The sequence below is a fragment of the Pelobates fuscus genome, chromosome 8, assembly GCF_036172605.1.
Source record: "Pelobates fuscus isolate aPelFus1 chromosome 8, aPelFus1.pri, whole genome shotgun sequence".
NCBI classification, from domain to species: Eukaryota; Metazoa; Chordata; class Amphibia; order Anura; family Pelobatidae; genus Pelobates; species Pelobates fuscus.
Genome location: NC_086324.1, coordinates 79561345 through 79705523, shown reverse-complemented (window position 1 = coordinate 79705523; position 144179 = coordinate 79561345). Strand labels below are relative to the sequence as shown.

General features: G+C 42.5%; 2 protein-coding genes across 5 annotated transcripts; both read right to left on the bottom strand.

Moving 5' to 3' along the window:
- Nucleotides 1–18153: 18153 nt before the first annotated feature.
- Nucleotides 18154–19555, bottom strand: LOC134571631 (gamma-crystallin 1-like). 2 transcript variants are annotated; one of them, XM_063430104.1, is made up of 3 exons: nt 19509–19555; nt 18783–19025; nt 18154–18488 (listed from the first exon to the last, which is right to left on the bottom strand). In XM_063430104.1, exons 1-3 carry the CDS (start codon nt 19515–19517, stop codon nt 18216–18218), a joined length of 525 nt encoding a protein of 174 aa, XP_063286174.1. In that variant the 5' UTR covers nt 19518–19555; the 3' UTR covers nt 18154–18215. The 2 variants fall into 2 exon arrangements, with proteins under 2 accessions (XP_063286174.1, XP_063286173.1); XM_063430103.1 differs by lacking the exon at nt 19509–19555 and having other exon boundaries at nt 18783–19040.
- Nucleotides 19556–51176: 31621 nt separating this feature from the next.
- LOC134571635 (gamma-crystallin-3-like) lies at nt 51177–103142 on the bottom strand. Of its 3 annotated transcripts, none has more exons than XM_063430107.1 (3): nt 103043–103099; nt 51753–51995; nt 51177–51458 (listed from the first exon to the last, which is right to left on the bottom strand). In XM_063430107.1, the coding sequence occupies exons 1-3, from the start codon at nt 103049–103051 to the stop codon at nt 51186–51188; spliced, it is 525 nt and encodes a 174-aa protein (XP_063286177.1). In that variant the 5' UTR covers nt 103052–103099; the 3' UTR covers nt 51177–51185. The 3 variants fall into 3 exon arrangements, with proteins under 3 accessions (XP_063286177.1, XP_063286178.1, XP_063286179.1); XM_063430108.1 differs by lacking the exon at nt 103043–103099 and adding an exon at nt 52592–52617; XM_063430109.1 differs by lacking the exons at nt 51177–51458; nt 51753–51995 and adding exons at nt 100241–100513; nt 100783–101025 and having other exon boundaries at nt 103043–103142.
- Nucleotides 103143–144179: the final 41037 nt, after the last annotated feature.

Sequence of the window (144179 nt, the reverse complement as noted above, 5' to 3'; positions counted from 1 at the left end):
CACACAGGTTACTGGCTATGGGGGATAAGTTATAACAAACACAAGTTACTGGCTATGGGGGGATAATGTATAATAAACACAGGTTACTGGCTATGGGGGATAATGTATAATAAAACAGGTTACTGGCTATGGGGGATAATGTATAATAAACACAGGTTACTGGCTATGTAGGATAATGTATAATAAACACAAACCCCCCCAAAAAAAAAAAAAAAAAAAAAAAATGAATGCAGCTTCAGAATTAATCTAAATTGTATGCTGTCTGGGAAGTGGGGGGTCTGGGAGGGACGGTCTGCTGCTGATTGGCTGGAATGTGTCTGCTGACTGTGAGGTACAGGATCAATGTTTACTCAATTATGATGAATACGGGGCAACCGAACATCACATATGTTTGCCGTCCGTGGCGAACGCGATCAAGCTATGTTTGCCAGGAACTATTCGCCAGCGAACCGTTCGGGACACCACTATATCTCACATATATATTATTATTCTTATTATAGCCAAATTTAGCACCCTAACTCCTCCCACAATTTTTACACTACATAGACAGTAATATACTGAAACGTGCGGATTGTTGCCGATTGGTGTGCTATTACTTTGTGGAACGTTTCGCCGAATGGTTCACGAAATATCGTCGTTTTTGAGGCGAAATTGGTCCCATAAGAATGAATGGCAAAATTTTCAAAACTAGAGTGGGAGCTAACAAAAGCTGAAAAATCAGGACATGATTTCTAAACTGCCACCACTCCCTCATTTTCAAGCCCACCTACACAAATCATATATCAAAACTTCAGCTATCCCTGCTGCCATAGTCCTGATAGTTTTCACAATATGACCATTTGTTTGCAACTCACCTTGTCCATTGACATTCAATTGCTGTTATATATGTATTAATAAAGTGAGTACTTCGTTATACAGGAATTATTGACTGATTTGTACAAAACATCACAGTGGCATCAGGGATAGCTGAATGTTTTGATATAAATTGGTACATTTATATCCCTACATGGCAAGACCACTTACTATTATCTCACATATATATTATTATTCTTATTGAGCAATTTGGAGCAGTTTGTTTTTAGCCGCTCTTCTCTGCCCTGTTTGAAATCTATCAGTTCCTGTTGGCAGTTGGTGGAATGTTCGAGGGATTTGAAAGATTTGAAAGCTCTTCTCACAGCATTGTATTGCATTTCAAATTCGGGTCATTTAGGGGTAAGAGGTGCCCTCGAAGGCACAATAGGGACAGTTATCTTGCTAATCCCTTTCCCTTTGTTATTGTTATTTATATTGACAAGTCTATAAAGTTCACCCCTTTAAAAACTATAGCTCCCCTGCCACCTTTGATTTCCTTTCTGGCACAATCAAGATCCCTTTCAGTAAAACTATCATTTTTTCAGGAATCTTACGCCCACCTGGCTCCCTAGTGCATTCCTTTTTAGGCATAGCCCAATTCCTTTGTGAAACTGTAGCTCAAAACCAAAAGAATGAACTGTTGGGTTTTGGAGATTTTAATAATGATTGGCTGAATCCTAAAAATAATAACATTCCTCCCCAACTTGTCAGGATCGGGTCAGGGATCCAACACGCAGAGTACAAAGAGTAGCTGATACGTATACCGGTCCTTAGAATGGCCGGACTTAACGTATAACTACGATAGAATGGTCAGAGACAAGCCGAGGTCGAGGGAACGAGAAGACAGGTAAGCGAGAGACAAGCCGGGTCAAGGATAACAGAAAGACAGGAGAGTAAATACCAAAGCCGGGTCGGAACCAAAAGACAAGAGAATAACAAAGCACTGTGTGACTAGGCGGACTAGAACCACGACAGGGCAATGAATGAATGAGAGAGCCACTGTTAAGTATCCTGGCTAGGGAGAGAAGACACGCCTCCGGCGAGTCCTGATTCGTCTCCTGAGATTTGAGTGACAGGACGTTCCGGGTTGGCGTCATGACGTCTACCTCCGGTCCTCCTGTTATAAAAGGAAGTGACTCCCTCGCGGCCGGCGTTAGCAAGACCGAGTGAACCGCGAGGGGCCGAGGAGACATGCCGTCCGGACGGATAAACTTCTAAGTCTCTACCTCTCTCAGAGGTAGAGACCTCAGGTACCCTGACAGTACCCCCCCTCTCAGATACGCCCACCGGGCGGAAGGAGCCGGGGCGAGATGGAAAGCGGGAGTGAAATGCCCTGCGAAGGCGAGGAGCATGAACATCCTCTTGTGGTACCCAACTCCTCTCCTCAGGACCATATCCCTTCCAGTCAACTAAATATTGTACTCTCCCCCGGGAGACACGAGAATCAATAATGGAGTTAACCTCATACTCCTCCTGACCCTCCACCTGAACAGGGCGCGGAGGGGCGATTGTGGAGGAGAATCTGTTACAGATTAGAGGTTTCAGCAATGACACGTGAAAGGAGTTCGGGATGCGTAAAGTAGCAGGGAGAGCTAGACGATACGCCACTGGGTTAATTCGAGTCAAGATCCTGTAGGGACCAATATAACGAGGAGCGAATTTCATGGAAGGAACTTTAAGACGAATATTCCTAGTACTCAACCAAACTCTATCGCCTGGAACAAAATTCGGAGCCGCCCTTCTACGTTTGTCAGCATGTTTCTTAACCAGTACAGAATTGTGTAGAAGAATCTGTCGAGTCTGATCCCACAACTTCCTCAAATTGGCCACATGGACATCAACCGACGGCACTCCTTGGGAAGGAGAAACCGAGGGAAGAATAGATGGATGAAAGCCATAGTTCATGAAGAAGGGGCTTGAATGCGTAGAGTCACAAACGAGATTGTTGTGCGCAAACTCCGCCCAAGGAATCAAACCGACCCAATCGTCCTGGTGTTCGGAAACAAAACAACGTAAGTATTGCTCATTCTTCTGGTTGGTTCGTTCGGCAGCTCCGTTAGACTGAGGATGATAGGCGGACGAAAAATTCAATTTGATGCCTAATTGAGAACAGAACGACCTCCAAAAACGTGAAACAAATTGGGAGCCTCTATCAGAAGTGATCTCCGAGGGAATCCCATGCAAGCGAAAAATCTCTTTAGCAAAGATTTCCGCCAATTCAGGAGAAGTCGGGAGTTTAGGCAAAGGTACGAAATGTGCCATCTTGGTAAATCTATCGACTACGGTGAGGATAACGGTGTGCTTTTTAGAAACAGGCAAATCCACAATAAAGTCCATTGCCACACAGGACCAAGGTTTGTCAGGAATTTCCAGAGGTTGTAGAAGGCCACACGGAAGTGAATGCGGTAGTTTAGTTTTAGTACAGACCACACAAACTCCGATAAAATCCTTAATATCCCTCCGTAACGAAGGCCACCAGAAATCCTTGGAGATCAAAGAATATGTCTTGCGAACACCCGGATGGCCAGCCACCTTACTCTCGTGAAGACACTGTAAGAGCTCCAATTGGAGTTCAGGAGGAACGAAAAGTCTGGAAGCCGGAGTCAGTCTAGGTGCCAGATGCTGCAAGCTCCTTATCTGATCAAGAAGCGGAGAATGGACTTTGAGAGTAGTGTTAGCGATAATGTTACACCTGGGTACTATAGAGGACAAAACCGGCTCAGATACGGCAGCAGGTTCATATTGGCGAGATAAGGCGTCGGCTTTAGAATTCTTGGAACCTGGCCTATATGTGAGTACGTAGTTGAAGTGAGTGAGGAATATGGACCAACGAGCCTGTCTAGATGATAGATGTTTAGCCTCTCCAATATAGGATAAGTTTTTATGATCTGTCAAAATAGTAACAGGATGCAAAGTACCCTCCAATAAATGTCTCCACTCCTTCAAGGCCATTATAACCGCTAGTAGTTCCCTGTCACCAATGCCATATCTGCTCTCAGTACCTGACAATTTTTTGGAAAAGTATCCACAAGGATGTAAAGGCTTATCTACACCCAACCTTTGGGACAGAACAGCACCTATACCAGTCTCAGAAGCGTCAACTTCGAGTAGGAAAGGTAGTGTAGTATCAGGGTGAACTAAAATTGGTGCGGAAGCAAACAGCTCCTTGAGTGTCCTAAAAGCCAGAAGTGCTTCAGTAGACCAATTCTTAGTATCAGCCCCTTGTTTGGTCATATTGGTGATGGGAGCGATGATAGAGGAGTAACCCTTAATGAAACGTCTGTAGTAATTGGAGAAACCAATAAATCTCTGGATAGCCTTGAGTCCCTTAGGTAAAGGCCAATCTAATATGGATTGGAGCTTCTCAGGATCCATTTCAAACCCCTCCCCCGAAATTACATAACCAAGAAAGGTAGTTTGGGATTGGTCAAAGCTGCATTTCTCTAGTTTGCAGTATAAGCCATGCTGAAGAAGTTTATGTAAAACCCTTCTGACTTGTCCGTGGTGAGTTTCAATATCCCTGGAATGTATAAGTATATCATCAAGGTATACAATCACACAGTCATCCTGAAACTCCCTAAGAACCTCATTAATAAGGTCCTGAAATACCGCCGGGGCATTGCAGAGACCAAAAGGCATTACAGTATACTCATAGTGCCCATAACGAGTATTGAATGCAGTTTTCCACTCGTCACCGTCGTGGATTCTCACCAAATTATAAGCACCTCTAAGGTCTAACTTAGTGAAAATTTTAGAACTTTTTAATCGATCAAAAAGCTCGGTGATCAAGGGGATCGGATATACATTTCTGATGGTTATCTTGTTAAGACCTCGGTAGTCAATGCAGGGTCTTAAAGAACCATCCTTTTTTTTAACAAAAAAAAATCCAGCCCCAGCAGGCGAGGAGGATCTTCTAATGAACCCCTTGTCTAGGTTTTCACGAATGTACTCCTCTAGAACTAAGTTTTCATTCGTAGACAAAGGGTATACATGACCCCTGGGGGGCATGGTACCAGAAAGTAAATTAATCTTGCAATCAAAAGGCCTATGTGGTGGCAAGGTATCAGCCTTTCCTTTGTCAAATACTGCCTTTAAATCTTGATACAAAAACGGTATCTGTACTTTGGTAGAGTCGGTAACGTTATTAAGTGAGTTGACACTACAAAGAGGTGACACTTTCTTTAAACAATTCTCTTGACAATCCTGACCCCACAAAACTATTTCCCCTGATCTCCAATCTATAACGGGGTTGTGTCTTTTAAGCCAGGAGTATCCCAGGACTATGGGAACAGAAGGAGATGAAATGAGTAGTAGGGATATTTCCTCCTTGTGTAGAATACCAGTAGTTAAGTAAAGAGGTGTGGTCTCCCGGAAAATCACAGGCTCAACTAAAGGTCTACCATCAATGGCTTCAACAGCTAAGGGTGTCTTCCTTAACTGGGAAGGGATAGTGTGTTTGTTGAGAAACTTTTGGTCGATAAAACTCTCAGCAGCGCCGGAGTCTATCAATGCCATAGTCTCTAAAGTTCCCTTCTCCCAAGTTAAAGAGACCGGTAATAGGAGTCTATGTTCTTTGTAGTTATGAGTAGAGGACAAAATCGAAACACCCAAGGTCTGTCCTCTAGAGAAACTTAGGTGCGAGCGTTTCCCGGACGACTGGGACAGCTCAAACGTACATGACCTCTGGACCCACAATACATACACAGTCCCTCCCTTCTCCTGTACTGTCTCTCCTCCTCTGAGAGACGAGTAAGGCCTAGCTGCATAGATTCTGAAACCTGTGGATTTTTGGTTTCAGAACTTTGAAATGATGGTGCTAGTCTAAAGGGAGATTTACTGGTTCTATCTCGAGTATTCTGTCTCTCCCTTAGACGTTCGTCAATACGAGAGATAAAGGAAATTAAGTCCTCCAGATTCTCGGGAAGCTCTCTTGTCGCTACCTCATCAAGTATTACATCAGATAAACCATTTAAGAATACGTCTATATAGGCCTGTTCATTCCATTTTACCTCTGCCGCCAAAGACCTGAACTCTAGTGCGTAATCCACAAGTGTTTGGTTGTCTTGTCTAAGGCGCAACAGTAATCTGGCTGCATTGACCCTCCTACCAGGAGGATCAAAAGTTCTTTTAAAAGCAGCTACAAAGGAATTATAGTTATAGACTAATGGATTATCATTCTCCCACAACGGATTAGCCCATCTCAGAGCTTTCTCAATGAGTAAGGTAATAATAAATCCCACTTTTGCCATATCCGTAGGGTATTAACGGGGCTGTAGCTCGAAATGAATACTGATCTGGTTCAAAAAGCCACGACACCTCTCAGGAGAACCAGCATAACGTACAGGTGGGGTAACTCGGGAAGAAGCACCTACAGTAGCTACCTCTAGCCCTGAACCCACAGAAGAAGCAGACATATTACGCATCTCCTCAGGTGGATTAATAGGACGAGACAGTAGCGCCTGTAGTGCTAGAGCCATCTGATCCATCCTATGATCCATGGCGTCAAACCTAGGATCAGGAGAACCAAGCTGACAATTTGTACCTGCAGGATCCATGGCCCTGTCGTAATGTCAGGATCGGGTCAGGGATCCAACACGCAGAGTACAAAGAGTAGCTGATACATATACCGGTCCTTAGAATGGCCGGACTTAACGTATAACTACGATAGAATGGTCAGAGACAAGCCGAGGTAGAGGGAACGAGAAGACAGGTAAGCGAGAGACAAGCCGGGTCAAGGATAACAGAAAGACAGGAGAGTAAATACCAAAGCCGGGTCGGAACCAAAAGACAAGAGAATAACAAAGCACTGTGTGACTAGGCGGACTAGAACCACGACAGGGCAATGAATGAATGAGAGAGCCACTGTTAAGTATCCTGGCTAGGGAGAGAAGACACGCCTCCGGCGAGTCCTGATTCGTCTCCTGAGATTTGAGTGACAGGACGTTCCGGGTTGGCGTCATGACGTCTACCTCCGGTCCTCCTGTTATAAAAGGAAGTGACTCCCTCGCGGCCGGCGTTAGCAAGACCGAGTGAACCGCGAGGGGCCGAGGAGACATGCCGTCCGGACGGATAAACTTCTAAGTCTCTACCTCTCTCAGAGGTAGAGACCTCAGGTACCCTGACACAACTGACATTAATATGATAAGCCATAACCAACCAGACATAACCATACTGCTACATCGGATTCTCTCAAGTTGTCCTGACAGAATCCAGTAGGTGGGCGTTCTGACTAACAGTTTCAGTGACCACTATTCAGTGTACTGCATACGTAAAATAAAGGCCACTAAATCCTCTCCCAAGATTATAATCACTAGGGATTTCAAGAAATGTAAATTCAATGCAATTGAATTTTTTCAGTCCAAACCTTGCGTGTTTTGAATTTCCATGTCCCTCTGCGAACTGGGTGACAAGCTAAGTACAGTCGAATCCAATCCTGTTTGCCGGAGGGTGACTTTTCTCAACTCAATGGGGAACAGCCCCTGAGTGTTTGCCTCTACAGCACTCAGCAGGTTATTCTTTTCTTTCTATCTTTTCATCTTCTTTTCTTTTTTCCTTTTTCTTCACAGGAGGTACGAAGGGTGAGGGGAGGTGGGAAACACATAGCTATACGGGTAAATTACCACATCACACCGAACACACATTATGCGTATAGTGTCACATAATGTTAAAGGGTTGAACACCCCTTCAAAACGCCATGCTCTCTACAAAGAAATAAGACAGCTACAGGGAGACATTATATGCTTGCAGGAGACACACTTCCGCAAAACTGACCCATGCCGCTTCGGCATAAAGCAATTCCCATATCAATTCCACGCTACCTCTGACACAAAATCAACGCTTATCAGCAACCAAGTATCTTTATCCTTAATCAAAAAAGTAGCAGACGCCAAGGGACGCTTCTTAATAATTGTAGCCATGATTAATGGCGTTAAATACACAATAGCCAATATATACGCCCCAAATGACCACCACAGAGACTTCTTAGCTCAAATCCTGGCCAAAATCGATAAAATACAACAGGGTTTCCTTATCTTAGGGGGAGACTTCAACTGCGTCCACGACCCGATACTGGACTCCACCTCTGACAAAACACCCACAAGACTCAAAGCGCTGTCAAAGTTAGCCAAACAATTGACCACGCTTTTTCACTCCTATAACCTCTACGATGTGTGGAGGACCAAAAACCCTTCAGGCAGGGCATATACATACTACTCATCAGTACACAATTGCTACACGAGAATAGACAGATACTCTGTCAAAGGCACACAAATAACACAGGTCTCAGAATGCGAGACAGGAAACATCGAATGGTCGGACCACGCTCCGGTCATCCTAACACTCGCAGATAAATTTGCCTTCAAGAATAAACCCCGGTGGGGACTCAACGAATCGCTCCTCCAAAATCCCCATTTCGCCGAAAACACACAGACAGAACTAGACCGATACTTCACTGACAATGCAACACCCACAATGTTCACAGAAACACTGTGGCAAGCCCACAAAATGGTAATGCAAGGCTTGTTTATAAAGCAAGCTGCCCACATTAAAAGAACCTCCCAGTCCAAACTCCAAGAATGGAGCGCAAAACCCAGACAATTAAACAAACAAAACCAAACAAAACCCTCCAAACACCTTAGGAAACAAATAATGTGGACCCAATCCAGTATCCAAGAGATACACCTGCACCGCACCAGCTTCATGCTGAAAAAACTAAAACTATCCCACTATACCCAAGGCAATAGAGCCGGAAAACTACTAGCCTCCACACTAAGAACTGCAAACTAAATCCCGGATCCCATATATACACTCAGACACAAATGAAAAAAATACTCTCCCCAGGGGATATTAGTAACGAGTTTGCCTCTTTTTACACACAACTCTACAACATACAAAACAATCAGGACCAACATCACGCCACTATTGGGGAATCCATTACCTACCTAGACCACATTGACACTACCACGCTGTCAGCGAATCAAAGGGAATCACTGACCAAACCAATAACCACAGAATAAATCGAGAATGTCATAAAGAATCTCCCAGCCCACAAAACACCGGGTCCAGATGGACTGTCTAACATTTACTATAAAAAATTCCGTAAAAACCTAAACCCCACTTAATCAGATTATTCAACAATGCGATTCTCCAATCTAAACTACCCCAGGACATTCTTGCGGCGACGGTAATCACATTACCATAACCGGGAAAAAAAACCAAACACTGCAAAAACTTCAGGCCCATATCCCTGCTTAACTATGATGCCAAAATATTCTCCAAAATAATAGCCAATAGAATGTCAGACACCCTCACGACACTAATCCACTCAGACCAATCTTTATTCGTACAGGGTGCTGGACATCATTTACTCCATGCATAAACAAGGAACAAAAGGGATACTGGTATCCCTTGATGCCGAAAAGGCATTTGATCGGCTTAGCTGGAATTTCTTCGAGGCAGTGTTGATAAAATACAGATTCCCAGACGAATTCCTGTCCGCGGTTCGGGCGCTATACAATGTACCCATGGCAAGGGTGCTCCATGGAGGCTTCCTCTCTGACTCCTTCACCATCACCAATGGGACGCGACAGGGATGCCCGCTGTCACCCCTGCTGAACGTCCTGGCCCTTGAACCACTGGCGACTCGAATCAGGGCCCATCCTGACATACAGGGAGTACACATAGGACAAACATAGCACACACTCAGCCTATTCGCAGACGACGTCCTCCTCACCATCACACAACCTGACATCTCCCTCAAGGCACTCACTAAGGTTCGGACAGAATATAGTAAGTTCTCATACTACAAATTAAACACGACCAAAATACAGGCCATGTCAATTAACCTAGACCATAAGACGACACAAAACCTCAAGACACACTACAACTTCGACTGGAGAAATGACCACATACTATACCTGGGCATAAAACTAACAAAAAGCCCACTAGACCTAGTCAAAGCCAACTACCTCAGAGTGGCCTCTGACATCCGCACAAGCATGGACAAATGGAAAGGCAAATTCCTGTCCTGGCTGCGCCGAATAGCAGCCTTTAAAATGATGTTGCTCCCAAAGTTGCAGTTCCTGTTCCATTCCCTAGCAGTGGAAGTCCCAAAGACATACTTCACCCAACTGCAAAGGCACATCGACAGGTTTATAAATGACCGCCGTAAATCCCACATCCCAAAGGCCACAGCCACTAGGAAACTAGGAGATGGGGGACTGGGCAGACCAGATATCCTAGCGTACTACACGGCCACAATACTCAGCCACACCATTACTCAGCCACACCACACTCCCACTGGTCTCTGGCAGAGGGGTTCTCTTGCTTATTTTGGACACCTAAGCCCCTAGGACCACAAATGCGCAACATGCTGCCCACCACAGCCCTGATGTTAAGGACATGGGATAACAAAAAAGATACGTTTTCCTCCTGGAGCCCGATATCGCTAGCTACACCAATTAAATGCTTCAAATATTACATTCCCACCTTTGACAGCAGGGGATGGGAAAGCAGGGAATACATTTTCTTCATCATGCTTGGAGCGGAGAGGGTTTGATCCCTTTCCCCCAACTCAACCCACCACTGAGCACACCCCAAATAGGCTGCCTGTCATATCTACAACTGCAACCCCTACTGAAAACCACCAACCAAACAAGATCTCTCCACCCGCCCATGATACACACCATGACCAACATAGAGAAAATGTGCACAGGACTAATACCTAAGAAAAAGGTAATAGCAACTTGTTACGAAGTAGTTTTGAGGGACAGCAGACTCCCAATGCCTAAATATACCATAGACTGGGAGAAAGACCTAAGGCATGAGATACCCGACGCTGCCTGGTCTGGGGCCTTCAAAATACACAAAAAATACACGAGATGCAACTCTCACGTAGAATTAATAAGGAAAATAGCCACCAGATGGTACCTAACACCAGCGAGGCTAGCACATATGTTTCCAAACACCTCTGACAAATGTTGGAGATGCACCACTGACAAAGGAACAATGCTACTTATCTGGTGGGAATGCCCGTTGATCAAACCCTTCTAGGTGGGAATAGCCATGCTAATTGGGGAAGTAATACACAAACCAATACAGGAATCGTTGGAATTCTTCCTACTGTACATGTGCCCCGATCACCTCTCAAAACAACAAGGAACCCTGACATTCCACATATTGATAGCAGCAAACTTGCTGTTAGCTAGGAGGTGGAAATCCAACACTATCCCTCCCATAGATTAAGTGATCCAACAGGTATCTCTTATGGTCTGTACGAAAAGATGGCTCAAGAGAGTTCTGATAGACATAACAATAGCCTAGATGCATGGGGCAAATGGAATGATTGGCTGGAAGGGAGGGCGAGTCAAAACACTGCGGCTCCGGACACAACAACCTGATGATACAAGGGGTATGTAACCACACTAGGTACCTTTCACCAACACCACCGACCCTCCCCCCGCCCTTACCAAGAAGGTCCACGGAGACACCACAAGTGTCTTCAAACACCCTCCTCTCGCTGCTCTTTCTCTTGTTTCCTCTCTCTCTCTCTCCTCTCTATAGGAGTCCTCTTATCCAGCCTCGAGCTGGAATTCTCTTGAAAAAAAAAACAATGACCACACAGACAGGCATACCACGGGGGGCTAAAGACACCCATATGAGGCGCTACCGTGGCTTTCAGAAACCATGCACACAAGGAGCGACATATGGGCTATGGGGCCAGCAATCAACATAGTATTATCTTGACAATATAAGGGTTGAGCTGACTAGCGGCACACAGAAGGTAATGAATATGTACATTCGACTGCGTAGCCAAAATGTAACGTGATGTTAATGCAACAATTATATGCAACCACTGTAACAAAGTATAATGCCGCTTTATTGTTCGAATGCACTGTCAACCGTGTCCTATAAATGTTTGGATCTCCGGAATAAAAAGAAATACAGAATTAAAAAAATTGAACACAATTGGGCAGTGCCTGGCATGCAGGAATACCAAATGCAAAAAACGGTCCTAAAATCCTATGAAATAGAACAAGTGGTAGTAGTTATTAATCTGACTCAGGATATGTTTTAAACATAGTAATATTGAGTTTAAAATAGACTCTATTTAAAACATGTTGTTTATAAAAGGTGATATTCATAAAAGAGATTATTTCATAAAATTGCTTAATTCAAAATCATTATTAAGCCCTTGCGGGGTCATAGTAAAAATTAAAAATTAAAAATTAATCTAATTTCTTCCATTCCTATCTTTTTAATGTAATCTCCTCCTCTCCAATCCTTTTTGACAAGTTTAATGGCGCTAGAAAACATTCCTTCAGGATTTTGATTATGTGCTATTTTAAAATGATTAGAGACACTGTGTGTCTCCAATTCATTCTTTATATATGCTCTGCTATCCTTTTGTTTAGGCATCGGATTGCTCTGCCTATATACAGGCAGATTACACGAACATTTTAAAATATAGATTACTCCTTTAGAGTAGCATGTTAGGTGGTCTTTAATTTGGAATTTTTGGTTTATGATAGGCTCCATATCTATTATGTTCCGTTTTTTGCTTTTGGTATTCCTGCATGCCAGGCACTGCCCACATCCGTAAAAACCTTTACTTATGCTTAAAAAATTATTAATCAGCGTTATTTCTTTATTACTACGTTGTGCTAAAGTGCTTTTGAGATTTTTAGCTCCTCTATAAATTATTTTGTTTTTTCTGGTAAAATGCCTTAAAGGATTGGGTCATCTTGTAGAATATGCCAGTATTTGTTTTTGATTTTTTTTTCTTTTTTATTATTTCCATTAAAACTGCAAATGAGAGGAATGCTGTTATTGCTCCATTTTTGATCTTTCCTTTTATCTTTATATACTAGAACTTTTTTTCTTGGTATTTTAAGGACCTCTTCTAAAGCTGAAGTTTGGTTTCTTCATATCCTTTTTGTAGGAATTGAGTTTTGATCCTACCTGCCTGTGCTATATAACTCTGGTCATTTGAGCAATTTCGTCTTAATCTTAAAAATTGACCTTTAGGGGCGTTTGATAGCCAAGGTGTGTGATGACAGCTTTCCTTCCTAATATATCCGTTTGCATCCACTTCTTTAAAATGATTCTTAGTAATATGTGCATCTACTATGTTAATATTGAAGTCTAAAAAATTAATTCCTTCAGTGCTGATCTATGCGGATAAAACAATGTCCCATTCATTATTATTCAGGTATGCAATAAAAGAGTCCAAATCTGTACCAGTGCCTGTCTAGATAAAAAATATATCATCTATAAAGCGGCGATAGCACACCAAATTCACCCCCCAAGGGTGTCTCTGGTATATGAATTGTTCTTCCCAATACGCATTGAATAAGTTGGTGTAGCTCAATGGCGTCGCTAGGAGGGGGCCAGAGGGTGCCATGGCCCCCCTACATCATGCTTGTGCCTCCCATATGCTGGCAACTTGCTGGCCATGTGTTTAAATTATATTCTCTCAGGCTGTAACCATGTGTTACAGCCCGAGGGAGGGAATGCAGGACAGAGGAGCTCAGCTGGAATGGTGCTGGGTGCTGTTAGTGGCTGGAGGGAGCATTGAAAGGCTCCCCAGGAAAAGGCCTCGCCCCCAAATGAAGCCACGCCTCCCGTACATAAGCCCCACCCCCACAGTTAAGATGCCTGCCGGACCGCCCAGCAACAGCCTCCAGTGACAGGTAGGCTTAATATGATTGTGTGTGTGTGTGTGTGTGTGTGTGGACTCAGCAGTCTGCGTGTGTGTGTGTGTGGACTCAGCAGTCTGTGTGTTTGTGTGTGTGTGTGTGTGTGTGTGTGTGGACCCAGCAGTCTGTGTGTTTGTGTGTGTGTGTATGGACTCAGCAGTCTGTGTGTGTGTGTGTGTGTGTGTGTGTATGGACTCAGCAGTCTGTGTGTGTGTGTGTGTGTGTGTGTGTGTGTATGGCCTCAGCAGCCTGTGTATGTGTGTATGGACTAAGCAGTCTGTATGTGTGCATGGACTCAGCAGTATGTGGGTGTGTGTGGGTGTGTGTGTGTGGACTCAGCAGTATGTGGGTGTGTGTGGGTGTGTGTGTGTGGACTCAGCAGTCTGTGTGTGTGCGTGTGTGTGTATGGACTCAGCAGTCTATGTGTGTGTGTGTGGACTCAGCAGTCAGTGTGTGTGTGTATGGACTCAGCAGTCTGTGTGTGTGCATGGACTCAGCAGTCTGTGTGTGTGCATGGACTCAGCAGTCTGTGCGTGTGTATGGACTCAGCAGTCTGTGTGTGTACATGGACTCAGCAATCTGTGTGTGTGTGTATGGACTTAGAAGTCTGTGGGTGTGTGTGTGTATGGACTCAGCAGTCAGTGTGTGTGTATGGACTCAGCAGTCAGTGTGTGTGTATAGACTCAGCAGTCTGTGTGTGTGTGTGTGTGTGTGTGTGGACTTAGAAGTCTGTGGGTGTGTGTGTGTGTATGGACTCAGCAGTCAGTGTGTGTGTATGGACTCAGCAGTCAGTGTGTGTGTATAGACTCAGCAGTCTGTGTGTGTGTGTATGGACTCAGCAGTCTGTGTGTGTGTGTGTGTCTGAGTGTGTATGGACTCAGCAGTCTGTGTATGGACTCAGCAGTCTGTGTGTGTGTATGGACTCAGCAGTCTTTGTGTGTGTGTCTGAGTGTGTATGGACTCAGCAGTCTGTGTGTGTGTATGGACTCAGCAGTCTTTGTGTGTATGGACTCAGCAGCCTGTGTGTCTGTGTTTGTGTGTATGGACTCAGCAGTCTGTGTGTTTGTGTGTATATGGACTCAGCAGTCTGTTTGTGTGTGTGTGTGTGTGTGTGTATGGACTCAGCAGTCTCTGTGTCTGTGTGTGTGTGTGTGTGGGTGTGTGTGGACTCGGCAGTCTTTGTGTGTGTGTGTGTGTGTGTGTGTATGGACTCAGCAGTATGTGTGTGTATGGACTCAACAGTCTATGTGTCTGTGTGTGTATGGACTCAACAGTCTATGTGTCTGTGTGTGTGTATGGATTCAGCAGTCAGTGTGTGTGTATGGACTCAGCAGTCTGTGTGTGGGTATGTATAAACTCAGCAGTCTGTGTGTGTGTATGACCTCTACATGTAATTTTAGAGGTTACAATACTGTTTAATTAGTATTATCTTGGAAAAGTCGGTGGCTACTAAATGTTGCCTTGTTTTGTCATTTTTTTATGTTTTATTTCTTACATTCAAAGCATGTACTTTTGCATAAACATAAATCTTCTATGACAAATCTTACTCTGCAGCTTGAAGTTTCAACAGTCTAACTTAGCCTAATTAAGGAGATTAGAAATGAAGGTAGCTCACAAAAACAATCTCGACATTGAACATGGTCCATTAAATATGAACATGTACATAAATGGATCTTTCAGATATGTGAAGCCTTAGAATCAGTGAATATTCTGTGTTGTTAAATGCTTATTCAAATTCAGCAGTTTCTGTAGAGGCTTAACATGTGAAGTGTAAAAGGTTGTAGTTGGATGTCCAGGTCTTTCATCATATTTCTTCCATTATTCTAACTCACAAAGAATCCCTATTACCTTTGACCTATACATATAGGACATATACATAAATATCTAAATATATATTTGTATAAGAATGTACTATATTCTGCAAAGAAAGCATTAAAAAAAATGTCATAATAGAAAACAACACCATTGATATTATTTGATACATGACAGAGTTGTTGAAATAATGTTTTCCTTCTTCTTTGAAGAAATACCATTACTTTTTTGGGTCAAACCACCTTCAGTAAAAAAGCTATAAGTATTTTTTTTTTCCAATTGGATACATTTATTAACACATATAAAATTAAAAACAAAGTAAACGGGCAATATATTAAAATTTAATGAGTGTCCAAAAAAGCTTCTCAAAGACGCTTTTCGCCCTTCCCCTGGGCTTCCTCAATCGGAGTTGTCCGTTCATACTTAATTACCTCTTTTAAATCTCTAGTCATTCCCTTATTGGTTCCGATGTCCATTCCCCAACCAATTACGGATGAGGGTTTCATGGTCATTGTTTCCTCAGCTGTATTAACTCACCATCTCTTTTTCTGTGAGTGACATGCAGATAACTCTGTTGCATCGTTTCCTTTTTTCAATCAGCCATTTCCTTTACTGGTCTCTTGTTCCCAGTGCTTTTGAGGAGTAATTCTACTTCCTTTAAACTAACAAAAAACTAAAACACAACCTAATATAATTTTCCACACTGTCCCTACCTGCACTGATTTGCCAATTTAAAATAACGCGCTAACTAGTAAAAGATCAGTATTATAATTTATTATTATTATTTTTTTTTTTATTCTTTATTTTTGATATGCAGGTAGTTACAACAGTGCCTGTATCGCCACAACGGCATCAGCAGGCTCAATTTTCATGCACATAATATAACAGTGTTGTGGCATGTTGGATTTGCATAGAATTTTTAAAATAATAAGGAATAAAGAGTCAAGATATCAACATTTGGTTATTAATTATTCCGCTTAAGTAGAGCGTTGCATCACAATGCTTAAAAGTTAAGCTTACATTACGCTGGGACAGTAGGCGTCCCTGATTACTAATTAATGATGGGTAATATAGAATGTCAACGTTGAGCTCCTTTAAGTAATAAGTGTGATATGATAGCTTAGACTATGCAGTTAGATACAGTAAGAGTGTAACACATTTCTATGGACAGCAGGAGGGAGATTGTCTGGTAAGACAAGTTTTTATCTAAAGCCCCGCTTGCAACTGCAGTATACAATAAAAGAAAGTAAAATGTTAGATGCACATGGCTGCGCAATCAGGACACGCTTGGAAGAAAATTTGCTGAATATGTGCTCTAGTTAGCTTCACATTTTTATGTAATAGGCAGGATAATATAGAAAAAACAATGCACATTTTTATAATATAGCATGAGGCATACGCGTGAATATGAAAACAGTGCCAGTGTTTGATTGTCTTTCATGACTTAAGCTTGTGGACTATAGCACTGTGGTAGATGAGTATATTTCCCTGGAGGCCCCCAAGGTAAATCAGGCTTTGAGTCTCGTTATGGCAATTTGAGGGTTAAAGCATGGTAGCGCAGTGGGTTAAATTGGGGTGGGTCTGGGCTCAGGGTGTGGGCACTGGGGGTGTATTGCTGGGGTACCATGGTACCTATACTCAGCCTCGAGGTCATCCAATGCCATGCGGGGGCTCTGCACTTCCCAGCCCTGAGAGTCTCATGGTGGAGCCTTGCTGCTTTCCCAAGTGACGGTCTGCATTCAGGGGTCGCTGTGGAAGCCCGGCTATGGAGGAGCGGCAGCTTCTTCTGTGTGGCTTCAGAGGCCGGCTTGCCTTGTGAGGCAGGCGCCGTGCTGCAACCCTGTCGGTTTGTGACAGGCTGGTTGTGGCTGTATGTGCTGTCTTTCGCATGCTGGGAAGCTTGGTTGTTTTCTGGTGCGTGGCCCGTGTGTGCTGGGAGCCAGGTTTTGTGGTCCTCCATTTTCTGTCCCTCTGTATCTTGGATACAGTGGGTTTGTCACTGGAGCGGTGAGGCAGTGTATGAGGCGATTGATTTGGCTTGGTAGGTAGTGGTGCTTGTTGCTGCCTTCTCTCCAGCTTCTTCCAGAAAGCTGTGAATAGGCTGTCTAGTCTGGCTTCGAGGTCCCAGTGTGGGTGAGAGCACGTGGCGTCCGCCATGTTTTGATTCTCCGTTGCTGGGTAGTGCTCGTTCAGTACCTGCTCGTTTGTCCCATGCAGCAGGGTTGCCTCCCTGGAGTGGACCGGTATCACCCCCGCCGGTCCCTGGGTAGGGGGGGTGGTAGTATGTCGCTGTGTCCGCATCGCCTGTGTCAGGACGAGGAGAGCGTCCGTCTCCCCCCATCTCCGCCATCTGCAGGCCGCGGCCAGCTATCTCAGGTTCCCGGTGCTGGAATCGCTTAAGTCTGGTATCGAAGGGTACACCAGCTCTCCCCTATCGCGGGTAGAGCAGTTTGGTGCTTGGGAAGTCGTGTGATAGCGATTTGCGGTAGGGAAAGTCCTGAGAACAGCGGGAGCTCTCCGAACATGCGGCTGTTCAGTTAGCAGGTCAGGCTCCGCCCCCAAAGCTATAAGTATTTTTATTGTCACACCTTCAACTTCCTGAGGAACTATATCTAAAAATAATATAATTCCCCTTATTACTTACTCATTATTTGTTTTCATAAGAACCACTGTTATCTAAATAATTAATTTACTGAACTGTGGTTTAAAATAAGTGTTTGCATTTTGCATGTAAAGTAAAAGGTATAAAACCCACAACAAAAATAGAAAATTAAGAAAATATAGACCTTAAAGATAATTTTTGAAGCTTTTATTATATTCTTAATGACATGCTGATTTAGTAATAAATACAACTTATTAGAAATGGTGAAGTCTCCTGAATGAGCCAATTCTTGGGCTAATGGCACCCCAGTCAGTATATCTTCTGTACTCTCCAGGTCTCAGGTAATACTGGCGTCCTTTGTAATTTGGTTCCTCATAGAACATCCAGTAGCCATCAATCACCTGGCAGGAGTGGATGTCATGGTAACGGAATCTCTCATTGACATTAGTACAATCTTCAGTGAACTCCATCATCTGACCTCGGAAATCCTCCCTCTCATAGACCTTTACTCTGAATGATCCATGGTGCTTTAGAAAGAAAAAAATATTTATAAACAAGATTAAAATAATTGTATAATTGCGTGTAAAAATCAAAATCTATACAAGATTATATATTTTTTTTTTAATCAGTGGTTACCCACCTGTTACCTGACAATGGAATTGTGAACTGAAGATATATCCCATAAAATAATTAATAATAGTCAAAAAGGTCATATCTGCAAAGGTAAACCTTTAATAATTGATAATTGGAAAATACTAATGTATTTTTGGACTGCATCATATTTATGTCAGATTCTTAACTGTTTTGGTAAATATCTTTACCTGTGGGCTAATACGACAAGATCTGATGGAGTCATTGAAACCCATCCATTGCTGGAAATTAGGATATTCTCCCCTGCTAAGGTAATACTGGTGTCCTCTAAAGTTGGGGTGCTCATACAGAATCCAGTTTCCACTTTCCACTCGGATGGAATTACAGCGATGAAAATATGAGGACATATCTGGACACTCAGAGTTGCACTCATAAGAGCGGCCCTGGAAGTTACGATCCTCGTAGAATACAATCTGTGAAAGAACCATGCATTTGAACATTTTAGATTTTTTAGTTTATTTTTGGAGTTAAACATATAAGTTTAAGGCAGAATTGGAATATATGTTTTTGGTACATTTTGTGAACTTGCATTCACTTTCACATAATTATAGCAGTTTATTACGGTTAATAGTGGTATTCACTAGAAAGTACTTTCAAAAACTGAAAAAATCTTAATCTTGAGTCTGAAAAAAAGTAAACATGTGATGCATGTGTTCTGCTGAATTCTTATTCGATGTGGCGGCAAATGTTCAAAACTGGTTTACGGAATATTATGTTGGCATGTTTCTGGACTAGATAAACTCACTACGGTATATTGTTCAGCAGATAGAGTTTGCTGGCATTCAGTGTAAGCATTTAAAATTGTAATTTATTTGGGTTAATTTTAAAAAAAAATCTGCTTATTGTTTCCAATATTTCTTGTGTTGCAAATATTTAAAATATTCAGATCATCTTACCTTTCCCATTTTCAGTGATGGATGATCTGCTCATGCAAGTTGTGCTGTCACACAGAATGAAGAGTCTTTATATACTGTTTACCTTGCTGATGCTTAAAAACATTGAAACCAGTGCTGAGCTGGTTTCTTTTCACCAATAATTAGAATGTATAGCTATTGTATACTATATTCTTTAGAATAGCTATTGTATTGTATCCTGTATGCTTTTTTTGTTTACCTGCTGGCACAAGCAATTCCTGGTTCTAAGAGATATCTAGAGAAAATGTGACAGGCCTTTTTAAAATAGATTATTTGGATTCCTACCGATGAAAAAAACTATATTAAAGCATATTTTACAAAAAGAAAAGAAAAAAAAGGTTTGAGATTATTGCCAATTGTTCTGCAACTTGTTTAAGTTCTGTTTTTTAAGATATTATTATTATTAATAATATTATTATTATTACTATTATTATTATTATGGTGCTAAATTATATATATTATATTAATTATATTTATAATAGATACATGTAAGATGTAATTTGAAACTAAAGTACGTTCATGTTAAATGCATCAGTTATAATCACAGCCATTTATTCATCCCATTACACCTCCTGAACTCAAGCTAGAATTGTATTTTTGTGTATTTTCAACGTTATCACAATCCAAAATATTTGAACTATTAAAAATAAAGTTACAACTTAGCTTATCTATTTTTGGTATTCACTAGTGATGTACCGAACTGTCCGCCGGCGGACAGTTCCCGGCGAAATTAGCTTGTTCGCGTTCGCCGCGGCGGGCGGACACATGCGCAGTTCGATCCGCCCCCTATTCGTCATCATTGGGCAACTTTGACCCTGTGCCTCTCGGTCAGCAGACACATTACAGCCAATCAGCAGCACTCCCTCCCTTCCACACCCTCCAACCTCCCTCCCAGCATCCATTTTCGATTCATTCGGAAGATGCATGCTTAGTGAGAGGAGGGAAAGTTTAGCTGCTGCTGATTACATAGGGAAATTGATAGCTAGGCTAGGGTATTCAGTGTCCACTACAATCCTGAAGGACTCATCTGATCTCTGCTGTAAGGACAGCACCCCAAAAAGCCCTTTTTAGGGCTAGAACATCAGGCTGCTTTTTTTTTTTTTTTGCTGTGTAATGTAATTGCAGGTGCCTGCCTGCCAGCCTGTGTGTCAGGGTCACAGCATATACTGTGCCCACTTGTTAAGCTTTACATTTAAAATAAATAATTTTTTTTCACTGTAATAGAAGAGCAGTTGCCTGCCTGCCAGCTTCTGTGTGAGGTTGGATGCCTTGCCCATTTGCACAGTCAGTGCCACCACTCATATCTGTTTTAACAAGCTTTAGATTTAAAATAAATAATTTTTTTTCACTGTAATAGAAGAGCAGTTAGTTGTCTGCAAGCATCTGGGTGTCAGGCCTACTTCAGCGTGTGCCCTGCACAACCCTGCCAGCGTGCTTTGACAGTTGCCAATCATATCTGGTGTCTCTTTAGCGTGCTTTTACAAAGAAAAAAGTTTTCCAGTGTAAGCTAATAGCAGCCAGTCAGTGTCCTTCAAGCGGCTCTGTCAGGCCTTCCTTCAGCGTGTGCCCTGCACAACCCTGCCAGCGTGCTTTGACAGTTGCCAATCATATCTGGTGTCTCTTTAGCGTGCTTTTACAAAGAAAAAAGGTTTCCAGTGTAAGCTAATAGCAGCCAGTCAGTGTCCTTCAAGCGGCTCTGTCAGGCCTTCCTTCAGCGTGTGCCCTGCACAACCCTGCCAGCGTGCTTTGACAGTTGCCAATCATATCTGGTGTCTCTTTAGCATGCTTTTACAAAGAAAAAAGGTTTCCAGTGTAAGCTAATAGCAGCCAGTCAGTGTCCTTCAAGCGGCTCTGTCAGGCCTTCCTTCAGCGTGTGCCCTGCACAACCCTGCCAGCGTGCTTTGACAGTTGCCAATCATATCTGGTGTCTCTTTAGCGTGCTTTTACAAAGAAAAAAGGTTTCCAGTGTAAGCTAATAGCAGCCAGTCAGTGTCCTTCAAGCGGCTCTGTCAGGCCTTCCATCAGCGTGTGCCCTGCACAACCCTGCCAGCGTACTTTGACAGTTGCCACTCATATCTGGTGTCTCTATAGCGTGCTTTTAAAACCAAAACTTTGTTTCCACTGTAATAGAAGAGCAGTTGCCTGCCTGCCAGCTTCTGTGTGAGTTTCACAGTGGATACTCTGCCCTCTTGCCCAGTGCCACCACTCATATCTGTTTTTACAATAGCTTAAGCTTTAGATTTAAAATAAATAATTTTTTTTCACTGTAATAGAAGAGCAGTTAGTTGTCTGCAAGCATCTGGGTGTCAGGCCTACTTCAGCGTGTGCCCTGCACAACCCTGCCAGCGTGCTTTGACAGTTGCCAATCATATCTGGTGTCTCTTTAGCGTGCTTTTACAAAGAAAAAAGGTTTCCAGTGTAAGCTAATAGCAGCCAGTCAGTGTCCTTCAAGCGGCTCTGTCAGGCCTTCCTTCAGCGTGTGCCCTGCACAACCCTGCCAGCGTGCTTTGACAGTTGCCAATCATATCTGGTGTCTCTTTAGCATGCTTTTACAAAGAAAAAAGGTTTCCAGTGTAAGCTAATAGCAGCCAGTCAGTGTCCTTCAAGCGGCTCTGTCAGGCCTTCCTTCAGCGTGTGCCCTGCACAACCCTGCCAGCGTGCTTTGACAGTTGCCAATCATATCTGGTGTCTCTTTAGCGTGCTTTTACAAAGAAAAAAGGTTTCCAGTGTAAGCTAATAGCAGCCAGTCAGTGTCCTTCAAGCGGCTCTGTCAGGCCTTCCATCAGCGTGTGCCCTGCACAACCCTGCCAGCGTACTTTGACAGTTGCCACTCATATCTGGTGTCTCTATAGCGTGCTTTTAAAACCAAAACTTCGTTTCCACTGTAATAGAAGAGCAGTTGCCTGCCTGCCAGCTTCTGTGTGAGTTTCACAGTGGATACTCTGCCCTCTTGCCCAGTGCCACCACTCATATCTGTTTTTACAATAGCTTAAGCTTTAGATATAAAATAAATAATTTTTTTCACTGTAATAGAAGAGCAGTTAGTTGTCTGCAAGCGTCTGGGTGTCAGGCCTACTTCAGCGTGTGCTCTGCAGACCTGTGCCAGTGTGCTTTGACAGTTGCCACTCATATCATGTGTCTCTATAGCGTGCTTTTACAACCAAAATTTGTTTTTCACTGTTATAGATTGAATAGCAGTTACTTGTCTTCAAGCGGGAGTCTCAGGCCTACTTCAGCGTGTGCTCTGCAGCACTGTTCCAGTGCACATTGCCAATCATATCTGGTGTCTCTATAGCGTGCTTTTAAAAACAAGATTTGTTTTTCACTGTTATAGATTGAATAGCAGTTACTTGTCTTCAAGCGGGTGTCTCAGGCCTACTTCAGCGTGTGCTCTGCAGACCTGTGCCAGTGTGCTTTGACAGTTGCCACTCATATCTTGTGTCTCTATAGCGTGCTTTTACAACCAAAATTTGTTTTTCACTGTTATAGATTGAATAGCAGTTACTTGTCTTCAAGCGGGTGTCTCAGGCCTACAGTGTGTGCTCTGCAGAACTCTTACAGTTCACATTGCCAATCATATCTGGTCTCACAGTAGCTTGCACGCATAGTACCACTAATCCCCCAAAAAATGACAGGCAGAGGCAGGCCACCCCGCAGGGGCCGTCGTGGTCGTGGTGCTGTGATTCCCTTTTGCCCTAGAATAATGCCCAGTTTTCAGAAGCCACGTACCCTGAACTTGAAAAGTTCTGAGGACATAGTTGACTGGCTAACACAGGACACCCAATCTTGTACAGCCTCCGCTCGGAACCTTGACGCACCATCCTCCTCCAGCTTAGCTTCAGGCACCTCTCAAGATAGCACTCACCCGCCTGCCGCCACCACCAAAACTAGCACCACAGCCGCTTTACTTGGTATGTCAGAGGAGTTATTCACACACCCGTTTGAAGAAATGAGTGATGCGCAACCATTATTGCTAGAAGATGTAGATAACAGGGATATGTCTCAGGCAGGCAGCATTAAACACATGGAGGTACGGTGTGATGATGATGTTGTACCCGCTGCTGCTTCCTTTTCTGAGTTGTCAGATACAAGCGAAGCGGTTGATGATGACGATGCGTCCATGGATGTCACGTGGGTGCCCGCTAGAAGAGAAGAAGAACAGGGCGAAAGTTCAGATGGGGAGACAGAGAGGAGGAGGAGGAGACCAGTTGGAAGCAGGGGGGGTCGTTGCAAGGAGCTAGTGGCACAGTCAGACAGCATGCATCGGCACCCGGGGTCAGCCCGACAGCACGCCAATCAACGCATGCTGTGTCCACCACCAGAATGCCGTCATTGCAGAGCTCAGCAGTGTGGCATTTTTTTTGTGTGTCTGCCTCGGACAACAGCGATGCCATTTGCAACCTGTGCCAAAGTAAACTGAGTCGTGGGAGGTCCAACACCCACCTAGGTACAACTGCTTTGCGTAGGCACATGATCTCACATCACAAACGCCTATGGGATCAACACATGAGTACAAGCAGCACGCCTACTCTAAGCCGCCATCCTCCTCCTGGTCCAGCATCTTCAGCCACGTCAACCACTGCTGTCCTTCTTGCCCCCTCTCAACCATCCGCCACTCCATCTCCCGCCTTGAGCAGTTCCCGCTCATCTGCCCACAGTCATGTGTCTGTCAAGGACATGTTTGAGCGTAAGAAGCCAATGTCACCAAGTCACCCCCTTGCCCAGCGTCTGACAGCTGGCTTGTCCGAACTATTAGCCCGCCAGCTTTTACCATACAATCTGGTTGAGTCTGAGGCGTTCAAAACATTTGTAGCTATTGGGACACCGCAGTGGAAGGTACCCGGCCGGAATTTATTTTCACAAAAGACAATCCCCAACTTGTACTCGATTGTGCAAAAGGAAGTCATGGCATGTCTGGCACACAGTGTTGGGGCAAGGGTCCATCTGACCACTGATACCTGGTCTGCAAAGCATGGTCAGGGCAGGTATATCACCTACACTGCGCATTGGGTAAACCTGCTGACGGCTGACAAGCAAGGAATGCGTGGCATTGCAGAGGAGTTGGTGACACCGCCACGAATTGCAGGCAGTCCTGCTGCCACCTCCTCTACTGTTCCTACTCCATCCTCTTCCATAACCTCCTCAGCTGAGTCCTCTTGTGCCGCTGCTTCTTGCTCCACATCAACGGCACCCCCCCCAGCTCCCCAGGTACTATTACACATCCCGGATACGGCAGTGTCACGCCGTCTTGGGTTTGACTTGCTTGAAAGCAGAGAGTCACACCGGACAAGCACTCCTGTCCGCCCTGAACGCACAGGTGGAAAAGTGGCTGACTCCGCAGCAACTGGATATCGGCAAAGTGGTGTGTGACAACGGAAAAAATTTGATAGCGGCATTGAAGTTGGGCAAGTTGACACATGTGCCGTGCATGGCACATGTGTGTAATCTGATCGTACAACGCTTTGTGCATAAGTACACAGGCTTACAGGACGTCCTGAAGCAGGCCAGGAAGGTGTGTGGCCATTTCAGGCATTCCTACACGGCCATGGCTCACTTTGCCGATATCCAGCGGCGAAACAATATGCCAGTGAGGCGCTTGATTTGCGACAGCCCTACACGTTGGAATTCAACACTCCTAATGTTCGACCGCCTGCTCCAACAAGAAAAAGCTGTTAATGAATATTTGTATGACCGGGGTGCTAGGACAGCCTCTGGGGAGCTGGGAATTTTTTTGCCACGTTACTGGACGCTCATGCGCAATGCCTTTAGGCTCATGCGTCCTTTTGAGGAGGTGACAAACCTAGTCAGTCGCACCGAAGGCACCATCAGCGACATCATACCATTTGTTTTCTTCATGGAGCGTGCCCTGCGAAGAGTGCTGGATCAGGCTGTAGATGAGCGTGAAGAGGAAGAGGAAGAGTTGTGGTCACCATCACCACCAGAAACAGCCTTATCAGCATCGCTTGCTGGACCTGCGGCAACGCTGGAAGAGGATTGTGAGGAAGAGGAGTCAGAGGAGGATTGTAGCTTTGAGGAGGAGGAGGAGGAGCAAGACCAAACACAACAGGCATCCCAGGGTGCTCGTTGTCACCTATCTGGTACCCGTGGTGTTGTACGTGGCTGGGGGGAAGAACATACCTTCAATGACATCAGTGAGGAGGAGGAACGGGAAATGAATAGCTCGGCATCCAACCTTGTGCAAATGGGGTCTTTCATGCTGTCCTGCCTGTTGAGGGACCCTCGTATAAAAAGGCTGAAGGAGAACGACCTGTACTGGGTGTCCACGCTACTAGACCCCCGGTATAAGCAGAAAGTGGCGGAAATGTTACCCAATTACAACAAGTCGGAAAGGATGCAGCATTTGCAAAATAAATTAAAAAGTATGCTTTACACAGCGTATAAGGGTGATGTCACAGCACAACGGGAATCTAACAGGGGGAGAGGTTGAAGTCATCCTCCTCCTCCTCCTCCCACGACCACGCCGGCAAGGACAGGACGCTTTAAAGACGTGTTGTTGATGGAGGACATGCGGACCTTTTTAAGTCCTATGCATCGCCACAGCCCTTCGGGATCCACCCTCAGAGAGCGACTCGACCGACAGGTAGCAGACTACCTCGCCTTAACTGCAGATATCGACACTCTGAGGAGCGATGAACCACTTGACTACTGGGTGTGCAGGCTTGACCTGTGGCCTGAGCTATCCCAATTTGCGATAGAACTTCTGGCCTGCCCAGCTTCAAGTGTCCTGTCAGAAAGGACCTTCAGTGCAGCAGGAGGTATTGTCACTGAGAAGAGAAGTCGCCTAGGTCAAAAAAGTCTAGATTACCTCACCTTTATTAAGATGAATGAGGGATGGATCCCGAAGTGACTGACACTGGGCGATACATTCGATTAAAAAAGGCCTGATGAGATGAGCTGCCTTGGGCTAAAAATTGTCCACACGCTGCTGTATTTTAGCTCTGAATGACGTTTGACTTGCGTGACTTATCCGCCACCAACTAGGGTTCAAGCCGCCATGTTTTAGGGCACTTTCTGCCTGTGAAACAAACATCAATTTTTCTGGACGCTGCTACAGCAGCGGCTGCAACAATTCCACATTTTTCAGGCATGTGTACATGCCTAATTTTTAGGCCCACTGGTGCAAGTGGACTGATTACAATTACAGGGCCTCTAAAGAGTCCTGTATTGTTATTTGTCTTCACTACCTTCCCGCGTCGGGAGTGGGTCATTTGCGCCCCTGCTGCCTTCCTTGCATGTGGTAGCTGTTTGTCAGGGATTTGTCAATCCATATCTGCCAAGTGACCCTATGTAGGGGGAACAGTCTCTATTCTGCTCTGTGTCAGTGTGTATCAGGGATCATTAGGACAGGTGTCAATCCATATCTGCCAAGTGACCCTATGTAGGAGGAACAGTCTATATTCTGCTCTGTGTCAGTGTGTATCAGGGATCATTAGGACAGGTGTCAATCCATATCTGCCAAGTGACCCAATGTAGGAGGAACAGTCCCTATTCTGCTCTGTGTCAGTGTGTATCAGGGATCATTAGGACAGGTGTCAATCCATATCTGCCAAGTGACCCTATGTAGGAGGAACAGTCCCTATTCTGCTCTGTGTCAGTGTGTATCAGGGATCATTAGGATAGGTGTCAATCCATATCTGCCAAGTGACCCTATGTAGGGGGAACAATCTCTATTCTGCTCTGTGTCAGTGTGTATCAGGGATCATTAGGACAGGTGTCAATCCATATCTGCCAAGTGACCCTATGTAGGAGGAACAGTCTCTATTCTGCTCTGTGTCAGTGTGTATCAGGGATCATTAGGATAGGTGTCAATCCATATCTGCCAAGTGACCCTATGTAGGAGGAACAGTCCCTATTCTGCTCTGTGTCAGTGTGTATCAGGGATCATTAGGACAGGTGTCAATCCATATCTGCCAAGTGACCCTATGTAGGAGGAACAGTCCCTATTCTGCTCTGTGTCAGTGTGTATCAGGGATCATTAGGATAGGTGTCAATCCATATCTGCCAAGTGACCCTATGTAGGGGGAACAGTCTCTATTCTGCTCTGTGTCAGTGTGTATCAGGGATCATTAGGATAGGTGTCAATCCATATCTGCCAAGTGACCCTATGTAGGAGGAACAGTCTCTATTCTGCTCTGTGTCAGTGTGTATCAGGGATCATTAGGATAGGTGTCAATCCATATCTGCCAAGTGACCCTATGTAGGAGGAATAGTCCCTATTCTGCTCTGTGTCAGGCGAACCGGCGAACCGCGCGAACCGCCATTGACTTCAATGGGCAGGCAAATTTTAAAAACAACAGGGACTCTTTCTGGCCACAATACTAGTATTCACATTATCTCATAATCGTGGAGTTAACAAGAAAGTAAATAGAGCTCTTTGTGGCTACATCGCATATTGAATGTTATTATTCTTAATAATCTTTATTTTGTTTCCACAGTAATAAAATTACATCTACACTTTTGCATGCATAGACATTTACAAACAAAACACAATAACATGCCAAAACAGTTGAATGGAGACAAGACTGAGTTCTTTAAGAGAAGCGTGTACCTATCCTATTACAAATTATAGATTAGATTATTATAAAAATAACTCTCTTTTAACTATTAGAGCTGAAAAACATAAATGTTTTTTGAAGACAACGTTCTCTTATTCTTTTGTTTTTAGCTGATGAGTTATTAATCCAATTGGTGCATTTTTCATCTTAAATTGGAAAATAATTGTATCTTTCCATTGTGAATACATAATTTCTTGGGATTGTTTCCAACCTCTAGCTATTAAAACAACACTGGTGGTTCCCATACAAACCAAAAATCATTATGCTCTCACAATCATGGTTAACAACTAAAATACCAGACTCTGACATTGCAATACATGGGTATACATATTTTAGAAATGACAGAGCAAAGAGTTCACCCCTTTAAAAAACTATAGCTCCCCTGCCACATTTGATTTCCTTTCTGGCACAATCAAGATCCCTTTCAGTAAAACTATCATTGTTGCAGGAATTTTACGCCCACCTAGCTCCCTAGTGCATTCCTTTTTAGGCATAGCCCAATTCCTTTGTGAAACTGTAGCTCAAAACCCAAAAAAATTAACTGTTAGCTTTTGGAGATTTTAATAATGATTGGCTGAATCCTAAAAATAATAAATCATGTTGCAGCTAACACAATTAATTTCCTCCCCAACTCACGTTAATAATGTAAGCCATAACCATATCTTGCTAGATCGGATTTTCTCCTGTTGTCCTGGCAAAATCCAGTAGGTGGTCATTCTCACTAACAGTTTCAGTGACCACTGTTCAATGTACTGCATACGCAAACTAAAGGCCACTAAATCCTCTCCCAAGATTATAATCACCAGGGATTTCAAGAAATGTAATCTTGAATCCTTTCTAAACAATCTCAAGAACCTACCATGCTACAGATTATGTCTAATTCCAGATCTAGACACTGCAATTACATTTTTTCAGTCCAAACCCTTGCGTGTTTATAATTTGCATGCCCCTCTGCGTAGAGTGCGAATACGGGACACAACTGCACTGGGTTATGAAATATTTTTAATGAACTTTAAATATCTGATGTGTTGTAGGATTTTATCTTTATGTTATGAATATTATAATTATTGTAGACACAAGAACTGAGAGACTACATTCATCTGTATATCAATGGTCACCACATATGGTTCTTGTTGAGATAATAATTGGTGGAGGCCTGTTGATATTAACCTTTAACCCCTTAAGGACCAAACTTCTGGAATAAAAGGGAATCATGACATGTCACACATGTCATGTGTCCTTAAGGGGTTAAGCCAGCATTGCAAACCAGACTCCCATGTGTATTATACTTCCATTGCAAGCCAGACTTCCATGTTTATTTGACTACCATGTGTGTAAAGACTTCTCTTTTTGAAGGTGTGCCGGTTACTCCTATAGAGTGAGGGTATTTACCGTCTGGACATCCTTCTTCCCATAGAGGGAGAGCGCTGCAAGGTCCCAACACGATATCCTAGCGAAATTGTATGGGGGCCAATCATATTATAAGCTAAATGTCACAAAGACGCAAGCAATGGGAGTGGGAGTGCCAGGCCACACAATAGCCCAACTAAGAGCCACATTCCCCCTGGATTGGAGGGATGACTACCTCACCTTCCTGGGCCTGCGGATAACTAAGACCATAGCAGGTCTCCATGAACACAATTACGGAAGACTAATGAGAGGCATAGAGAGCTAGTAAAGCAAGATAATTCCGAAAGCTCTTAAAAGAGCTAGTGATTAAAGCTGTTATAGCTGCTACCTACAACACAAGACAAGGCTGCAAGTTGAGGGTAAGAAGATCTGGTTTTAATGGGTAAAGGCATCAAATTTATACAGGTTTTCCAGGCCAGAGGAACACCCCCTGGACCTGATGGGGCACAGAAACACAAGAAACACAAACCAATCACAATGATGTAAAGGTTTCACAAATCCTCCCCTTACCCCTGGAGATAATTGAGTAGATAGTATAACAAAAAAAATACAGATTTTTATTACTGGTCAAAATTACCCCAAAACATAAAATATTAAAAAAAATGGTTGTATCGCCATGTAGCCCTGATCTGGGTGAACAACATATCCAAAAATAACCCAGATCAGAGCAGGGGTTCGGAAGTTCAGTGGAAGGTGTTTTCGGACCGACTGCACACGAGGCTCCTGCCCAAAATAGTTTCTGAGTGAATGGTCGGTCTCATTCGTTTAACCTCATTCTGGCAAAAAGTAATACGAAACACTGGGAATAAACTACAGCATCGTGGGCGGCATCGTTCGCCTTATATTTCTAATACCTCTGTCTTATTTTCGGATGGTTTTCACCCGACCTGGAGTGACATGGAGTGTTCGTGCCGCTGAGTGGCCGAAATGAGTTCCACGCACTCGACGACAAAACACCGCTGGGCTGTGCGACGAAACAAGATGGCCGCCGCCTCGTGTTCATTCATACAAACGGCGGCCACCCATATCAGTGTACAGTGTATGGCATTACTTTCGACAGATTGTTCCGTAGTTTGGGGGGGTCAACAAGGCTCATGGGTCTCAATGAGCTCCACACGACTATACAGGGTGGTCGGGCCTTTCGCCAGAATGTTTGGTAGACAAAAGGAAATGTGAACCAAAGGGAAAATAGGGGTTCGACATAATTAGACGAAATACACAAGAAGACAAAGCCGAGGGCTTCTGTGACAGAAGGAATTGTTTCTATGTTTCTATGAATTAATTTAATCACGTAAATAGAAAGACCTTTGTTTAAATTATATGTTACCCCCAAGTATAACCATTTTTATAGCGTATGGCTTTAATCATAGATTGGACGGAATGGTTAAGCCACAACCTTTTTCTATGATAACCACATATTTTAATGTATCAGGTAACCTTGTGTGAATGCCTCCTAAGTCACAGAATTTTGGACATATAAACATTTTGCAGATCGAATACCTCACCAATACTTTTTTTTTTTCAACTTGACAATTTTTATTTTCTTGATCAACCATGGGGTACAGAAGGCAAAGAAGAAGGGTTGGGGGTTGCATTTATAACATCATAGCTTTGATTAGTACATTGCATTATGGTACGTGTCTATTTGCCAGTATGTTCTACATCTGGAGAGGGCATATTACGAACACCATCTTTCGTTCAGTTATGACCTTGTTCACTCCTACTCCCTCTATCGTCTGCTTAAGACTCCGTTATGGGAGTCTTCTTTCTCCTGAATGAGTTAGTAATAAGTTCGGGTGGTATATGGGGTAGGGTTACATAATGAAAAGAAAGGAGGGAGGTGGGGGGGGGGTATTTAACAAGTTTCACACTAAACCACAGAGAGTGCTTCCTAACAGGCCTCCCCTGTTGTTCGGCCTTGCTCGTTCCTGTTATATTTCTTATTTCGTGTTAGAACTTTTGTAGCCATGTCTGAGTGGTTTGTGATTGGTCTAGGCGTCTTCCAGTGGAAGTGCTGGGTGTCAAACGACACAACTATGTACATTGTGGGTGTCCACTTCTCTGTCCCTCTCCCATAGGGGCTAATGTCGTGAGCTTTCGAACTTGGTCCAGTTACGCCTCTCTCACCCTGTGTTGGTCTGGTAGCCTACTTGTGTGACTTACAGTGATTCGCTACTTCTCGGTTCCCCTCCTCTGCCTTTAGGAATATTTCCCACCCTTGTTTGGCTAACATTTTATGATCTTGTAGCTTATGCCCTGTGTGCATTCTTGTCTCATATTCTATATTCGTAGTGACTTGCCTGATCATTGTCTCTATACCTGGGGTGTCGGTCTGTTTCCACGCCTTTGCAATGTGTAGGTTCGCTGCTATCAATATGTGGAACATTAAGAATGCTTGGGTTTTTGTGAATTGCTCTAGGGTCATGAAAAGGAGTCCGCACTCGGGTTCAAGCTTCACTCTTTGGTGTATAGTATTTGAGATTATGTTGCCTACTCCCACCCCAGTAGGCTGTGATGTGGGGGCATGTCCACCATATGTGGTACATCATGCCATTCCCCTTCCCACACCTCCAACAGCTCATAGATGTTTGAGGGTAGATAGTTGCTAGCCTAGCTGGTACCATGTACCATCTGTACTGTATTTTGCGCATCAGCTCCAAGTGGGAAGCACATCTGGATCTGCCCTTGTGTGCTATAAATGCTTTCTGCCAAAGTTATGTTTGCAATGTCTTACCTATATCTACTTGCCATGCCTCCTGGAACCTCTCCGGTTCCTTGTCAAGTGGGTCAATCAGTAACCTGTATAAGCTTGAGATCATTTTTTTCGGTATTGTTCTGGCTACGCATATTCGTTCTATGTTCCTTGCTTTCCTGGGTGTAACTTCCCCTGTGTTATTCTCTAGGAGTGATTTGAGCTGTAGATACAAGAATATTGAGTGAGGTGGCAGACTGTACCGGCTCTGGAGGTCCGGAAATTGCATTAGGGTGTCGTTGTAGTATACGTGTTTGATCAGTGTGCATCCTCTTCTTTCCCATGGCCTGTAGTCGAATGTGGGGTTGGAATGTGTATGCTCTGTATTGGGGTCGCCAGGGACCATGATTTAGTGTAGCCCAGTTGGGGTTTGGCTGCGTCCCACGTTCTCAACAATAGAGACGTGGTGTCAGGCATTCCTATTATTTTATGTCTACCCATTGCGGTCTGTCCTCCCCCTTATGAGCTAGCACCACTGTGGTCAAAAGGGTCGCTTTGTAGTATGTGCCCACGTCAGGTAGTCCTAGTCCACCTTCTGTCACCGGTCTGCTCAGTATTTTTTTTGCTACTCGTATTTTGCGATTCGCCCAGATGAATCTGTTCAGGGTGTGTTGGAGTTTTTGTAGGAATATTCTGGGTATATGGATCTGTAATGTGCATAATAGGTATTGGAGTTTGGGCATCACTATCATTTTGACAGCTGCTATCCTTCCCACCCAGGACAGGTATTTGTCCTCCCATGTTTGTAAAGTGACAGCTATGTCTCTCATTAGTCTTCCGTAATTGTGTTCATGGAGACCTGCTATGGTCTTAGTTATCCGCAGACCCAGGAAGGTGAGGTAGTCATCCCTCCAATCCAGGGGGGATGTGGCTCTGAGTTGGGCTATTGTGTGGCCTGGCACTCCCACTCCCATTGCTTGCGTCTTTGTGACATTTAGCTTATAATATGATTGGCCCCCATACAATTTCGCTAGGATATCGTGTTGGGACCTTGCAGAGCTCTCCATCTATGGGGAGAAGGATGTCCAGACGGTAAATACCCTCACTCTATAGGGGTAACCGTCACACCTTCAAAAAGAGAGCCTGGCACTCCCACTCCCATTGCTTGCGTCTTTGTGACATTTAGCTTATAATACGATTGGCCACATACAATTTCAGTCAAGAGGTTCGGCAGCGACACTTGGGGTTGTGCAAGTGTGAGCTGAATGTCGTTCACAAAAAGATTTGCTTTATATTCTTTTCCACCCACTCGCACGCCATGAATGGAAGTGTTCTCTCTAATTTTAATCGCTAGGGGCTCCAGTGCCAGCACATATAATAAGGGAGAGAGGGGGCATCCCTGTCTCATCCCATTGGTGAGTTTAAAGGGATCCCAGAGATCAACACCTGTGCTGTTGGTGTGCTGTATAAGGCCTTTATCACTGCCACTATCGTGTCTGGGATTCCGAACCTCCCCAGAACCGCCTGGAGGAATCCCCAGTGCAGACGGTCGAAGGCCTTTTCTGCATCTAGGGAGACCAATACCCATGTGCCCCATAGTGTGTTCTACAACATCTTTACAATAAATATAACATTTGATAACCAAAAACATACTCTAAAGAAAGTTTTTAACTATTACTATGTGTGCCACAAGTATGGCTAGGCACTGCTTGTATGTGCTGTGGGGGTTGAGGTTTTTGCCTCACGTCCTGGGGGAGCTCTCTCCCTTGAGTGCTTCCTAAGTATTGTCTGATTATTTTAATCCCTATTTTTTTTCTGTCTCTCTCTTCATAGACTACTGGCTTCTCTTGTGGGCTTTGGTGCCCTTAAGCTAATTAAGCCCTGGTTCAGGGTTTCGTTTTTTTTTTTGTGTGTACTCGTTCTCATGGGCCTAGGTTGTTTTCCTGTTGTGTCCCTTTTTCACCGGGAAACTCCCGATTTTCCCCTCCTGCCCCTCCCGCTGGAGCCCAATATCTTGAGTTGTTCATTTAAGTGACTTTATGCGGGTTTTGTATGGTGATGTGGTATTTGGGGTGGTAGGTCCCACCATTGGTTAAGGCCACCTGGGGAAGGGGTCTCTCTTATGGTTCACTTATTATCATCTAGGTCCCTGTTTCCCTTATTATCCCTCGGTACAATTTTACACACTCCCTCCCGTTATCATAACGGTACATTACCCAACCAGTGTTTCAAAGTCCATATTTTTAGATCTGCTGCTTTAGGGCTTTTTGTCTTGGTAGCTTGTGTTTGATAGCTTCTCTTTTATCTTTTTTTCATTTTTCTCCATTCCGGGGTGATTCTGGCCATCTCGTTGTTTGCGTTCTGGTTGGGTGGTGGTACAATGTCCCAGGCTTTCAAAATCTGTTCCCCTTCTTCTGGCGTGGCAATCACTGTTGTCTTTCCTCCCCTCGTTACCAATATTTTTGTAGGGTATCCCCAGCGGTTTTTAACCCCTTCAGGATGGAGTCAATAGTACACATTCTGATCAAAACAAAATGTAAACAAAAACTGGAATTTGCGCTATATGTCTGTTCAACCGTAATTCACCTTTTTCATATTAAGTGCACCCACACTTATTATAGATCATTTTGTTCAGGAGAAACAGGGCTTTAATTTCAAACTATTCATATATGAAACATAATTTATTATGAATAAAATAAAAAACTGTGAGAAATTTAAAAATGTAAAAAAAAATTGTAGTTCCACATCACATTTTAGCTATAAATGTCATAATACTGTTAGCACCTTAGCAGGGGGCACCGGATCCCTGTGCCGGGTTTGAGTGACCGGCAGGAGGGAGGCGCAGAGCGCTCCTTCCTGCCGGTCTCTCAATGTAGCGTGGCCGGGCAGCGTGGAACGCGGGACAGGAACCTCTGTTTCCTGTACCCGGCCACCGGCGGAATGACAGGAAGTGCTCACTCAGTGTTCTACATAGGCCTACATAGGCAGGAAGGAAGAGGAGGGTAAGGACCATTAGGGGAGGGGGGAGCAAGAACCATTAGGGGAGGGGAGGGGGGAAGCAAGGACCATTAGGGGAGAGAGGGAGAAAGGACCATTAGGGGAGGGGGGAGCAAGGACCACTAGGGGAGGGGGGAGCAAAGACCATTAGGGGAGGGGGGAGCAAGGACAATTAGGGGAGGGGAGGGGGGAGTAAGGACCATTAGGGGAGGGGAGGGGGGGAGTAAGGACCATTAGGGGAGGGGTAAGAACCATTAGGGGAGGGGGGGAGAGCAAGGACCATTAGGGGAAGGGAGGGGGGGAGTAAGGACCATTAGGGGAGGGGGGAGCAAGTACCATTAGGGGAGGGGGGGTAAGGACCATTAGGGAAGGGGAGGTGAGGTAAGGACCACTAGGGGAGGGGGGTAGTAAGGACCACTAGGGGAGGGGGGAGTAAGGACCACTAGGGGAGGGGTGAGAGGGTAAGGACAACTAGGGGAGGGGAGGGGGTAAGGACCACTAGGGGAGGGGGGGAGTAAGGACTACTGGGGGAGGTGGGGGGAGTAAGGACCACTAAGGGGTTTGGGAGAGGGAGGACCACTAAGGGGGGGAAGGACCACCAAAGGGGGTAAGGAGGGAGGACCACTAAGGAGAGGGGAGGAGGGTAAGGACCACTAAGGGGGGGGAAGAGGGTTATGACCACTGGGGGGGGGGTTACCACTAAGGGGATGGGGGGGAGGAGGGGAAGGTTTACTAAGGGGTTTGCGAGAGGGAAGACCACTAAAGGGTTTGGGAGAGGGAGGACCACTAAGGAGAGGGATGGAGGACCACTAAGGGGGAGAGGGGGGAGTGAGAAGACCACCAAGGGGGGACTGCAGAGAGACAGGGGGCCAAGGTAGAGCACTAAGGGACAGAAGGGGAGAACACGGAGGGACAGGAGGGGAGGGGACATCAATAATTGACAGGAGGGGAGAGCACTATGAAAATGTTTTACAAAAATAAAGAGCTGCTCCCCTCTCAGTCCCTATCCTACCCCTCAAACCCTCTCTTTTACACTACACACACACACACAGAAACATACAATGCATTCCTACTCACACACAGACACACCCGAAATACACAATGCATCCCTTACGTTCACACAAACACTTATTCTCTTACACACAGAAACAAAATGCATCTCTTACACAATCAATGCACCCCTTACATACACACACTGCATTCAATTACATACACAGAAACACACCTTGCACCCCTTACACACACACATTCACACACAGAAACATACAATGCATTCATTACACGCAAACACACACTGCATCCCCTATAAACACACTACATCCCTTACACAAATTGGTATCCCTACACTACATTCTATAAGAACACACACACATTTCATCCCCTACAATAACACATAAAACATCCCCTACACACATACACTCCACTTCCTGTGAGAGAACTCATGGGTGGGCCATGTAGGTATTTATGGGTGGGCATTGTAGGCATACTCACGGTCAAGCCCTGGGGGCCCAGACCTTGAGCTGTGTAAGGGGCCCTAAAAATGGAGCTGCTTCCTGTTTGGTAATTGTTGTGAGCACTGTTAAAAACAGTCTCCAGAGAGCCACTTCTACACCAGACCTGTGGAGCCAGACTGAGCCCATCATCAGCCTCTTGTCCTCATCTGGTGGTAAGTAGGCAATCCAATATATTATTAGTGGCACTAATCTCACATTAAATGGATACTATAGTCACCAGAAGCACTACAGCATAATGTAGTGGTTCTGGTGTCTATAGCCTGTGCCTGTAGGCTTTTTAATGTAAACACACTGTCTTTTCAGATAAAAGACACTTTGTGAAGACTGGCGTTGGCCATATGGCAGAGCATATGGGGGGGGGGGGGGCAGCAATTTTTTTTTTGCCTAGGGCGGCAAAAATCCTTGCACCAGCCCTGGACCTACTGTCCTCCCCCCCAGGCCCCCACCCCTTGCGGCGGGTGGGGGCCATAAAGATAATGAGGGGGGACCTACTGTCCTCCCCCCCAAGTCCCCACCCTTGTGCGGCGGGTGGGGGCCATAATGATAATGGGGGGACCTACTGTCCTCCCCCCTGCCCCCACCCCTGGGCAGCATGTGGGGGCCATAAAGATAATGAGGGGGGGACCTACTGTCCTCCCCTTCTCCGGCCCCCACCCCTGGGAGGTGAGTGGGGGCCATAAAGATAATGAGGGGGGACCTACTGTCCTCCCCCTCTCCGACCTCCACCCCTGGGCGGCGGGTGGGGGCCATAAAGATAATGAGGGGGGGACCTACTGTCCTCCCCCTCTCCGGCCCCCACCCCTGTGCGGCGGGTGGGGGCCCTAAAAAAAACAATAAGGGGGGACCTACTGTCCCTCCCCCCCGGACTGACCCCTGAGTGGTGGGTGGGGGACCTAAAAAAAACAATAAAGGTGGGACCTTCTGTCCCTCCCCGGCCCCCACCCCTGAGCGGTGGGTGGGGGCCCTAAAAAAAACAATAAGGGGGACCTACTGTCCCCCCCCTGACCCCCAACCCCGGAGCGGTGGGTGGGGGCCGTAAATACTAATAAGGGGGGAGACCTAATGTCCTCCCCCCTGGCCCCCACCCCTGAGCGGCGGGTGGGGGCCCTAAATACAAATGGGGGGACCCTAGTCACCCCCTCCCCCCCAAAAAAAATGATTCCCCCTACCTACCCCCCTCACCCTAAAAATAATGAGGGGGGACCTTTAACTAAGAACCTGTCAAAAAACAAACAAAAAAAAAATTACCATTCGATGTTTTCTTTCTTCTAAAATCTTGTTTTTTCAGCCCCAAAAAGGCCAAAGAAAAAAAACATAATAACCGACGCAATTAAAAAAAAAAAAAAATTAAAAAAATAATCCATCTTCACCCATGGAGGGCTCCGCGCAGACTGAGCTCTGCAGGGCGGGGGAGGCTTATAAAGCCTTGCCACGCCCTGCAATTAGGCTAAGAACACTCTGATTGGCCGGTTTAAGCCAATCAGAGTGCTCTTTGTCATTTTACACAGCGTGGGAAAATTCCAAAGAACTTTCCCACGCTGTGTAAAATGACACAGAGCACTGTGGTGGGGGGCGGGGGGGGGGGCATTAGGTCCCCCCATTGTGATTTATGGCCCCCACCCACCGCACAGGGGGCCTGATTTGCCATGGGAGGGCTGCCTGGGCTGTCAGGCAGTCCTCCCGAAGAGGATCGCGGCGGAGGTAAGTAAATTTTACCTCCTGGGGGATTAAGCCGTTACGGCGTTCTATGCCGCCGAACGGCTTTAACGCCCATTTAAATGGGGACGGCATAGAACGGCATAGAAGGCGTTAAGAGGTTAAAGAAGAAAAGGGGACATAAGTTGCAGTGTACGGGGACTGAATGTGACAAAAGGCCTTTTAAAATATTATTTATATGCTCCAAAACCCGGATATTAAGATTCCTCTTAGTACGACAAACATATTGTGCGGCATCCAATCTCCGTCTTGATACAAAAAGACTCTCCAGTTATTGAACTCCAAAAGGTCTTTGTTCTAACCATATTGACCGTTGAACAGGCTTTGCAACTGTTTCAACCCCTAAATCCTTTAGATTTTTCCATCTCCCTGTTAGTATTACATTTTAGAGCATAACTGGGGGCAATTACATGTTTTAACCCCTTCAGGACGGAGTCAATAGTGCACGTTCTGATCAAAACAAAACGTAAACAAAAACTAGAATTTGCGCTACATGTCTGTTCAACCGTAGTTCCCCTGTTTCAAATTATATGCACCCACACTTATTATATATCATTTTGTTCAGGAGAAACAGGGCTTTAATTTACCATTAACTATTCATATATGGAACATAATTCATTATGAATAAAATGTAAAAAAAATGTGAGAAAATAAGATTTTTTTTAAAATTTGTATTTCCGGCTGACATTTTAGCTGTGAATGTCATAATACTGTATCCCCCATTAACAGGTTTTATGGTATTTTGGAAAGTTACAGGGTAAAATATAGAACGTTCCATTTTCAAATAGAAATTTGCCAGATTGGTAATGTTACCTTTGAGACGGTGTGGTAGCCCAGCAATGAGAATTACCCGCATAATGGCATACCATTTTAAAAAGTAGACAACCAAAGGTATTGAAAGTGGGGTATGTTTAGTCTTTTTAGTAGCCACTTAGTCACAAACACTGGCCAAAGTTAGCGTTCATATTTGTTTTTTTGTTAAAAAAGCAAAAAACGAATATTTGGCCAGTGTTTGTGATACCCCACTTGCAATACCTTGGGTTGTCTACTTTTGCAAATGGTATGCCATCATGGGGGTAATTCTCATTCCTGGGCTACCATACGCTCTCAAAGGCAACATAACCAATCTGGCAAATTTCAATGTAAAAAAAATGAAATGCAAGCCTTATATGTGACTCTCTAACTTTCCAAAACACCATGAAACCTGTACATGGGGGGTACTTTTATTCTCGGGAGACTTCACTAAACACAAATATTAGTGTTTTAAAACAGTAAAACATATTACAACAATAATATATTCCATAAAAGTGCCGTTCGTTTGTAAAAAATGCAAAAAACTTCACTTTTACTTAAAATATCATCGTTGTAATACAATTTACCAATTTGAAACACTAATATTTGAGTTCAGCGAAGTCTCCCGAGTAAAACAGTACCCCCCATGTACAGGTTTTATGTTGTCTTGGAGAGTTACAGGGTCAAATATAGTGCTTGCGAATTAAATTCTCTGCACTTTCTCCCTGTGTTGTCAGGCATGTCAATCAAATTTTAATTAATCAAATCACCTAATTATGTTAAAAGATAACTTAAATATACACGTAGAATTTTAATACATATGCATTTATAGGTATTTAAATTCTACGTGTATACTAATGTAATATTTTATGTAATTATATGTATTTATCTATATATATATATATATATATATATATATATATATATATTTGCGGTTATTTGCATTTCATATATAGATAGATATATATTGTAGCAAAGAACAGCCGCTCTCCGGTCTTGTAAAAGTCCAAAATTTATTCAATAAAGTTTAAAAAAAGAGACCAACGTTTCAGTCCCCGCTCGGGACTTTCCTCAGGGTAACAAAACCATACTAAATATACATGCAAAGTACTGACAATATATAGGTAGAATATAATTAGAAAAAACTCACCCAGGTGCGGTGTATTTGTATCAGCCGTGTATCAGGGCACTTCCGGGTATGCGCGCGCACACCCGCGTAAACTCCGCCCACCTTACGTGCACGTGATACGTGCGGTGACGTGTGTGTTGTGTATATGGTTGCTAAGCAACATTACGTGCCTGGATTCTCCAGCCTGGATGAAAATATGGTGAATGAGAATAAACAATGTGACTTGTAAAGACTATTCGAGTGTGCATAAAAAGGATGTGTCTGTTCTGCTGTATTGCAGAACCGAATTACAAATATTATGGATAGCTGCAGAAGCATAAATTTGCCCATTTTATAAGTGTCACCCGTGCAAATGACACCCAATGCAGAGTGATGTACATTGAGACCGGCACAGCGGTACATATATATATAGAATACATAAAAAATATGTGTAATTGTACAACGTGATTCATATCTCTCTATACACTAAAGGCAAATACCCGAGCATCACATTAACCAAAATACATAACTAGATACAAACTAATGCACTGTATAAAATAGTACAAGCTATAGGAATTTTAAATAAATGAATAATAAGGGATGTTTTCGTTTAACCCTCTCTGTGCCATTGTCCCCAACTGATAAATCCAAAACGATTCCTTTTGGAGCAGCATCCGACCTCTATTACCACCCCTTTTGGGACAAGGTATGTGGTCTATACTCACAAATTTGAGGGAGGCTAATGGATGTCCTTTCTCCAAAAAATGTTTGGCCACCGGTTTGTCAGATTGGCCATCTCGATAGGCCAGCCTGATACTAGACCGGTGGCCACGTGTGCGCTCACAGATGGGGGTTTCCGTCTTACCCACATAATATAGTCCACAGGGGCACATGAGCTTGTAAATGACAAAGGGTGTCTTACAGGTAATGGTATACCTAATGTCATATGTTTTATTAGTGTGTGGGTGGCAAAACTTCTTAGATGGGATCATGTGCCCGCAGGTAACACACCCAAGACACCGTATGCAACCAAGTATGTTGGCCTTGCAAGTCTTGGTGTAACTGTCCACAGGATCTGTATGTACCAAAATGTCGCGTAAGTTCCTGTTTCTTCTATAACAGATCATGGGCGGTTCTTTAAAGATTTTAGGCAAAGAGTCATCTGTGGATATCATCTTCCAGTTGTCCTTAATTAGTGCTGTGACCTTGTCTGCAGTATTGTGGAATGTCAACGGAAACACCATGCGTTGTGATGAGTAAGCCTTATCCTGTTTCGGGGCTAACCTGGCTTGGGTGAGTGCCTCTTGTAGTACTCGACCTTCATACCCTCTATTCACGAACTTTTGGGTCATTGATTCCAGTTGTATTTCTGCAGCCTCTGTATTTGAGTTATTCCGTATGACTCTCTGATATTGCGCCTTGGGTATAGATTTTTTCAGAGCCCATGGGTGTGCGCTCTGTGCGTGCAAAAGGGTATTCCTATCAGTTGGTTTAGAGAACAGTGTGTACTCAATTCCATTCACTCCATAGGACAACTCAAAATCTAGGTATTGGACTGAATGTTCACTGATATTGGACGTGAACCTGATTGGTGTAGGTAACGTATTCAATGCTTGTATCATGTCCTGAGCTTGTTCTGCTGTACCGTTCCAGATTATAAGGAGATCAGCAATGTAGCGGTAGTACCCCGAGACACCGAGGAGAAGAAGACACAGGATTAGGAGAGGCCGTAAGATTAAATTCGGCGCCCAGGGGGAAACCGCCGCTCAGGAGGTAAATCCTATTTTCAACCTCTCTCAGAGACCACTCAGCTCTATCGAAGTAACCACTCTAAGTAAAGGGCTGTCTTTTATACCTACCTGTGGCCCTAATGCATTTAAATGGAGCACTGAATTATTTCAATTTGGGAGACAAATGAGATTGAAATAATTTTTCCAGAATGCTTCAAAACAGGAGTCATCAACAGTAGATATGGCATCAGGTAGATTTAAGACAAGATCTACATTTGATCCACACAGCACTAAACATACGATTAAAACCTTTTTATCCTCTACAGCCAGGATGGCACAGAATATTTTTTCTCGCAGGTCCAGACAACAGCACAATATAACCAAACAGGAGCAGATTTTGCTCAGGGAACTGTCTAAAGATTCCACAATAGTGATCCGCCCTGCGGATAAGGGCGGTGGGATAGTCCTTATGGACTACAGTTACTACTCCGATCATCTGAAAAGACAGCTGAAGGATAGCAATACGTACTACCCATTAAAGGCAGACCCTACAGCAGAAATACAGAAGAAACTTGTGGATATATTGGACATGTCTTTAAGAGCTGGATACATTGACATGGAATTATATCAATTTTTGAATAAAACCTTCCCCCGCACTCCGGTGATATACAGCATCCCTAAAATACATAAGAATGCTCAGAGACCCCCGGGGAGACCCATTGTCTCAGCCATCGACGGTGTACTTGAACCTATTGCACAGTGGCTTGATTTCATCTGTAAAAAACCAGTCGAAGCCCTATATACTTGCGTCAAAGACACACAGTCTCTATTACAACATCTTAAAACCTTGGACTTCAAAGACACAACACTGATTTTTATCACCATGGATGTGTCTAATTTATATACGGTCATCCCACACATAGATGGGGTAGAGGCGATGCGTCAAGTGCTATGCAATACTTCACTATATCGAGGCCCTCCGATTGAATCTGCATTGGAGCTACTATCCTTTATTTTGAACAACAATTATTTTAGATTTGAAGACCAATGGTACTTACAGATAGCGGGAACCTCTATGGGCTCGGCAGTAGCGCCAAGATATGCAAATGCATATATGTATATGTATGAGGTACAATACATACTAACCCCATATGCAAGATTCATCATGGGGTACTACCGCTACATTGATGATCTCCTTATAATCTGGAACGGTACAGCAGAACAAGCTCAGGACATGATACAAGCATTGAATACGTTACTTACACCAATCAGGTTCACGTCCAATATCAGTGAACATTCAGTCCAATACCTAGATTTTGAGTTGTCCTATGGAGTGAATGGAATTGAGTACACACTGTTCTCTAAACCAACTGATAGGAATACCATTTTGCACGCACAGAGCGCACACCCATGGGCTCTGTAAAAATCTATACCCAAGGCGCAATATCAGAGAGTCATACGGAATAACTCAAATACAGAGGCTGCAGAAATACAACTGGAATCAATGACCCAAAAGTTCGTGAATAGAGGGTATGAAGGTCGAGTACTACAAGAGGCACTCACCCAAGCCAGGTTAGCCCCGAAACAGGATAAGGCTTACTCATCACAACGCATGGTGTTTCCGTTGACATTCCACAATACTGCAGACAAGGTCACAGCACTAATTAAGGACAACTGGAAGATGATATCCACAGATGACTCTTTGCCTAAAATCTTTAAAGAACCGCCCATGATCTGTTATAGAAGAAACAGGAACTTACGCGACATTTTGGTACATACAGATCCTGTGGACAGTTACACCAAGACTTGCAAGGCCAACATACGTGGTTGCATACGGTGTCTTGGGTGTGTTACCTGCGGGCACATGATCCCATCTAAGAAGTTTTGCCACCCACACACTAATAAAACATATGACATTAGGTATACCATTACCTGTAAGACACCCTTTGTCATTTACAAGCTCATGTGCCCCTGTGGACTATATTATGTGGGTAAGACGGAAACCCCCATCTGTGAGCGCATACGTGGCCACCGGTCTAGTATCAGGCTGGCCTATCGAGATGGCCAATCTGACAAACCGGTGGCCAAACATTTTTTGGAGAAAGGACATCCATTAGCCTCCCTCAAATTTGTGAGTATAGACCACATACCTTGTCCCAAAAGGGGTGGTAATAGAGGTCGGATGCTGCTCCAAAAGGAATCGTTTTGGATTTATCAGTTGGGGACAATGGCACCGAGAGGGTTAAACGAAAACATCCCTTATTATTCATTTATTTAAAATTCCTATAGCTTGTACTATTTTATACAGTGCATTAGTTTGTATCTAGTTATGTATTTTGGTTAATGTGATGCTCGGGTATTTGCCTTTAGTGTATAGAGAGATATGAATCACGTTGTACAATTACACATATTTTTTATGTATTCTATATATATATGTACCGCTGTGCCGGTCTCAATGTACATCACTCTGCATTGGGTGTCATTTGCACGGGTGACACTTATAAAATGGGCAAATTTATGCTTCTGCAGCTATCCATAATATTTGTAATTCGGTTCTGCAATACAGCAGAACAGACACATCCTTTTTATGCACACTCGAATAGTCTTTACAAGTCACATTGTTTATTCTCATTCACCATATTTTCATCCAGGCTGGAGAATCCAGGCACGTAATGTTGCTTAGCAACCATATACACAACACACACGTCACCGCACGTATCACGTGCACGTAAGGTGGGCGGAGTTTACGCGGGTGTGCGCGCGCATACCCGGAAGTGCCCTGATACACGGCTGATACACATACACCGCACCTGGGTGAGTTTTTTCTAATTATATTCTACCTATATATTGTCAGTACTTTGCATGTATATTTAGTATGGTTTTGTTACCCTGAGGAAAGTCCCGAGCGGGTCTCTTTTTTTAAACTTTATTGAATAAATTTTGGACTTTTACAAGACCGGAGAGCGGCTGTTCTTTGCTACAATATTTGATTGGAGTTCATGCCATGGCACCCGGCGAAGTGGATTGCTACTAAAGAGTGAGTGCGGGGGATTTTCAAGTTTTTTTTAGATAGATATATATATAGAATGTCATTCTAAGTGTATTTTGTTACCAATACATATATATTAATAACAAAATACAGTTAGAATGAAATTACATATGTATATATAATTTATATTAAATTTTGTTTCAATATTTTATTTATTAATTTTATTATTTTATTTATTATTGTAATTATACGTATTAATATATATAATATATGTGTATATATCTATTATATATATAATATATGTATATTATATATATGTAACGTCATTCTAAGTGTATTTTAATACTAATATATGTACTTATATTAGTATTAAAATACACTATGTATGACGTTAAATATATATAATATACATATATATTATATATATAACATATATATACATATATTATATATATATAAATACATTTGATTTATTTTAAAACATGTCTAATTAATTTTTTTTTTATACTTCCCACCAGCAGGGGGACTGTCTGATATTTTAGACAGTCCCCCTGCTGGCAGATCCACAGCCAGCTATAGGGGGCCATGTGATCGCTCTTTGAGAGCGATCACATGGCCCCCGGGGGCCTGATTTGCCGTGGGGGGGCTGCCTGGGCTGTGAGGCAGTCCTCCCGAAGTGGAACGCCGGTAAGGTAAGTATACCGGGCGCTCCAGGGCTTAAAGCCGTTACGGCGTGCTATGCCGTCACAACGGCTTTAAAGCCCACTTAAACCGTGACGGCATAGCACGTCGTAACGGCGTGAAGGGGTTAAATTCTGATTTTTTCTTCATATTAGAGTAGGATGTTTTGGTAGAGAACTTCCCAATATTGGGTCTTCAAGTAACACCGGACAATATTTTTTTAGACATTTGATATGTTGGTGATTTACATTATATTGTGTCATGAATAGAGTTGAGCTAACCCGATCGAACTGTAAAGTTGGGGTTCGTACCGAACACTACGTTTTTTTGACCCTGAACCCGAACCCGGACATTTCAGTAATAACTCGGGTTCGAGTTCGGTGTTCGGCGATTTAATGGCGCGTTTTGAAAAGCTGCAGGGCAGCCATTCAACAAGCGTTTGACTCGTGTGCCCTTAGAAGCCATCACAGCCATGCCTACTAATGGTATTGCTGTGATTGGCCAGTGCAGCATGTGAGCTATCTACCAAAAGCCTGAAAGACCTAAATTGGTCTTTCATCCACATTTACTAATTCTAAGTAAATCTTACTTAGTATTAGTAAATTCAGCCCCTACTCGCTATACCACAAGTAGGGGCATGTCTAGTAAACAGTGAGCAGCCACTGTAAAAAAAATAATAAAAAAAAATAAAAACCTATTGGCCCCCACCCCTGACTGGCGGGTGGGGGCCCTACATAACAATGTGGGGAGACCTATTGTCCTACCCCCCGGCCCCAACCCCTGCGTGGCGGGTGGGGGTCCTAAATAACATTGAGGGGGGGACCTACTGTCCTCCCCCCTGGCCCCCAACCCTGTGCGGCGGGTGGGGGCCCTACATACCAATGAGGGGGGGGCCTACTGGCCTTCCCCCCCGACCCCCACCCCTGAGTGGAACTTTCTTTGGAACTTTCCCATGCTGTGTAAAATGACACAGAGCACTCTGATTGGATGGATTTCAAGCCCACCATTCAGAGTGTTATGAGTCAAATTACACAGCGTGGGAAAATTCCAAATAACTTTCCCATGCTGTGTAAAATGACAAACAGCACTCTAATTAGCTTAAACCAACCAATCAGAGTGTTCTTAGCCTAATTGCAGGGCGGGGCAAGGCTTTAGGTAGGTCCCCCCCTCATTCTTATTTAGGGACCCCACCTTCCGCGCAGGGGTCGGGCCAGGGGGAGGACAATAGGTCCCCCCTCATTGTTATGTAGGGCCCCCACCCACCATGCAGGGTTGGGGCGGGGGGAGGACAGTAGGTACCCCCTCAATCTTATTTAGGGCCCCCACCCACCGCTCAGGGGTGGGGGTGGGGGGGAGGACAGTAGGTCCCCCCTCATTGTTATGTAGGGCCCCCACCCACCGCGCAGGGATGGGGGCCGGGGGGAGGACAGTAGGTTACCCCCATCATTCTTATTTAGGGCCCCCACCCACCGCTCAGGTTTGTTCAACAATCCTATCCTTTAACATGGCTTCTATTACTTTCCCCACTACTGAAGTAAGGCTTACTGGCCTACAGTTGCCCGACTCCTCCCTACTTCCTTTCTTGTGATTGGGCACAACATTTGCTAACTTCCAATCTCCTGAGACTACTCCTGTCAGCAGTGATTGGTTAAATAAATCTGTTAATGGTTTTGCTAGTACACCACTAAGCTCTTTTAATAACTTTGGGTGTAGTCCATCAGGTCCCATTGACTTATTTGTCTTTACTTTTGACAGTTGAAATAGAACCTCTTCCTCTGTAAATTCACATGTAACGACTGACTCATTTGTCCTTTTTCCTAACTGAGGCCCCTTTCCTTCGTTTTGATCTGTAAATACTGAACAGAAATATTCATTGAGGCAGTCAGCTAGACCTTTATCCTCTTCTACATACCTTCCTTCTTTTGTTTTTAATCTAACTAATCCTTGTTTTACTTTCCTTTTCTCATTTATGTATCTAAAAAATGTTTTGTCACCCTTTTTTACTGACTGTGCTATTTTCTCTTCTGTGTGTGATTTGGAAGCTCTTATAACTTGCTTCGCCTCTTTCTGCCTAATCTTATAGATCATTCTGTCTTCCTCACTCTGGTTTTTTTTTTATAATTACTAAATGCTAACTTTTTGTTTTTTACTATTTTGGCCACATCTGTGGAGTAAAAAATGAATTATGTAGAGCAACAGACTGTGCAATATGCCTTTTATCCACAACTCTAAGTCTACCAGATCCTACAGTAATCCATCTGACATCCCTAGTACGTCTCTGCGGCAGTGGCTTTGCAGCAGTTCCAGACGGAGTTTGTTTACCAGATAATTTACAAATCTCAGACTTCAAAAATACAATTTCCTGCCTCAATATAGAGAACTGTCTACAGATTAGACAGCATCTAAATCTCCAAAAAGTGAAATGTGAAACAAATGCATAACAACTATTACACTGAACTAAGTCTGCTATTTTAATGAGGTAATAATTTAAATCAAACAAACGCGCTTTCGGTCAACCACAAGGGAAACCACGACAGGTCACTGAGCAAGAGGAGAACTGGGCCTAAATACCCCGCCTGTGGATCTGATTGATTGATTGTAACCGGCCTTTGACCCCAAAGGAAGTTACCAGGTTCCTATTTGCATGATTGCTGCTCAGCACAAACCCTCCTGTGGATTGATTGCTGCTCAGCACAACTTTTCCTGGTAGGACATTAAATACCATTAATCACATTTTTATGTGCCGATGAATACGTGACAGAAGTAGCAACCAAACTATATTAGCAAAGCTAATGGCCACAATCCTTATATAACTCCTAAAAGCACCACCAACTAGGAATGTTTAACACCTGGTTAGGCCTTTGCTTATTTGCAAACAACAGCTAATTAACCAAAAATTAATATCAAGCACCTAGCTAATCAAATCAAATGCCTTACCAATTACCAACAGGAAATCAAACCTTGTGCAATCAGAAACCTGTAGATGAATCTTACCTGTAACAGTTAAAAAAAAAAAAAAAAACCTTAGCAAAATCTTGTTGAAGATTCTGTAAAACTCTCCAGAATATCTCCAATCACACACTTAAAAGCAGCACTTAGATGTAGCAAACAAGCTATATTTAAAGGTTAACCTCATAGCATTACATATTATTTTCAACTCTTTGATTGTTTATTGTTTGTTTGTTGAATATCCAATTATGGTTTTAGTATCCTTTATCTTAATTTGGCAGTAAATAAAAGAAAGAGTGCATTCTGCACTGATTTCTCCTTTCCTGTTTCTTTATTTCTACAAAGTTTTATATTGTGATTTGCTAGAACATGACAATCAGTTTCAAGTGTTTATATGGGCTTCAAAAGAATATCGTGACTGTTCTGAGACAGTCAGGAATTTAACGAATACATAAAACAAAGTCTCTATGTAAGAATTTCAGTGGCTTAGAAAACATGCTAGTATGTGAAAAAATCCAATACTTATCTATATGTTGTGAACTAGGGTCAGGATCCGATACCGCTGTTAAGAGCATTCCCCAATATTTAAGCTTCTGAAAACAGATAAATACAGGTAAATGTGTTATTTTGCTGCCAACATGCTGAGAATCTTGGAACCCAAACAATATCTGGTCTGATAGAAGTTACCTTCACTGACCTACATGTAATTTTAGATGTTACAATATTGTTTAATTAGTGTTATCTTGTAAAAGTCGATGGCTACTAAATGTTGCCTTGTTTTGTTATTTATCTTTATTTCTTACATTCAAATGTGCCTTTGCATAAACATAAATCTGCGATGACAAATCTTACTGTGCAGCTTGAAGTATCAACAGTCTACTTAGCCTAATTAAGGAAATTAAAAATGATGGGAGCTCACAAAAACAATCTACACATTGTACATGTTCCATTAAATATGGACATGTACATAAAGGAATTTTCAGATATATGAATCGTGAGAGTCAGTTAATGTTCTGTGTTGTTAAATGCTTATTCAAATTCAGCAGTTTCTGCAGAGGCTTCACATGTGAAGCGTAAAACGTTGTTGTTGGATGTCCAGGTATTTCATTATATTTCTTCCATCATTCTAACTCACCAAGAATCTCTATTACTTTTAACTTACACATGTAGGACATTTGCACACACACACATATATATATATGTGTGTATATTTATAAGAATTGTGGCGAAAGTAACCTCGCCACTGGTACTTGGGGGGGTCTGCTTGCCAGCCTCTTGCCCCAGGATTATGGACCCTGCAAATAAACATGTTAAAAAGTGATTTCCATGGAAAAACCAAACCACTGAATTGATATGTTGGTCACCCAGATCAGGGCTATCCGAGGATGTGACTCTTGTGGGGTTTCCATGGATCTTGGGGTACTTTTGGGGTGTTTGTAAATTGTGTGTTTTTCTGTGCCTGGAGATAATTAATTATCTCTGAGACACAGAGGAGGAGTATGTTGAATGTATTACTTGTCTGTGTATCATCGCCTCCCCCTTTTTTCTGTCATATTGTTTCTCTAGCAGACCAGTTTAAACTGGCTGCTTTGTCCCTCCTCAATCTCACATCAGTCCTTGCTATTGTCTAACCCCACCCTTCCTCGTACTATAGTTCTCTATGTAACCTATTGTATGTAAATGAGGCTGGTGGGGGTTTAAATGTGTGTATAAATTGTAAGTGCTGGCTTGCATTAAACAGACCTGCTTTACCCCTTCATGAAGTCTTGGCTCATGTTTGGGGGATTGCATAACTACACTCTAGGGGATTGCTATAATCACAATAATCCCCTGAGTATATTCACTAAGCTCTTGTAAAAGCTTGTTCCTGCTACGCTCTCTGGAGTAGGAGAGGCTATCCCACTGGGAGCTGGATCCTGGTCTTGGTTCCAGGGTGGGTGGAGGACGGCGAGACCCCGGCGCAGCTGCATCGCTGGAAGTGGGGTCTGCAGTGCTTATGGTGTCTGGTGGAGTGCTTGGAGCCCTCGGGAAGGACTAGGAGCATTGATTGACAGAGGTATCCGGTCGGGGTGCCAGGCGGTCCGTCAAAAGAATGTACTATATTCTGTACAGAAAGCATTAAAAAACATTCATACCAGAAAACAACACCATAGATATTATTTGATACACGACAGAGTTACCATTACTTTTTTTTGTCAAACCACCTTCAGTAAAATAAGCTATAAGTATTTTGTCTGTCACAACTTCAACTTCCAGAGGGACTATATCTAAAATATAATATAATTCCACTTATTACTTACTCATTAATTATTTGTTTTTATAAGAACCACTGTTATATTAATAATTTATTTACTGAACTGTGGTTTAAAATAAGTGTTTGCATTTTGCATGTAAAGTGAAAGGTATAAAACCACATCAAAATAGAAAATGAAACAAATATAGATAATTTTTGAAGCTTTTATTATATTCTTAATGACATTCTGATTTAGTAATTAATCCAACTTATTAGAAATGGTGAAGTCTTCTGAATGAGCCAATTCTTGGACTCATGGCACCCCAGTCAGTATATCTTCTGTACTCTCCAGTTCTCAGGTAATACTGGCGTCCTTTGTAATTTGGTTCCTCATAGAACATCCAGTAGCCATCAAGCACCTGGCAGGAGTGGATGTCATGGTAACGGAATCTCTCATTGACGTTAGGACAATCTTCAGTGAACTCCATAATCTGACCTCGGAAATCCTCCTTCTCATAGACCTTTACTCTGAATGATCCATGGTGCTTTACAAATACAAAATTATTTATAAACAAGAGTACAATAATTGGATAGTTTCATGTAAACATCAAAAATCTATACAAAAGCATATATATATATTTTAGCAATGTTAACCCAGCTGTTACTTTGACAATGGAATTGTGAATTGAAGATATATTCCATAACATAATTGATAATAGTCAAAAAAAGGTCATATTTGCAAAGGTGAACCTATAATAATTGATAATTGAAAAATAATGTTTTTTTGCACTGCATCATATTAATGTAAGATTTTTAACTGTTTTGGTAAATATCTTTACCTGTGGGCTAATACGGCAAGATCTGATGGAGTCATTGAAACCCATCCATTGCTGGAAATTAGGATATTCTCCCCTGCTGAGGTAATACTGGTGTCCTCTATAGTTGGGGTGCTCATACAGAATCCAGTTTCCACTCTCCACTCGAATGGAATTACAGCGATGAAAATATGAGGACATATCTGGACACTCAGAGTTGCACTCATAAGAGCGGCCCTGGAAGTTACGATCCTCATAGAAGACAATCTGTGAAAGAACAATACATTTGAACGTTTTAGATTCCTTAGTTTATTATTGTTTTAGTCGTTAATAATTTCATTTAAAAAACATAATAAGATTCCTAAAAACATCTACTATTATCCTGTTAAAAACATTGTTTCTGGTTTGATTACTTGATGCTATAGATTTCTAAAAACATCTACTATTATCCTGTTCAAATATTAAAGTGTAGTTAAACATACAAGTTTAGGGCAGAATTGGAATATATGTTTGGTACATTTTGTATTTACGATTGGTCAACTTGCATTAACTTTCACATAATTATAGCAATTTATTACAGTGAATAGTGGCATTCACTAGAGAGTACTTAAAAAAAAAAATCTGTTTATTGTTTCCAATATTTCTTGTGTTGCCAATATTTACAATATTCAGATCATCTTACTGGTTTACAGAATATTATGTTGTCATGTTTCTGGCCTAAATAATTGTTCAGCAGATACAGTTTGCTGGCATTCAGTATAATCCTTTACATTTTTAATTTGTTTTTGTTCATTTAAAAAAAATGTTTATTGTTTCCAATATTTCTTGTGTTGCCAATATTTACAATATTCAGATCATCTTACCTTTCCCATTTTCAGTGATGGTTCATCTGCTCATGCAAGTTGTGCTGGTTGAATGAAGAGCCTTTATATACCATGTATCTTGCTGATGTTTAAATACATTGAAAACAGTGCTGATCTTTTTTCTTTTTTAACCAGTAATTAGAATGTATAGCTATTGTATACTATATGCTTTAGTATAGCTATTGTATTGTATCCTATATGCTTTTTTTTGTTTACCTGCTGGCACAAGCAGTTCCTGGTTCTAAGGGAGATCTAGAGAAAATGTGACAAGCCTTTTTTTAAATAGATTATTTGTATTCTTACCGAGGAAAAAACAATTTATAAAAAAAAATATTTTAAAGCATATTTTTAAGATATTATTATTATTATGAGGCTAAATTAGCCCCTTAACGCCGTTACGGCGTGCTATGCCGTCACGGGTTAAGTGGGCTTTAAAGCCGTTATGACGGCATAGCACGCCGTAACGGCTTGCAGCCCCAGGAGGTAAGATGTACTTACCTCCGCTGCGATCCGCTTCGGGAGGACTGCCTCACAGCCCAGGCAGCCCTCCCACGGCAAATCAGGCCCCCGGGGGCCATGTGATCGCTCTCAAAGCGCGATCACATGGCCCCCTATAGCTGGCTGTGGATCTGCCAGCAGGGGGACTGTTTGAAATATCAGACAGTCCCCCTGCTGGTGGGAAGTATAAAAAATAAATAAAACACAAGTGTAAAAATAAATTAAATATATTTTTATATATATATAATATGTATATATATTATATATATAATATATATATATATATATATACATATTATATATATGTAACGTCATACAAAGTGTATTTTAATATTAATATAAGTATATATATATTAATATTAAAATACACTTAGAATGACGTTACATATATATAATATGTATATATATTATATATATAATAGATGTACATATATATATTATATATAAATACGTATAATTAAAATAATAAATAAATAAAATAATAAAATAAATAAATAAAATATTGAAACAAAATTTTATATAAATTATATATGCATATGTAATTTCATTCTAACTGTATTTTGTTATTAATATATATATATATATATATATCGGTAACAAAATACACTTAGAATGACATTCTATATATATCTATATATATATAAAATACAAATAACCGCAAATATATATATATAGATAAATACATATAATTACATAAAAGATTACATTAGTATACACGTAGAATTTAAATACCTATAAAAGCATATATATTAAAATTCTACATGTATATTTAAATAATCTTTTAACGTAATTATGTGATTTGATTAATTAAAATTTGATTGACATGCCTGACAACACAAGGAGAAAGTGCAGAGAATTTAATTCGCAAGCACTATATTTGACCCTGTAACTCTCCAAGACACCATAAAACCTGTACATAGGGGGTACTGTTTTACTCGGGAGACTTCGCTGAACTCAAATATTCGTGTTTCAAACTGGTAAATTGTACTACAACGATGATATTTTAAGTAAAAGTGACGTTTTTTGCATTTTTTACAAGCGAACTGCACTTTTATGGTCTATATTATTGTTGTAATATGTTTTACTGTTTTAAAACACTAATATTTGTGTTTAGTGAAGTCTCCCGAGAATAACAGTACCCCCCATGTACAGGTTTTATGGTGTTTTGGAAAGTTAGAGAGTCACATATAAGGCTTGCATTTTATTTTTTTCACATTGAAATTTGCCAGATTGGTTATGTTGCCTTTGAGAGCGTATGGTAGCCCAGGAATGAGAATTACTCCCATGATGGCATACCATTTGCAAAAGTAGACAACCCAAGGTATTGCAAGTGGGGTATGTCCAGTCTTTCTTAGTAGCCACTTAGTCACAAACACTGGCCAAATATTTGTTTTTTGTTTTTTTCACACAAAAACAAATATGAACGCTAACTTTGGCCAGTGTTTGTGACTAAGTGGCTACTAAAAAAGACTAAACATACCCCACTTTCAATACCTTGGCTTGTCTACTTTTTCAAATGGTATGCCATTATGGGGGTAATTCTCATTCCTGGGCTACCACACCGTCTCAAAGGTAACATTACCAATCTGGCAAATTTCAATTTGAAAATGTAATGTTCTATATTTGACCCTGTAACTTTCCAAAACAACATAAAACCTGTTAATGGGGGGTACTGTTGTACTCGTGAGACATCGCTGATTACAAATATGTGCATTTTTTTTGCAGTAAAACCTAACAGTATTATGACATTCACAGTTAAAATGTCAGACGGAAATGCAAATGTAAAAAAAAATCTTATTTTCTCACATTTTTTTAACTTTTATTCATAATAAATGATGTTCCATATATGAATAGTTAATGATAGATTAAAGCCCTGTTTCTCCTGAACAAAATGATATATAATAAGTGTGGGTGCATATAATTTGAAAGAGGGAACTACGGGTGAAAAGACATATAGCGCAAATTCCAGTTTTTGTTTACGTTTTGTTTTGATCAGAACGTGCACTATTGACTCCGTCCTGAAGGGGTTAGATATGTTATATTAATTATAGATATATAATAGATACGTGTGACATGTAATTTGAAACTAAAGTACATTCATGTTAGTTTTACCAGTCAAATGCATCAGTTATAATCACAGCCATCTATTCATCCCATTACACGTCCTGAACTCAGGCTAGAATTGTGTTTTTGTGTATTTTCAACGTTATCACAATCCAAAACATTTGAACTATTACAAATCAAGTTACATCTCGGCTTAACTCTTATTGGTATTCACGTTATCTCATGATCATGGAATTAACAACAAAGTAAATCGTGCTCTTTGTGGTTACATCAAATATTGAATGTTATTATTCTTAATAATCTTAATTTTTATTATACAGTAATAAAATTACATCCACACTTTTGCATGCATAGACATTTACAAACAAAACACAAAAGCACACCAAAAACAGTTGAGAGGAGAGAAGACTGAGTTCTATAAGAGAAGCATGTACCTATCCTATGCAATTTATCGATTAGATTATTATAAAAAATAACTCCCTTTTAACTATTAGAGCTGAAAAACATGTATTCTTTTTGAAGACAAGGTTCTTGTATTATTTTCTTTTTAGTTGATGAGTTATTAATCCAGCTTAGTCTGTTTTTCATCATAAATTGGAAAATTATTTGATCTTTCCATTGTGAATACATAATTTCTTGGGATTGTTTCTAACCTCTAGCTATTATTATTATTATTATTATTATTATTATTATTATTATTATTGCCATTTATATAGCGCCAACAGATTCCGTAGCGCTTTACAATATTTTGAGAGGGGGGATGTAACAATAAATAAGACAATTACAAGAAAACTTTCAGGAACAATAGGTTGAAGAGGACCCTGCTCAAATGAGCTTACAGTCTATAGGAGGTGGGGTATTAGAAACATTAGGATAGGAAATATCAAGTAGGAGTGAAGCAGAGCTGGAGGAGAGAGCAAAGCACTATCCCATAGGAGAGAGCAAGAGACAGGTATGTAAGGGAGAGATTACTCTGGGAGGCCATACGCTTTCCTGAAGAGATGGGTTTTAAGGCCCTTCTTAAATGATTGAAGACTAGGGGAGAGTCTGATGGCAGTAGGCAAGTTATTCCAAAGGAGAGGAGCCGCCCGTGAGAGGTCCTGCAAGCATAAGTTGGCCGTACGGGTGCGAGCAGCGGTCAGGAGGTGGTCGCGGGCAGAGCGGAGGGTACGAGGAGGGGCATACCTCTGGATCAGTGAAGAGATATAAGAGGGGCTGGAATTGTTCAGTGCTTTAAATGTATGGGTTAGCACTTTGAATTGACTCCTATAGGATACAGGGAGCCAATGTAAGGACTGGCAGAGGGGCGAGGTGTGAGAGGACCGACTGGATAGGAAAATCAGTCTAGATGCAGCATTCATTACAGACTGTAGCGTGGCAGTACGGCTTTTGGGGAGACCAATCAGGAGAGGGTTACAGTAATCCATGCGGGAAATTACTAGAGCATGGACAAGCTCCTTGGTAGCATCTTGCGTAAGAAAGGGGCGGATGCGGGCTATGTTTTTGAGTTGGAACCTACAGGACTTGGCAACAAACTGGATGTGAGACTCAAAGGTCAAGTATGACGCCAAGACAGCGCGCTTGTAGGGATGGACTTATGTGGATATCACTGACTTGAAGGGAGAGTGAGAGAGGAGGATCAGTATTAGGAGGAGGAAAGACAAGGAGTTCAGTTTTAGAGAGGTTAAGTTTGAGAAAGCGTGACGACATCCAGTCAGAGATGGAAGAGAGGCAAGCAGTGACACGTTGCAGGACGGCCGGGGAGAGGTCCGGTGAGGAGAGGTATATCTGAGTGTCATCAGCGTACAGGTGGTAGTTGAATCCAAAAGAGGCAATAAGTTTTCCAAGAGAGGCAGTATAAAGAGAAAATAGAAGGGGACCAAGGACAGAGCCTTGGGGAACTCCAACCGAGACAGGGCGAGGGGAGGAGGTATCCTTGGAAAAGGAGACACTAAATGAGCGTTGGGAGAGATAGGAGGAAAACCAAGAGAGGACAGAGTCACAGAGACCGAGTGATTGAAGAGTTTGAAGGAGGAGAGCATGATCAACTGTGTCAAAGGCAGCAGAGAGGTCAAGGGGAATTAATATGGAGTAGTGACCTTTGGATTTAGCGAAGATTAGGTCATTAGTCACTTTGATAAGAGCAGTCTCAGTAGAGTGGAGAGGGCGGAAGCCAGACTGAAGAGGGTCAAGGAGAGAGTTGGAATTAAGGAAGTGAGACACACGGGTAAAGACAAGTCTTTCCAAAAGCTTTGATGAGTAAGGGAGCAGGGATATCGGACGATAGTTAGAGGGGGAGGACGGGTCAAGAGATGTTTTTTTCAGGATAGGTATTACAGTGGCATGTTTAAGGTCAGCAGGAACAGTGCCAGAAGAGAGAGAGCAGTTAAAGATGTGTGTTAGGATAGGCACAAGACAAGGGGAGAGAGATCTGATGAGGTGAGATGGGACAGGATCAAGTGGGCAAGTGGTGGGGCGAGAGGAACGGAGAAGTGCAGCCACCTCTTGTTCAGTAGCTGGGGAGAAAGTCTGAAGGGTAGGGAAAGCATGATTTATGTGTGGTTGAGAAAGAGAATGGCAAGGAGGGGAGAATTGTTTCCTTAGCTGTTCAATCTTGTCAGTAAAGTAATATGCAACGCTATCAGCTGTAAGGTTAGTTTGGGGGTGGCCACAGCAGGGCGGAGAAGGGAATTAAAAGTGTCAAAGAGACGTCTGGGATTGCGGGAGCATGAACTAATGAGAGAGGAAAAGTAGGACTGTTTGGCGAGGGCAAGGGCTGCGCTGTATGAAAGCTATTAAATCAATTAAATCTATTAAATCAATCTATCAATCTATTAAATCAAGACTGGTGGTTCCCATTACAAACCAAAAATCACTATGCTCTCACAATCATGGTTAACAACTAAAATACCAGACTCTGCTATTGCAATACATGGGTATTCATATTTTAGAAATTACAGAGCAAAGAGAGGGGGTGGCATTATTATTTATGTTGACAAGCCTTTAAAAAAACTATAGCTCTCCTGCCACTTTTCTTTCTGGCACAATTACCAGATTTTACTAATTACATGACGTAAAGTCATGATTTTATTAAGGACACGGAGGCGAGTATTAGGCTTATCTCTTTCTCTTATTCCTCAGCAGCAAAGAAAGCTAAGGTATTCATAGTAGAAAAAATAAACAAATACCCTCACAGGGTTAATCATTACATCACTATATCCTAGCCTATGGGAACAGTCCACATATGATATACTCCCATGTGACCCCCATCTCTTCCTCTTTCCTGTTGATGCTGAAGCTAATAATTAATGACAACAACCAAACAAATTAACTTAATGAAACACAAAACAGGCGGGCAGCTGAAGTCTTGGCGATTAATCCTTCCGAGGGAAACGGATCTTCGGGAACTGATCCTTTTGAACTGTGGAAGATGTCGGTGTTGCCGGGAAGGATATTTGTTTATTTTTTTTCTACTATGAATACCTTTTTTTTGCTGCTGATGAATAAAAGAAAGAAATAAGTCTAATAAGAGCCTCCTTGTCTTTTAATAAAATCAAGATACCTTTCAGTAAAACTATCATTGTTGCAGGAATCTAAAGCCCACCTAGCTCCCTAGTGCATTCCTTTTTAGACATAACTTTGTGAAACTGTAGTTCAGATTATGTCTAGACTCTGCAATTGAATTTTTTCAGTCCAAACCCATGCGTGTGTAGAATTTGCATGTCCCTCTGCGTAGAGTGTGAATAAGGGACACACCTGCACTGGATTATGAAATATTTTTAATGAACCTTAAATATCTGATGTGTTGTAGGATTTAATCTTTGTGTTATGTATATCATCATTTTTGTAGTAGTTGAAATTAATTTCATTTAAAAAAACTTTCAGACAAAAGAACTGACAGACCCTATACATCTGTATATCAATGGTCACCACATATGGTTCTTGATGAGATAATGATTGATGGAGGCCAGTTGATATTAACATTTAACCCAGCACTGCAAGCCAGATTCCCATGTGTATTAGACTTTCATTGCAAACCAGACTCCCATGAGCATAAACATTTTGCAGATAGAAATTCCTCACCAATACTTTTAACAACAAAATTGGATACTAGATATAGAGAGAAAAAAGACAATATGCTACGGTAGTATCCCTTTAAGGGGGTAACTACCAAGCAAGCTGGTAAGGTGTAAAATAAGAACACTTATTTAAATATATACTGCCTAATACTTGGTTAGAGTAAATAAAATGCAAACGTGCATATTACAATGCTGGTGGTTATAGATATATATGTACACAGGAACCAGAATCTACAAACAGATATGGCTAGTGCCATTATAAGAGCAGTAAAGGGAAAAAGTAACATATGGATACAATAGAGACCAGAGAGCAGCGAGCTAATAATAATCTGAGCGATCTAATAAAAAAGCTGCTCTATGTACAACTGATCTAACTATAAACCTATATTCTGCTAATAAACACCTTCGTGGGTGTTCTGCACTAAGTGGCTAGCTAACCGCTGTAGCTCTAAAATACAACTCTAAACTGAGGCAGCATAAATTGTTAAGTTATAGTAATAACAAGTGCGAGTGAAAAAGAGAGGATTCCCATTGTGCTTGGTGATGTGCACAGTGAAGTGACAGAGTGCCGAGGTGTGCTTAATGGGAATCGCACTGGAAACCCGACGCGCGTTTCGGAGTGCAGTACTCCTTCATCAGGGGCTTAAAATTGCCGCTCAAAAAAACCCCGGTTTTTAAATGTGAATGGACCAATCATCGGTAGGGTCCTAATGACGTCAGTCAGTAGTGGGCGGAGTTAGAAGTCCGTTCACATCAGCTGACTGACCTAATTCTTTTCAATGGACTAAACTGCCTCTATATTCAGATTAGTGTATAGATACAATCCGTGCATTTAAGATGGTCATAAATATTGAGTTTATAATGCATAATACAGTTGTTTGTAAAGATCCCTAAGGTATCTATTCTGAATAGTTAGCAATTATAACTCAGCATTTAATACGAAAAATATATCATATTAATCAGAAATAGAGGATATCAATAATAGGGGGAGAGCAGCAATCTCTATATAAATGGGATTAAAAAGTGTGTAAAGTAAACAACTATAACTTATAAAGTCCTATTAAGGGCTAGAAAAAAAGAAATAATAAACTAGTGACCCAATTAACTAAAAAATAGTTAGTGGACTAGTTTAGTGTTCACAATAATATGTTCTAGAGAGACTTCTAAATAAATGGAGAGTATGAAAACCCTTCGTTGAGTCCCCTAGGGGACAGGGTTTTTAGGCGGTAAATCCAGTAGCACTCACGTCTTTTTAGACGTTGATCCCAATTGCCCTTCCTTTGGTCAGGATTGATCAATTCGATGCCAGAGAATTTGAGGACAGTAGCGTCCCCATTGTGGGCTGTTTTTACATGTCTGGAAACAGACGTTTCTATGTTTCTTGCTGTTTTTACTGAGTTTATATGTTCGAGAATTCGTCTTTTGAAAGGTCTGAAGGTTTTGCCCACGTACATGACGTGACATTGGCAAGTTATTAAATATATCACTCCTTTCGAACTACCTATAAAATTTTTAAACAGGATCCCACAAAACCTTTTGCTGATAAGTTAAAGAGTATTCTTCAACAAAGCTTAGATGACAAAATAATCTCAATGGACGAATTTAACTTTATGACCAGCACTAGTCCTCGCATCTCTACTTTTTTTTTTTTTTTATAATTCTTTATTTTTGCACAAGACAGGAACAGCAAGAATATAGCAAAATTTGGCTTACGCAGAAGCCCTCTTTGAAAAGAAACTTACAATGACGTAGTGAATATAAGCACATGTACATAAGCCTCTCTTTGGTTTCCTTATTCCTTGCCACCTATCTAGGGTTTTTTTTTTCCATAATTCTTCATTTTTGCACAAGATAGGAAGAGCAAGAGTATAGCAATACGTGGCTTACGCAGAAGCCCTCTTTGGAAAGAAACTTACAATGATGTAGCGAACCTAAGCACATGTACATAAGCCTCTCTTTGGGTTCCTTATTCCTTGCCTCCTATCTAGGGTTTTATGCTTATTCCAGGCTACGTAGCTGAATGAGGAGCTCTAACTTTGCATCCGCGAGGTTCACCGTTAGGCATCCTCGTTTCTCCATTTGTTGAAACGTGCCCGGGAGACAATAAAAAGAAAAAACAAAAATAAAAAAAAAGGATAAAAAGCAACTAGTAAAGAGCAAAATTAAAGATAATAAATGAGACCTAAAAATAAGTTTACCCCTTTATACTAAGGGGCATATGTCCATACAGGCCAGAACGTGGCCTGGAATAGGACTAGACTAGAAAAAAGAGACAAGACTAGAAAGAGAAGAATTGGTGAGAATGAGAAGAAGAGAAATAGCAGGTGGAGGTAGGAAAAGAAAGGGGGGGGGCCCGGGGAGGGCCGGTCCAGGCCGACAGAGTCCAGGGGACTGCCAGTATCCTGCGGCTCCGGTGTCCAGTTTTTCTCTCGTTCGTATCCCCTCAGTCGCTACTGGAGCCCACCAGACTGTTATCCCATGGTTCCCAGGTTCTCTGAAAGGATGCAGTCGTCCCTTTCAGTCTCGTGGTCAGGTCATCCATGACCCTGCCCTCCGGTATCCTGGATATAACCCCTCTGATCTCTGGGCCTTCGGGTGAGAGCCAGGCCGTTGCTATCGCTCTGCGTGCGCTTAGAGTTATCGTGTGCACCAGTTTCTGTTCTCTCTTCGTCCACCCCTCAATAGACCTGTTGAGTAGGTAGATCCATGGGTCCATGACCAGAGGCTTACCGAACGTTTGTTTCAATAAGTCTTCTACTGATTCCCAAAAGCCTTGTATTTTCGGGCATTCCCACCACATATGGATGTAAGTGCCTCTCAATCCGCATCCCCTCCAACAGTCGTCCGTGTCTACTTTCCGCATTTTGTGTAGTGTCACCGGTGTAGCATACCATCTGAACATGGTCTTCCACGCCTGTTCTTGCATCGTAACACAGATGGAGACATTTCTGTTCGCTTCCCATATCTCCTGCCACTCTAGGCCTTCCAGTTCCTCCCCCAAGTCTGCTTCCCATTTATCGGTGTATTTCAATCTGCCCCATTCCTTAGTTTCAGTGCTGATGTGTGCGTATAAAAGCGTGATCATGCCCTTGGGGGTGGTACCCTCCATACATAATCTTTCGTAGAAAGACATCTTACCCTGGGCAGCTGCTTTGATGCAGGGTCTCCTAGCGAAGTCTCGAATCTGGATATAGCGAAAGAAGTCCGCTGGGGTCAAGTGGTTGTCTTGCCGGAGTTCTTCGAATTGTATGAGTTCCCCGTTTTTATAAAGTTGGTGGATACGTTGTATTCCAGTATTTTCTATGTTTCGGAAGTTTCTAGGGGACATCCCAGGAGGAAACTCTCTGTTCCTGAGTATCGGAGCCATAGGGGAGGGGGACGACGCAAGCCCATATTTGACGCTGTTAGCATCCCACAGTCTAAGGGAATTAAGAATGGCCGGGCATGTTACCCTTATCATCGGCCTCTTGTCCTTCGGGACCCATAACGTAAATTGTGGGACATCTAGACCCACCATCATGGATTCTATCTCCACCCACCTTCATTCCCCCATCGGGGAGTGCCACATGGCCACCTGGGTCAGCTGGGCTGCTAGGTAGTAGAAGTACAGGTTCGGCAACCCTAAACCCCCTCTATCCTTTCTCCTATATAAGACTTGTCTGGCTATCCTATGTCTCTTGTTTTGCCAGATAAAATCGCCTATCGCCCTCTGTAACGGTACCAGTTGAGATTTTGTGACTCGTACTGGCAGAGCCTGAAACAAGAATAGGAGACGGGGTAGAATGTTCATTTTCACAGAGTTAATACGCCCTATCCAGGAGATAGGGTTATCCGTCCACTTGTCTAGGTCGCCTATCAGCGCCCGTAACATGGGTTCATAGTTATCGGAGTACAACCTTCCGGGGTCTGCCGTTAGGTTAACACCTAGATATTTTAAGGGCAATTGGGATCAACGTCTAAAAAGACGTGAGTGCTACTGGATTTACCGCCTAAAAACCCTGTCCCCTAGGGGACTCAACGAAGGGTTTTCATACTCTCCATTTATTTAGAAGTCTCTCTAGAACATATTATTGTGAACACTAAACTAGTCCACTAACTATTTTTTAGTTAATTCAGTCACTAGTTTATTATTTCTTTTTTCTAGCCCTTAATAGGACTTTATAAGTTATAGTTGTTTACTTTACACACTTTTTAATCCCATTTATATAGAGATTGCTGCTCTCCCCCTATTATTGATATCCTCTATTTCTGATTAATATGATATATTTTTCGTATTAAATGCTGAGTTATAATTGCTAACTATTCAGAATAGACCTTAGGGATCTTTACAAACAACTGTATTATGCATTATAAACTCAATATTTATGACCATCTTAAATGCACGGATTGTATCTATACACTAATCTGAATATAGAGGCAGTTTAGTCCATTGAAAAGAATTAGGTCAGTCAGCTGATGTGAACGGACTTCTAACTCCGCCCACTACTGACTGACGTCATTAGGACCCTACCGATGATTGGTCCATTCACATTTAAAAACCGGGGTTTTTTTGAGCTGCAATTTTAAGCCCCTGACGAAGGAGTACTGCACTCCGAAACGCGCGTCGGGTTTCCAGCGCGATTCCCATTAAGCACACCTCGGCACTCTGTCACTTCACTGTGCACATCACCAAGCACAATGGGAATCCTCTCTTTTTCACTCGCACTTGTTATTACTATAACTTAACAATTTATGCTGCCTCAGTTTAGAGTTGTATTTTAGAGCTACAGCAGTTAGCTAGCCACTTAGTGCAAAACACCCACGAAGGTGTTTATTAGCAGAATATAGGGTTATAGTTAGATCAGTTGTACATAGAGCAGCTTTTTTATTAGATCGCTCAGATTATTATTAGCTCGCTGCTCTCTGGTCTCTATTGTATCCATATGTTACTTTTTCCCTTTACTGCTCTTATAATGGCACTAGCCATATCTGTTTGGTGACCTAGCTATTCCCTCCTCTATCCTGTGTGGTTTGTGTGGACAGATATATGTGTACAAATAGAATATTTGTAGCAGTTTGCACCATAGTTATTAAACTGCTACATTAGTTGCATTTGTATTCCCTCAATGCAACAGTAATTAAAGTTTATATGTAGTACTGTTGATTCAGGGTTCTTTGTGTCGCATTTATCGGCAATAGATTCTGGTTCCTGTGTACATATATATCTATAACCACCAGCATTGTAATATGCACGTTTGCATTTTATTTACTCTAACCAAGTATTTGGCAGTATATATTTAAATAAGTGTTCTTATTTTACACCTTACCAGCTTGCTTGGTAGTTACCCCCTTAATATCAATTAACTAGGGTTCAAGCCCATTTTCGGTGGTGCTGGTCCACCTATTCTGACCCCTTTCCCTAGCCATTGACTCCACTATTGTGGAGCAAGACGAAGGGGATTTTTCGTTTCTCTTTTTTTAAAATTTGGATACTAGCTTTAAGTGCTTACAACTAGGAGAGAATTACAGTAAATTAACCCCTTAACCCCTTAACGACGAGTGACGGACGAGGTCCGTCACTCAGGGGAAAGCGTTAATGACGAGTGACGGACCTCGTCCATCACGCGTTAAAATTAACCCCCGATCGCCGCAGTGCCGGCGATCGCGAGGTTAATGCCGTTGCTGGGTGCCTCCGAGTCAGGGGCAGACCAGCAGCAGCAAATCCCGATATCCCAGCCCATGTGATCGCTGTGACAGCCAGTCACAGCGGTCACAATGCTGCTGGGATATCTGATCCGCCTCCCTCCACCTCGTGTGGGTTTGTGAAGTGGAGAGAGACGGATCGGTGCTACATTGTGTCCCAGAAGAATAGCTAAGTCCCTAATCCCTTTCCCCTTTATTAAAATAAAATAACCATTTCCCTGCTGCTTGATCACTGCTAGCAGTGATCAATATACAGGTCACAGTACTTTACTGTGATCTATTTTTTTTTTACTTTCAAGGGTTAAATTTTTGGTTTTTTTGTAACCCTAAGGGGATAATTTTATTATTTGATTTTATTAATTTGTGATTTAGTTATTTTGGTGGGTGGAATTTAGTGGAAATTAGGGAATAAAAAATATATATATATATTTTTAGTTAGAGTTTTGTTAGCTGTGTTAGCTGTATTAACAATGTTTAGAAAGTATAGCGCAGAGGAGGCTTATGCCCTGTTAGCGGCCGACTCAGAGGCAACTGACACTGCCTCAGAGAGTGACGCAGGGGGTGACGCAGGGGACGCAGGGGACAGGGACTATATGCCAGATACTGCAGGACCATCAGGGGAAATCGACGATTCCCCTAATGCTGAAAATGGCGCAGATGACTGGGTACCCCCTAATAATTTTTCCCCAGACATCCCAGTGTTTACAGCCAATCCTGGCAGACAGGCTGACCTGTCTGCCTATAGTGTGCTGGATGTTATGCAGCTGTTCTTGGGGGATGAGATTTTTAGGGAGATAGTCACCCAGACTAATCTCTATGCGGAGCAATATCTGGCACGCAATCCAGACTCTCTTATCTCCAGGAAAGAGAGATGGAACACAACCAGTGTGCCAGAATTGAAACAATTCTGGGCACTGACCATGTTAATGGGGCTAATTAAAAAGCCCACAATTAGGATGTATTGGTCTAAACATCCTATTTGCAATACCCCCATTTTTGTCGAGACAATGACGAGGGAAAGATATGAAGACATACTACGATTTATGCACTTTAGTGACAATAACAAGTGCCCCCCAAAAGGTGATCCGCAGTATGATCTTCTTTACAAAATACGCCCTTTAATTGCCCACTTTAAATTTGCCACTATATATACCCCAATAAAAACATTTCCATTGACGAGTCCCTCATGAAGTTTATGGGAAGACTGGGGTTTAGACAATATATCCCATCCAAAAGATCCCGATATGGGATCAAATTTTATAAACTGTGTGAAAGTGGCAGTGGCTACGTATACACCTTCCATGTATACGGAGGAAGGGATAGCCACCTTGATCCCCCAGGTTGCCCAGATATAGTAGGGACAAGTGGGAAAATTGTCTGGGACTTCAAAATGCCACTACTTAATAAAGGTTATCATCTATACATCAATAACTTTTATAATAGCATCCCACTGTTAAAAATGTTGTACTGCTTCGAGACCGTGGACTGTGGCACTATTCGGAAGAGTCGCACAGGTTTCCCAAAGGCTCTAGCGAACAAAAAAATGAAAAGGGGGGAAACAGCAGCTCTCTGCCAGAATGAACTGCTGGCACTCAAGTACAGGGATAAAAAGGATGTTTTCATCTTAACCACCATCCATGGTAAAAACACTCGGAGGGTCGCAGTTCGTGGCAGAGACGAATGTAAATGGGTGCCAGTCTGTATACGGCAATATAATCGACATATGGGGGGCGTTGACCTGTCCGATCAACTGATGCAGCCGTATTTGATCATGAGAAAGACCAGGGCATGGTATAAAAAAGTGGGCATATACCTGATGCAGATGGCAATCCACAATGCCTTTGTCATTTTTAAAAAGGCAAATGCTGGGCTGAAAAGCACTTTGCTTTCATTCCAGTTTGAGCTAATTTCTGGGCTGCTAGAATGTCTACTTTATATAAATATATACTTTTGTGTGGCAATTTTGTTTTCTTTTATGGCTATTAAGCTTACAAGACAAACATACCAAATTCTAAAATCGCTCCACATTAAAAGTTTATTTTACTCCTTGTGCTTTGTGACCTGTAACTACAAAAAAAAACTTAAAATCCCAGACACATTATATATTCTGTAAATCAGAACAACTAAATGAATTTATTTGTAATTACTTTCCTTAACATGCACTAATTGTGCACACATTATTATTGCAAAAACTATAAAATATAACTAAAATGTTTTCATTTATTTTGCATTTTTCTTTTTTTTTTTTTTAATAAATAAGCATTTATGTATATATATGTTACATCAAATTAAAGCCCTTTCTGTCCTTTAAAAAACGGTATATAATATGCGTTGGTGCAATAAATTAGTAAAATGCAAAATGCAGTTGAACGCAAACAGCAAAAAATGAAAAAAATGCCGTTGTCATTAAGTGAAAGACAAGCTTCTGAAGCTCTGTCCTTAAGGGGTTAAGGACTGAGTAAAAATGTACAGGTTGTGATCAAAACAAAAAGTAGACAAAAACTTGAATTTGCGCTGTATGTCTGTTCAGGCGTAATTCGCCTCTTTCATATTATGTGCACCCACACTTATTACATATAATTTTATTCAGGGGAAACAGGGCTTTCATTTAACATCAAATATTTAGGTATGAAACATAATTTAATATGAATAAAATATAAAAAAGGGAGAAAATAAGATTTTCTTTAAAAAATAAATTTAGTTCTACGTGACATTCTAACTGTGAATGTCATAATACTGTTTGCTTTAACTGAAATAAAATACACATATTTGTATTCAGCCATGTCGTACATGTTCCATTTTTCAGTTTTTTCATATTGAAATTTGCCAGATTGGTTACGTTGCCTTTGAGACCGTATGGTAGCCCAGGAATGAGAATTACTCCTATGATGGCATACCATATGCAAAAGTAGACAACCCAAGGTATTGCAGATGGGGTATGTCCAGTCTTTTTTAGTAGCCACTTGGTCACAAACACTGGCCAAAGTTAGTGTTAATATTTTTTTTGAGTGTGAAAAATGCAAAAAACTAATTTGAACCCAAACTTTGGCCAGTGTTTGTGACTAGGTGGCTACTAAAAAAGACTGGACATACCCCATTTGCAATACCTTGGGTTGTCTACTATTGCAAATGATATGCCATCATGGGGGTAATTTTCATTCCTGGGCTACCATACGTTTCAAATGCAACGTAACCAATCTGGCGAATTTCAATGAGAAAAAAGTAAAACTCAAGCCTTATATTTGACTCTGTAACCTTTGAAAACACCATAAAACCTGTACATGAGGGCTACTGTTATAATTAAGAGACTTCGCTGAACACAAATAATAGTGTTTCAAAACAGTAAAACATATCACAACAATTATATCGTCCGTATAAGTGCCATTTGTTTGTAAAAAATGCAAAATAAATTCCTTTTCACTGATGATATCATTGTTGTAATACATTTTACTATTTTGAAACACTACAGGTTTTATGGTATCTTGGAAAGTTACAGGGTTAAATATAATGCTAGCAAATTAAATTCCCTGGACTTTCGGCCTGAGTTGTCAGGCAGGTCGCGCAAATTGTAATTAATAAAATGACCTAATTATGTAAAATTATTACATAAATATATACATAGAATTATTATTATTATATATATATATATATATATATATATATATATATATATATATATATATATATATATATATAATACAAAAGTAGCACAAAACAGAAAACAAGGGTGCGCCTAAAAACAATAAAATAGTAAAATAATAAATATAAGTCCAGAAATCTTTACATAAGTCCAAAATGGTACAATCCTCTCGAATGTGTAAGGCACTTGAAAATGGAGTGGGTCTTCACGGATATGTGCTTGTAGTTCAGAAGAACATATAAGAAAGAAAGGAAAAAACAGGACTCCAATGGTACAGTATGTAAATGATACCCAATAATAGGATAATGGTAATAAGTATTACTCACACTTTTCAGAGCTAAAATCCAGCTCTGATATTGAATGCGTGAAGTGGAATAATCCCCACTCAAGGATGTGTGAAGTGGCGCTGGTAGGCAGGTATGTCAAATGAATCAGAGGTCCAGCGTTGGTACAATCCAGCCAAAAAGTAAAAAGGAATAAAATATAGTGCTCTCTGTTTTATAAATAAAACAATATTAAGAGATAAAAACTTACTCACGCAATATAGAGCAGGCTATACTGCTCGATGAAAGCGTATGGGTGGTATAATCCCCACCTATGGATTCTTTATGCTTCTTTCTTAAGTTCTAAACATCAATGTAGTCAGGTACAAATAAAAAAGGAATTAAAAAAAGTAAAATTATAAATTCTAATAAAAAGGAATATGGCAGTCAGAATATATGGTGCCAAAATAGTTCCTTTATTACAATATATGTATATATAAAAATAGTATCTAAACACGTTTCGCCTGAAAAGGCTTCTTCAAGTAGATAATAAAAATAAAGACATGACCTGACATACATGAATTTATATAGAATACAATAATATTTGAAATTCCCGCCATAATGACGTCATAATGATCTCATTAACATAGTGCATATGATAAAAAGCAGTTGCAGACAAAATAATAGGATATGGAGTAAAATACTAAGTGGATGCGGCTATTTTTTCGTTTGTAAATATGTTTAAAGCGAAATAAAAGAGAGTCACGTGACGTGCGACTAGAATACTTCCGCGTCACGTGACTATCGGTGAAACGCATGCGTTCCGTTTCAATGGAACGCATGTGGAGTTCTCATTAGTGACGCCCGAAAAGAGGGCAGGGTTAGAAAATCGTCATCTCCTGCAAAGTAGTGACGAAAACGAAAATGATAAGATTGTCTGCCTGCTGAATGCAGGCAGACACTGAAATAATGAGAGAAGCATAAGTTCAAAGCCCAGAAAGGGCATATACATAAAGAATATAAAAACTGACAGATATAAGTTATAAAAATACATACAATGCAAGTGGTAAAATACATAATCAAGACTTATAAATTATAAAGCAGTATAAATTGTATAAATATGGGTTTTTAAATTGTAAGCCCATTCCATTTCTTTTTTACCCAAAACTTTTTTGATGTCTCCTCCTCTCTATGGAACATTACAGATATCTATACATTTAAGATATTTTGGATTCTTTCCATGCTTAAGGAAGTGCTTGGACACTGAGTGATTCTCATAACCTTTTAAAATATTATGGCAGTGTTCGGCCAGTCTAGTTTTTAACTCTTTGGTAGTCATACCAACATATTTTAACCCACATGGGCATTCCAATAAATAAATTAAATTTTTTGTGTTACAATGAATAAAATGTTTGATCTAATATGTTTTTTTGTGTAGATGATGATTTAAAAGAAGTAGTTTTGGACTTAATAGTATCGCTCGTATGTTTACATACTATACACCGATTACATTTAAAAAAACGCTAGGTTTAGATAAAAAAGTGGGAAAATTCAGAGAAGGATTATTGTGTTTTTGTTTAGTATAATTGCTTGTAAGGATAGACTTAAAGCTTGGTGCCCCTCTAAATATAACATTTGGTTTGTATAATTCCAGCTAGAGTCTCATCCTGTTTTAATATATGCCAATGTTTCTTTATAATCTTCTTCATAACATTACTTTTGTTGTTGAAGTCAAAAATAATTGGCAATAGAGGAGCGTTTTTGGTGTCTTTTTTTACTTTTATATTCTAATAATTCTGATCTATTTTTTTCACTAATGTTTTTTAGTGTGAAATCTAGATCACTCTTAGGGTAGTTTTTTGTGAGAATTTATTGAACAGCAGTTGGGCAGTTGGGATTGTTCTTCAAAATCTTGGGTAAGGGAGCAGTTTCTCCAGAGACGTAGAAACTGGCTTTTTGGTATGCCATGAAGCCAAGGCTTATGATGACAGCTAGAAACATCAATAACATTATTGGTACAGACTTTTTTTTTTTTTTAAGTTTTTGTATTGATAATATTGTTCTTGATAAAAAAATTTAAATCTAAAAAGTGGATAAAAGAATTGCTATACTCCCAAGTTAAAAAAAAATACCTCTATCATTTAGATTTAGGTGCTGTAGGAACTGGTTGAGGGAATCTTCAGAACCCTCCCAAATAAAAAACAGATCATATATCTAAAATATGTGACCAGGTTTGCCTGCCAGTCATGCCCCCCCAGTATGGCAGTGGATTCCCAATCTGCCATAAATAGGTTGGCATAACTAGGGGCAAACCTGGTCCCCATAGCATTACCTTGTTTCTGCAGATAAAACGAATCCAAAAACCAAAAATAATTATTATTTAAAATTATTCTAATACCTTGGATAATAAAATCTATTTGGTGGTCTGGAATATTTTTTTTTAGATCTTAAAATATTTTCAACTGCTGCACACCCTTATCATTTTCGTTTTCGTCACTCCTTTGCAGGAGATGACGATTTTCTAACCCTGCCCTCTTTTCGGGTGTCACTAATGAGAACACTAATGAGACCGCTTCGGGTGTCACTAATGAGACCGCTTCTCGCGGTCACTGCCCGCCTTTCTGGTATCGCCATCGGATGAGCCGCGTGCGGCTCGTGCAAAAGTAGGACCGCGCGCGGTGAGAACAGAGGACCCCCGCCGGCCCCTGGAGAGGGTAAGTACCGCTACAGTACCCCCCCTGAAGACACGCCCACGGGCGGGGAGGACCAGGCTTGGCAGGAAAACGAGAATGGAAAGAATGCACAAGGCGAGGAGCGTGAACAGCGTCAGCGGAAATCCAACTGCGTTCTTCAGGCCCATAGCCCTTCCAATGTACCAGATACTGGAGGCGACCCCTAAGAAAACGAGAGTCGAGTACAGCAGCCACTTCAAATTCCACATGACCCGCCACAGAAACAGATGGGGGAGGAGGAACATGCCGGGTATAACGGTTGCACAGGAGGGGTTTCAAAAAGGAGGTGTGAAAGACGTTAGGAATATGTAGGTTCCTAGGAAGATCCAAGGCATACGAAATAGGATTAACCTTATGTAAGATACAAAAAGGACCAATAAAACGAGGAGCCAACTTCATAGAAGGCACACAAAGGTGGATATTGCGAATTGAAAGCCAAACCCTGTCCCCCACGACATAGGATGGAGCCGCCCTGTGATGCTTGTCAGCCTGAACCTTCTGGCGAGCAGCGGAATCCACCAAAGAACGCTGAACCTGCTCCCAAGTAGTACGTAAACCAGCCAAATGTTCATCCAGAACTGGCATGCCCTGTAAGGAGAATGCAGCCGGAAGAACAATGGGATGCCGGCCATAAACAACGTAAAAAGGACTTTTACCGGAAGATTCATGAGCAGCATTATTACGAGCAAACTCAGCCCAAGGTAGAAGGTCAGCCCAATAGTTCTGATGGTGGGACACAAAACAACGAAGATACTGCTCTAGTGATTGGTTGGCACGTTCAGCAGCTCCATTAGACTGGGGGTGGTAAGCGGAAGAAAACGAGAGAGAAATACCCATCTCTGAACAAAAGGCTTTCCAGAATCTGGAAATAAACTAGCTACCCATATCAGACACAATCAATATGGGAATACCATGCAACCGAAACACCTCCCTGGCGAAGATAGAGGCAAGTTCCTTGGATGAGGGCAACTTGACAAGAGACACAAAATGAGCCATCTTAGAAAAACGATCCACTATCATCAGGATGACTGTTTTACCATTCGAAGGGGGCAATTCAACAATAAAATCCATGGATAGATTGGACCAAGGCCTCTTGGGTATGGGGAACGGATGCAACAACCCACAAGGAACTCTGTGGGAGGACTTCATACTGGCACAAGTAGTACATGCATGTACATAATCGGTGACGTCCTTGCGTAAGGAAGTCCACCAGAAATATCTAGAAACTGCTGATAATGTTTTAAAAATACCAGGGTATCGAGCAGTTTTTGTGTCATGATACAATGACATAATGTCCGTCTCTCGGGAACATCAACGAACAGTTTATCAGCAGGTCTCTCTCTAGGTGCCCTGTTTTGTTTAGCTTGTATAGCTTGCAAGAGGGAAGAAGAAATAGATAGAACAGTAGTAGCTATTATTCTGTCCGGGGGAATGACAGGGGTAACATCAATGTCTTGTTTGTCAGCAGTTTCAAATTGTCTGGACAGAGCGTCTGCTTTAGTGTTACGATCACCTGGTCTGTAGGAGATGATATAATTGAAATTAGATAAAAACAGTGACCACCTGGCCTGCCTAGAAGACAATCTTTTTGCTTCACTAAGGTAGGAAAGGTTCTTGTGATCCGTAAAAATGAGGATGGGATCCTTAGTTCCTTCTAGTAGATGTCTCCATTCCTTGAGTGCTAAAATAATAGCAAGGAGTTCGCGATTGCTTACATCATAATTATTTTCTGCTTTGGACATCTGTCTGCAAAAGAAGCCACAAGGATGCAATGGATTTTCAGGTGATTCTCTTTGAGACAAGACAGCACTTACCCCAATATCAGAAGCATCAACTTCAAGAATATAAGGCAAAGAGGGGACAGGATGCTGTAAAATAGGAGCAGAGGCGAACGCAGTTTTAAGAAATTCAAAAGCCTGAAGCGCCTGGGGGGACCAGACACGAGTATTGCCATTCTTTTTTGTCATACGGGTTATAGGCGCTACAATAGAAGAAAAACCTTTGATAAAGCATCTATAATAGTTAGAAAAACCAAGAAAATGCTGAATGGCTTTCAAACCTTGAGGTAGAGGCCATTCTATGACAGAAGAAAGCTTATGTGGATCCATACGAAAACCCTGAGCAGAAATTAAATACCCCAAAATCTGGACTTCGGATTGGTCAAATAAACACTTTTCTAGTTTACAATAAAGACCATTTGCAAGAAGTGTTTTCAGAACTGTTTTGACATGTATGTGATGAGTATGCAAATCTGTAGAATATATTAATATGTCATCCAAGTGCGCTATTACAAACGTGTGAATAAACTCCCGTAAGACGTCATTAATAAATTCTTGAAATACTGCTGGGGCGTTACAAAGACCAAATGGCCTCACAGTGTACTCGTAATGACCAGATCTAGTATTGAATGCGGTTTTCCATTCATGGTCCTTCTTAATACGTATTAGATTGTATGCACCTCTAAGGTCCTGTTTAGTGAATACAGTAGCGTGTTTGAGTCTGTCAAATAATTCCGTGATTAAAGGTATAGGGTAAACATTTTTTATGGGGATTTTATTTAGACCTCTATAATCGATACAAGGTCTCAAATCACCCTCCTTCTTTGACACAAAGAAGAATCCTGCTCCTGCCAGAGACGAGGATCTCCTAATAAACCCCCTTTGTAGAGATTATTTAATATACTCCTCCATGACACGGTTTTCTTGAAGGGATAAAGGATACACCATGCCTGTGGGAGGTATAGTGCCAGGCAATAAACCAATAGCACAATCATAGGGTCTATGAGGCGGTAGTTTGTCAGCTTCCCTTTTATCGGAGACAGACTTGAGAGATAAGTACTGAGGAGGTATAACAGTAGACAAAGGAGGAGTAGTAGCAACATTAATAGAATTCAAATGGGTGACTTTAATGGTACAAGACTCTTGGCATGTCTTGCTCCACTATACTATTTGTCCTGACTCCCAGTCAAAAATGGGATTGTGAGCACGCAACCATGGGTACCCTAATACGATGTGAGAAGAGGGAGAGGTAATGACCTGAAACTGAATGGTTTCAAGGTGTAAAATCCCTGTATACATATGCAACGATTCAGTTTCATGTGTAATAACTGGGGAGCATAATGGTCTACCATCTATGGCCTCAACGGCCAAAGGTGTCTTCTTCTCTCTAATGGGAATGCTGTTTTTCTTAGCAAAACCAAAATCTATGAAATTCTCAGCTGCCCCGGAATCAACCAGGGCTAGTATGTGCCCAGCTATGCAATTCTCTCCCATATGCAGAGAAACAGGGAGAAGCAATCGGTTAAGAGGCAATTTTGGGGACTTAGATATCACACCCAAGGCCAGTCCCCTGTAAGGCCTTAGGTGCAAGAGTTTTCCGGAAGCACGGGACATTCTTTTATCATATGGTCTTTCCTACCACAGTACAGGCAAAGTCCCTCCCTTCTCCTATGCAATTTTTCATCATCAGAGAGTTTGGCAACCCCTAATTGCATGGGTTCCTCCTCTGATACCTTGTTGCTCTCAGAATTAACAATTGTAGGAGTATTGAGTGTAACAAAATGTCTATTCCTATTCTTAGTATAGAGTCTGTCACGAATCCTATTATCTATATCAATAAGATAGTCGATAAGGTCCTCTAATGAGATAGGTAGCTCCTGAGCCTCTACCTCATCCAATATAGTGTCAGATAAACCTTCCATAAATGCGGTAGTAAGCCCATTGTTGGTCCAATCTAAATATGAAGCAAGTGTACGAAACTGGATAGCATAGTCAGCAACAGATCTAGATCCCTGTTTAATTCTCATTAATGCTCTGGCGGCATTCTTCGACCTTTTAGTTGTGTCAAAGGTTCTACGAAAAGCCGAAAGGTAGCTATTGAAATCATGCACCATAGGTCCATTAGCCTCCCAAATACGATTTGCCCACTCAAGTGCTTTATCAGTAAGTTGGTGCATAAGGAACCCAACTTTAGACCTATCAGTGGGAAATGAACGTGGATACATCTCAAAGTGGAATTCCACTTGATTAATGAATCCCCTGCATGTCTTAGCTTCCCCTCCATACCTAGGAGGAGGTGTTAAATGTGCATAAGCATTAGGCATAGTAGACACATCTGGGACAAGAGGTGCAGGAAGATCCGGTACGGTTACTGGATTAGTTCTAGATAAGAGCGCCTGGAGGGCCTGAGCTATCTGATCCATACGGTGATCCTGCTCTATAAATCTAGCCTCATGAGAAGCCATTTGATGAGCTAAATCTGCGGGGTCCATGGCCCTATCGTAATGTCACGGTAGTTTACCCCAACTCGCAAGATTTAGTCCAACAATTGACAATAAAGAGCAGAGATATGTCTACCGGTCCTTAGAATGGCCGGACTCGACGTAGAGGAGAGAAATACAGAATCAGGAACGATCCGAGGTCAAGGGCACAAAGAGACAGCGAAAACAAGCACTAGCCAAGGTCTGGTACACAGAAATCAGTAAGTCGGCAAACAGGACAAACAGGAATTAAGAGATAAACGGAGTCAGAAACAGAGCCAAGTCAAGTACGAAGAAGCACAACTGAACACAACAAGCGCTAAAGGGAACTGAAACTGAAACCACGATAGGGCAAGGTACTAAGGGAAAAGGTGAGTATAAATACCCTAGTATTCAATTTGATTGGCCCCTGTCATATCCACGCCCCCAAAACGTGAGTGTATGGGGAATGTGGCATTACAGGGGCCAACGGTAGACCGTTTCATATTTCGGCTCCCACTGTCCCTTTAAGAGCGCGCCCGAGACACGCGGCACGCTCTTAGAGTCAGGCGGGACACGTGACCGCTTCTCGCGGTCACTTCCCGCCTTTCTGTTATCGCCGTCGGATGAGCTGCGCGCGGCTCGTGCAAAAGCAGGACCACGCGCGGCGAGAACAGAGGACCCCGGCCGGCCCCTGGAGAGGGTAAGTACTGCTACACCACCATCCTTAAGGGGTTAAAAAAAAACAAATTTTCTTCCGAATCTATTGCTGTAGATCTGCAAATCCCTGTTACACAGGTCACACCACCAATGCTGCTAACTCATTACTGCACATGATTTTCATAGAAACATACTGATATAAAATATATGTGATTATATTTTTAAAATACTTTTTGACATACATGTTAAAGTAAATGCACTTTCAATGTTAAATGCATGTTTCATCTGCATTTCTTAAATTAATTTGCATTTTTTCTTTTACTACCATGTAAGTTCATCATGAATTATTGAGAAGGTAGAACATTACAAAGACTACAGTGATAAATAAAAAACACAAAGAGCCATAAACCCATTATAGTAATTAAAAGATCACCCATCAGTGTCATGTTATTTGCCTTCTTTTGTCATGTGATATGTCTCCCGTGTCTGTTTATATTTCTAATGTTGTTCTCCTTTAAGAATAATTAATTGACATTTCAATACCTAACCTTCCTTTCCCTGTAAAAACGGCCTTTTTTCTCTAATCAGATCTTGATTTTTGAGTACTAATTAACTAGTCTGTGGTTGTTTTCTCTAGCTCTCTCTGGACTTTGACGCAACTAGCCCCTCCCATCTACCCACACATTGTTGATTCCCTTTGATACACTGCTTTAGGGCCAAGTTCCAAATTTGATTCTCAGATTATCCTACATATCAAACTGCTACAATGGGAATGGAAATTACTCGTATTGAATCAATGAACATCAGATTGCCAACTTTTACCCAACATTCTCGATATTTATTACAAACTCAGATTCTGAATTGGATTATGATAGCGCCATACCAATTTGGCCGTGGTACCTTCTCTTAGAACTGTTTATTGATCTTGGCATTTTGAATCCGTGCTCTAAAACCTCTACTTATCATCAGTTAAAGATAAAACTCACAGCATTACATATTAATTTCAAATCATTGATATTGTTTATGTTGTTGAATATCCAATCATTGTTTTAGTAACGTTTAACTTAATTTGGCAGTAAATAAAAGAAAGAGTGCTTTCTGCACTGATTTCTCCGTTCCTGTTTCTTTATATTTACCAAGTTTTATATTATGATTTGCTAGTAGTGTTGTCGCGAACCCGGAATTTTCGGTTCGCGAACGGCGAACGCGAACTTCCGCAAATGTTCGCGAACCGGCGAACCGCGCGAACCGCCATTGACTTCAATGGGCAGGCGAATTTTAAAACCAACAGGGACTCTTTCTGGCCACAATAGTGATGGAAAAGTTGTTTCAAGGGGACTAACACCTGGACTGTGGCATGCCAGAGTGGGATCCATGGCAAAACTCCAATGGAAAATTGCACAGTTGATGCAGAGTCTGCTTTTAATCCATAAAGGGCAGAAATCACCTAACATTGACACCTGTCCTCAAAGCCCAGCCCTGATACACACTGACACAGAGCAGAATAGAGACTGTTCCCCCTACATAGGGTCACTTGGCAGATATGGATTGACACCTGTCCTCAAAACCCCTGATACACACTGACACAGAGCAGAATAGGGACTGTTCCCCCTACATAGGGTCACTTGGCAGATATGGATTGACACCTGTCCTCAAAACCTCTGATACACACTGACACAGAGCAGAATAGAGACTGTTCCCTGTCCACAGAGACCATGATACACACTGACACAGAGCAGAATAGGGACTGTTCCCCCTACATAGGGTCACTTGGCAGATATGGATTGACACCTGTCCTCAAAACCCCTGATACACACTGACACAGAGCAGAATAGAGACTGTTCCCTGTCCACAGAGACCATGATACACACTGACACAGAGCAGAATAGGGACTGTTCCCCCTACATAGGGTCACTTGGCAGATATGGATTGACACCTGTCCTCAAAACCCCTGATACACACTGACACAGAGCAGAATAGAGACTGTTCCCTGTCCACAGAGACCATGTGTAACGCTCAATTATTGACAAGATGGAACACAACTGCAGATAACTGAAACTGAGAATGTTTTATTACTTTAAATAAAGAAATAATCAATTCGAACTGTCTCTTTAATTCCTGGCAGAAAATAAGCAGCAGCAGAGATGCAGTGGGTTTAGGATAAGGCAAAATTAGTCCAACCAGAGAGGAGTTCCCAAATAGATATAATAAATGGCAGTTGATTGATTAGTAATTATTGGAAACAGAGTTATTAGTTTAGGTGGAGGTGATAGTGAGCAAGCAGAGATGCAAGATAGGTATTATCCAGCTTGAGCCAATTTGTTTTACTTAGCTTTTGTAGGAGTGATAGTCCAAATTGGTGAGATAGATTCCCACAGTGGATCGAGTTACAGCAGGCAAGAGAATATCCAAAAACAGTTCCGAGGTCGTAGGAGAGGAGAAGGAGGGTAAACGATTAAACAGTCCGGGTCCGATACACAGTAGAGGTAATAAGTAATTCAGTTTTGAAGTTTCGCGGGAGCTTTCAAGTTGATCCAGCACTGTGGTGTTGACGTGGTCTCCATATGTATCCTGGGAGCGACCGCGTCAGAGGAGGGGGAGTGACCGCGCTCCGTCTACCCGGAAGTCCACGGTTAGCGAATGCCGGAAGGTCTGACAGAACCCCCCCCATAAGAAGCAGCCACCGGATGCTGTCAACGAGGTCTAGACGGGTAGCGAGCATGGAACGCATTGATAAGTCGACGAGCATGTACCGCGGAGGACGACACCCAGGAATCTTCGTCAACTCCGTAGCCCTTCCACCGAATAAGATACTGTAAGGAACCACGATGGATTCGTGAATCCAGGATCCTCTGGACCTTGTATTCCTCTTCACCTTGTACCAGAATGGGATCAGGAGTAGTAAGAACATCCCTTTGGAAAGGGTCGGAGTGGTGTGGTTTAAGCAAGGACACATGGAAGACTGGATGAAGTTTCATGGTAGGCGGAAGTTTCAATCTGACCACGTTTTCGTTGATAATCAACAATATACGAAAAGGGCCAAGAAAGAGAGAACTCAGTTTCTTTGAGGGACGGTTGGTGACAATGTTCTTCGAAGAGAGCCATACGAGATCACCAACGTTGTAAGTAGGGGGAGGTTGTCTACCAGTATCGAAAAACTTTTTCTGAGCCAATGATGCATTTTTAAGGTTATCCCGTAATTTGAGGAAGAGGGCAGACATGAAAGCGTTATGGTTGGAGACGTAGGGATTAGAAGAAGGAAGTCCTTGATCAGGAAATGAAGAGGGATGGAACCCAAAATTTGAAAAGAATGGAGTCATTTTGCTACTAGCGTGTACAGAGTTGTTGTATGAGAACTCCGCCATTGGTAACCATGTGATCCAATCATCTTGTAAGTGAGAGCAGTAACACCGTAAGTATTGTTCAACGCATTGGTTAACTCTCTCTGTTTGTCCGTTGGTTTGGGGATGATAGGCTGAAGACAATTTGCGTTGAATACGGAGGGAGGAACACATCTCATTCCAGAATTTGGAGGTGAACTGTGTTCCCCTGTCTGAAATGATTTCCTCAGGAAGTCCATGGAGTTTCACTATATTGTCGATGAATATTTTGGCAAGTTCAGATGAAGAGGGTAATTTTCTCAAAGGAATAAAATGGGACATTTTGGTGAAACGGTCTACCACTACTAGAATGGTATTATGATGTTGCGAAGGAGGGAGTTCTACCAAAAAGTCCATTGAAATGGACTGCCAAGGTCTGTCAGGGATAGGTAGGCTTAATAATTGACCGAATGGTGGATGATGGTCAGATTTTGATCTCAGACAGGTTGGACAGGTTTTGACATAAGATTCTATGGTTTTGTCCTGGCGAGGCCACCAGTAATATCTTTTAGACAGCTCCAGTGTTTTCTTTGTACCAGGATGACCCGCCAAAGGGGAATCGTGAATCAAGGAGAGTATTTTATTCCTAAATAAGGGAGGAATATATAACCTGTTCTTGAAGTAGTAGATACCGTCCTTTTTTGATAGTTTGTTTGGTTTGGGAAGCTCAAGATCTTCTTCCTTAAGATGTTTAATATCATCTATTAATGACGAAATGATACCTATGATTTTAGATGGGGGAGTTCCATTTACAGGAAGATCTTGGTGAATTCTGGACAGGGCATCTGCCTTTTTGTTTCTGGATCCAGGTCTGTAGATAATTTGAAAATTGAACCGGGCAAAGAAAAGATTCCATCTTACTTGTCGGGCAGAAAGAGTTTTGTTAGAATGAAGATATTCAAGGTTCCTGTGGTCAGTATAAACAATTACAGGAGTGTGTGTGTCTTCAAGTATGTGTCGCCAGTTTTCGAATGCTGCTTTAATACTTAATAATTCTTTTTCTCCTATAGGATAATTTCGTTCAGCAGGAGACATAGATCATGAGAAAAAAGCTACTGGATGGAGAGGATCTTGAGGCGTTTGGTGTTGAGAAAGGACAGCCCCGATAGCTGTGTCAGAAGCATCTGTTTCCATGACGTAGAGAAAAGCAGGATTCGGGAGTTGGAGAATGGGGGCACTTGTAAATCTCCGTTTTAATTCATCAAAGGCTGCTTGAGCCTTTTCGTTCCAAGCAAAGGAACGTTTACTGCTATTGAGCAGGTTAAGTGGATGAGCAACATTGGAGTAGTTTTTAATGAACTTCCTGTAGAAGTTGGCGAATCCAAGAAAACGTTGTAAGTCCTTTGTATTAGTAGGAGTAGACCAATTGACAATACAATCTATTTTGGAGGTATCCATACTTATTGAATGAGGGGAGATAACGTATCCCAAAAAGGTGATTTCATTAACCTCGAAAATACATTTTTCTGGTTTTGCGTATAATTTGTGTGTTCTTAATCTGGATAATACCCATCTCACGTGTTTCCTGTGTTCCTCAAGGTTGTTGGAGTAGATGAGAATATCATCTAAGTAAATGATGACACAAACATCTAGGAGATCTCTGAAGATATCGTTTATGAAATGCTGAAAGGTTGCAGGGGCGTTACAGAGCCCGAAGGGCATGACAAGATACTCGTAAAGGCCATATCGGGTCCTGAACGCCGTTTTCCATTCATCATTGGCCTTGATTCTAACAAGGTTATATGCCCCACGAAGGTCAAGTTTAGTGTAGATGGTAGCTGTTCTTAATCTTTCGATCAACTCATTGATCAGGGGAAGAGGGTAACGATACTTGATAGTTATTTTATTTAAAGACCTGTAATCAATGATGGGGCGTATAGTCTGGTCCTTGTTTCTCACAAAAAACATGCTGGAAGCGGCTGGTGAACAGGAAGGTCTAATGAACCCCTTACGGAGGTTTTCATCCAGGTATTCCTTGAGGGTTTTTAACTCTGATTCGGAGAGAGGATAAATGTGTCCAAAAGGGATAGGAGCACCAGGAACAAGGTCAATCGGACAATCATAGGGTCGATGAGGAGGAAGTGTCTCCGCTTCCTTTTTACTGAATACATCGGCGAACTCAGAATAGATGGAAGGTATAGTGGATTCTTCAGTAACTTGTAAAATGGGGATGTGTTGTAGACATGTTCCCTTACAATATGCAGAGTTAAAGGTGAGAGAGAAAGGAGCCCATGTAATATGTGTGTTGTGAGTCCTTAACCAGTCGATTCCTAATATAATTGGATAAAGAGGAGAATTGATAACATCAAAAACAAGAAATTCAGAATGGACATAATTAGTAGTAGTTCTTAAAGGGACAGTTTCAAAGCGAATGGGCCCCGAGGATATTAAGGAGCCATCAATAACTCTGACAGAGACGGAATTACGTTTTTGAACACAAGGAATTTTATTTTTTGTTACAAAGGATGAGTCCAGGAACACCCCATTAGCACCGGAATCAATAATGGCCTCAGTCGTAATTCTTTCTTTGTCCCACTGTAATATGAGAGAAACAGAGGAGAAATGAGAGGTTGGTTTAGAAGGAAGTACACTCATTACAGTCGTGGTAGAACCATGCTTACCGCCTCTTGGACGTTTCAATAGAGGACATTCTGGGACCACATGTTCTTGTGAAGCACAGTACATGCAGAGGTTCATTTGTCTTCTTCTGGTTCTCTCTTCTGGAGTAAGAGGACTTCTCAAAACCCCTATTTCCATAGGTTCTGTGGGAGTTATAGGTTTTTCAGGTGCCCTTGAAGAAGTGAAGGGTTTTTTCCATAGGGAGCTAGTGAGTGATTTCTCAGCTTTTCTTTCCCTAAGTCGTCTGTCAATGCTGATTGACAGTTGGATCAGAGTATTCAGTGTAGTAGGTAGTTCAGTTCTGGAGAGTTCATCCTTGACAGCTTCAGATAACCCAATACGGAACTGGTTACGTAGGGTTATGTCATTCCACTGAGTTTCTGGTGCCCATCGTTTGAATTCAGCAATGTAATCTTCGACAGGCCTGTTTCTTTGCTGCAGTGTTCTAATGGTTAGATCTGCAGTCGCTTGTTTATTAGGGTCTTCATAAAGAAGAGACATGGCTTCAAAGAATTCATCCAGAGAATCCAATATGGGGTCATCATTCTCCAGAAAGGAATGAGCCCAGGCCATGGGTTCACCTCTTAAAAATGAAATAACAGAACAAACCTTAGATCTTTCGGTGGGATATGATCTAGGTTTTAAGGCAATCAACAATTTGCAAGAATTGAGAAATTCTCTGTATTGGGACCTGTCTCCAGAAAACTTTTCGGGGTTGGAGACAGCAGGGTCACTAGCCGAGTGTGTAACTGTATGAGGAGTATGTGTTTGCAAGTCCCTTACATAAGTAAGGATTCGTTCATTGGTGATCTGTAGATCTTGCATGCCTTGAGTAAGCGTATCCACTCTTTGGTTCAATCTAGTGATTTCAGAAGTGAGATCTGCTGGATCCATTAGAGGGCTGGATCAATCTGTAACGCTCAATTATTGACAAGATGGAACACAACTGAAGATAACTGAAACTGAGAATGTTTTATTACTTTAAATAAAGAAATAATCAATTCGAACTGTCTCTTTAATTCCTGGCAGAAAATAAGCAGCAGCAGAGATGCAGTGGGTTTAGGATAAGGCAAAATTAGTCCAACCAGAGAGGAGTTCCCAAATAGATATAATAAATGGCAGTTGATTGATTAGTAATTATTGGAAACAGAGTTATTAGTTTAGGTGGAGGTGATAGTGAGCAAGCAGAGATGCAAGATAGGTATTATCCAGCTTGAGCCAATTTGTTTTACTTAGCTTTTGTAGGAGTGATAGTCCAAATTGGTGAGATAGATTCCCACAGTGGATCGAGTTACAGCAGGCAAGAGAATATCCAAAAACAGTACCGAGGTCGTAGGAGAGGAGAAGGAGGGTAAACGATTAAACAGTCCGTGTCCGATACACAGTAGAGGTAATAAGTAATTCAGTTTTGAAGTTTCGCGGGAGCTTTCAAGTTGATCCAGCACTGTGGTGTTGACGCGGTCTCCCTATGTATCCTGGGAGCGACCGCGTCAGAGGAGGGGGAGTGTACCGTCTACCCGGAAGTCCACGGTTAGCGAATGCCGGAAGGTCTGACACCATGATACACACTGACACAGAGCAGAATAGAGACTGTTCCCTGTCCACAGAGACCATGATACACACTGACACAGAGCAGAATAGGGACTTTTACCCCTACATAGGGTCACTTGGCAGATATGGATTGACAAATCCCTGACAAACAGCTACCACATGCAAGGAAGGCAGCAGGGGCGCAAATGACCCACTCCCGACGCGGGAAGGTAGTGACGATAAATAACAATACAGGACTCTTTAGAGGCCCTGTAATTGTAATCAGTCCACTTGAAATCCTTTAACTTTGATCAATTGGAGGGAAGTCTGGTGCAGAGCCACTGACCCATGCGCAGGGCCAGCCTTAGGCCTTTGGGCGCCCTGTGCAAGAAATCTTCACCCTGTCACACCCATGTGCAAGAAATCTTCACCCTGTCACACACACACACACAGGCAGACAGCCATACACACGCACACACACAACTGCGACTGACTAGGTTTGTCACCTCCTCAAAAGGACGCATGAGCCTACAGGCATTGCGCATGAGCGTCCAGTAACGTGGCAAAAAAATTCCCAGCTCCCCAGAGGCTGTCCTAGCACCCCGGTCATACAAATATTCATTAACAGCTTTTTCTTGTTGGAGCAGGCGGTTGAACATTAGGAGTGTTGAATTCCAACGTGTAGGGCTGTCGCAAATCAAGCGCCTCACTGGCATGTTGTTTCGCCGCTGGATATCGGCAAAGTGAGCCATGGCCGTGTAGGAACGCCTGAAATGGCCACACACCTTCCTGGTCTGCTTCAGGACGTCCTGTAAGCCTGTGTACTTATGCACAAGGCGTTGTACGATCAGATTACACACATGTGCCATGCACGGCACATGTGTCAACTTGCCCAACTTCAATGCCGCTATCAAATTTTTTCCATTGTCACACACCACTTTGCCGATATCCAGTTGCTGCGGAGTCAGCCACTTTTCCACCTGTGCGTTCAGGGCGGACAGGAGTGCTTGTCCGGTGTGACTCTCTGCTTTCAAGCAAGTCAAACCCAAGACGGCGTGACACTGCCCTATCCGGGATGTGGAATAGTACCTGTGGAGCTGGGGGGGTGCCGTTGATGTGGAGCAAGAAGCAGCGGCACAAGAGGACTCAGCCGAGGAGGTTATGGAAGAGGATGGAGTAGGAGGAGTAGAGGAGGTGGCAGCAGGACTGCCTGCAATTTGTGGCGGTGTCACCAACTCCTCTGCAATGCCACGCATTCCTTGCTTGTCAGCCGTCAGCAGGTTTACCCAATGCGCAGTGTAGGTGATATACCTGCCCTGACCATGCTTTGCAGACCAGGTATCAGTGGTCAGATGGACCCTTGCCCCAACACTGTGTGCCAGACATGCCATGACTTCCTTTTGCACAATTGAGTACAAGTTGGGGATTGCCTTTTGTGAAAAGAAATTCCGTCCGGGTACCTTCCACTGCGGTGTCCCAATAGCTACAAATTTTTTGAACGCCTCAGACTCAACCAGATTGTATGGTAAAAGCTGGCGGGCTAATAGTTCGGACAAGCCAGCTGTCAGACGCTGGGCATGGGGGTGACTTGGTGACATTGGCTTCTTACGCTCAAACATGTCCTTGACAGACACATGACTGTGGGCAGATGAGCGGGAACTGCTCAAGGCGGGAGACGGAGTGGCGGATGGTTGAGAGGGGGCAAGAAGGACAGCAGTGGTTGACGTGGCTGAAGATGCTGGACCAGGAGGAGGATGGCGGCTTAGAGTAGGCGTGTTGCTTGTACTCATGCGTTGATCCCATAGGCGTTTGTGATGTGAGATCATGTGCCTACGCAAAGCAGTTGTACCTAGGTGGGTGTTGGACCTCCCACGACTCAGTTTCCTTTGGCACAGGTTGCAAATGGCATCGCTGTTGTCAGAGGCAGACACACAAAAAAAATGCCACACTGCTGAGCTCTGCAATGACGGCATTCTGGTGGTGGACACAGTATGCGTTGATTGGCGTGCTGTCGGGCTGACCCCGGGTGCCGATGCATGCTGTCTGACTGTGCCACTAGCTCCTTGCGACGACCCCCCCCTGCTTCCAACTCGTCTCCTCCTCCTCTCTGTCTCCCTATCTGAACTTTCGCCCTGTTCTTCTTCTTGCCGAGCGGGCACCCACGTGACATCCATGGACGCATCGTCCTCATCAACCGCTTCGCTTGTATCTGACAACTCAGAAAAAGAAGCAGCAGCGGGTACAACATCATCATCATCACACTGTACCTCCATGTGTTTAATGCTGCCTGCCTGAGACATATCCCTGTTATCTACATCCTCTAGCAATAATGGTTGCGCATCACTCATTTCTTCAAACGGGTGTGTGAATAACTCCTCTGACATACCAAGTAAAGCGGCTGTGGTGCTAGTTTTGGTGGTGGTGGCAGGCGGGTGAGTGGTATCTTGAGAGGTGCCTGAAGCTAAGCTGGAGGAGGATGGTGCGTCAAGGTTCCGAGCGGAGGCTGTACAAGATTGGGTGTCCTGTGTTAGCCAGTCAACTAAGTCCTCAGAACTTTTCAAGTTCAGGGTACGTGGCTTCTGAAAACTGGGCATTATTCTAGGGCAAAAGGGAATCACAGCACCACGACCACGACGGCCCCTGCGGGGTGGCCTGCCTCTGCCTGTCATTTTTTTTGGGATTAGTGGTACTATGCGTGCAAGCTACTGTGAGACCAGATATGATTGGCAATGTGCACTGGAACAGTTCTGCAGAGCACACGCTGAAGGAAGGACTGACAGAGCCGCTTGAAGACAAGTAACTGCTATTCAATCTATAACAGTGAAAAAAATAATTTTGGTTTTAAAAGCACGCTATAGAGACACCAAATATGATTGCCAACTGTCAAAGCACGCTGGAACAGGTCTACAGAGCACACGCTGAAGTAGGCCTGACACCCAGATGCTTGCAGACAACTAACTGATCTTCTATTACAGTGAAAAAAAATGATTTCTTTAAAATCTAAAGCTTAAGCTATTGTTAAAACAGATATGAGTGGTGGCACTGACTGTGCAAATGGGCAAGGCATCCAACCTGACACAGAAGCTGGCAGGCAGGCAACTGCTCTTCTATTACAGTGAAAACTAATTATTTATTTTAAATGTAAAGCTTAACCAATTGTTAAAACAGATATGAGTGGTGGCACTGGGCAAGTAGGCACAGTATCCAATGTGAACCTCACACAGAAGCTGGCAGGCAGGCAACTGCTCTTCTATTACAGTGAAAAAAAATATTTATTTTAAATGTAAAGCTTAACCAATTGTTAAAACAGATATGAGTGGTGGCACTGGGCAAGTAGGCACAGTATCCAATGTGAACCTCACACAGAAGCTGGCAGGCAGGCAACTGCTCTTCTATTACAGTGGAAACTACATTTTGGTTGTAAAAGCACGCAATAGAGACACAAGATATGAGTGGCAACTGTCAAAGCACGCTGGCACAGGTCTGCAGAGCACACGCTGAAGTAGGCCTGACACCCAGACGCTTGCAGACAACTAACTGCTCTTCTATTACAGTGAAAAAAAAATATTTATTTTAAATGTAAAGCTTAACCAATTGTTAAAACAGATATGAGTGGTGGCACTGGGCAAGTAGGCACAGTATCCAATGTGAACCTCACACAGAAGCTGGCAGGCAGGCAACTGCTCTTCTATTACAGTGGAAACAAAATTTTGGTTGTAAAAGCACGCTATAGAGACACAAGATATGAGTGGCAACTGTCAAAGCACGCTGGCACAGGTCTGCAGGGCACACGCTGAAGTAGGCCTGACACCCAGACGCTTGCAGACAACTAACTGCTCTTCTATTACAGTGAAAAAAAATATTTATTTTAAATGTAAAGCTTAACCAATTGTTAAAACAGATATGAGTGGTGGCACTGGGCAAGTAGGCACAGTATCCAATGTGAACCTCACACAGAAGCTGGCAGGCAGGAAACTGCTCTTCTATTACAGTGGAAACAAAATTTTGGTTGTAAAAGCACGCTATAGAGACACCAGATATGAGTGGCAACTGTCAAAGTACGCTGGCAGGGTTGTGCAGGGCACACGCTGAAGGAAGGCCTGACAGAGCCGCTTGAAGGACACTGACTGTCTGCTATTAGCTTACACTGGAAACCTTTTTTCTTTGTAAAAGCACGCTAAAGAGACACCAGATATGAGTGGCAACTGTCAAAGCACGCTGGCACAGGTCTGCAGAGCACACGCTGAAGTAGGCCTGACACCCAGACGCTTGCAGACAACTAACTGTTCTTCTATTACAGTGAAAAAAAATATTTATTTTAAATGTAAAGCTTAACCAATTGTTAAAACAGATATGAGTGGTGGCACTGGGCAAGTAGGCACAGTATCCAATGTGAACCTCACACAGAAGCTGGCAGGCAGGCAACTGCTCTTCTATTACAGTGGAAACAAAATTTTGGTTGTAAAAGCACGCTATAGAGACACAAGATATGAGTGGCAACTGTCAAAGCACGCTGGCACAGGTCTGCAGAGCACACGCTGAAGTAAGACTGACACCCAGACGCTTGCAGACAACTAACTGCTCTTCTATTACATTGAAAAAAAAATATTTATTTTAAATGTAAAGCTTAACCAATTATTAAAACAGATATGAGTGGTGGCACTGGGCAAGTAGGCACAGTATCCAATGTGAACCTCACACAGAAGCTGGCAGGCAGGCAACTGCTCTTCTATTACAGTGGAAACAAAATTTTGGTTGTAAAAGCACGCTATAGAGACACCAGATATGAGTGGCAACTGTCAAAGTACGCTGGCAGGGTTGTGCAGGGCACACGCTGAAGGAAGGCCTGACAGAGCCGCTTGAAGGACACTGACTGTCTGCTATTAGCTTACACTGGAAACCTTTTTTCTTTGTAAAAGCACGCTAAAGAGACACCAGATATGAGTGGCAACTGTCAAAGCACGCTGGCACAGGTCTGCAGAGCACACGCTGAAGTAGGCCTGACACCCAGACGCTTGCAGACAACTAACTGCTCTTCTATTACAGTGAAAAAAAAATATTTATTTTAAATGTAAAGCTTAACCAATTGTTAAAACAGATATGAGTGGTGGCACTGGGCAAGTAGGCACAGTATCCAATGTGAACCTCACACAGAAGCTGGCAGGCAGGCAACTGCTCTTCTATTACAGTGGAAACAAAATTTTGGTTGTAAAAGCACGCTATAGAGACACCAGATATGAGTGGCAACTGTCAAAGTACGCTGGCAGGGTTGTGCAGGGCACACGCTGAAGGAAGGCCTGACAGAGCCGCTTGAAGGACACTGACTGTCTGCTATTAGCTTACACTGGAAACCTTTTTTCTTTGTAAAAGCACGCTAAAGAGACACCAGATATGAGTGGCAACTGTCAAAGCACGCTGGCACAGGTCTGCAGAGAACACGCTGAAGTAGGCCTGACACCCAGACGCTTGCAGACAACTAACTGCTCTTCTATTACAGTGAAAAAAAAATATTTATTTTAAATATAAAGCTTAACCAATTGTTAAAACAGATATGAGTGGTGGCACTGGGCAAGTAGGCACAGTATCCAATGTGAACCTCACACAGAAGCTGGCAGGCAGGCAACTGCTCTTCTATTAAAGTGAAACAAAATTTTGGTTGTAAAAGCACGCTATAGAGACACAAGATATGAGTGCCAACTGTCAAAGCACGCTGGCACAGGTCTGCAGAGCACACGCTGAAGTAGGCCTGACACCCAGACGCTTGCAGACAACTAACTGCTCTTCTATTACAGTGAAAAAAATATATTTATTTTAAATGTAAAGCTTAACCAATTGTTAAAACAGATATGAGTGGTGGCACTGGGCAAGTAGGCACAGTATCCAATGTGAACCTCACACAGAAGCTGGCAGACAGGCAACTGCTCTTCTATTACAATGGAAACAAAATTTTGGTTGTAAAAGCACGCTATAGAGACACAAGATATGAGTGGCAACTGTCAAAGCACGCTGGCACAGGTCTGCAGAGCACACGCTGAAGTAGGCCTGACACCCAGACGCTTGCAGACAACTAACTGCTCTTCTATTACAGTGAAAAAAAAATATTTATTTTAAATGTAAAGCTTAACCAATTATTAAAACAGATATGAGTGGTGGCACTGGGCAAGTAGGCACAGTATCCAATGTGAACCTCACACAGAAGCTGGCAGGCAGGCAACTGCTCTTCTATTACAGTGGAAACAAAATTTTGGTTGTAAAAGCACGCTATAGAGACACCAGATATGAGTGGCAACTGACAAAGTACGCTGGCAGGGTTGTGCAGGGCACACGCTGAAGGAAGGCCTGACAGAGCCGCTTGAAGGACACTGACTGTCTGCTATTAGCTTACACTGGAAACCTTTTTTCTTTGTAAAAACACGCTAAAGAGACACCAGATATGAGTGGCAACTGTCAAAGCACGCTGGCACAGGTCTGCAGAGCACACGCTGAAGTAGGCCTGACACCCAGACGCTTGCAGACAACTAACTGCTCTTCTATTACAGTGAAAAAAAAATATTTATTTTAAATGTAAAGCTTAACCAATTGTTAAAACAGATATGAGTGGTGGCACTGGGCAAGTAGGCACAGTATCCAATGTGAACCTCACACAGAAGCTGGCAGGCAGGCAACTGCTCTTCTATTACAGTGGAAACTAAATTTTGGTTGTAAAAGCACGCTATAGAGACACAAGATATGAGTGGCAACTGTCAAAGCACGCTGGCACAGGTCTGCAGAGCACACGCTGAAGTAGGCCTGACACCCAGACGCTTGCAGACAACTAACTGCTCTTCTATTACAGTGAAAAAAAAATATTTATTTTAAATGTAAAGCTTAACCAATTGTTAAAACAGATATGAGTGGTGGCACTGGGCAAGTAGGAACAGTATCCAATGTGAACCTCACACAGAAGCTGGCAGGCAGGCAACTGCTCTTCTATTACAGTGGAAACAAAATTTTGGTTGTAAAAGCACGCTATAGAGACACAAGATATGAGTGGCAACTGTCAAAGCACGCTGGCACAGGTCTGCAGAGCACACGCTGAAGTAGGCCTGATACCCAGACGCTTGCAGACATTTAACTGCTCTTCTATTACAGTGAAAAAAAAATATTTATTTTAAATGTAAAGCTTAACCAATTGTTAAAACAGATATGAGTGATGGCACTGGGCAAGTAGGCACAGTATCCAATGTGAACCTCACACAGAAGCTGGCAGGCAGGCAACTGCTCTTCTATTACAGTGGAAACAAAATTTTGGTTGTAAAAGCACGCTATAGAGAAACCAGATATGAGTGGCAACTGTCAAAGTACGCTGGCAGGGTTGTGCAGGGCACACGCTGAAGGAAGGCCTGACAGAGCCGCTTGAAGGACACTGACTGTCTGCTATTAGCTTACACTGGAAACCTTTTTTCTTTGTAAAAGCACGCTAAAGAAACACCAGATATGATTGGCAACTGTCAAAGCACGCTGGCACAGGTCTGCAGAGCACACGCTGAAGTAGGCCTGACACCCAGACGCTTGCAGACAACTAACTGCTCTTCTATTACAGTGAAAAAAAAAAAATTATTTTAAATGTAAAGCTTAACCAATTGTTAAAACAGATATGAGTGGTGGCACTGGGCAAGTAGGCACAGTATCCAATGTGAACCTCACACAGAAGCTGGCAGGCAGGCAACTGCTCTTCTATTACAGTGGAAACTAAATTTTGGTTGTAAAAGCACGCTATAGAGACACAAGATATGAGTGGCAACTGTCAAAGCACGCTGGCACAGGTCTGCAGAGCACACGCTGAAGTAGGCCTGACACCCAGACGCTTGCAGACAACTAACTGCTCTTCTATTACAGTGAAAAAAAAATATTTATTTTAAATGTAAAGCTTAACCAATTGTTAAAACAGATATGAGTGGTGGCACTGGGCAAGTAGGAACAGTATCCAATGTGAACCTCACACAGAAGCTGGCAGGCAGGCAACTGCTCTTCTATTACAGTGGAAACAAAATTTTGGTTGTAAAAGCACGCTATAGAGACACAAGATATGAGTGGCAACTGTCAAAGCACGCTGGCACAGGTCTGCAGAGCACACGCTGAAGTAGGCCTGATACCCAGACGCTTGCAGACATTTAACTGCTCTTCTATTACAGTGAAAAAAAAATATTTATTTTAAATGTAAAGCTTAACCAATTGTTAAAACAGATATGAGTGATGGCACTGGGCAAGTAGGCACAGTATCCAATGTGAACCTCACACAGAAGCTGGCAGGCAGGCAACTGCTCTTCTATTACAGTGGAAACAAAATTTTGGTTGTAAAAGCACGCTATAGAGAAACCAGATATGAGTGGCAACTGTCAAAGTACGCTGGCAGGGTTGTGCAGGGCACACGCTGAAGGAAGGCCTGACAGAGCCGCTTGAAGGACACTGACTGTCTGCTATTAGCTTACACTGGAAACCTTTTTTCTTTGTAAAAGCACGCTAAAGAAACACCAGATATGATTGGCAACTGTCAAAGCACGCTGGCACAGGTCTGCAGAGCACACGCTGAAGTAGGCCTGACACCCAGACGCTTGCAGACAACTAATTGATCTTCTATTACAGTGAAAAAAAATGATTTCTTTAAAATCTAAAGCTTAAGCTATTGTTAAAACAGATATGAGTGGTGGCACTGGGCAAGTGGGCACAGTATCCAATGTGAACCTCACACAGAAGCTGGCAGGCAGGCAACTGCTCTTCTATTAGAGTGAAAAAAAATATTTATTTTAAATGTAAAGCTTAACCAATTGTTAAAACAGATATGAGTGGTGGCACTGGGCAAGTAGGCACAGTATCCAATGTGAACCTCACACAGAAGCTGGCAGGCAGGCAACTGCTCTTCTATTACAGTGGAAACAAAATTTTGGTTGTAAAAGCACGCTATAGAGACACCAGATATGAGTGGCAACTGTCAAAGTACGCTGGAAGGGTTGTGCAGGGCACACGCTGAAGGAAGGCCTGACAGAGCCGCTTGAAGGACACTGACTGTCTGCTATTAGCTTACACTGGAAACCTTTTTTCTTTGTAAAAACACGCTAAAGAGACACCAGATATGATTGGCAACTGTCAAAGCACGCTGGCACAGGTCTGCAGAGCACACGCTGAAGTAGGCCTGACACCCAGATGCTTGCAGACAACTAACTGCTTTTCTATTACAGTGAAAAAAATGATTTCTTTAAAATCTAAAGCTTAAGCTATTGTTAAAACAGATATGAGTGGTGGCACTGACTGTGCAAATGGGCAAGGCATCCAACCTGACACAGAAGCTGGCAGGCAGGCAACTGCTCTTCTATTACAGTGAAAAAAATTATTTATTTTAAATCTAAAGCTTAACCAATTGTTAAAACAGATATGAGTGGTGGCACTGGGCTAGTGAGCACAGAATCCAATGTGAACCTCACACAGAAGCTGGCAGGCAGGCAACTGCTCTTCTATTACAGTGAAAAAAATTATTTATTTAAAATCTAAAGCTTAACCAATTGTTAAAACAGATATGAGTGGTGGCACTGACTGTGCAAATGGGCAAGGCATCCAACCTGACACAGAAGCTGTCAGGCAGGCAACTGCTCTTCTATTACAGTGTAAAAAAATTATTTATTTTAAATCTAAAGCTTAACCAATTGTTAAAACAGATATGAGAGGTGGCACTGGGCAAGTGGGCACATTATCCAATGTGAACCTCACACAGAAGCTGGCAGGCAGGCAACTGCTCTTCTATTACAGTGAAAAAAAAATATTTATTTTAAATGTAAAGCTTAACCTTTTTGTTAAAACAGATATGAGTGGTGGCACTGGACAAGTAGGCACAGTATCCAATGTGAACCTCACACAGAAGCTGGCAGGCAGGCACCTGCAATTACATTACACAGGGAAAAAAAAAAAAAAAGCAGCCTGATGTTATAGCCCTAAAAAGGGCTTTTTGGGGTGCTGTCCTTACAGCAGAGATCAGATGAGTCCTTCAGGATTGTAGTGGACACTGAATACCCTAGCCTAGCTATCAATTTCCCTATCTAATCAACAGCAGCTAAACTTTCCCTCCTCTCACTAAGCATGCATCTTCCGAATGAATCGAAAATGGATGCTGGGAGGGAGGTTGGAGGGTGTGGAAGGGAGGGAGTGCTGCTGATTGGCTGGAATGTGTCTGCTGACCGAGAGGCACAGGGTCAAAGTTTGCCCAATGATGACGAATAGGGGGCGGATCGAACTGCGCATGTGTCCGCCCGCCGCGGCGAACGCGAACACGCTAATTTCGCCGGGAACTGTTCGCCAGCGGACAGTTCGGTACATCACTATTTGCTAGCTTAAAAGGGAGAACATGACAACCAGTTACAAGTGTTTATACTTGATATAGAAAGCCTGAGGGAGAGTATGACATGAAAACAAGCTGCACTATAGGCTCAGGATAAACTGCTACTCAGTACCGAGAATCAATAGTAGTACTGCAAAAAATAAATATAATAAAAATAAGAATAAACTACAATAGACAGAAACTACATCTAGTTACTCCTCCGTGGTAACATATGAGCAATTAAAATAGTAATTTGATATTCAGATATTAGCTAATAGCACTCAATTGGACATCACAAGTCCCTCAAATTAACCTCATAAGATGTGTGATCATGGGAAGTTTAGAATATGATGACTTAGGGTCTCAGACTTATGGTCATGCTTCAATAATTGTCTCCAGGCCAAAGTGGTTTGTGTCAAATTAAATGTAAGCAAATGTGCTTCAAAAGAATATCTTGGCTGTTCTCAGACAGTCAGGAATTGTACAACTACATAAAACATAGTCTCTATGTAAAAATTTTAGTGGCTTAGGAAACGCATACTAGTATGTGAAAAAAATCCATTAATGCTAGTGGAGTTTGTTTATGAGATACAACAGATCATAATAGGCATGGAAAAAATGTGTCCATTCTTCCCAAAAAATTTCCTCTTGTACCCCACACATTTTTGAAACAGCCCACATTCTCCACCAGGCACACCCTGTGATAGATGAAAGTGAACCTATTTGAGATTTGCCATTTCCAGATATCACTACAGTTCTTCAATGTTGCCTGTTGTCCCGCAGTAGGGCTTTCATTTCACCTTTTTTTTTGGTCTTCCTTATTATCCCTTCAGCATCATGGCAACTATGTTGTGGTAGGTGATTAGGCGGATTCCACCCAAGAAGAACTCCTCTTCTGACTTAATGTGCCATTTTAAGTACAAGGTGGCTGCATAAGCATATTATCTATATGTTGTGAACTAGGGTCAGGATCCGATATCGCTGTTAAGAACATTCCCCAATCCTGTCAATTTAATATTTAAGCTTCTGAAAACAGATAAATACAGGTACATGTGTTATTTTGCTGCCAACATGCTGAGAATCTTGGATCCCAAACAATATCCGGTCTGCTAGAAGTTACCTTCACCCACCTACATAGGGGTCTTAGGTTTACAAAAAAAACTTCCTTTGACCAAGAGGAAGATGAGTTTATCAATGAATGGATGGAGCTACTCGAGGGATTCTCCTTTAGCCTCATGGAGTTCATTGTAAATAAATGCAAAGGAACTCTAATTAAGCTAGATATAGAGATTAACCAACTACAGAATCTTTTAATCTCAAATGTTACACCTCAGGAAAATGAACGAGTAACTAGGGAAATATAAACTAACCTTAACAAATTAGAAAGTAAGGTGGTTGAAATAAAGAAAAGGAAGTATCATCGAGATACTACAGATTACTCCAAGAATCAAGTAAGGTCTTACAAGGGACACCATGATGATAGACGAGAGATCCAAAGGGAGAATAGGGCTAACTATAGCCCTAAAAATACAATAGATCATATAGAAATGAAAACTATAGAACCGCACACTACACACCTCAGAGAAAGGAGACATATTGAATCTAAACCCTTTACATCAAAGTTCTATAGAGAATCAGAAAAAACTAAATCTTCCACATATAGACCTTATGGAAGATCTGAAGCATACCCACTTTCTTATGCAGAAATTGCGAAAAGGCACATTACACCAAGAAGGACACACAAAGAACATATCCCCACACCTAGAGGGAGAATTAACAAAGATCAAAACACCCAGTTAAATAAGGATAGATATCCAGACCAAAGATGTACTTCTAGAAATTAACTCCCCACATACCATTCATAGATACAACCATCTAGAAAAATCACCCCAGGGAGAGGATTTTCTAACATCACATATGAGAGGCAAATACAAAGAGAATATACATCCACAAAGATCCCCTGGAAAGAGATTGAGGAGCCCAGAAGACGGGGAACTAGAGGAGGAATCAACATACAGAAAAGAAAGGAAAACCAGACACTAAACCCTAAAAAGAACGGCATATTTAATTTAACACAAAGGGTTCTTACAGCACCCCAACAGTCATTACTAGAAAAGGGATTAAAATTTGCCCCCTCTAGAGATATTGATAAGTTTAAAATGAAACTTTGTCTTAAAAAGTTTTTTAATAAACATCCAGGACAAATAAACACACAAAGATAGTCCAATCTGAATTTATACACACAGACTTAAAAGAACAGTCTACATTTTTCCCAAAATCCTGTATTTACAGCGGTGGTAGCAGCTCCACTGATTTGACTATTTCTGTATAATTTTTGTAAGCGCCACTATACACATACTCTACCATTTCATTACATGTAATTTTAGAGGTTACAATACTGTTTAATTAGGATTATCTTGTAAAAGTTGATGGTTGCTAAATGTTGCCTTGTTTTGCCATTTTTTTATGTTTATTTTCTTACATTCAAAGCATTTGCTTTTGCATAAACATAATCTTACTGTGAGGCTTTAAGTATCAACAGTCCAACGTAGCCTAATAAAGGAAACTAGAAATGATGGTAGCTCACAAAAACAATCTACACATTGTACATGTTCCATTAAATATGAACATGTACATAAATGGATCTTTCAGATAAATGAATCCTGAGAGTCAGTGAATGTTATGTGTTGTTGAATGCTTATTCAAATCCAGCAGTTTCTGTAGAGGCTTCACATGTGAAGCGTAAAAGGTTGTAGTTGGATGTCTACGTCTTTCATCATATTTTTTTCCATCATTCTAACTCACCAAGAATCTCTATTACCTTTGATCTATACATATAGGACATATACACCCACATATAAATATAAATTACTTCAATACCCTCATAACCACTGTAGCGGAGTAAAAGTATAAACTACAATATCTCAGCTGGTAGACGTAATCAGCATACAAATAAAGGGTAGCGTAGTAATTCGAATCCCATTCCCCAACAACTGGAGGAAACACAGTTTTGGGAGTCAACTGAACTTTTATTGAGCCACAGCCGGCTTTATACAAATCCCCATGCAAGGGGATTCCTTAATGACATTCCAAGGTTTTTTCCCTGGTGGACCCTGTGGAAGACTGGGAACAAAGTTAAATTTCCCATGATCCTTTTCTGTACTGGGAAGGTGATTGCGTAAGAACACTTCTTTATTTAAATTATCTCCCAGTACAGAACATATTTTAAAAACATAAAAACTCTTATAATATTTATCAGAACTCTACAAAAGACACTTCACTGAATAGCTGGGATCTGAGCGCTCAATCTGTCTAAATACAGCTCAGATCCTTCTGTAGAACAGAAAATCCATTCGAGTGAACTCTTGGACCGGTCAGCCACGAGGTGAAGTCCCAAATTAGTTCCAGACAATTGGAGGCTTTGACTGGTCTCCTTTCGGGAGTTCATACGAATAAAACAGATGGATGCACATATTCATAAACTGGGTAGTCGTGTGTCTGGAGGTCGGTGGTTTCAATTAGTTGAACGCCTCTCTGTTTGGACGAACGGAAGTACACGTACAAATGAGATGAAAGTCCAGCAGTGTTTGTGAGGTCAAGTGTCAGATTTTAGTTCCATGCACTCGACGACCAAACACTGCTGGGCTTTCGTGTGCTAAGATGGCTGCCGCCACGTGTTCGTTCATACGAACGGCGACCACCCATCTGACATGTTTCCACATGTTGTCAATTCTTCATTAGAGACACATGACTCCACTGTGTGGTCTCTCATTTGGTAGTTTGTTCAACTTCACGAACAATATGTCCATGTTCTGTTTGTGAAGTCAAAATACACAAACCAACTTAGTCTTTTACACAAGAAGTGGCTAGTTTTGCAACAACCACACTCTCCAACGAACCCAAATGACTATTTCACACATTTAACTCTCTTCTTCGCCCTATTGTTCCTTCTCCACCTACTAACTTGACCGCCTCAGACTTTGCAACTCACTTCACTGACAAGATTGCTACAATCAGAGAAGAGATCTTTCATCTTTCTTCTTCCCCTTACAATACTTCCCCTAACCTCACTCCCTCTGATGTTCTATGTTCATTCGCACCCACTACAGCGGACGAGGTTTCTGCTCTGCTCCAGTCCTTGCACCCCGCAACCTGCTCCATAGATCCAAATCCCTTGCATCTCATTCGTACTCTGTCTTCTTCTCTTTCTCTACCTCTCACTAAAATTCGCAATCTCTCTCTCGCCTCTGGCACATTTCCATCGCCCTTCAAACATGCAACTATAACCCAAATTCTAAAGAAGCCCAACCTTGACCCTAACTCCCCGTCCAACTACCAAATCTAGCTGTCCTCGCCTGATCTCTCCCCTTCCCTCTTGACTAGTTTCTCTGACTGCCTCTCTGCTATTTCCAACTGGATGACTGCCTATTTCCTTAAACTCAGCTTGACCAAAACTGAAATTCTGGTCTTTTCTCCCTCAAGTGTTGCTACTCCTGTGTCTGTCTCCCTCCAAGTCAACGGTGCTACCATCAGCTCCACCACGCAGGCTCGCTGCCTACGTGTTCTCTTTGACTCTTACCTCTCCTTCATGCCTCATGTTCAGTCTATCGCCAAATCCTGCTGCTTCCATCTCGAAAACATTGCGCGCATCCAACCCTACTTAAAGCCAGATACGACTAAGGTGCTGGTCCATTCCACTGTCCTTTCTTGCCTTGACTGCTGTAATCTGCTTTTCAGTGGTCTTACGTGCTCCCAGGTTGCACTGTTACACTCCATAATGAATGTGGCGGCGATGCTCATCATCCTGTCTGCCCGCACCGCCCATGCCTCACCCTTCTGTCATTCCCTACATTGGCTTCCTGTAAGATATAGAGCACAATTTAAAAGTCTGGTTCTTGCTTTCAAATCTCTACATAATGCTGCTCCCACCTATCTATCCTCCCTAATACACAAGTCTAGGCCCTTTGTTCTGATGAAGATTTACGTCTATCCTCTGTCCGTACTCCCACCTCTGATGCTCACCTTTAAGGCTTTTTGAGGGCTGCACCATTCCTGTGGAACTCACTTCCCTCCTCCATAAGATGCTCACCCAGTCTCCACTCCTTCAAAAAATCCTTAAAAAAACATTTCTTCATAAAAGCGTATCAATTAAACTGTTAATAGCTCCCGACTGATTCCTCTATTGCAACTGTTATTAGTCTAATACTATCCTTACCTTTTGTGTCACTTTACCCCACTCCCTCTAGCATGTAAGCTCATTAAGCAGGGCCCTCAACCCCTCTGTTCCTGTGAGTCCAACTTGCCTGGTTACAGCTACATATCTGTTCGTCCACCCATTGTAAAGCGCTGCAGAATTTGTTGGCGCTGTATAAATAATAACGTAATATATAGTATCTTTACAGAATATAGTACGTTCATATATATATATATATATATATATATATATATATATATGTGTATATATATATATAAGAATGTACTATATTCTGTAAAGAAAAAATTCATGCCAGAAAACAACACGATAGATGTTATTTAATACATGACAGAGTTGTTGAAATAATGTTTTCATTCTTCTTTTAAGAAATACCATTACTTTTTTTGGTCAAACCGCCTTCAGTAAAATAAGCTATAAGTATTTTGTCTGTCACAACTTCAACTTCCTGAGGGACTATATCTAAAAAATAATATAATACACTGTATTACTTACTCATTATTTGTTTTTATAAGAACCACTGCTATATTAATAATTTATTTAATGAACTGTGGTTTAAAATAAGTGTTTGCATTTTGCATGTAAAGTAAAAGGTATAAAACCACAAAAAAATAGAAAATGAAACAAATATAGACCTTAAAGACACTTTTTTAAGCTTTTATTATATTCTTAATGACATGCTGATGTAGTAATTAATAAAACTTATTAGAAATGATGAAGTCTCCTAAATGAGCCAATTCTTGGGCTTATGGCCCCCCAGTCTGTATATCTTCTGTACTCTCCAGGTCTCAGGTAATACTGGCGTCCTTTGTAATTTGGTTCCTCATAGAACATCCAGTAGCCATCAATCACCTGGCATGAGTGGATTTCATGGTAACGGAATCTCTCATTGACATTAGGACAATCTTCAGTGAACTCCATTATCTGACCTCGGAAATCCTCCCTCTCAAAGACCTTTACTGTGAATGATCCATGGTGCTTTAGGAAGAAAAAAATATTTATCAAAAAGAGTACAGTAATTGTATAATTTCATGTAACCATCAAAAATCTATACGAGAGTTAACCCACCTGTTACCTGACAATGGAATTGTGAATTGAAGATATATTCCATAAAATAATGAATAATAGTCAAAAAAGTTCATATTTGCAAAGGTGAAACAATAATAATTGATAATTGGAAAATAATGTTTTTTTGGACTGCATCATATTTATGTAAGATTCTTAACTATTTTGGTAAATATCTTTACCTGTGGGCTAATACGGCAAGATCTGATGTTGTCATTGAAACCCATCCATTGCTGGAAATTAGGATATTCTCCCCTGCTAAGGTAATACTGGTGTCCTCTATAGTTGGTGTGCTCATACAGAATCCAGTTTCCACTCTCCACTCGAATGGAATTACAGCGATGAAAATATGAGGACATATCTGGACACTCAGAGTTGCACTCATAAGAGCGACCCTGGAAGTTACGATCCTCATAGAAGACAATCTGGGAAATAACAATACATTTGAACATTTTAGATTTCTTAATTTATTATTGTTTTAGTGGTTAATAAGTTCAGTTAAAAAAATGTTTCTGGTTTGATTACTTGATGCTATAGATTCCTGAAACATCTACTATTATCCTGTTGAAAAATTAAAGTCTAGGACTTAAACATATAAGTTTAGGGCAGAATTGCAATATATGTTTTTGGTACATTTTGTGTTTTCGATTGGTGAACTTGCATTCACTTTCACATAATTATAGCAATTTATTACGGTGAATAGTGGCATTCACTAGAGAGTCAGCGCCGTCTTTAGCGCGGGGCAAACGGGGCAGTTGCCCCAGGCCCAGTTGCTCCTGGGGGGCCCCAGAGCAGCTGCTCCGTGGGCCCCGCGATTTGCCCATCCCCCCTTGGACCCGGTGGTGCGGCTGCACAGAGCCGCACCATCCCGCATGCTAAAGAGGGCCCCCGGGTGGCCCATGCACTAAGGGCCACCCGGTGGGCATGTGTCAGCAGGGGCCCAGTCGGGCGCTGTTACGCTTAAACAGCATGACCGGGCCCCTTCCTGTTCGGCAGCCGGCTGGGAGGAAGTGAGTGTCGCACGTCACTTCCTCCCACCGGAGATCAGAGCCGCACAGGAGGAGAAAGGCAGGGAGGAGGGGAGTTTCAGAGGAGAACTCCCAACTGCCTCAGCCTGCCACTGGACTCCAGGGAAACCACCCTCCAGAAAAGGTAAGGGTGGTTGGAGGGTGGCTAAATGTATGTCAGTATGTTTGTGTGTGTATGTCTGTGTGTGTGTCAGTATTTCTGTCTCTGTGTGTGTCAGTATGTCTGTGTGTGTCAGTATGTGTGTGTCAGTATTTCTGTCTGTGTGTGTGCTAGTATGTCTGTCTGTGTGTGTGTCAGTATGTCTGTCTGTGTTTCAGTGTGTCTGTGTGTGTATATCAGTATGCCTGTGTGTGTCAGCATGTCTGTGTGTGTGTCAATACATCTGTCAGTATGTGTGTCAGTATTTTTGTGTGTGTCAATACTTCTGTCAGTGTGTGTGTGTCAGTATTTCTATGTGTGTCAGTATGTCTGTCTGTGTGTGTGTCAGTATGTCTGTGTGTGTTTCAGCTTGTCTGTGTGTGTATATCAGTATGTATGTGTGTGTCAGCATGTCTGTGTGTGTGTCAATACTTCTTTCCGTGTGTGTGTGTCAGTATTTCTGTCAGTATATGTGTCTGTGTGTGTGTCAGTACATCTGTCAGTGTATGTTTCTGTGTGTGTATGTGTATGTGTATGTCTGTGTGTCAGTATGTCTGTGTGTATGTCAGTATGCCTGTGTGTGTGTCAGTGTTTCTGTGTGCATGTCAGTATGCCTGTGTGTGTCAGCATGTCTGTGTGTGTGTTTCAATACGTCTGTCAGTGTATGTGTCTATGTGTGTCAGTATATCTGTCAGTGTATGTGTCTGTGTGTGTATGTATGTGCGTCTGTGTGTGTGTCAGTATGTCTGAATGTGTGTCAATATGTCTGCCAGTGTATATTTGTGTGTCAGTGTATGTGTGTGTCATTATGTATCTGTGAATGTTTTAATATGTCTGTCTGTGTGTGTATGTGTCAATATGTCAGTGTGATTGGGGGTTGGGCGTAATTGGGGGGGTTGGTGGATTGAGAGGGTCGCAGGGCCGAGGGGGCCCAACAAAATTCTTTGCCTAGGGTCCTATTCATATTATAGACGGCCCTGTAGAGAGTACTTTAAAAAACTGACAAAATCTTAATCTTGAGTCTGAAAAAAGTAAACATGTGATGCATGTGTTCTGATGAATTCTTATTTGATGAGGTGGCAAATGTCCCAAACTGGTTTACAGAATATTATGTTGTCATGTTTCTGGCCAAAATAATTGTTCAGCAGATACAGTTTGCTGGCATTCAGTATAATCATTTACATTTTTAATTTGTTTTTGTTAATTTAAAAAAAATGTTTATTGTTTCCATTCTTTCTTGTGTTGCCAATATTTATGATATCCAGATAATCTTACCTTTCCCATTTTCAGTGATGGTTGATCTGCTTATGCAAGTTGTGCTCTTACACAGAATGAAGAGCCTTTATATACTGTTTACCTTGCTGATGCTTAACCCCTTCAGGACCGGCCTGTTTTTGCGATGTTTGTACGTTAAGGACCAGAGCAGTTTTAACACTTTTGTGGTGTTTGTGTTTAGCTGTAATTTTCCGCTCTCTCATTTACGGTTCCCATACAAGTTATATATTGTTTTTTTCACGACAAGAAGGGCTTTCTTTACATACCAGTATTTAGATTATGTCATATATTGTATTTAAAAAAAATAATACAATATGGTGAAAAATAAAAAAAAAACATGTTTTTGGACTTTTACTTGAAAAATCTTTTACTTATCTACAAAAGCTAATGAAAAAAACTGCTAAATAGATTCAAAATTTTGTCCCGAGTTTAAAAACACCCAGTGTTTACATGCTTTATTGCTTTTTTTTGCAAGTTATAGGCCTATAAATACAAGTAGGAAATTGCTGTTTCAATATATATATATTTTAAATGTATCAATAGTGACATTGTTACACCGTTATCTGTCATAAATCCCCGAAACACACCTAACATGTACATATTTTTTAAAGTAGACAACCCAGGGTATTCAAAATGGGGTATGTCCAGTCTTTTTTAGTAGCCACCTAGTCACAAACACTGGCCAAAGTTAGCATTTATATTTGTTTGTGTGTTAAAAATGCAAAAAACGCTAACTTTGGCCGGTGTTTGTGACTAAGTGGCTACTAAAAAAAGCTGAACATACCCCATTTGCAATACCTTGGGTTGTCTTCTTTTGCAAATGGTATGCCATCATGGGGCTAATTCTCATTCCTTGGCTACCATACGCTCTCAAAGGCAACCTAACCAATCTGACAAATTTCAATAAAAAAAAAAAAAGTAAAATCAAGCCTTATATTTGACCCTGTAACTTTCACAAACACTATAAAAACTCTACATGTGGGGTACTGTTATACTCAGGAGACTTCGCTGAACACAAATATTAGTGTATCAGAACAGTAAAATATATCACAGCAATAATATCCTCAGTGAAAGAGCTGTTTGTGTGTGAAAAATGCAAAAAACTTCACTTTCACTGACAATATCATCGCTGTGATATGTTTTACTGTTTTGAAACACTAATATTTGTGTTCAGCGAAGTCTCCCGAGTAAAACAGTACCCCCATGTACAGGATTTAGGGTGTCATAGAAAGTTACAGGGTTAAACACAGTGCTAGCAAATTAAATTATCTGGACTTTTGGCCTGGGTTGGCAGGCAGGTCCCTCAAATTGCAATCATTAAAATTACTTAATTAGGTAAAAATATTACATAAATATGCACGTAGAATTTTAATATATATACATATTTATATATTTGACGTCTACGTGTATATTTATGAAATTATTTATGTAATTATGTATGTGGACATATGTATATTTCGTATTATTTTTATTTATTTATTTATTCATAGATATATTTTTTTTTTTTTTATTTTCAAATTTTTTTTATTTTTTCATGTGAAAAGGGTTTACAACATCAGTGATGCATTGGTTACAAATGTTCAGTAGTTGACTGAATGTAAAACTGAGAACATATAATGCAAGTGGAACAGTCGAACAAAACCGTTGAACAATAGTTCAGTGAGGGTATCAAGTTATACAGTGGTTCATATAAATGGTACAAGAAATATACATTTGAACAACTATTTACAGAGTATTAATACCAGTTTAAAGTTCCGTTTAGGGTGCGAAGAAGGTGAGTCAAAAACCCTCATCGGAAGAAGTTGTAATAAATTAAAAGATAACAAATAAAGGCATGGGAGGAAAAGGGAGGGAGGGTACTGGTGGGTAGTATGGTGGGGGGGGGGGGAGGGGAGGAGTGGGGAGGCAAAGTTTAGTGAATGTCTGTGTTTTCCATAAATTGTGTCCAAGGTTCCCATATTTTGGTAAATTTAGTGTAGTCTTTTGACCTGGCGAAAGTGATCGCTTCCATTTGTTTAGTACTTTCTACCCTCATAATCCATTCCCTTGTGGACGGAGCTTGTGGCGATTTCCAATAGATGGGGATTAATTGGGCTGCAGCCATGGCTAGGTGTTGAAATAGGATGCATTGTGATTTGTTTAGCTTCAAATTAGTGGGTGGTTCTAGAAAGATGAAGTGTAAGGGTGTTAGAGATATTTTTCCGCCCAGGATCAGTTGGATAAATGTGTGGATTCTTCTCCAGTAGTTAGTTACAATTGGGCAGTGCCACCAAATGTGTGCGTGATCTGCGTTGCTGTTATTGCACCTCCAACACTTGTCACTTTCTGTTTTATGTATATGATGTATTTTTGCTGGAGTGTGGTGCCAACGTGATATTCGCTTATAGTTACTTTCTTGGGCTGCTAGAGAGATCGAAGCCCTGTGTGTAGAAGTGAAAATGGCTTGCCATTGTTTTTGTGAGATAATCATTTGTAGTTCTTGGGACCATTTTTGTGTGAATTTTGGGAGTTCGAGTGAACGTGAGTTTTTAATCACCTGATATAGGGTAGACATTATTTTCTTTTGGGGTTTAAGAGTTGTGCATATGATTTCAAAGTCCGTCAGGGGGCGGTTACCTGCCGGCAGCAAGTTTTGAGTTTCTATGAATTTTTGAAGTTGCGTGTATTGGAATATTTGAATTTCTGTTGGACTTTTATTTGGGAAGATTTGATGTATTGTTTTCAGACTATTATTGTCCGTGATCATGTCACCTAGCAGTAATGAGGTACCCTTGTGGTAGATATTATAGGTCTTCCCTGACTGTCCTCTTTGAAATTTCGGATTGTTTGTAAGCGGGTATAGAGGAGAAGGGTAGGGGGAGATTGTTGAAGAGTTTACAAGTTTATGCCAGATTTGGAGTGTAGTTTTGATAGTTGGGTGTGTGTCAGAGAAGGGTGTGGTGTGAGATAGTTGTTTGGGTAGCCAAGGGAGGACCTTCAGCGGGGTGGTTGAAAATTCGTTTTCTATCTGGACCCAATGCTGGACCACTCCTGTTCTGGTCCATTCGAATATTCTGCTAAGATGGATTGCTTTGTGGTATGTATCTAGGTCTGGAAAGTTCAGACCCCCGAGGTTTCTGCTTTTTAGTAGAGTCTCGTAAGCTATTCTCGGTTGAGCGTGTGACCAAATAAAATTCATGAGAGTCGATCGGATTTTAGAGAAAAAACTCGAGTGTAATTGGATTGGGAGGGTTTGGAGAATGTATAATAGGCGAGGAAGAATATTCATCTTAATAATGTTGATTCTACTGAACCAGCCGAAGCAGGGTTTGTGCCACTTTTGTAGGTCGAGATTGATTTCTGTAATTAATTTATGGAAGTTTAATTCATATAGGAGCTTTAGTGTGTGTGGGATGTGAACCCCCAAGTATTTAATTGAGGTTTGTTGCCATGTAAATTGAAACCTATTCTTAAGTTGGGTGTTTAGAAATTTAGTAGAGTATAGAGGCATAAGGTCACATTTTGTAATATTTGCTTGGAAGTTGGATATTTTGCCATAGAGCTCAATTTCTGATATGATACGCGGTATTGTGGAAAGTGGGTTGGTGATCGTAAAGAGTAGGTCGTCGGCAAATGCCATGACCTTGTATTCCTGGTTGTCTACTTTGAGGCCCTTGATCTTTGAGTTATCTCTTATGCCCTGAAGAAATGGTTCTAGGATGAGTATGAACAAGAGGGGCGAGAGGGGACAACCTTGTCTTGTCCCATTTGTGATTGAGACCGGTTGTGAGAGTTGGCCATTTATACGAATGCGCGCTGTTGGTTTGGAGTAGATAGCTGCTATCCACTCCATCCAGCGAGGCCCAAAACCCAAAGCAAGCATTGTGTGTGTGAGTAGGGACCAATTGACCCTATCAAAGGCCTTCTCAGCGTCTATTGCAAGTATGGAACTGTGTATCTTATGTGTATGGGCCCAGTGGATTAGATTGATTACTTTCATAGTATTGTTTTTTGCCTCCCTACCTGGAACGAAGCCTGCTTGATCCTGGTGTATCAAGTTCGGAAGGAATGCTTTGAGTCTGGTCGCCATGATCTTTGTTAGTATTTTTAAATCAATGTTTATTAGGGAGATGGGTCTATAGTTGCCACACATAGTTGGGTCTTTGCCCGTTTTTGGGATGAGTGTAATAGTGGCTTCCAGAGCTGCTCTGGGTATTTGGTGAGAGAGGCTTTGAGTATTGAATGCCTCTGTAAAGGGGCGCGCTAGTTCTGCGGCAAATGTTTTATAATATTTCCCTGTATAACCGTCTGGGCCTCGGCTCTTACCTAGTGGTAATGATTTGACTATCCTGTGAAATTCCTCGGGTGTAATAGGTTCGTCTAGAAAAGCAACTTCGTTAGGTGGGATTGTTTTCTTGATTCTAGTATGTAAATATGTGAGGATTTCCTCTTTGGATGGTTGGACCTTGGATATGTTATATAGGTTGGTGTAAAATTTCTGAAATTCCCCCATTATGTCAGGCATTTTTTTGGTCAGAATCCCTGATTCCATTTTAATTTCGGGGATAAAAGTGGATTGTTTGATAGGTTTCAATGATTGTGCAAGTAATTTACCCGCTTTCCCTCCTTTTTCGTAAAAGAGATGTTTTGTTAAAGAGATTTTGCGTTTGGCGTGGAGTTGTAGTGTAGTCGTGAGTTCTGATCTTTTATGAATGATTGATTTATATGTGTCGAGGGATAAATTGTTGTCTTGATGTAAAGATTCTAGAGATTTAAGTTCTTTTGTCAATTGTGCTATTTTTTTTTCTCTATTGCGTTTGGCTGCGGAAGCAATTCTGATAAGTTCACCTCTCATTACGGCTTTATGGGCTTCCCAGGTGAGAGGAGGAGCTATGTCAGGTCTGGTGTTCTCATTGAAGTAAACACTTGCAGCCTTTTTTATACGAGTAATATTGTCTGTGTCATTTAGTAATAGGTCGTTTAGTTTCCATTGGGCTGATGGGTTTTGTAGATGTGGGAGCTTTAGCGAGAGGGTCAACGGTGCATGGTCCGACCAAGTGATTGGGCCATATGCAGCTGCTGAAACTAGTGTTAAGTATCTGTGTTGTAAAAATATAGAGTCAATCCTAGAGTAGGTGTGCGCAGGAGGGGAATAAAAGGAATAATCTTTCCGTGTGGGGTGTAGCAACCTCCAACAGTCAAACAGTTGTGCTTCGTGTAGTGTAGAGTTTATTTGTTTCCTAATTTGAGTTGTGTGAGGTTGCAGTTTGGCCGTGGAGTCCAGCTCCCCGTCCAGAGAGACATTTATGTCCCCTCCAACTATTAGGATACCCTCTTGAAAATCAGATAGCTTACTTAGTATTTTTTTCAAGAATTGGTTTTGTTTCCTGTTGGGTGCGTAGAGATTGGCTAAAGTTACTGTGGCTGTGCCCAGGACTCCCTTAAGAAACAGGAATCTGCCCGAATCATCTGTTAGTTGTTCCTGAAAGGTGAAAGGGGTGTGTTTACCTATAAGTATCGCTACTCCTCTTGATTTAGATTCTGAGTAGTGGCCATAGTATCCCTGTGGGTAATCTTTATTTCGTATATTTGTGGTTGTTCCCTTACGTAGGTGTGTTTCCTGAATGAAAACTATATCTGCTTTCTGTCTGTGAAAGTCAGATAGTGCTATTGTTCTTTTTTCTGGAGTATTGAGGCCTTTGGCATTTTGAGTAAGTATAACAATCGAAGCCATCATCTAATGTCAGGTCTAATTTGTTTGACGAAAAAGTGTAATAAGTCCTATCAAGAGACAAAAGTATAATGGTGGGGTGTATATCTTTCCTGCAGGGAGGTGTAATCGCAAGAAAGTGATTGATGTGAATATAGTATCAGTATGGGGTTTTCTTATTCTTTCGAGTGCTATAACGTTATTTATCCACTTGGAATATTGTTTTGATAGATATTGTTATATACAGCACCTGTAGTTTGTTGGATGATCACACTCTTATGCAGATAACATACAATTTTATCGAAAAATAGGAATATTAATAATTAAAATAAAAAGAATGCACATAGACAAAACCTGTCGTATACAACTGTTTGCAATAATATTACTCCTAATACTGGGCAGTAAAGCACTCCTCAAATAATTGCGTTGCTTGAATCTGAAAAATGAACGTAATCAAGTGGTCAGGTTGCTATGGAGTACTAGCAATGAAGTCCTGTCACTCGAATATGGGCTATGCCTCAACCCTAGGTAAAAAGGGGGAAGTCGTAAGGGGTAAATAGGGGGCTGCGGGGGAGAGGGAGGCGGAGGTGGGGAGAGGGGGGAAGACAGTTAATACACAGAAGGGTGGAGAAGGGTCGTTGATTTGGGAGGTGGGGATAGAAAGGAGTTATTCTTCCCTGTGATGGGAAGTCTCTCTCAGTCAATGAGAGTTAAGGTAATCTATCTAGACGCTACCGATAGATACCTGTTTGTGAATGGGGGATCGGTGTGCCAATACTAAGGGTGAGGATCCCTGGCACTCATATCCTTAAATGATTAGTGAATTAGTAATCTTTCGGAGACTTGTGATTAGATCTAGCGCTAGATATCATGACCATTTGGAGAAATGGGTTGCACAGCTGTGAATACCAACCGCGAGGTAAATGGGTAGTATGAGAAAGGAGTAATGAGCGTGATGAGAGTGGGAGGAAAGGAAGTCGGCCTATACAATATAAGAAATATAACATTTCCTTAACCTTAACTGAACCTAGGTTATAAACAGCTGGCATTCAGGGACCTTTGATATGACATTTTGCTGTAGTCTCAACAGATCGTATAATACCAGTTGAAAAGAAAAAAAAAAAAAGATTGAGAATAACAATTTTTCAATAAACATCGTTTAACATACAACCTGTCCTCAGTTGTGAAGTTTAAGTGGTTCGATTACGTGGGATGTTCTTAGTAGTCAATAAGATAGTTCCACTTAAATTCAGGACTGATATCTTCAATGTTAAAGGGGTGCGCTGTGTGGTAGGTTCGAGAGCAGAGTTTATTGAAGAGTTGATTGGAGATGGTGGATGGAATTGGCTGATTATACGTGAATACTCCAGCAGATGTAGGAGTAGAGGTTGTGGAAAAGTGTAGTCATTCTAGTCTGGACGTATATTGTTGAGAGTTCATTTATGGTCGTCTGTCATGGTGTTGTAGATAATAGCGCGGGGCTTCCGAGTAGTGTATGAGACGTGGGTAAAATCAGAGTTCCCTTATGGAGGGGAGTGCATGTTACGGAGGTTGATGTTGTCTGTTGGAATTCTTGGTCTTTGTTGCGGTGATATAAACTGTTGGTCGTTTCTTCGTTTTTTGGCAGGTGTGACCCAGCGTTGTCTTTGGGGAAGGATTGTGGTATCCTGTTGATGCTGTATCCCATTCCAGTCCATAACGTTGGTGACAGGTAAATCGAGTGCTTGAAGGAATGGAGGGACATCCAATATAGATGAGATTGACAGTATGTTGCCTTTGTGGTTCACTATTAGAGCAAAGGGAAATCCCCACCGGTATTTGATGTTTCTGTTCCGGAGATGTTCCGTGATCGGTTTTAAGGCTCTGCGTGCTTGAAGGGTATATCGGGAAAGGTCCGGGTATATCTGCACTGGGTGCCCGTGAAATAGGAGTGGTTGAGAAGTGTCCCTTAAAGATTTTAAAATATTCTCCTTTATAGAGAAATAATGTACCCTGCAAATTGCGTCCCTTGGTGTATCAGGCGACAGGCCCCTAGGGCGCAGAGAGCGATGAGCCCTATCCAGTAAAATTCTATTGTCACCTTGTTCTCCCAATATAAGGTTAAAGAGCTCGGATAGGATATCCTCTAGGTTCTCACCTTGGGATTCCGGTAGGCCTCTGATTCGAAGATTGTTTCTTCTCCCGCGATTGTCTAAATCATCTAGGTGCCTCTGTGTAGAGGCCAAATGCAGGGCATGGGAGTCTATAGTTGTTGAAATATTAGTTAATTGAGCTTGAATCACATCTCTTTCTTCCTCCAGATCAACCACTCTGAGATTAAGCTGACGGACCTCCGTGCCAATCGCCTCCATTTTCGTGTGAAACGTGGTTTCCAGATTTTTCATTGAGGTTTGTAGGTCATTTTTCATACCTTGTAGGTCCGATTTCGAGGGCAAGTTCTTCAGTAAGGTTCGAATATCGGCCTCCTGTGTTGTGTCGTACGAGATATGCGATACTTCTGAGGCTGAGGGGCTGCTCGGCGGCGGGTCTGTTTCCGCCATTACTAGAGGGGACGCTGCGGCCTCCTCTCCACGATCAGGATTTTCTTTGAAATAACGGGTCAACGTACCCGATTTCGTGGAAGGTGTTCTCCCTGTATGCCCCTGAGTAGTACCTTGCTTCTTATGGTTGCCCATTTCGCTATTTAGTCTCCGATTGCAACGGATTAGTGCCCGGGTCCTTTGGAGCTAATTCAGCAAGCGTCCATTAGGCTCCGCAGTCGGCCACGCCCCCCTGATAGATATATTTATCATTACATTCTAAGTGTATTTTGATATAAATATATATATATCAATATCAAAATACTGTTAGAATAAAACTGAATATATATATATAATTTTTTTTTAATTATTAAAAATTATTTTTATTTTTTGTTATTTATTTTTATTAACATATTATTTGTATTTTATAATAATATATATATACCATATATATAGTTATTATATATATTGTATATATTCGTGTGTAATTTAAATATAAGTGTATTTTTATAATTATATACGTATATATAAATATAAAAATACACTTAGTGTGACATTATATATATATGATATATATACATATATTATATATAGGTATATATAGATATAATACATGTATATATAGCATATATATATACACATATTATTATTTTTTTCACACTTATTACTTTATTTTAAAACTTTATTTGTGATTTTTCACTTGCAGGGAGACTGCCTGTCAGCACAGACAGTCCCCCTGCAGGCAGATACAAAGACCCCTATTGCGGTCATGTGATCGAGTGATCACATGGCCGTGGGGTCCTGATCTGCCGAGGGGGGGCTGCCCGGGCAGACAGGCAACCCCCCTGGACCGGGAGGAGAGCTGATCGCCGCCGTGGGACCGACGGCGATCAGGTAAGTAGCCCAAAACCGTTATGACGGTTCAGGACCGTCAGCGGTCCAAACGCACGTTTTACCGCTGACGGTCCTGAACCGTCAGCGGTCCTTAAGGGGTTAAATACATTGAAAACAGTGCTGAGCTGGTTTCTTTTCACCAGTAATTAGAATGCATAGCTATTGTATACTATATGCTTTAGTATAGCTATTGTATTGTATCATATATGCTTTTTTTGTTTACTTGTCGGCACAAGCAGTTCCTGGTTCTAAGAGAGATCTAGAGAAAATGTGACAGGCCTTTCTAAAAATAGATTATTTGTATTCTTACCGAGGAAAAAACAATTTTAAAGCATATTTTACAAAAAGAAAAGAAAAAAGGTTTGAGATTATTGCCAATTGTTCTGCAACTTGTTTAAGTTCTGTTTTTTAAGATATTATTATTATTATTAGTATTATGAGGTTAAATTATATATATTACATTAATTAAATATATACCGTATATACTCGAGTATAAGCCGAGTTTTTCAGCCCATTTTTTGTGCTGAAAAACCCCAACTCGGCTTATACTCGAGTCAATAGTCTGTATTATGGCAATTTGCATTGCCTTAATACAGACAGGGGCTGTGGGGGCTGGCAGAGAGTTTACTTACCTTTCCTGCAGCTCCTGTCAGCTTCCTCCTCCTCCGTGCCGTCCGTTCAGCACCTCTGTCAGCTCCCAGTGTAAGTCTCGCGAGAGCCGCGGCTCTCGCGAGACTTACAGTGTGAGCTGACAGAAGAGCTGACCGGACGGCGCGGAGGAGGAGAGAGCTGACAGGAGCTGCAATAGAGGTAAGTGGAGAGGAGTAAGAGGAGTGTCTTAGAGCTTCACTCCAAACAACATTACAACTTTGCATTATTGCAAAAAAGCACCCAGAGTGGTTTAGGACTGCAAAGATTTGTAAAAATAAAATGATTGCATATATTTCTTCCTCACACGACTGCCAATCAGGCAGCTGCACTTCTATCTTCTACGTAAGGTATCAGTCTGCTGCATGCACAAGTTGGATGAAGTACTTTAATACCAGGAGAGAGAGCTGTGACTTGCCATTGGGGTCGATGGCTGCCGTTGTTGTTTACAGCCCAATTACAGTTTTGTCAACAAGGCTAAGTATTTAAAGAACACCACAAGCATCATACCACTACAGCCCATTACTTTGGTTTACCTCCCCTGGATCGGTAAGCTCCTGCATGTCTGAGAGCATTTTTCATCTGCTGAGGAGGCAGTGACAGGCACTTGGCTGACTCCAGGTAATTTGTCAAACCAGTTTTAAACTCGGAGCACCAGTAAGCAGGCTTTAGTTGTTATGGTGCTTAGAGTGTACTCTAACTTCTGGAAGCTGTAGTATGGCTGCTGTCACTTTATGGAACAGTTCTGTTCCTTCTGTGTGACGAGTGCTGCTGGTGGATAAACTATCCATCTCTTGAGGATTCATACGTGGTGGAGCTTCTTTCTGATAGAAGGAGAGCCCCCCTCCCTGTCATATATCAAGCAGGGAGGGAGGCCGAAAAAAATATATAATAATAATAAAAGAAAAAAAATTATTAAATAAAAAATAATAAGAAGAAATAATAAAAACAAATATTAAAATTATTAAAAAAATTATAATAAAATTGCCCACCACCCACCAAGGCTCTGCAACACACTCACATACACACACTGCACTCATACACACACTGCACTCATACACGGCATTCATACACACACACACTGCACTCATACACACACATGGCATTCATACACACACTGCACTCATACACACACGCTGCATTCAGGTCGGTTTATACTCGAGTATATACGGTAATAGATACGTGTGACATGTAATTTGAAACTAAAGTACATTCATGTCAGTTTTATCAGTCAAATGCATCTGTTATAATCACGGCCATTTATTCATCCCATTACACGTTCTGAACTCAGGCTAGAATTGTGTTTTTCTGTATTTTCAATGTTATCACAATCCAAAACATTTGAACTATTAAAAATAAAGTTACATCTCGGCTTATCTCTTATTGGTATTCACATTATCTCATGATCATGGAATTAACAACAAATTAAATAGTGCTCTTTGTGGTTACATCAAATATTGAATGTTATTATTCTTAATAAACTTTATTTTGTTTCCACAGTAATAAAATTACATCCACACTTTTGCATGCATAGACATTTACAAACAAAACACAGTAACACACCAAAAATAGTTGAGAGGAGAGAAGACTGAGTTCTATAAGAGAAGCATGTACCTATCCTATGCAATTTATAGATTAGAATATTATAAAAAAAACTCTCTTTTTACTATTAGAGCTGAAAAAAGTAAATGCTTTTTGAAGACAAAATTCTCATATTCTTTTGTTTTTAGCTGATGAGTAGAGGTGAGCGGACACCTGGATGTTCGGGTTCGGCCGAACTTTGAAAAAAAGTCCGGGTTCGTGATCGAACTTGACCCCGAACCAAAACCCCATTGAAGTCAATGGGGACCCGAACTTTTGGCCACAAAAATGCCTCTAAAAAAGTCCTGGAAAGGGCAAGAGGGCTGCAAAAGGAAGTAAAATAGGGGTAAGAGTAGGACAAGTGCCCTGCAAACAAATGTGGATAGGGAAATCACTTAAAATAACATGAACATTAAAAATACAGCTGAGCCATAAAATGTAACGAAAATATACCCCAACACGCAGGATTCAACTAAACAGAAGACAACACAGAGGGGAGATACGTCTACCAGACCTTAGAGTGGCCGGACTCGACGTATATAGGAGAAGTACAGAGTCAGGAGTGATCCGAGGTCAAGGGCACAAAGAGACAGCGTAAACTAGGACTAGCCGGGGTCTGGTACACAGTAAACAGAAAGCCGGCAAACAGAACAGATAAGGATAAAGAGATAACGTAGTCAGAAAACAAAGCCACGGTCAAGTACGAAGGAACACAACTGAATACAACAAGCGCTAAAGGGAACTGAAACAGAAACCCCGATAGGGCAAGGAACTAAGGGAAAGAGGTGAGTATATATATCTTAACATCTATTTTGATTGGTCCCTGTCACATCCACGCCCCCAAAAGGTAAGTGTATGGGGAGTGTGGCATGACAGGGACCAATGGGAGGCCTTTGCCAACTTAGGCTCCCACTGTCCCTTTAAGAGCGTGCTCGAGACCCGCGGCACGCTCTTAGAGTCAGACGGGACACTGCCCGCCTTCCTGTTGTAGCCGTCGGATGAGCCGTGCGCGGCTCGTGCAGCAGCAGGGCCGCGCGCGGCTTGAACAGAGGACACCGGCCGGCCCCTCGAAAGGGTAAGTACCGCTACAGTACCCCCCCGAGGACACGCCCTCCGGGCGGGGAGGGCCAGGCCTGGCAGGAAAACGAGAATGGAAGGAACGCACAAGGCGAGGAGCGTGAACAGCGTCAGCGGAAATCCAACTGTGCTCCTCAGGCCCATAGCCCTTCCAATGCACCAGGTATTGAAGTCGACCTCTAAGGAAACGAGAGTCAAGAATGGCAGAAACTTCAAACTCCTCATGACACAGAGACAGGAGGGGGAGGAGGAGTATGCCGGGTATAGCGGTTGCGTACGTAAGGCTTCAACAATGAAGTGTGAACGACATTAGGAATACGCAGATTCTTAGGAAGACCCAAGGCATACAAAACAGGATTAACCTTATGCAAAACATGATAAGGAACAATAAAGCGGGGAGCCAATTTCATAGAAGGCACCCGGAGGCGAATATTACGCATGGAAAGCAAAACCATGTCCCCAACGACATAAGAAGGAGCCGCCCTGCGATGCTTGTCAGCCTGCACCTTCTGGCGAGCAGTGAAATCCACCAAAGAACGCTGAACCTGCTCCCAAGTGTTACGCAAACCAGCCAAATGCTCATGCAGAACTGGCATGTCCTGTGAGGAGAAAGCAGCCGGAAGAACAACGGGATGCTGGCCATAGACAACGTAAAAAGGACTTTTGCCGGAAGAATCATGAGTAGCGTTATTCCGAGCAAACTCAGCCCAAGGAAAAAGGTCAGCCCAATTGTTCTGATGGTGGGATATGAAACAATGAAGGTACTGCTCCAGAGATTGATTGTCACGTTCAGCAGCTCCATTAGACTGGGGGTGGTAAGGTGAAGAAAATGAGAGATTAATACCCATTTCCAAACAAAAGGCTTTCCAGAACCTGGAAATAAATTGGCTACCCCTATCGGACACAATAGATACGGGAATACCATGCACCCGAAACACCTCTCTAGCGAAGATAAGTGCCAGTTTCTTCGACGTGGGCAGCTTGCGAAGAGACACAAAGTGAGCCATCTTGGAAAACCGATCTACTATCATTAGGATAACTGTGTTACCATTCGAAGGGGGTAATTCAACAATAAAATCCATGGACAGGTTAGACCAAGGTCTCTTGGGAACGGGTAACGGATGCAACAGCCCACAAGGAACTCTACGAGAAGATTTCATACAGGCACAAGTAGTACAAGCACCTATATAGTCGGTGACATCCTTGCGCAAGGAATCCCACCAAAAATACAGAGAAACAGCTTTTGGAAATACCAGGATCTCCAGCAGTCTTAGTGTCATGATACAACGACACAATATCCCGTCTCTCAGGAACATCAACGAATAGTTTATCAGTAGGCCTCTTGCTAGGTGCCATGCTTTGTTTTGCTTGTATGGTCTGCAAGAGGGACATGGAAATAGACAAAATAGTAGTAGCTATTATCCTGTCTGGGGGAATGACAGGAGTAACATCAATCTCCTGTTTGTCAGCAGTTTCGAACTGTCTGGACAGAGCGTCTGCTTTAGTGTTGCAATCACCTGGCCTATAGGTGATAATATAATTGAAATGGGACAAAAACAGTGACCACCTAGCCTGCCTAGAAGACAATCTTTTAGCCTCACTAAGGTAGGATAGGTTCTTGTGATCCGAAAATATGAGGATGGGATCCTTAGTTCCTTCTAACAAATGTCTCCATTCTTTAAGTGTTAAAATAATAATAAAAGTACAAATTGTTTGGACTTTCAAAGGACATTATGGACAAAGATACTGTGCGTGTGGAATCAATTAGAGAGGACATTATTTCATGGATAGTGATGTCCCGAACGGTTCGCTGGTGAATAGTTCCTGGCGAACATAGCGTGTTCGCGTTCGCCACGGATGGCGAACATATGCGATGTCCGGTCCACCTCCTATTCGTCATCATTGAGTAAACTTTGACCCTGTACCTCACAGTCAGCAGACACATTCCAGCCAATCAGCAGCAGACCCTCCCTCCCAGACCCTCCCACCTCCTAGACAGCATACAATTTAGATTAATTCTGAAGCTGCATTCTTTTTTTTTTGTATTATTTTTTTTTGTGTTTATTATACATTATCCTCCATAGCCAATAACCTGTGTTTATTATACATTAACCCCCATAGCCAGTAACCTGTGTTTATTATACATTATCCCCCCATAGCCAGTAACCTGTGTTTATTATACATTATTCCCCCATAGCCAGTAACCTGTGTTTATTATACATTATCCACCATAGCCAGTAACCTGTGTTTATTATACATTATCCCCCCATAGCCAGTAACCTGTGTTTATTATACATTATCCCCCCATAGCCAGTAACCTGTGTTTATTATACATTATCCTCCCATAGCCAGTAACCTGTGTTTATTATACATTATCCCCCCCATAGCCAGTAACCTGTGTTTATTATACATTATCCCCCCATAGCCAGTAACATGTGTTTATTATACATTATCCCCCATAGCCAGTAACCTGTGTTTATTATACATTATCCTCCATAGCCAGTAACCTGTGTTTATTATACATTATCCTACCCATAGCCAGTAACCTGTGTTTATTATAGATTATCCTCCCATAGCCAGTAACCTGTGTTTATTATACATTATCCCCCATAGCCAGTAACCTGTGTTTATTATACATTACCCCCATAGTCATTTATCGTTGGACCTAGACAGCATGATGTCTTAGGCCGGCCCAGAGAGTGAGTGAGTGAGTGAATAATATAATATATATGTTCAGAAACATATTAGCAATATATGTAAATCGGGTTCATGCAAAGAGGGTGAAAATGTTTTAAAGAAAAACACACTTATTGCATCAAATTTACAAAGCCAAACTTTTAAAAGCTTTCCTCATTTCTTTCTCGGGATGAGGAATATCTTGGTTGTAGACTGAGGATTTCCATCTGCCCAATCTTTTAATAATATGCACTGGAGTGTCAGTGTTTAAGGTGACCGAAGCTGCCCCTATTCTAAATGAAAGACCCGAGACATGGATACAACCCAATCTTAGGAGTAGTGTTCTGATGTAGAAGATGAATTTAGCCGTAGTCAGAGGGATTCAGTGAGAGTAGTGGAGAAATGTGTGTGGCATGACTGAGTGTGGGTAAGTAAGAGTCAAATATTTTAACTGGGCACTAGTTCTAGGTGGGATAAAGTGGTATAGCGGATGGATGAGTAGTTTGGTTCGTTTTAGAGGTTTGTAGAGAAAGTATATAGTGATCATGATTTTAGCGATATCCAATATTTTTAAGGTGGTCTCAAACAAACATAAAATGCTATATAAAATTTGTGGGAATATCGAATAGTCGTGTACAGTAAATCAGAGAGGGCTCAGAATATCGAACCATCGATCGGTAACCTGGATGAAGTAGGGGGTCTATCTGTTTTATTAAATACGCGGTAATATGCTTTCAATGGGATAGGACGTTAGGAAAGGTGTGTGATTGGGATAAATGGTTTTGGCTGTATTTACCTTATCCTGGGACCGACCTGGCTCCTAAGCTTGAGCCGCGCGTGGCTGGATCACTCCTGCCTCCACACGAGCCGCATGCCGCTTGATCTCCTCTTCTGACTTAGCCACGTGCACTGACCGCAGTGATCGGTCACGTGGCTCGCCTGGCACTAGGAGCACGGCTCGAGTCACGAGCTCGCTCTTAAAGGGGCAGTGGGAGGCAAAAGTTGATTCAGGCTCCCATTGGCCCACGTCATTCCAGCACCCCCACACACGAACGTTTTGGGGGCGTAGGAATGACGTGGGCCAATCACTGGTGTAACAGTAGTGTACATTAAAAAAAAAAACTCGAAATTTGACTGTGAAATAATAGCAGTCAGTTTCCTTCACACGTGTGCGTTTCAGGGCCTGCCAGGGCACAGTGTCACACCAGTGCAATTCATATCTGGTGTAACAGTAGTGTACATTAAAAAAAAAAAAAATACAGGGGGCTTGTTGTCACCTTTCGGGGACCCTTGGTGTTGTACGTGGCTGGGTGGAGGAAGAGACCTTCAATGACATCAGTGAGGACAAGGAACGGGACATGGCTAGCTTGGTATCCAACCTTGTGCAAATGGGGAGTTTGCAGTTGTACAAATGGACTGTTTGCGGTTGTTTGCGGTGCGTTAAATGGTGAGTTTGGTCTTTAACTGTGAAGCGGGTGTAACCCTTACACTACCTGATCGATACAACATCATACCTGATGTTTTAAAGCATGTTATTCAAAACAATTTAGGAATGTTAGTTGATTTATGCCCTTTATGGATTAAAACCAGACTCTGCATCAACTATGTAATTTTCCATGGGAGTTTTGCCATGGATCCCCCTCCGGCATGCCACAGTCCAGTTTTAAAATTCGCCTGCCTATTGAAGTCTATGGCGGTTCGTCGGGTTCGTCCGTTCGCGAACATTTGCGGAAGTTCGCGTTCGCCGTTCGCGAACGAAAAATGTTATGTTCGCGACATCCCTATTCATGAACTAAATCAAATCTATTTTACTTTATGGTTAATGTAAAATGTATACAATTGCACAGCATAACAATTATACTGTTATTAATGATGTTAGGTACAATCAATGACCAAGGTTAATTAATTAATTTGTGGAAAAAAGTCTAGATCCAACTACAATTGTAGTTGCTAAAGAAAAAAGAACTTTGAGAGCAGTTTCTTTCTTCTTAGATAAATTAAGGTGGGAGTCCAGAAATTAAGGGGTTAAAACGACTTGGGAAATTAGGAATAAAGAGGAGCCCATATTTGACCCCCCTCCTCCTTCTTGGACTCAGTTTAAAATAGTGATACAGATAGCTGAATGCCTCCCGTTTTTCTCAACTGGAAATGGCAGTGTTAAAAGTCACAGGTCACCAAGGTAGAATGTAACTCCTAAAGTTAAATTGTTTTTGGTGCTATAAAAAACATTATTTAAGGTCTTGCAGATATTTTATCAGAGATATCAAATCAAAAGAGAAATGTAATTTGTTGATTGACAATTTTGACAGAGAAAGTGATAAATCAATAAAGGATTTTCCTTATAAACTGATAATCAGACAAATAAGGACAATTTTAATTTTAATGATAGCCTAGAACCATCTATGACCTATCAGTCTATTGATGGAAGAATTGATATAATCATTAATATTACCAAATATTTTACATATATAATGCAAATTAATATGGGTAATTGATAAAGCTGCACCTGAAATACACAACACCTTAGTGCACATACATGCTGTGCAAGGTATTGGTAAAAGCATAAAACATGAATACATTAAAGAAACCAAATCATGGGGTAACGGTGGTTTGGGGGACACAAGACAGGATTTGTATGGGTTTATGACACATCCTTTGGTAATTTTAATGGTCATAATTAAGATGTTATTCTTCTTTAGTTATCATTTGTGTAAAAGAGTATGTAGCAAACTCACCCCTTCAAGGGAGTTTTCCATGAGTTTTTGGAGGGGGCTGCTTGCCTGCCTCCTGCCCTGTGACTATGGCCCCTGGGATGTATTGCCCTTTTAAAAACGCATTTGGGCATAATGGATTTTTTATTGTTCTGCTACTGGCCCTTTAAGCACAGCGTATGGACTTCTATTAGACTGTGTATGGCCCTTTGAGAACTGTATGTGGGCATATTGAGACTTTTTGGGACAATGCCTCTTTAAGACGGTGTCCCCAGTGTCCCCAGACTTGTTGGGGACAATGCCCCTTTAAGACAGTGTCCACATTGTCCCCAAACCTTTAATATACTGTGTTCCTGGCTTTCTCCCACTTGGGTCAGTAAATGAGGCTTACTGAAACAAGTATTACATAGGCGGACCACCCAGAAGTGGAAGCGTGCAGGCGATTTACCTCCGAGGCTGGACCGTTCGTACAAATGAACACGTGGCGGCGGCCATCTTTATTCTGCCAAACGTGGTCAATGGTGTGTGTAGCCAAATACATGGAACTGAAATCGGCTACACATTTTAACGCACACCGCTGACACACCTTCTCCTCCAGTGAGTTTGCAGCCGCAGAGACTAAGTCCCACACAGCCCAAATCTATAGAACTGTTTTGGGCATGAAAATGTGTAAAAAGTGTGTTTTTCCTGCCTGTGATAATTACTTTAACCCATCGTGCTCAGTAATTACATCCCAGGCAGAGGGGAGGAATTGTGTGTAATTGCTGGGAGTGTTTTACTATAATGTACGTATTTTATTGGTTGTTTTACAAAACCCTGTGGGCGGTACTATGTGTGTAGAATGGGCATAAAAGCAGAGTGTTTCATTAAAAGCTTCAGTTCTACTTCACCCTCAATTTGATGTTCCGTCTCTTATTTGGGGAATCTGCTACAAGGGATTGCTATGCTAGTCTTACTCTCTTGCTATATCACTACTAAGCTCTTGTAAGAGCTTGTTCCTGTTTTGCTCTCTGAAGGAGTCTATGGTGGTTATGGTGTCTGCTAGAGTGCTTGGAGCCCTCAGGAAGTGCTATGAGCATCCTTCAACGGAGGTACCCAGTCGGGGTGCCAGGTGATCCGTTACATTGATGGCAAGTGGTGGGATGGCATCCTAGTGCGAAATAAAGCAGCTCGGAGACACCGTTCGTGGATTTACAAATTGAGGGTGACGCTAGTGTTCTTACAGCGCCCTGGTCTATAGAAGGAATTGGGAAAATGGGGTTCGTTGACCCCTGGGCAACACACACATCTGAGGAAGAGAGTGAATTGGAATGGAGAGATATAGCCCGGAAAGAACTATGGTATGATGCCCTGGAGGAAGTTCAGTATCAACAGCAGGAGCACCTTCCTGGTGTCACATACCAGTTGGAGGAACAAATGGCCTGGCGGATGCAGCTTCTAGGAGACCAACCTGGGGGGGTGAACTGGTAAGACAACTTGAGTACCTCGTGGAGAGGGAATTGAGCCTGGACGCCTCATACCGGGCACTTTGGTGGTGCACTGTCCAGCCAGAGACATGTAGGGCAGAGGGCATCCAGCCGGAGGGAGAGAACTACACTAGCATTGGCCTGTTGTCGAAGACCTTAGTGGACTTTGGCAGTCCAGCAGAGTCATGGTACTGGGCTATCCATCATTACCGGGGAGCGATGTTACAGGGCCCGAGATCTATTGGACTGGCAAAAGACCTCCGCCGTTTTGTTGCCATGGAGCAAGAACTGGAAATGGACAATGTGGAACTGCTACACTTGGTTCGGCCGCAGAGCATGGACGCAGAACAGGAAAGCTGGGTGGCAGCCTACAGCTGGGAAGACATGGCCGAGATAACCCCTGCTTCACTACCAGTTACAGAAGAGCTGTATAGACTGGTCCTGGAGAGACCTTGTAGGATTTAAACTTTGTTGTCAGATATTTACATATGTATTCAACTTCTACAATTGGAGACTGTATACGGTTTACTCTGTAACGGATCACCTGGCAACCCGACTGCATACCTCCGTTGAAGGATGCTCCTAGCGCTTCCTGAGGGCTCCAAGCACTCCAGCAGACACCATAACCACCGTAGACTCCTTCAGAAAGCAAAACAGGAACAAGCTCTTACAAGAGCTTAGTAGTGATATAGCAAGAGAGTATGACTAGTAGATTCCCCCAATAAGAGACGGAACTCCAAATTGAGGGTGAAGTAGAACTGAAGCTTTTAATGAAATACTCTGCTTTTATGCCCATTCTACACCCATAGTACCGCCCAAAGGGTTTTGTAAAACAATCAATAAAATATGTACATTATAGTAAAACATTCCCAGCAATAACACACACATCCTCCCCTCTGCCTGTGATATAATTACTGAACACAATGGGTTAAAGTAATCATCACAGGCAGGAAAAATACACATTTTACACATGTACTGTAACTTTAAAAATACATATTAATACTCAGCACACTTTAATTACACACATATCCAAAATTCAGCCAATTCTGAGGGACCGATGGGACCGAGGTCTCTCTACCGGCCCTACAGGGATGCTGGGCATCCGGCCCAGATCTCCAACCCCAGATGAATATGTTAGGAGTGGGAATAGTCTGTCCCTCTCCGCAGCGGCAGTGTGTATCCTTGGGAGAGGAGACAGTCGGTCTCTCTCCCCAGCAGCCAAGTTTGTTACAGGGAGTGGAGACAGTCGGTCTCATTTCCCAGCAGCAGCATGTGTTCTTGGGGGAAGAGACAGTCGGTGTCTCTCCCCGGCGGCAGTGTCCCTTCCAGAGAGAGGAGACAACTGGTTCGCCTCTCCCACCACAGGGAGACCGCAGTCAGAACCCCAATGGTGCAGATGGGACCACAGTCTCTGCACCAGACCTACAGGGATGTTGGCTGGCTGATCCAGATCCCCAACCAACCCCACAGAAATGCCAGGAGGAGGAGGCAAAAGATCCCTCCTCTCCACAGCCAATCCACAACTCGCTGACCCCATCCCAGCAGAAGAGCTGGCATCTGGGCAGAGCGCAGATAGCCTCTGCCCTCTCTACCTCTTTGTTTTGGGGCCTGATCACCCACCAACCAAACCAGTGGAACCGCTGACTACAGGGCAGAGTGCCGCTGGCCTCTACCTACCAGGTCCGTAGGGGGGAAACGGCACCCGCCGTCCCCAGCAACATCTTTGTCCAACCAGGAGAGAGGACATCCTGGTTGTCTTCCCACAAGACACTGGATCTACAACTGGGCACGTGTGGCAGGAGGCCATCTGGACAACTTCGCCTTTTGAGAAAGGCCAACAGACTATCAGAGCACCAGACCGATTGGAGGTCTTGAGTCTGGATATTCTCAAAGGGAAAGGAGAGATATGTAGCAAACTCACCCCTTTAAGGGAGTTTGCCATGAGTTTTTGGAGGGGGCTGCTTGCCCGCCTCCTGCCCTGTGACTATGGCCCCTGGGGTGTATTGCCCTTTAAGAACTGCATGTGTGCATAATTAGACTTGTTGGGGACAATGCCCCTTTAAGACGGTGTCCCCAGTGTCCCCAAACCTTTAATATACTGTGTTCCTGGCTTTCTCCCACTTGGGTCAGTAAAAGGGGCTTACTGAACCACAAACGAACACGTGGCGGTGGCCATCTTTATTCTGCCGAACGCAGTCAGCGGTGTGTGTAGCCAAATCCTTTGTGTTCAGTAATTATATCACAGGCAGAGGGGAGGATGTGTGTGTTATTGCTGGGAATGTTTTACTATAATGTACGTATTTTAATGGTTGTTTTACAAAACCCTGTGGGCGGTACTATGTGTGTAGAATGGGCATAAAAGCAGAGTGTTTCATTAAAAGCTTCAGTTCTACTTCACCCTCAATTTGGAGTTCCGTCTCTTATTGGGGGAATCTGCTAGTCATACTCTCTTGCTATATCACTACTAAGCTCTTGTAAGAGCTTGTTCCTGTTTTGCTTTCTGAAGGAGTCTATGGTGGTTATGGTGTCTGCTGGAGTGCTTGGAGCCCTCAGGAAGCGCTAGGAGCATCCTTCAACGGAGGTACGCAGTCGGGTTGCCAGGTGATCCGTTACAGAGTAAACCGTATACAGTCTCCAATTGTAGAAGTTGAATACATATGTAAATATCTGACAACAAAGTTCAAATCCTACAAGGAATTGGAGTAAGTTATTATGATGCTTTACATTTCTTAAAGTATCACAGGGGGAAATAAAATATATTTCATGAACTTTAATATCTGACGTGTTGTAAAATTTTATCTTTGTGATATTAATTTTATCTTTGTGATATGATATGAATTTTGTATTATTTGAAATTCATTTAATTGCAAAGTACTTTCAGAAACTAGAATTGAGAGATAGTGTTGTCGCGAACCCGAAATTTTCGGTTCGCGAACGGCGAACGCGAACTTCCGCAAATGTTCGCGAACCGGCGAACCGCCATTGACTTCAATGGGCAGGCGAATTTTAAAACCAACAGGGACTCTTTCTGGCCACAAAAGTGATGGAAAAGTTGTTTCAAAGGGACTAACACCTGGACTGTGGCATGCCGGAGGGGGATCCATGGCAAAACTCCCATGGAAAATTACACAGTTGATGCAGCGTCTGCTTTTAATCCATAAAGGGCAGAAATCACCTAACATTGACACCTGTCCTCAAAGCCCCTGATACACACTGACACAGAGCATAATAGAGACTGTTCCCCGTCCTCAGAGACCATGATACACACTGACACAGAGCAGAATAGAGACTGTTACCCCTACATAGGGTCACTTGGCAGATATGGCGGGGTCGTGGGAGGGGGAGGATGACTTTCACCTCTTCCCCTGTTAGATTCCCGTTGTGCTGTGACATCACCCTTATACGCTGTGTAAAGCATACTATTTAATTTGATCAGCATGGCCACTTGAGTTTTTATAGTTTTCACGCTGCTTGTAGTTTATATATGGTTCACAAAAATCAAACAAACGATAAAGTAAACATGTAAGGATTCAGAATATTCTTTCAAACATTGTCCTTACACATTGTGTGTACATACTTTTTGTCTTAAGTTTGTGGCTTTAAAGAGGTTCACGTTGTTTCTATGATGTGCATAACATGTTACATGTTAACATGTAAATGTTTGTTAAATTTTTCCTGGAATTGTATTTTTTCAATCTGAATAAAGATAGTCAAATCCCTGATACACACTGACACTGAGCAGAATAGGGACTGTTCCCCCTACATAGGGTCACTTGGCAGATATGGATTGACACCTATCCTAATGATCCCTGATACACACTGACACAGAGCAGAATAGAGACTGTTCCCCCTACATAGGGTCACTTGGCAGATATGGATTGACACCTGTCCTCAAAACCCCTGATACACACTGACACAGAGCAGAATAGGGACTGTTCCTCCTACATAGGGTCACTTGGCAGATATGGATTGACACCTGTCCTCAAAACCCCTGATACACACTGACACAGAGCACGGCACATGTGTCAACTTGCCCAACTTCAATGCCGCTATCAAATTTTTTCCGTTGTCACACACCACTTTGCCGATATCCAGTTGCTGCGGAGTCAGCCACTTTTCCACCTGTGCGTTCAGGGCGGACAGGAGTGCTTGTCCGGTGTGACTCTCTGCTTTCAAGCAAGTCAAACCCAAGACGGCGTGACACTGCCGTATCCGGGATGTGGAATAGTACCTGGGGAGCTGGGGGGGTGCCGTTGATGTGGAGCAAGAGGCAGCAGCACAAGAGGACTCAGCCGAGGAGGTTATGGAAGAGGATGGAGTAGGAGGAGTAGAGGAGGTGGCAGCAGGACTGCCTGTAATTCGTGGCGGTGTCACCAACTCCTCTGCAATGCCACGCATTCCTTGCTTGTCAGCCGTCAGCAGGTTTACCCAATGCGCAGTGTAGGTGATATACCTGCCCTGACCATGCTTTGCAGACCAGGTATCAGTGGTCAGATGGACCCTTGCCCCAACACTGTGTGCCAGACATGCCATGACTTCCTTTTGCACAATCGAGTACAAGTTGGGGATTGCCTTTTGTGAAAAGAAATTCCGGCCGGGTACCTTCCACTGCGGTGTCCCAATAGCTACAAAGGGTGTTGGACCTCCCACGACTCAGTTTACTTTGGCACAGGTTGCAAATGGCATCGCTGTTGTCCGAGGCAGACACACAAAAAAAATGCCACACTGCTGAGCTCTGCAATGACGGCATTCTGGTGGTGGACACAGCATGCGTTGATTGGCGTGCTGTCGGGCTGACCCCGGGTGCCAATGCATGCTGTCTGACTGTGCCACTAGCTCCTTGCAACGACCCCCCCCTGCTTCCAACTCGTCTCCTCCTCCTCTCTGTCTCCCCATCTGAACTTTCGCCCTGTTCTTCTTCTTGCCGAGCGGGCACCCACGTGACATCCATGGACGCATCGTCATCATCAACCGCTTCGCTTGTATCTGACAACTCAGAAAAGGAAGCAGCAGCGGGTACAACATCATCATCATCACACCGTACCTCCATGTGTTTAATGCTGCCTGCCTGATACATATCCCTGTTATCTACATCCTGTAGCAATAATGGTTGCGCATCACTCATTTCTTCAAACGGGTGTGTGAATAACTCCTCTGACATACCAAGTAAAGCGGCTGTGGTGCTAGTTTTGGTGGTGGCGGCAGGCGGGTGAGTGGTATCTTGAGAGGTGCCTGAAGCTAAGCTGGAGGAGGATGGTGCGTCAAGGTTCCGAGCGGAGGCTGTACAAGATTGGGTGTCCTGTGTTAGCCACTCAACTATGTCCTCAGAACTTTTCAAGTTCAGGGTACGTGGCTTCTGAAAACTGGGCATTATTCTAGGGCAAAAGGGAATCACAGCACCACGACCACGACGGCCCCTGCGGGGTGGCCTGCCTCTGCCTGTCATTTTTGGGGGGATTAGTGGTACTATAAGTCCAAGCTACTGTGAGACCAGATATGATTGGCAATGTGAACTGTAAGAGTTCTGCAGAGCACACACTGTAGGCCTGAGACACCCGCTTGAAGACAAGTAACTGCTATTCAATCTATAACAGTGAAAAACAAATTTTGGTTTTAAAAGCACACTATAGAGACACCAGATATGATTGGCAATGTGCACTGGAACAGTTCTGCAGAGCACACACTGTAGGCCTGAGACACCCGCTTGAAGACAAGTAACTGCTATTCAATCTATAACAGTGAAAAACAAATTTTGGTTTTAAAAGCACGCTATAGAGACACCAGATATGATTGGCAATGTGCACTGGAACAGTTCTGCAGAGCACACACTGTAGGCCTGAGACACCCGCTTGAAGACAAGTAACTGCTATTCAATCTATAACAGTGAAAAACAAATTTTGGTTTTAAAAGCACGCTATAGAGACACCAGATATGATTGGCAATGTGCTCTGGAACAGTTCTTAAGAGCACACGCTGAAGGAAGGACTGACAGAGCCGCTTGAAGGACACTGACTGGCTGCTATTAGCTTACACTAGAAACCTTTTTTCTTTGTAAAAGCACGCTAAAGAGACACCAAATATGATTGGCAACTGTCAAAGCACGCTGGAACAGGTCTACAGAGCACACGCTGAAGTAGGCCTGACACCCAGACGCTTGCAGACAACTAACTGCTCTTCTATTACAGTGAAAAAATTTTTTTTCTTTTAAATCTAAAGCTTAAGCTATTGTAAAAACAGATATAAGTGGTGGCACTGGGCAAGAGGGCACAGTATCCACTGTGAACCTCACACAGAAGCTGGCAGGCAGGCAACTGCTCTTCTATTACAGTGGAAAATTTTGGTTGTAAAAGCACGCTATAGAGACACCAGATATGAGTGGCAACTGTCAAAGTACGCTGTCAAGGTTGTGCAGGGCACACGCTGAAGGAAGGCCTGACAGAGCCGCTTGAAGGACACCTATCAGTCTATTGATGGAAGAATTGATATAATCATTAATATTACCAAATATTTTACATATATAATGCAAATTAATATGGGTAATTGATAAAGCTGCACCTGAAATACACAACACCTTAGTGCACATACATGCTGTGCAAGGTATTGGTAAAAGCATAAAACATGAATACATTAAAGAAACCAAATCATGGGGTAACGGTGGTTTGGGGGACACAAGACAGGATTTGTATAGGTTTATGACACATCCTTTGGTAATTTTAATGGTCATAATTAAGATGTTATTCTTCTTTAGTTATCATTTGTGTAAAAGAGTATGTAGCAAACTCACCCCTTCAAGGGAGTTTTCCATGAGTTTTTGGAGGGGGCTGCTTGCCTGCCTCCTGCCCTGTGACTATGGCCCCTGGGATGTATTGCCCTTTTAAAAACGCATTTGGGCATAATGGATTTTTTATTGTTCTGCTACTGGCCCTTTAAGCACAGCGTATGGACTTCTATTAGACTGTGTATGGCCCTTTGAGAACTGTATGTGGGCATATTGAGACTTTTTGGGACAATGCCTCTTTAAGACGGTGTCCCCAGTGTCCCCAGACTTGTTGGGGACAATGCCCCTTTAAGACAGTGTCCACATTGTCCCCAAACCTTTAATATACTGTGTTCCTGGCTTTCTCCCACTTGGGTCAGTAAATGAGGCTTACTGAAACAAGTATTACATAGGCGGACCACCCAGAAGTGGAAGCGTGCAGGCGATTTACCTCCGAGGCTGGACCGTTCGTACAAATGAACACGTGGCGGCGGCCATCTTTATTCTGCCAAACGTGGTCAATGGTGTGTGTAGCCAAATACATGGAACTGAAATCGGCTACACATTTTAACGAACACCGCTGACACACCTTCTCCTCCAGTGAGTTTGCAGCCGCAGAGACTAAGTCCCACACAGCCCAAATCTATAGAACTGTTTTGGGCATGAAAATGTGTAAAAAGTGTGTTTTTCCTGCCTGTGATAATTACTTTAACCCATCGTGCTCAGTAATTATATCCCAGGCAGAGGGGAGGAATTGTGTGTAATTGCTGGGAGTGTTTTACTATAATGTACGTATTTTATTGGTTGTTTTACAAAACCCTGTGGGCGGTACTATGTGTGTAGAATGGGCATAAAAGCAGAGTGTTTCATTAAAAGCTTCAGTTCTACTTCACCCTCAATTTGATGTTCCGTCTCTTATTTGGGGAATCTGCTACAAGGGATTGCTATGCTAGTCTTACTCTCTTGCTATATCACTACTAAGCTCTTGTAAGAGCTTGTTCCTGTTTTGCTCTCTGAAGGAGTCTATGGTGGTTATGGTGTCTGCTAGAGTGCTTGGAGCCCTCAGGAAGTGCTAGGAGCATCCTTCAACGGAGGTACCCAGTCGGGGTGCCAGGTGATCCGTTACATTGATGGCAAGTGGTGGGATGGCATCCTAGTGCGAAATAAAGCAGCTCGGAGACACCGTTCGTGGATTTACAAATTGAGGGTGACGCTAGTGTTCTTACAGCGCCCTGGTCTATAGAAGGAATTGGGAAAATGGGGTTCGTTGACCCCTGGGCAACACACACATCTGAGGAAGAGAGTGAATTGGAATGGAGAGATATAGCCCGGAAAGAACTATGGTATGATGCCCTGGAGGAAGTTCAGTATCAACAGCAGGAGCACCTTCCTGGTGTCACATACCAGTTGGAGGAACAAATGGCCTGGCGGATGCAGCTTCTAGGAGACCAACCTGGGGGGGTGAACTGGTAAGACAACTTGAGTACCTCGTGGAGAGGGAATTGAGCCTGGACGCCTCATACCGGGCACTTTGGTGGTGCACTGTCCAGCCAGAGACATGTAGGGCAGAGGGCATCCAGCCGGAGGGAGAGAACTACACTAGCATTGGCCTGTTGTCGAAGACCTTAGTGGACTTTGGCAGTCCAGCAGAGTCATGGTACTGGGCTATCCATCATTACCGGGGAGCGATGTTACAGGGCCCGAGATCTATTGGACTGGCAAAAGACCTCCGCCGTTTTGTTGCCATGGAGCAAGAACTGGAAATGGACAATGTGGAACTGCTACACTTGGTTCGGCCGCAGAGCATGGACGCAGAACAGGAAAGCTGGGTGGCAGCCTACAGCTGGGAAGACATGGCCGAGATAACCCCTGCTTCACTACCAGTTACAGAAGAGCTGTATAGACTGGTCCTGGAGAGACCTTGTAGGATTTAAACTTTGTTGTCAGATATTTACATATGTATTCAACTTCTACAATTGGAGACTGTATACGGTTTACTCTGTAACGGATCACCTGGCAACCCGACTGCATACCTCCGTTGAAGGATGCTCCTAGCGCTTCCTGAGGGCTCCAAGCACTCCAGCAGACACCATAACCACCGTAGACTCCTTCAGAAAGCAAAACAGGAACAAGCTCTTACAAGAGCTTAGTAGTGATATAGCAAGAGAGTATGACTAGTAGATTCCCCCAATAAGAGACGGAACTCCAAATTGAGGGTGAAGTAGAACTGAAGCTTTTAATGAAACACTCTGCTTTTATGCCCATTCTACACCCATAGTACCGCCCAAAGGGTTTTGTAAAACAATCAATAAAATATGTACATTATAGTAAAACATTCCCAGCAATAACACACACATCCTCCCCTCTGCCTGTGATATAATTACTGAACACAATGGGTTAAAGTAATCATCACAGGCAGGAAAAATACACATTTTACACATGTACTGTAACTTTAAAAATACATATTAATACTCAGCACACTTTAATTACACACATATCCAAAATTCAGCCAATTCTGAGGGACCGATGGGACCGAGGTCTCTCTACCGGCCCTACAGGGATGCTGGGCACCCGGCCCAGATCTCCAACCCCAGATGAATATGTTAGGAGTGGGAATAGTCTGTCCCTCTCCGCAGCGGCAGTGTGTATCCTTGGGAGAGGAGACAGTCGGTCTCTCTCCCCAGCAGCCAAGTTTGTTACAGGGAGTGGAGACAGTCGGTCTCATTTCCCAGCAGCAGCATGTGTTCTTGGGGGAAGAGACAGTCGGTGTCTCTCCCCGGCGGCAGTGTCCCTTCCAGAGAGAGGAGACAACTGGTTCGCCTCTCCCACCACAGGGAGACCGCAGTCAGAACCCCAATGGTGCAGATGGGACCACAGTCTCTGCACCAGACCTACAGGGATGTTGGCTGGCTGATCCAGATCCCCAACCAACCCCACAGAAATGCCAGGAGGAGGAGGCAAAAGATCCCTCCTCTCCACAGCCAATCCACAACTCGCTGACCCCATCCCAGCAGAAGAGCTGGCATCTGGGCAGAGCGCAGATAGCCTCTGCCCTCTCTACCTCTTTGTTTTGGGGCCTGATCACCCACCAACCAAACCAGTGAACCGCTGACTACAGGGCAGAGTACCGCTGGCCTCTACCTACCAGGTCCGTAGGGGGGAAACGGCACCCGCCGTCCCCAGCAACATCTTTGTCCAACCAGGAGAGAGGACATCCTGGTTGTCTTCCCACAAGACACTGGATCTACAACTGGGCACGTGTGGCAGGAGGCCATCTGGACAACTTCGCCTTTTGAGAAAGGCCAACAGACTATCAGAGCACCAGACCGATTGGAGGTCTTGAGTCTGGATATTCTCAAAGGGAAAGGAGAGATATGTAGCAAACTCACCCCTTTAAGGGAGTTTGCCATGAGTTTTTGGAGGGGGCTGCTTGCCCGCCTCCTGCCCTGTGACTATGGCCCCTGGGGTGTATTGCCCTTTAAGAACTGCATGTGTGCATAATGAGACTTGTTGGGGACAATGCCCCTTTAAGACGGTGTCCCCAGTGTCCCCAAACCTTTAATATACTGTGTTCCTGGCTTTCTCCCACTTGGGTCAGTAAAAGGGGCTTACTGAACCACAAACGAACACGTGGCGGTGGCCATCTTTATTCTGCCGAACGCAGTCAGCGGTGTGTGTAGCCAAATCCTTTGTGTTCAGTAATTATATCACAGGCAGAGGGGAGGATGTGTGTGTTATTGCTAGGAATGTTTTACTATAATGTACGTATTTTAATGGTTGTTTTACAAAACCCTGTGGGCGGTACTATGTGTGTAGAATGGGCATAAAAGCAGAGTGTTTCATTAAAAGCTTCAGTTCTACTTCACCCTCAATTTGGAGTTCCGTCTCTTATTGGGGGAATCTGCTAGTCATACTCTCTTGCTATATCACTACTAAGCTCTTGTAAGAGCTTGTTCCTGTTTTGCTTTCTGAAGGAGTCTATGGTGGTTATGGTGTCTGCTGGAGTGCTTGGAGCCCTCAGGAAGCGCTAGGAGCATCCTTCAACGGAGGTACGCAGTCGGGTTGCCAGGTGATCCGTTACAGAGTAAACCGTATACAGTCTCCAATTGTAGAAGTTGAATACATATGTAAATATCTGACAACAAAGTTCAAATCCTACAAGGAATTGGAGTAAGTTATTATGATGCTTTACATTTCTTAAAGTATCACAGGGGGAAATAAAATATATTTCATGAACTTTAATATCTGACGTGTTGTAAAATTTTATCTTTGTGATATTAATTTTATCTTTGTGATATGATATGAATTTTGTATTATTTGAAATTCATTTAATTGCAAAGTACTTTCAGAAACTAGAATTGAGAGATAGTGTTGTCGCGAACCCGAAATTTTCGGTTCGCGAACGGCGAACGCGAACTTCCGCAAATGTTCGCGAACCGGCGAACCGCGCGAACCGCCATTGACTTCAATGGGCAGGCGAATTTTAAAACCAACAGGGACTCTTTCTGGCCACAAAAGTGATGGAAAAGTTGTTTCAAAGGGACTAACACCTGGACTGTGGCATGCCGGAGGGGGATCCATGGCAAAACTCCCATGGAAAATTACACAGTTGATGCAGAGTCTGCTTTTAATCCATAAAGGGCAGAAATCACCTAACATTGACACCTGTCCTCAAAGCCCCTGATACACACTGACACAGAGCATAATAGAGACTGTTCCCCGTCCTCAGAGACCATGATACACACTGACACAGAGCAGAATAGAGACTGTTACCCCTACATAGGGTCACTTGGCAGATATGGCGGGGTCGTGGGAGGGGGAGGATGACTTTCACCTCTTCCCCTGTTAGATTCCCGTTGTGCTGTGACATCACCCTTATACGCTGTGTAAAGCATACTATTTAATTTGATCAGCATGGCCACTTGAGTTTTTATAGTTTTCACGCTGCTTGTAGTTTATATATGGTTCACAAAAATCAAACAAACGATAAAGTAAACATGTAAGGATTCAGAATATTCTTTCAAACCCTTACACATTGTGTGTACATACTTTTTGTCTTAAGTTTGTGGCTTTAAAGAGGTTCACGTTGTTTCTATGATGTGCATAACATGTTACATGTTAACATGTAAATGTTTGTTAATTTTTTCCTGGAATTTTATTTTTTCAATCTGAATAAAGATAGTCAAATCCCTGATACACACTGACACTGAGCAGAATAGGGACTGTTCCCCCTACATAGGGTCACTTGGCAGATATGGATTGACACCTATCCTAATGATCCCTGATACACACTGACACAGAGCAGAATAGAGACTGTTCCCCCTACATAGGGTCACTTGGCAGATATGGATTGACACCTGTCCTCAAAACCCCTGATACACACTGACACAGAGCAGAATAGGGACTGTTCCTCCTACATAGGGTCACTTGGCAGATATGGATTGACACCTGTCCTCAAAACCCCTGATACACACTGACACAGAGCACGGCACATGTGTCAACTTGCCCAACTTCAATGCCGCTATCAAATTTTTTCCGTTGTCACACACCACTTTGCCGATATCCAGTTGCTGCGGAGTCAGCCACTTTTCCACCTGTGCGTTCAGGGCGGACAGGAGTGCTTGTCCGGTGTGACTCTCTGCTTTCAAGCAAGTCAAACCCAAGACGGCGTGACACTGCCGTATCCGGGATGTGGAATAGTACCTGGGGAGCTGGGGGGGTGCCGTTGATGTGGAGCAAGAGGCAGCAGCACAAGAGGACTCAGCCGAGGAGGTTATGGAAGAGGATGGAGTAGGAGGAGTAGAGGAGGTGGCAGCAGGACTGCCTGTAATTCGTGGCGGTGTCACCAACTCCTCTGCAATGCCACGCATTCCTTGCTTGTCAGCCGTCAGCAGGTTTACCCAATGCGCAGTGTAGGTGATATACCTGCCCTGACCATGCTTTGCAGACCAGGTATCAGTGGTCAGATGGACCCTTGCCCCAACACTGTGTGCCAGACATGCCATGACTTCCTTTTGCACAATCGAGTACAAGTTGGGGATTGCCTTTTGTGAAAAGAAATTCCGGCCGGGTACCTTCCACTGCGGTGTCCCAATAGCTACAAAGGGTGTTGGACCTCCCACGACTCAGTTTACTTTGGCACAGGTTGCAAATGGCATCGCTGTTGTCCGAGGCAGACACACAAAAAAAATGCCACACTGCTGAGCTCTGCAATGACGGCATTCTGGTGGTGGACACAGCATGCGTTGATTGGCGTGCTGTCGGGCTGACCCCGGGTGCCAATGCATGCTGTCTGACTGTGCCACTAGCTCCTTGCAACGACCCCCCCCTGCTTCCAACTCGTCTCCTCCTCCTCTCTGTCTCCCCATCTGAACTTTCGCCCTGTTCTTCTTCTTGCCGAGCGGGCACCCACGTGACATCCATGGACGCATCGTCATCATCAACCGCTTCGCTTGTATCTGACAACTCAGAAAAGGAAGCAGCAGCGGGTACAACATCATCATCATCACACCGTACCTCCATGTGTTTAATGCTGCCTGCCTGATACATATCCCTGTTATCTACATCCTGTAGCAATAATGGTTGCGCATCACTCATTTCTTCAAACGGGTGTGTGAATAACTCCTCTGACATACCAAGTAAAGCAGCTGTGGTGCTAGTTTTGGTGGTGGCGGCAGGCGGGTGAGTGGTATCTTGAGAGGTGCCTGAAGCTAAGCTGGAGGAGGATGGTGCGTCAAGGTTCCGAGCGGAGGCTGTACAAGATTGGGTGTCCTGTGTTAGCCAGTCAACTATGTCCTCAGAACTTTTCAAGTTCAGGGTACGTGGCTTCTGAAAACTGGGCATTATTCTAGGGCAAAAGGGAATCACAGCACCACGACCACGACGGCCCCTGCGGGGTGGCCTGCCTCTGCCTGTCATTTTTGGGGGGATTAGTGGTACTATAAGTCCAAGCTACTGTGAGACCAGATATGATTGGCAATGTGAACTGTAAGAGTTCTGCAGAGCACACACTGTAGGCCTGAGACACCCGCTTGAAGACAAGTAACTGCTATTCAATCTATAACAGTGAAAAACAAATTTTGGTTTTAAAAGCACACTATAGAGACACCAGATATGATTGGCAATGTGCACTGGAACAGTTCTGCAGAGCACACACTGTAGGCCTGAGACACCCGCTTGAAGACAAGTAACTGCTATTCAATCTATAACAGTGAAAAACAAATTTTGGTTTTAAAAGCACACTATAGAGACACCAGATATGATTGGCAATGTGCACTGGAACAGTTCTGCAGAGCACACACTGTAGGCCTGAGACACCCGCTTGAAGACAAGTAACTGCTATTCAATCTATAACAGTGAAAAACAAATTTTGGTTTTAAAAGCACGCTATAGAGACACCAGATATGATTGGCAATGTGCTCTGGAACAGTTCTTAAGAGCACACGCTGAAGGAAGGACTGACAGAGCCGCTTGAAGGACACTGACTGGCTGCTATTAGCTTACACTAGAAACCTTTTTTCTTTGTAAAAGCACGCTAAAGAGACACCAAATATGATTGGCAACTGTCAAAGCACGCTGGAACAGGTCTACAGAGCACACGCTGAAGTAGGCCTGACACCCAGACGCTTGCAGACAACTAACTGCTCTTCTATTACAGTGAAAAAAAATTATTTATTTTAAATCTAAAGCTTAAGCTATTGTAAAAACAGATATAAGTGGTGGCACTGGGCAAGAGGGCACAGTATCCACTGTGAACCTCACACAGAAGCTGGCAGGCAGGCAACTGCTCTTCTATTACAGTGGAAAATTTTGGTTGTAAAAGCACGCTATAGAGACACCAGATATGAGTGGCAACTGTCAAAGTACGCTGTCAAGGTTGTGCAGGGCACACGCTGAAGGAAGGCCTGACAGAGCCGCTTGAAGGACACTGACTGGCTGCTATTAGCTTACACTGGAAACCTTTTTTCTTTGAAAAAGCACGCTATAGAGACACCAGATATGAGTGGCAATTGTCAAAGTACGCTGGCAGGGTTGTGCAGGGCACACGCTGAAGGAAGGCCTGACAGAGCCGCTTGAAGGACACTGACTGGCTGCTATTAGCTTACACTGGAAACCTTTTTTCTTTGTAAAAGCACGCTATAGAGACACCAGATATGAGTGGCAATTGTCAAAGTACGCTGGCAGGGTTGTGCAGGGCACACGCTGAAGGAAGGCCTGACAGAGCCGCTTGAAGGACACTGACTGGCTGCTATTAGCTTACACTGGAAACCTTTTTTCTTTGTAAAAGCACGCTAAAGAGACACCAGATATGATTGGCAACTGTCAAAGCACGCTGGCACAGGTCTGCAGAGCACACGCTGAAGTAGGCCTGACACTCAGACGCTTGCAGACAACTAACTGATCTTCTAATACAGTGAAAAAAAATGATTTCTTTAAAATCTAAAGCTTAAGCTATTGTCAAAACAGATATGAGTGGTGGCACTGACTGTGCAAATGGGCAAGGCATCCAACCTGACACAGAAGCTGGCAGGCAGGCAACTGCTCTTCTATTACAGTGAAAAAAAATGATTTCTTTAAAATCTAAAGCTTAAGCTATTGTTAAAACAGATATGAGTGGTGGCACTGACTGTGCAAATGGGCAAGGCATCCAACCTGACACAGAAGCTGGCAGGCAGGCAACTGCTCTTCTATTACAGTGAAAAAAAATGATTTCTTTAAAATCTAAAGCTTAAGCTATTGTTAAAACAGATATGAGTGGTGGCACTGACTGTGCAAATGGGCAAGGCATCCAACCTGACACAGAAGCTGGCAGGCAGGCAACTGCTCTTCTATTACAGTGAAAAAAAATGATTTCTTTAAAATCTAAAGCTTAAGCTATTGTTAAAACAGATATGAGTGGTGGCACTGACTGTGCAAATGGGCAAGGCATCCAACCTGACACAGAAGCTGGCAGGCAGGCAACTGCTCTTCTATTACAGTGAAAAAAAATGATTTCTTTAAAATCTAAAGCTTAAGCTATTGTTAAAACAGATATGAGTGGTGGCACTGACTGTGCAAATGGGCAAGGCATCCAACCTGACACAGAAGCTGGCAGGCAGGCAACTGCTCTTCTATTACAGTGAAAACTAATTATTTATTTTAAATCTAAAGCTTAACCAATTGTTAAAACAGATATGAGTGGTGGCACTGGCAAGTAGGCACAGTATCCAATGTGAACCTCACACAGAAGCTGGCAGGCAGGCACCTGCAATTACATTACACAGGAAAAAAAAAAAAGCAGCCTGATGTTATAGCCCTAAAAAAGCAGAGATCAGATGAGTCCTTCAGGATTGTAGTGGACACTGAATACCCTAGCCTAGCTATCAATTTCCCTATCTAATCAGCAGCAGCTAAACTTTCCCTCCTCTCACTAAGCATGCAGCTTCAGAATGAATCGAAAATGGATGCTGGGAGGGAGGTTGGAGGGTGTGGAAGGGAGGGAGTGCTGCTGATTGGCTGGAATGTGTCTGCTGACCGAGAGGCACAGGGTCAAAGTTTGCCCAATGATGACGAATAGGGGGCGGATCGAACCGCCCATGTGTTCGCCCGCGGCGGCGAACGCGAACACGCTAAGTTCGGACAGTTCGGTACATCACTATTGAGAGATATTCATCTGTATATCAATGGTCACCACATATGGTTCTTGTTGAGATAATGATTGATTGAGGCCTGTTGATATTAACCTTTCCCCAGCATTGCAAGCCAGACTCCCATGAGTATTAGACTTCCATTGCCAGCCAGACTCCTATGTGTATTAGACTCACATGTGTGTACAGAATTTAATTTTTTAAGGAATTCATTTAATCATGTAAATAGAAAGACCTTTGTGTAAATTATATGTTACCCCCAAGTATAACAATTTGTATAACGTATGCCTTTAATCATAGATTTGACAGAATGGTGAAGCCACAACCTATTTCTAGGATGGCCACATATTTTAAAGTATTAGGTAACCTTGTGTGTACGCCTCCTACGTAACTCGTTTTTAGATATATAAAAAATTTGCAGATAGAAATTCCTCACCAATACTTTTAACAACAAAATTGGATACCATTTTGAAGTGCTTACAACTAGGAGAGAATTACAGTAAATTTAAAAAAAAAAATCTATAGCTGTAGAACTGCAAATCATTGTTACAAATGTCACACCACTGATGCTGCTAACTCATTCCTGCACATGATTTTCATAGAAACATAGACTAGAGATACTAATATAAAATACATGTGATTATATTTTGAAAATACTTTTTGACATACATGCTAAAGTAAATGCACTTCCAATGTTAAAGGATCACTACAGGGTCAGGAACACAAACATATATTCCTGACCCTATAGTGTTAACACCACCATCTAGCTCCCCTGGGCCCCTCATGCCTCCATAAATATAGTAAAAATCTTACTGTATTCAAGCCAGAAGCTGTAACTATGCATGCATATTATTATTATTATTATTGCCATTTATATAGCGCCAACAGATTCCGTAGTGCATTACAATATTATGAGAGGGGATTTAACTATAATAGGACAATTACAAATAAACTTACAGGAACAATAGGTTGAAGAGGACCCTGCTCAATCGAGCTTACATTCTATAGGAGGTGGGGTGTAAAACACATTAGGACAGGAATTTGCAATCAAATAAGGTGGGCTGCCCTTTAGGAGAGGGCAAGAGACAGGTATGTGAGGTAAGGGTTAGTATTGGAGGCCATAAGCTTTCCTAAAGAGATGGGTTTTAAGGCACTTCTTAAAAGATGCAAGACTAGGGGAGAGTCTGATGGTGGTAGGCAGGCTATTCCATAGGAAGGGAGACGCCCGCGAGAAGTCCTGCAAGCGCGAGTTGGCCGTACGGGTGCGGACAACGGACAGGAGGTGGTCACGGGCAGAGCGGAGAGACCGAGAACGGACATACCTATGGATCTGTGAGGAGGTACACTGCTTTAGGGCCAAGTTCCAAGTTTAATTCTAAGATTATCCTACATATCAAACTGCTACAATTGGAATGAAAATTACTCGGACTGAATCAATGAACATCAGATTGCCCATTTTTACCCCACATTCTCCATATAAACTCAGATTCTGAATTGGATTATGATGGCGCCATACCAATTTGGCCATGGTGTCGTCTCTTAGAACTGTTTATTGATCTTGGCATTTTAAATAAGTATAATCCGTGCACTAAAACCTCTAATTATCATCATTTAAATGTAAACCTCATAGCATTACATATTAATTTCAACTCTTTGATATTGTTTATGTTTGTTGAATATCCAATTATTGTTTTAGTAACATTTAACTTAATTTGGCAGTAAATAAAAGAAAGAGTGCTTTCTGCACTGATTTCTCCTTGCCTGTTCCTCAGTTTCTACCAAGTTTTATATTGTGATTTTCTTGCTGAAAATGGAGAACATGACAATCAGTTACAAGTGTTTATACTTGATATAGAAAGTCTGAGGGAGAGAATTACATGAAAATTAGCTGCACTATAGGCTGAGGATAAACTGCTACTCAGTACAGAGAATCATTCGCTATTCAGATATTAGCTAATTGCACTCAAATGGGCCTCACAAGTCCCTCAAATGGACCTCAGAAGGTAGAGCTTCTATGAAACTGCAGGAGTACGTGCACAAAATAGGTCAATTGAGTTAGGAAAGCATTCACTTCTGACAAGTACCTAATATAATGTATGGAATTCTCATGTGTGATCATGGGAAGTTTAGAATGTGATGCCTTAGGGTCTCAGATTTATGGTCATGCTTCAATAATTGTCTCCAGGCCAGAGTGGCTTGTGTCAAATTAAATGTTAGCAAATGGGCTTCAAAAGAATATTGTGACTGTTCTCAGACAGTCAGGAATTGTACAACTACATAAAACACGGTCTCTATTTAAGAATTTCAGTGGCTTAGGAAACTTATACTAGTATGTGAAAAAAATCCATTAATGCTAGTGGAGTTTGTTTGTTCATGAGATCAAACAGTTCATAATAGGTATGGAATCAAATTTGGCCATATTTCCAAAGAAATTTCCTCTTGTACCCCACACATTTTTTAAGCAACCCACATTCTCCACCGGGCACACCCTGTGATGGATGAAAGTGAACAGATTTGAGATTTGACTTTTCCAGATATCACCACAGTCCTTCAATGTTGCCTGTTGTCCCGCAGTAGGGCTTTAATTTCTCATTTGTATTTGGTCTTCCTTATTATCCCTTAAGCACCTATGTTGTGGTAGGTGATTAGACGGATCCTGCCCAAGAAAAACTTATCTTTTGACTTAATGTACCATTGTAAGTACAAGGTGGCTGCATAAGCATATTATCTATAAGTTGTGAACTAGGGTCAGGATCCGATATCACTGTTAAGAGCATTCCCCAATCCTGTCAAGTTAATATTTAAGCTTCTGAAAACAGATAAATACAGGTAAATTTGTTATTTTGCTGCCAACATGCTGAGAATCTTGGATCCCAAACAATATCTGGTCTGCAAGAAGTTACCTCCACCCACCTACATGTAATTTTAGAGGTTACAATACTGTTTTATTAGTATTATCTTGTAAAAGTCAATGGCTGCTAAATGTTGCATTGTTTTGCCATTTTTGTATGTTTATTGCTTACATTCAAAGCATGTGCTTTTGCATAAATATAAATCTGCTATGACAAATCTTACTCTGCAGCAGGACCGGTGCTAGGATTTTTAGTTACACAGGCGAAGATGCATTTTGGTGCCCCCCACCCTCGTTTAAAATAAGATTCATACAAACACAGAAATAATCATACAGAGACATACAGACACAGACAGAGACATACATACATACAGAGACATGCAGGCATATAAAGACATACATACAGAGGCATACCGTCATACAGACACATACATACATACATACATACATACACATACAGAAACATACATACAGAGACATCCAGGCATACAGACACATACATACATACAGGCATACACGCATACAGAGACATACCGTCATACAGACACATACATATATACAGGTATACAGAGACATACAGGCATACAGACACATACGTACAAAGACATACAGGCATACAGACACATACATTTGTACATACAGAGACATACAGGCATACAGAAACATACAGACACATACATTTTGTACAGAGACATACAGGCATACAGAGAAATACAGGCATACAGAGACCTAGAGGCATACAGAAACATACATACAAAGACATACAGGCATACAGAGACCTACATACATACATACAGAGACATACATACATACAGAGACATACACAATTACATACTTACATCAGTTCAATCTTGTCCCCTGGATGCATCCTGTCTGGCTCCTTGGAGTTCTGTCCTGCAGCCCAGCCCCATCACATGGTGCCAGCCGTGCTGTGTGGTACACAGGGAGCAGGGATATGTCATTCATATCCTCGCCCCCTCCACACAGCCTGCGGCAGACACCAGGGTAGGTGCAGTGGCGTACACATGACCCATGGGGCCCCAGTGCGCAAATTGATCCGTGCCCCCTCTCGCGCTTACTCTGCGCGGGCCGGGGCCGTAACACATGGCGGCGGGCACCTGGTTGCAGGGGTTGCAGGGCTGTGACCCCTACGACCGCGGTATGTATGCCAGTGCATGCAGATGCACACACACTTAAAGGACCACTACAGACACCCAGATCCCATCAGCTCAATGAAGTGGTCTGGGTGTCAGGTCCCTCTAGTTTTAACCCTGCAGCTGAAAACATAGCAGTTTCAGAGAAACTGCTATGTTTCACCAAGGGTTAATCCAGCCTCTAGTGGATGTCTCACTGACAGCCGCTAGAGGAGCTTCCGCTATTCTAAAACACTGAACGTCCATAGGAAAGCATTGAGTAATGCTTTCCTATGGGCGGTTTGAATGCGTGCGCGGCAAGAGCATTCGGAGCTGAGAGGCAGAGGGATCCCCAGCGCCAAGGGAGTCCGGCGCTAGAGAAAGGTAAGTGCTGAAGACACACACACACACTCTCACGAACAGATGCATACACACCAGCTAACAGACACACGCATTTACTGACAGACACACTCAGCGACAGACATACATACACACTCACTTAGAAAACACACTCTCACTGACAAACACACACTCACTAACAGACATCAAACAGACTCACTAATACACACACAAACACACTCAGTAAGAGACACACTCACTGACACTCACTAGCAGACACACTCACTGACACACTAGCAGACACACACACTGACACTCACTAGCAGACACACACACTGACACTAGCAGACACACTCACTGACACTAGCAGACACACTCACTGACACTAGCAGACACACTCACTGACACTAGCAAACACACTCACTGACACTCACTAGCAGACACACACACTGACACTCACTAGCATACACTCATTGACACTCACTGACACTCACTATCGGACACTCACTGACACTCACTAGCAGACACACTCACTGACACTCACTAGCAGACACTCACTGACACTCACTAGCAGACACACACTGACACTCACTAGCAGACATACTCACTAGCAGACACACACACTGACACTCACTAGCAGACACACTCACTGACACTCACTAGCAGACACACTCACTGACACTCATTAGCAGACACACTCACTGACACTCACAATGACACTCACTAGCAGACACACTCACTGACACTCACTAGCAGACACACTCACTGACACTCACTAGCAGACACACACACTGACACTCACTAGCAGACACACTCACTGACACTCACTAGCAGACACACACACTGACACTCACTAGCAGACACACACACTGACATTCACTAGCAGACACACTCACTGACACTCACTAGCAGACACACACTGACACTCACTAGCAGACACACACACTGACACTCACTAGCAGACACACTCACTGACACTCACTAGCAGACACACTCACTGACACTCACTAGCAGACACACTAACTGACACTCACTAGCAGACACACTCACTGACACTCACTAGCAGACACACACACTGACACTCACTAGCAGACACACACACACACACACACACACACACACTAACACTCACACTCACACTAACACATGTTTTTTTTTATTTAATCCCCC

Coding starts and splice junctions, on each gene's coding strand:
- LOC134571635 (XM_063430109.1), bottom strand. Junction 100,514..100,782: donor CTTGCCGTATTAGCCCACAG/GTAAAGATATTT, acceptor TTCTTCCTAAAG/CACCATGGATCATTCACAGT.
- LOC134571631 (XM_063430103.1), bottom strand. CDS start 19,040: ATGGTTCTTTCACAGATTGTATTCTACGAGGATCGTAACTTCCAGGGC. Junction 18,489..18,782: donor CTTGTCGTATTAGCCCACAG/GTAAAGATATTT, acceptor TTCTTTCTAAAG/CACCATGGATCATTCAGAGT.